This window comes from Cavia porcellus, unplaced genomic scaffold, assembly GCF_034190915.1.
Source record: "Cavia porcellus strain 051 isolate PalLab524CR breed Dunkin Hartley unplaced genomic scaffold, mCavPor4.1 scaffold_14, whole genome shotgun sequence".
Taxonomy (NCBI): domain Eukaryota; kingdom Metazoa; phylum Chordata; class Mammalia; order Rodentia; family Caviidae; genus Cavia; species Cavia porcellus.
Window position 1 is genome coordinate 34233887 of NW_026947497.1, and position 121896 is coordinate 34355782.

The 121896-nt window shown below is 39.6% G+C and overlaps 2 protein-coding genes and 1 long non-coding RNA gene across 20 annotated transcripts in view; 2 read left to right on the top strand and 1 right to left on the bottom strand.

Annotated features, from left to right (window-relative positions):
- Noct (nocturnin) overlaps positions 1–13134 on the top strand; it is a 16931-nt gene extending 3797 nt beyond the window's left edge. The window contains exons 2-3 of the mRNA XM_003476801.5: positions 9695–9964; positions 11105–13134. Of these exons, the coding sequence (XP_003476849.1) occupies positions 9695–9964; positions 11105–11940 (1106 nt within the window). The 3' untranslated portion in view covers positions 11941–13134. The remainder of the gene's footprint in view (positions 1–9694; positions 9965–11104) is intronic.
- A 7545-nt stretch (positions 13135–20679) lies between these two features.
- On the bottom strand, positions 20680–113813 carry Elf2 (E74 like ETS transcription factor 2). 18 transcript variants are annotated; one of them, XM_063260776.1, is made up of 11 exons: positions 113791–113813; positions 83105–83192; positions 81293–81535; positions 77158–77275; positions 70738–70903; positions 34366–34479; positions 32723–32896; positions 29164–29250; positions 24527–24719; positions 22806–23156; positions 20680–22446 (listed from the first exon to the last, which is right to left on the bottom strand). In XM_063260776.1, exons 4-11 carry the CDS (start codon positions 77248–77250, stop codon positions 21822–21824), a joined length of 1803 nt encoding a protein of 600 aa, XP_063116846.1. In that variant the 5' UTR covers positions 77251–77275; positions 81293–81535; positions 83105–83192; positions 113791–113813; the 3' UTR covers positions 20680–21821. The 18 variants fall into 18 exon arrangements, with proteins under 18 accessions (XP_063116846.1, XP_063116849.1, XP_063116845.1 ...); XM_063260779.1 differs by lacking the exon at positions 113791–113813 and adding an exon at positions 113081–113243 and having other exon boundaries at positions 32723–32860; XM_063260775.1 differs by lacking the exon at positions 113791–113813 and adding an exon at positions 113081–113243.
- Positions 113814–114239: 426 nt separating this feature from the next.
- LOC134478689 (uncharacterized) lies at positions 114240–121247 on the top strand. The gene is made up of 2 exons (XR_010051472.1): positions 114240–119175; positions 121106–121247. It is a non-coding gene; the product is annotated as an uncharacterized LOC134478689 (long non-coding RNA).
- The last annotated feature ends 649 nt before the right edge of the window (positions 121248–121896 follow it).

Sequence of the window (121896 nt, forward strand, 5' to 3'; positions counted from 1 at the left end):
GGTGTGTGGCCCCATGCTCAGCTCCCACCTGTTTTTACATTTTTGTTCAGAAACAGGGTCTTGGGTTGGAGATAAGACTTAATGGTATAGCACCTGCTTGGAAAGCTCAAGGTCCTAAGTTCAATTCCTGGTACCAGGAAAAAAAAAGAAACAGAACTGGACCAGGAGAGTTGGAGTGGATGTGCGTGGGTATATGGACCCTCCATGGTAAACCCTCCTGACTTCATGGAGAGGAGCTAAGATACTTGGGTTTGTTATTTCCGTAATAGGACACAGTCAGCGTCTCACAGAGAGAATAACCCAGGTGGAATCCCAAGCTCCCACTTCTCTCCATGTGGCATGGAAGCAACACTGGCAGCTGAGTGGATGAGTTCAGACTGCCAGGATGTGGGCAGGGGCTGTGCCAAGGGGAAGAAAGGTACAGGGAGTTAGTGCTATCTGATGTGAATGTCCCTGTTAAAAAGTTTTCTCAGACAGGGTCTTGCTGTGTGGATAGGCTGCCTGAACTCATCATGTAGTTCAGCCTGCCCTGGATGGAACTCCTGATCCTTCTGCTTCAGCTTCCCAAGTGCTGCAATTACAGGCTCATGCTATGCCTGGCTATCACTTTTTTCTCCCTTCCACCAGAGCTATTACTGGGATCCTTTTTAAGTTTAAATGGCTAGATGGAGTCCCATCATCCCAGCATACGACCCAGGTAGACAGCGCAAGTGGCTGTCATGGCTGGATGCTGCCAGAAGTTTCTTACTGGTGTTCCATTCTCACCCTTTCAAGTTCTCACCCCTTCAAGTTAGCTTTGGGGTTATGGAAGGCTTGTATGGAAAGGAAAAATTGAAAATTACTTTGTGTGTGTTTCTGTGTGTGTATACTCATGTGTGTGCACAGCACACTTGGCTTGAGCCCAGGGCAAGCACTCTACCTCTGAGTTGCATCCCCAACCCATTACTACATATTTAGAAGTGGAGCAATATAAGTTCATGAAAAGAAATACTTCAAAGTTACAGTGGGACTTGTTGCCCTGAGATGGCTCAGAGTCTCTCAGTGTTGCTGCCACCTCTCCTACTGTTTTCCATTCCTTTTGTTGTTATTTTTAGTGCACAGGCTTTTATTAGTTTTGTAGTACTGAGAATTAAACCCACAGAGCACTAAGCTACATCTCCAACCCTTAGAATCTCACTAAATTACGCAGCCTGGCTTTGAACTTGTGATCCTCCTTTCTCCACCTCCTAAGGAGCTAGGATCACAAGTGTGTGCTGCCACCCATGCCACAGTATTAGGGGATATTTTTGAGATCAGTGATCGGTACTTCACGCCCTTTCTCTCGCCTGGGCAGCCCTTTCATATCGCCTGCTTTCTGTGAACCTGCTCTGCTGTCTCCTACCTTCTGGCTGCCCGGATAAGAGAGGGGATGGATGCCCTGGTGCAGCTTTTGGCAAGTCTGTCTGTCTGTCTGTCTGTCTGTCTGTCTGTCTCTCTCTCTCTCTCTCATTCTCTGAGATGAAGTCTCACTGTGTAGTTCAGGCAGGCCTCGAATTTGTGTTGATCCTCCTGCCTCAGCTTCCCACAAGTGCTGAGATCAGCTGGGAATTCCATTCTTGACTGAATTTATTTCCCTGATGACTGACTTTGATTTTGCAGACCTATTTAGAGTTTCTTTAGGGTACCCTGGCAGAGCCGTATCTACCTTTGGTAGTTGAGCCACATTTCCCTCCTGTCTGGTTCCTCTGTTATTTCAAACCTGTTTCAGTCTTCTTGGAATTCCTTTAACTTTTGGCTGATTGATGGCTTCCTTATTTTCCAGTATTATTCATTCTTTAAAAATTTTTGAATATAGGGACTGTATTCCCAAAAAATCTTAGGAAAAAGGGAGAATAAATGTGTGTGGCATTTGCTATCATGATTTACAACCAAGAGACCTGATGATTTATCATATATAGGATAGCGATTTCAAAATAATCCTTGGCTTGGAGAGTTTTTTGTTTTTTTTTTTTCTTCTGAGACAGGGTCTCAAATCTCAGGGATTACAGGGGTTTGCCATCACACGAGGCTTTAAAGCCATGGCTAGTTTTACATAAAAGTTTTTTTTTTCTTTCAGTAGGAGGAATCAAATGCAGAGGCACTCCACCACTGAGCTACATCCCAGTCCAGTCTTTTTTTTTTTTTTTTTAATTACATGTATTTTAGTCATTTCAAGCAAGGATCTGGAAATTTGTAAATGTTCCATACCTTTTGTCCTTTTACAGTATGTACTGGGGATTGAATCCATGACAATGTTTTTATGAGCCGTGCCACCCCCCAACCTTTTTGTGTGTGGGTTTTTTTTTTTTAAATCGGTACCGGGGATTGAACTCACGACCGCCTGCTTGCAAGGCAGGTGCTTATGCCGCTGAGCTAAATCCCCAGCCCCTTTGTGTACTTTTTGAGGCAGAATCTCAACAGATTCCCTAGACTGACCTGTCCTCTCTGGCCAGAGATTCCCAAGCAGCTGAGATTAGAGGCTTATAACACCACACCTGGCTCCCCTGCTTTTAAGTGACGGAAAATCTGTCATTGGTTTTATGATGTATATCCAAACCAGATATGAAATCTTTGAGGTCTCTATCTCAGGTCCTCAACTCTGCAGTTGTGTGAGGAGCTGTAGACAGTACAATAATAAATTTAGTGGACACAGAAATTTGAATTTCATGTCCTTTTCACATCGTGAAATATTACTGTTAAGTTTTGTTCGGCAATTTAGATAAACATGAAAGCAGAAACTTCTCTCAGCTTACCAGCAACACAAAATATGGGAAGCATGGGCCATGTGGGTGGCCCTTTGATCTAGGGGAGCTCTGTGTTCTCAGAATATTCCTCTCAGCTTCCCATTTCCATTTGTGATTGGAAAAACACATCCCTTGCTCGGTCTCCCAGGCACTCACGTTGGTGATGGACACCCTGCATTTGATGTTGTGCCTCTGGGTGTTTCTCCTTAGCTATTGGCCAGCCAACTGGGGAGTCCAAATCAAGCACTTTACAGCGAGCTTCTCTGTGGATTGATTGCCTTTTCCTTCGAGGCATTTACGAAGCAGGTATCTTGTGACTGCAGGTACCACTCAGCTTTTTCTGGAGAACACCTCTGTGTTCTCATCTCTGTGCCTGCTGCCTGGCAGAGAAAGGTCACTTGGATTGTCACAGTGTCTAGGTCCTTGTATTTTTAGACACACGGGGTTGAGAGTCACAGCCTTCACTTGATATCTTTAATGCTCTGCAGGTCGTGACACTGCTTTGTACACCCTGTCCCCTACCAGAGTGTGTGCTGTGTGGCAAAGACAGGGGGTGGGGGTGGGCTTGACTGACCTCTGGCTGTCCTGGCATGAATTGGCCACTCCTCTGCTAATGCCAGCCTGGGAGGTGCTGGTGAGCAGCAGTCCCAGGTGCAGGTAACTCTCCTCAGCACTCTCAGCTGGCGATGGCTAACAGTACTTGCACAGCACCATTGCTGGAAGGAATGCAGCATGCGTCCCAGATGTTAACAGCCTGCCTCACTAGAACAGCTGGCATTTAACCGACCACTTAGATAGGCTGGTCCATCTAGCAGAACTCAGTTATCTTTCAGTTAGTAAGCTACTAATCAAGTAGCTTACAGTTGTCACCAAGTGAAGAAACCAAGCCAACAAAGGTAAAGAGTTGTCTTGGATTCTGTTACCAGTTGTTAAAAGACAGAGCTGGGATTTAAAACCAGGCAACCTGACTTGAGTCCATGCACTTGAGATCCTCATGTCTCTGCTGTTCTGCACCCTAAACTTGCTGAGGACCCTTGAGGCTTTGGCCATAAGGCCCCCACCCTGCCTGCTAAGTGCTCCTGTTATTCAGTCAGTGGTGTTCAGTAAGATTTGGAGACAGGTCATGGACCAAAACACGTGATCCTAACTGAAAATATCTTCCTAAATTGGTAAGAGTCTCACTATGTATTTCAGGCTGATTTTGAACCCACTGTGATTCTCCGGCCTCTGCCTCTTTAGTGCTGGAGTTACAGATATGCAGCACACCTAGCTTAATCATTTAGACTTTTACAACTCAGTGTGCTCCTGTGTCAAATTGTGCTAATGACCCAGTTGTTGTTGAAAGGGTACTGGTGACAAGGAAGAGGCTTGGAGTACATGAAGTACTCTGCCAGTGAAGGGCGGTCCTCCATCAGATGTTTGACAGGACTCCGTGTTTGCTATCATTTGTGGTCCTTTGTTTTGCTTACATTTTAAAAAATGGTTTTCTGGTGCTTTGGAGCACACCCAGAGCTGTCAGCGTGCCAGCTAAGTGCTCTCCTGAGCTTCCACTAGCCCCCTTTATTTGACCTCAGGATCAACGTGGCTCTCTGCTGCCAGTGTAGGACTGCGATGGATACTGGGGGACTTGGTACATGGGAAGATGTGGTCACTGCCCCCAGGAACTTCCAGAGTCATGAGGGAAGGAGGAGCATGTCCAAGGGTAACCCAGGAAAGAGGAGCAGGCCAGGTCTGAGGAAAGGCCACTAAGGCCTAATGAACAGACTGGTGGTAGAGTGGTCCAGGGCTCACCCCTGTGCAGCCCCCCAACCCCTCCCCAAAAAAAGACAAGGCTACTAAATGAGCCCCTAACTTTCAGAGAGAATTCAGCACATGGCCAGCAGATGGCAGCCTCAGATTGTGGTTGCTGAGCGGCCTCCTGGACTATCTTCTTAAATTGTGATGTTCATGCTGTGTAGTTGACTCTTCAGGGTTTCCTTGGGCCCTGGGGGCTTTGGCAGCTTCTCAGGTGAGTACCCAAGACAGTATTGGCTTGTGCTTATTCTTTAACTTTTAGTCATTGTTTTTGTTCTGTCACCCTTTCAAGATACCAAGCTCAAACCAGTAGAGAAAAATTATTTATGAACCAAGTGGTTTGGACAGAGCATGGCACCTGCAGTTCCTGGGTAACTACGAACACTGTGGGAAGAGGTCTCGTGTGGCTTCCATGAGTGGTAGACTGCTGGGATGGTGGACTGTATCAGTTTGGATCTCATTGTTGGGCTCATCACCCAGCTTTCTCATTATCGATCTGAAAGTGTTATGTTAAATTTCATTTTCCTCATGGTCAGTACTCGGTAGGAACTTACAAGTTCGGGGGAGGAAGTCCACAAAGATAAAGTGACAGTCACATCAAGGAATGCCTGCGAATGTGACTTCATGACTTGTGATACTGGCTCTCATCACCTTCCACTGTTTCCCCCCACCCAATAATCTTCATAAATGATTTTTCTCTGTAAAGACCTATCACCCCATTTACCCCCACCATATTTATGCCATCGCTTATTTACTTTAGTATATCATCAATATTTATTTTACTCATCAATATTTATTTTACACTTCGGGTATAAGCTACTGCTGCATTAGTTTGTGGCTCATTGTTCCAGCTTTGGCAATTGAGGACTCTTGGATTGATTCCTTGTCTCTGGCTCATTTGTATTTTCCCTGCCCAAGTCATTTCTCCAAAGCACCGGAGTTGTTGATTGGCTGCTTTGTTTATAGGAATGGTATTGGAGACGGAGATCTGGGTGCTTGCTGTGTGCATTGCCACGTGGTGCTATGTACACTGAGTCACACACACACTTGTGATTATTTCTGCATCTGTACACCTGTATGTATAGTAAGGAATACATGACTTCTTACTGTTGTCTCTTACTGCAGCTCAGGGTCACAGGATTCATTCTCGGGTCTGCAGAACTGTCTGCCTGAATCTTTGCAGTGCCATGGCTATTAGCAGAAATTGGCACTTTTGACAAGGTTGGATAGTCACCTCTATTACTGTGCTGAATGAGCTGGCTTTTGTATGGTTTTGGAGGGGATTGTTTAGAGACAGAATCTGTGTCATTCAAACTGGCTTTGAACTCACTGTGTAGCACAGGCTGGCCTCAGATTCCCAGTGGTCCTCCGCCTCAGCCTCCCAAATGCTAGGATGACAGTTGTGTGCAATGATGCCCAGTTGACGAGCAGGTTTTAATAAAGAATCTTTATATGAGTTTGAGGCCAGCCTAGGCAGTTTATCAAGACCGCCTTTCAGGAAAGGGCTGGTGGAGTACTGCAAAAAGAAGTGTTCCTTGAGTCTTATAGCTGACAGTCTATTAAATGCATTTCCAAGCCCCTGCCCCTCAAAACAACAAAAACTGATAGGATAGCTTGTTGCTTTGCCTCCCATACAAGAGACCCATAATAGCAATCCTGGTAATGTTAGTGCTAATATTAATGTTACAATCACTGAAAAGACCTGAAGAGTGTTAAATTCACCTTTCCAGTGTTGTGAATCTCCCTGGGTTCAGGGCTGGGTCTTGCGGCCACAAGGCACTGTGCTGTCCCTCTCCCCCATTAGGCCAGGTTTTCTGACAGCCTGTGTGGTAGACCATCAGCTCTCTGGGCATTTTGATTGTCTGGGTTTGTGCTTTAGTTCCAGGGATAGCACAGTTCTTCTGAAAGGGGTTAGATAGTAAATATTCAGCTTTGTGAGCCAAAAATGATCCACATACATGTGAGTGTGACACCATTTTTAAATGTAAAAGCTTTTTAACTTGAGGAATGTACAAAAATATCTGCTTGCAGCTTGCTTCTCCCTGCTGTAGTGGCTTCCTCCGGAACGGCTTGTGGAGACAGTGTAGAAAATCCTTGGCTCACTTGTCTCTCCTGTTTTTGGTATTTTAAGTGTGTTACTCATTTTCTTTAGGCATAAAATGTTGCAGCTGAAGCCTGATGATACATTTTCCTGAAGTTACTTGATAGTTTCGCCTAGATACTCTTGAGGATTTTTGTTTTGTTTTGCATTTTTTAAAAATCTTTATGATGATGATGATGTTTATTGGTATGTTTTAGGTATACATGATGATCACATTCATCATAGGGGATTTGTGCTTACGTGATACATCTTTTCCCATTTCTCTTCCCATCCCTTCAACCTGTTTTCCACTCCTTATTTACAAAAGCTTTTTTTTTTCCATTTCTTTGCCATCTATGCATGGGCCACTCTTGGTTGATATGTTCAAGTATATGTTGGTGATTTTTCAATATGTGGTGTCAGGTATATAGAGTCTTTTCTTGAATTATGGTTTTTAATACTATGTTTTATTTCCTTGCATTAGGTTTTGGTTTTTTTTTTTTTTTTTTGTCTTTTTGAGACAGGGTCTTGTTATGTAGTTCACACTGACCTTGAGCTCACTTTGTAGCCCAGGCTGGTCTCAAACTCACAAGGATCCTCCTGCTTCAGCCTCCCTCCCGAGTGCTGGGATTATAGGCATGAGCCAACATGCCCAGCTTGCATTAGTTTTTATTTACATGAACTCATTACTCTTTTTAGAAAAAAAAAATCTTAATTTTAGGCAGGCTTTTGTGCCACTAAGCTAAATCCCTAACAAAGGAAATTGCTGTGCAACTTTTTAAAAAATATATCATCATGAATTATCATTTATTTTGTTTTGGTTTGCTTTATTGGTACACGGGATCACATGACCTTACATTTGCTAGGCAAGTGCTCATGCCACTGAGCAAAATCCCCAGCCCCTTTCGTTCAGTATTTGTCACCTGTCACTTTGTCTTGGGTCCTCCATTTTTAAGCCAGGGTCTCGGAATACAGCCAGGCAGACTGTGCACTGAGACTGTTCTACGCTGACCTCCATGCTAGTGTTACAGGCACACACTGCCACACCAGCTTCAGATGCTTGTTCTTGTTTCTTTTGAATTGTTATTATCGGTTCTTTTGGAACCTCATTTCTAAGTTTCCTAGTTCTGATTTAGGCTATTCTTTCATATCTTGGATGATGGATTTTAACTCACTTAGCAAGAGGGCAGAGTTTGATTTGCTTTCTGGGCAAAGTGTCTTAGTGGCATGTATTCATTGTCTGGAGTTGTTTTGTTCTTTATCTGAAATTGTGCATTGTTTGAAGGAAGTGTGATTCAGAAAGTTTTTCTGATTTCTCATAATTCTTTAAAGTGCTGGATTCCATCCCCCTTTTTGTGGTGCTGAGATCAAACCCAGGGGCTTGCTCCTGTGAAGGGTGGTGCTCTGCCATACCAGTGCTGGGCTCCTAGTGGGCACTGCCACCCTCTTCTACTTTCATGTTTGCATGGTACTTGCTTTTGAATATAGTACCAAGCAGTTTAACAACAAAAATAAAACGTTATCAAAAGAAAAGCAGAGCCATCCTATTGAAATTAAACTCTACTGTCCAGAGCCGCTTCCGTCCCGCGGAATGGAGCACACGAACACTCAGCCTCTGCAAGCACCTTTATTGACTGGGCAGCAACCTCAATACATGTCCGTCCTCGACGGCTTCTTCCGTGTTGTGCGTCGGGCACTTCCTATACTTGGGCTTATATAGCTAATGTTATCCAATCATGGGATTACACGTGGGGACAGGCGATTGGGTGGCAACAAGGAAGCAATCAATCATTACCATATATGGCGGGGACAGTAAGCCAAGCAAGAACCAGGAAGCAGGATGTGTGTGCCATCTTGGGCACACGATGGGCGGGGGAGCAGCGGAGGCGGCAGGCGGGTGCCATCTTATGAATATGCTCTCATGAATAACATGGCAGGCTCCCAACACTCTACCTCCAGTGATTTGCCCAGGAGCTCAACAGGTGTCAGATACCAGTTTATCTCAGATTTGGAGAATACTGGGGTACCCTTATGAATTTGCTGACTTGAAGATGCTCATATACCTGAATGTATGTTTGGAAGCCAGTGTACTTCCTTGGGGATGGCAGTTCTTTGAGTTAAGGAAAAGAAACGAGAGCAGACCCACATGTTTACTGACCATGATGTTTACTGACATTTGGTGGTGAATATTTGGGTTTGCTTTATGAGTGCCACCGTGAATTTGACTGACAGGTGAATTTGAGATGTGGTTGACAAGCCTGTCAGATTTCACAAAAACAACTTTGTGTCTTTCAAGAAAAGGCAAGTACATGGATATAGTAAAGGAAGTCAGATTCCATGGTAGTAGAATTCATCATGCACAGAATATTGGAGGTTGTGCCAAGTAAAACTTGCCTCTAACTTCTTATTTATCTTTGAGACGGGGGTCTCTGTAGTTCACACTGGCCGTGAACTCACAGGGATCCCCCCTGCCTCAGCCTTTAGAATGCTGGGATTCCAGGCTTGTGCCACCACACCCCACTTAAGCCATGTTTGTTTTTCGGGGTTTTTTTGTTTTTGCTTTTTGGTACCAGGGATCAAACTCAGGACCTCGCACTTACCAGGCAGGTGCTTGTGTCACTGAGGTAAAAATCCCTAGCTGAGCCACGTTTTTATATGACTAGCTTTATAAATTATAAACACAGATCCTGGGTTGGAAGAGGCCATCCATTTAAGGTATGTCTGCCTTGAAACATTTAGTTACCTTCATTAGAGATCGGTTTCAACAGTTTGGCTTTTTGCAGTACTGGGGAAGGAACTCAGGGCCTTGCACTCCACTTCTGAGCTACATCCTCAGCCCTTAACAGGAGTTTTTAAATCCCTGTTCTAGCAGGAAGCTGGAAGCCAGGCACACTTGGTGAGGGACCGGAGGGGCTGCTTCATACAGGAACACGTCGGCATACTAAATGGACTCCCATGTCTGTGGACAGTAAATGCTTCCTCCTAAGAGTTGAAGCAGGCCCAGGGCCCAAGGTCAGGAAAAGGAGCAAATGAGTGACTGTGCCATCCTCTCCCACAGTGCCTTCCATGGGAAACGGTACGAGCAGACTCTACAGCGCTCTTGCCAAGACCCTGAACAGTAGCGCCGCTTCTCAGCACCCAGAGTACTTGGTGTCACCTGACCCAGAACATCTGGAGCCCATTGATCCTAAAGAGCTTCTCGAGGAATGCAGGGCAGTCCTGCACACTCGGCCTCCCCGCTTCCAGAGGGACTTTGTGGATCTCAGGGCAGATTGCCCCAGCAGCCATCCATCCATTCGGGTCATGCAGTGGAACATTCTCGCCCAAGGTAGGCTAGATGCTTCTGCGCCTGCGCAATGAGCTTTACTGTGACAACCTTCCGCCTTCTGCCGCAGTGCTGTGCTCTGGGGAGAGTGGGGCAGGTGGAGGTATGGGCGCTGCCATGACTGGGTTATTAGGCAGCACAGTGGCCCCACCTCAGACTTTCCATTGCCTCCAACTTTCAGTGTGAAGCACTAAGGTAGCACTTGCAGGATAACAGCTTCTGCAGGGAAGGGCACCTGTGTGTAGGTCTCATCTATGTAACTTGAGACCAGAAAGATACTGCTTCAGTTCAATGAAATACAGTGATAACTTGGTTCACCAACAGTTGGGTTCCCAAACAAAGGCATTTGGCATAATTTTTTGTCTGCAAACTCTGCATCGGCAAACATGACTGGCCATCTTCCTTGCACAAACATGGCCATCTTTTCCAGAACCGGGAAGCAAACTAAGTTCATGGGCCAAGGCACCAGTGTATTTTGTTGTAACAGCAAGGTCTCCTTTGCTGTGTCTGCCACATTAAAAACCAGATGCATCAGTCAACCTTCAGTACTGTTACCTTCTGTGTAGCAGCTGAAATTTAGGGAACCAGAGGCCTATTTATGTATGTGTTTATTTCTTGGGAAAGAAGGGAATACTCAACTACCAGTCTCCCAGGCTGGCTTAGAAGTGTCATGGATCCTCCTGCCTCAGCCTCCCAAGTGTTGAGATTACAGGCATGTGCCACCACACCCAGCCCAAGTATTCATTCTTTAGTAGTAAAGGCTAATAAAAAATAATTCGTTAAAATCTCATTCATCTGAGTTGTGCCACTTAACTGTCCATGTTAAAACTAGTATGTAGAGCTGTTACTTTTGTGTCTCCTGATGGAGTTTAGATCCCTAGGGCTGCAGTGAGCAGTTTCCATACCACGGCTTATTTTCAGGACGGTAGCTGTATGAGATAGTTTTAACACATAAGACCTCAGTCACTTGCAACAGGTTATTTCTTTCAAGTGGGTAAGCAGTGTAGACGGAAGAGCCACCTCAGCCTGTGGAGCCGAGGGGATGTCCTGAGGGCCTGTCCGAGGCCCGAGCCTGAGGCAGCTGCCCGGTACTTTGAGGTCAGATTCTAAAGTAGCTGACGGGGCCGGCTTTTTCCTTTTCAGCACTTGGAGAAGGCAAAGACAACTTCGTGCAGTGCCCTGTGGAAGCACTCAGGTGGGAAGAACGGAAATGCCTCATCCTGGAAGAAATCCTGGCCTACCAGCCCGACATCCTGTGCCTACAGGAAGTGGACCACTACTTCGACACTTTCCAGCCGCTGCTCGGTAGGCTGGGCTACCAGGGCACCTTCTTCCCCAAGCCCTGGTCACCATGTCTAGATGTGGAGCACAACAATGGGCCGGACGGCTGCGCCTTGTTTTTCCTCCAAAACCGATTCAAGCTGGTCAACAGTGCCAACATTCGGCTGACGGCCATGACGCTGAAAACCAACCAGGTGGCCATCGCCCAGACTCTGGAGTGCAAGGAATCCGGGCGCCAGTTCTGCATTGCCGTCACCCACTTGAAAGCGCGCACCGGCTGGGAGCGGTTTCGATCTGCCCAGGGCTGTGACCTTCTCCAGAACCTGCAGAGCATCACGCAGGGAGCCAAGATTCCTCTCATTGTCTGCGGAGATTTCAACGCAGAGCCCACTGAAGAGGTCTACAGACACTTTGCCTCCTCCAGCCTCAACCTGAACAGTGCCTACAAGCTGCTGAGTGCGGACGGGCAGTCGGAGCCGCCCTACACCACCTGGAAGATCCGGACCTCGGGGGAGTGCAGGCACACCCTGGACTACATATGGTACTCCCAGCACGCGCTCAGTGTGCGCTCAGCGCTGGACCTGCTCACTGAGGAACAGATCGGGCCCAACCGGCTCCCGTCCTTCAATTACCCTTCAGATCATCTCTCTCTGGTGTGTGACTTCAGCTTTAATGAGGAACCTGCTAAACTTTTATAAAAGTGTCTGTGTGTTTTTAATCACAAGAGTCTTAACCCAGGGAGGTTTCAGGCAACTGAAAGATGGGATAAGTAGTTGCCCAAGGAGAGTCTAGGCTTTATCACTTCACTTTCCATGTTTCCAGCATGCCCTTAGACAAGGCTCCTGATTCATAAACCTTTTCCATGAAAACCTGCCATGAGGGGGCTGGGGATTTAGCTCAGCGGCATAAGCGCCTGCCTTGCAAGCAGGCAGCCGTGAGTTCGATCCCTGGTACCGGTAAAAAGGAAAAAGACAAAAAAAAAAAAAAAAAAGAAAACCTGCCATGAGGTGGTATTCCCGCTCCACTTGGGGCTGTGCTGTTTTCTTTCTCTTTACATTTTCAGTCATTTACGGGCATTCAGTTAGGGTTATTTTGAAGCTTTTTCCTGTTTGAGGCTGCTGACTTACTGGATGGAGTCCTCTGTAATTAACATAAATATGTGGGGACAGTTTCTCTAGACAGCATTTCAAGTTATTTATTTGTAGGTTTGTAAATGTCAATAGGATATGCATGGCAGTATTTATTTTTTTTATACTAAACTTTATGTAAAGTTAAGTAAATTATAGCATTGTGAACATTTTAGGACCATGAAAAAAAACACAAGTTATAGAAAGGGTAACATTTCTCACCTGGTGTTCTAGCGCATGTGTGTAAGGAACTGCTCAGCCTGGAGGGCTTTGTTAGTCCATGTAACATCAGGTGTATGACAGTCTTCATGAAGAACCTGGCAGCACCTCCGTGTCCCTGTGATTGTTTCCTGAAGGATTCCAGTTAGTGTCCAATTAAAAGAGTATTTGCTTTACTTAATCAGTGCTTTGTATTTGTACTCTGACCAGAACATGGTTAGTGCTCATGTGAGGGCCACTTGGTGTCACCAGGACATGCAGTGGCCCATGGTTTTTACAGTAGGTTATTTAGGAGTTTTTATGTGGCAGTGGCCGAGAAAGTCAGTGGGACTTTCTCAGAGATGGCAAACTTGCTAGAAAGCATGTAAATGGGCCACCATTGAAACTGTCCAGAACAACCAAATGACTGTCTCACAACTAGGGAGATGAAAAGTTACGAAGATCCCTGAGTTTCTCTTAAATAAAAGTGGTAAGAGATAAACTGATAACTATTTTAACATGGATTGTAAACATTTAAGATTAATAAATGGTCTTTTAAAAAGCTAATCTTTTACTATCTTGTCTTTTGGGTCCAGAGGTCTAACCCAACCTAGACCCATATTGGGTTATGAACACTACTCTGGGAGCTACACCATCTGTGCGCACATGCCCTCCACCTTCCACTGGACAGTGTGCACTGGCCCCTTTGCCGGGCTCCTGGTGGCTCAGCGCCAGGTTCACATCCCCAGATGACGCACGGTTTCCAGTAATGTTTTATACCTAAACTCTAGGGCTGCCTATTAAAGAACAGCAGGAAGGAGGTACACCTCTAGCACTCATACTGGTTCAAGTCTTAATGTGACTAATGATAATCACGTTTTTGAGAATGCAGATTATAGAGTATTCAGTGGGGGGCTTGAATATCATTTACCTTCTCCAAGGTCTGCCAAGCTGAAGAGAAACGATGGCAGCCTTGAGCAGACCTAGGTGGGAGTGACCACACCTGGGCAGGCAGGATGCCACCGGGCAAAGGCCGCTGCAACCCGCAAGATTTGAGGTGAGAACACTTACTGATGCTTTTGATGCCTGCTGCTCCATTTTTAATTCTGTGAAAAAGACTTTAGGAGTCTATAAATCTTGTATTGTATTTGCATTTTTTCTTCGTAGACTGCTTTGCCTGTTCACTGTACCTGAAGGCATAATAGAATCACATTCATTCCACAGCACAAAGTATGGGTCATAAATTTTTAGTAGTATGTTCTACGCAGACTTCCCTTTACATACCTTTAATTCTGCTTATACTTTCATGTCTTACAAAGTAAAATTGTCATGGAAATGACTCTTAGAAAAGATGGGGAGAGAAGAGTTGAGACTAAAGTGGAGTTTTGCTTCCTTCAACATTTCAGTAGCTTCCATTCTACATGATGGTGGTCAGTGCTGGATTTATTTTTTAGCCTTTTGGGACAGGGTCTCACTATAGGTCTAGCTGGCCTTGAATTTACTGTGTAATCCATGCTGGGCTCAGTTTTCCTGCCTCAGCCTCTTGAGTGCTAGGATTACAAGCTTGCACCTCCATAATCAACTTGCCTTCTTTATTTAAATAAAGCATTAAAATATATACATAAGAAGAAATTGTTTTGTTTTGTTTTTTTTTTTGCTTGGCTGTAAATTTTACATGTGATCATAAACCAAGCACAGCTGCACACAATTGTTAATCCCAGCATTTTGGGAGGTTGAGGTAGGAGGATTCCAAGTTCAAATAGCCTAGGTAACTTAATGACTTGAAGACCTTGCCTTTAAATAAAGAACCTAATTTATAGGTAAAGTGACTGTGGACAGTAGCGAGACCTCAGATCCAGGACATCTTAACTGAGAAATGCTTTCCCACCACTGTGTCCCACTGCTCAGTGCAGATGGGGAGAGGCAGTATTATGCGGGGGGAAGGAGGGGGACACCAAGAGATTTGGGCCTGGGAGTTAGGGTATGAGTTTAGAGACACACAGCCTGTGAGGACAGCTGCACACAGTGACCATGAGCAGACGCTCCAGAGAAGTGATAAAAAGAGCCTGCCATGGCTCTCATGCCACAGACTCACCACCACACCCTAGGGCCTTGCTGTCCTCACAGTGCACATCACAGCTGCCACCCTGGCACTTTGAAACATCTGTGAAATGCATAAAGATATGTGCATGCTACTGAATGATAAAGGGGAAGGGCTTGTACTGTGTGCCCTAACAAACCATACCTGCTTTGGTCAACAAGACTAACCCTTCAATCTGAAAGGGTAGAACCAATGGTGTTAAACATTTAAGCTCAGACGAGGTAAAGGGCTGACTAAAGTGGTAAGGTTTCTTGTCTAGGCAGGCAGATGTGAAGGTGTGCTTCAGGGATTAGAAGTCATGGATCCTACTTGATTTCCAAAGTGAAAATCGGCCTTTCAATGACTGGATACCTACAGCTACAGGGCCCTGTTCCCCAGGTTTCTTTGAACAGCTCCTCTCTGAGAAAACATACGTGTAAGGTAAGGCAAGCAGACACAGCCATGCGCCACAACAGGATGAGTGGTAGGCAAAGCTTCGCTGTTTCTAAGCATCTGTTCAACTCAGACTACAGGCATCTCAACTTGTTTTGTTTTTGGCTTGGCTGCCAGGATATTTAAAAGCAAAGTACGTTAGCTGCTGATTTTGTACATTTTACAGCTTGTATTCTATATGTTAATTTCACTACTTCCTTGCCTTTCTTTTTATAAGTTGACTTTGATTTATTCTTGTAACAAAATCTCCAAAACTGTTCTAGTGATAAGGAGGAGAATTAAATTATCCTGCCATTTTAAATAGACGCAGGCCTCCAGATCTTGAAAACAGAATATAGAATAGAGCCAGGTGCAATGGTACACCTGTAATTCAGCACTCAGGAAGCTGAGGCAGGAAGATAGCTACAAGTCGAGGCCAGGCTGAACTGTGTAACAACACACTGTCTCAAAAAGACAACAAAGACAAAATAGTCCCTAATACTAAGAAATCAATCTAAAAAACAGACTAAAGGTTGCACGCAGGGGATATGGCTGACAGTGGTCTCTGGTTTCCGTAAATCTGAAGAGAACATCCAGTAAACATTGCAACATTTCAAAATTCACTTGGTGAGAAAGGATCATTACATGGTTAGACTAGGTGACTCCGACACTCACCTCCTCCCTGGTGCTTGGCCTTTCTAGTGGGAAGGCTGAATTGGGCCCAGGACTAACCTGACACCAGAGAAGTTTGGTTCTACTTGGTAAGTCAGTGATGGTGAACACACTGGAGACCAAAGTGCCCAAACTTGCAACCCCAAACCCACTTTCTCAGTGCACAGCACCAGCACAGGCCCCTCGTGTACATGACCCATGGCTCAGCTGCGTGCAGATTCACCACCACCGCCAAAGGTGACCATGGAGTAGGCCGAACTGTAGGTTCTTCTCTGAAGTTTAATTATTTGAACTTCAAAAACTGCTTTACTGTTGCTATTGCCCAAAAGTATTTTATAGCTACGTGGGTGGTGCATATTTGTAATCTGGGCTTGGGAGGTAGAAGGATCAAAGTTTGAGGCCAACCTGAACAATTTATCAAGACCCATTTTGGGTACCTTTTTTTGGAACTATTTGTGTTGCTTTTTGAAGCTCTCAACAAACGTGAATTTCGTAAGTCACATCTCATTTTGTGCCAAATATGGCTTCTAGCTTGAGTCACATCATATTACCCTTGAGCAACTTAACTATTTCTAAAAATCAAAATCTTTTAACAGGAAACTAGTCTCTATTAAATACACTTCAAAACCAGATTTGAGATACATTTCTGAAGTATTTTCAACAACAGTAGCATCCTTGGTGTTAATAGCGTCCCAAAGTAATTTTCTTCAAGGGGCAAGGTCCTTTTAACATGGCGGACGGTTTCATAACTTTAAAGATCCCTCCTAAACAGATGTGAAGTATGACAAATTAATACTGAGGCAGGAGGATCACAAGTTTAAGGCAATTTAATGAGATCCTGACTCCGAGTAAAAAAGGTCTGCCGCAATTTCTAATGCTGAAATCTGGAAGCGGCCTGTGTATCCTACAGCCAAAGAGCTGCAGGAAATGTGGTATTTACACAAGCGGGACACTGCTCTGCCATCAGGATAAACCTGAGCCATCTGGAGGATGGATGCATCTGGAAACCGTGTTAAGTCAGTCAGACACAGCTGCTTAAATATCACACAGCTTCTCGTACATAGAAACCCAAAGTATAAAGAGCAAAAGACAATGATAGTAGGGAGATCTTTTTCAAGTGGAAGGGGATAAGAGATGGAGGAGAAAGAGATGAAAAAGGAATTGGGATGTACCAACTCTACAAGGGGAATGAAATCACACACTACAAATGACATTCTAATAAAAAAAAACTAAAAGTTAAAAAGGGACTGGGGATGTATGTTAGTGACAGCACACCTGGATCTATCTGATCCCTAGTAAAAAATTGAACAAATACATCCACATGCAAAACGTGGGTTTTTAATAGTTATTTTCATTTGAGACAGGGTCTTGCCATCTAGTATAGGCTGGCATAGGACTCACTTACTACATAGTCCAGGCTGGCCTTAACTTGAGGCAGTCTTCCTGCCTCAGCCTCCCCAGTGCTGAGATAACAGGATATGCCACCAAACGTGGCTGTAAGCTATTTTTATACTTACTGTATTTCAAACTTCCCCACTGAACGTTGTAGAAATGTTCTACAAGTCCCTAAATCCTAGCTTGCCTTGTAGCTGGCATGGCAGTTTTCCACACTTCACATAGTACAGTTGCCTAGAGATACTTTTAAATATTGGTGCCTGGCTTCTGTTCCCAAACACTGTAATTTCACTGGTATAGAGCATGACCTCAGCAACACAACTGTTACGTTTCCGAGGTGATTGTAGTAAGTGGAAGTTACCACTATGCAGGTGGGCTGGAGCCCCAAACTCAATATACATGCAGATTACATAACCTAACCTGTGGACAGTGATAGTACCCTCTAAATGGATGGCATTTTCTCAAAGGAATACTGCCTCCAGAGGGTGAGCTTAAAACTGTCAGAAAACAAGTTTTGGCAGCAGCTGCTGTTGATTGGTTGTTGACATTTTTTGAGACAAGATCTTGCTATTTGGTTCAGGCTAGCCTCGAACACATTTATGTAGCCCTCCTTGGCCTCCAATTCAAAGCAATCTTCCTGCCTCAGCCTCCCTAATGCTGGCATTACAGGCCCTTGACACCACGCCCAGCTAGTTTTGTGGTTTTTGGTGGGCAGAATTTTGCATTAATACTGTTTCACCTGAACTAAGGTCTCACTTCGGAAGCTGTAATAAATGTTAGTCCTGAAGCAAGAGCAGGTCTACTGAGTTGTAGTGTGCACACAAAGGTCGTTACAGATACTCAGCTGTCTCCTTGTTGTGCTTGGGTTCTTCAAAGGTTTGGAGGCCGCTGGTGCTTTGCCAAGAGTGAACGCTCTCCCCTGGGCAAGAAGTTCCTAGGTAGGGCATGTGCAGGTCCGAATCTTGAGGGATAGCAACTCTTCACAGGCTGAAGCACAGAGGAGTCACAACCAGAGATCATGCAGCAGTGCAGCTAAGAGCTATTGAGTACCATTATCTTCACTACCCCCAAAACAGTGTGCTTTTAGAAGCCTCACAAAGTGGGGCAGGAGACTAAAAGTAAAGAGACCACAGGGTGGTAAACGACCCCAAGACCACGATTTTGTCCGTGGGAAGTTTTCTGACTACCAGTTACAGATGGCTTGTTCTACCCAGGTGTGGGCAGAGCCCAGCCTGCTCCAACTGGGCCTTCCCGCCTCCTCTCATGAACCTGCCCCTCAGCCGTCCCCATGTCTGGACGGCTCTGTGCTTCGCCCTTCGGATTACACCCTGCCACTGCTTCCGGTGGATCGGGAAGCACCGTCTTGCCTGGCCTGTTCCTTAGACTACACCTGGCTTCTGCGGCTCCTTCCTCTTCTTCTTGCGGTTTCTGTTCGCACTTTACTCTCTCCAGTCTTCAGCCTCAGAACTGACAGTAGATCATTCTTCACTGAGTGGATTCCAAGTGTAGTTCAGAAATTTTTATTTATTTTGGTTTTTGAGACAGGATCTTCCAGGGTAGCACAGGATAGCCTCACACCCTTTTGAGTGATCCTCCTTTTTGTTGTTACTGTTTTGGAGTACAGGGTAAATGGACCATTCAGGATGTCCATGGCCTAAAGGTACTTAAAAGACTTGGGGTAGGGCTAGGGATTTAGCTCAGCGGCATAAGCGCCTGCTTTGCAACTGCACAGTCATGAGTTTGACTTGGGGTGACATAAGCCAAGTTGAAAGACTCTACAGGGGAGGCAGTAGAGACTCCTGTTAGCAAGATGCCACTGAACTTAGGCAGCTGCAGTGCCGAATGGTGGCATCTACATTTTCCACAGCTCTCAGCTGCTCTCACCAGTGTCAGAGCGACCAGGGAGACAGCAATGCGAATAGGCACAATGGGCAGGTTTTTCTCTAGTATGTTGGACACAGAAACCAAATATAGGTCACACCGATGTAAGTCTGCAACAACTAGAATTAAAAGCCATAGTTTAGGAGAAGTGACATACCACCACCACCATTCTGGTCAGTATATTGTTTTTGTTTCAAGACAAGGTCTCAAATTGGCCTAGAATTCACATAGTTCAAAGTTCAAGTAGCCTCAAACTCAGTGATCCTACTGCTTAGGCCTCTCTTCTGCTGGGATTAAAGATGTGAGCCATTACACTCAGTACACTATATATATGTCTAAGTCTGTTTCTTTAGAATTCAGGCTGTTATAGTGAGACAAAGAATTTTAGGTAGAGTGATACAGCACAGGAGGAAAGGAGTCAAGTAGTGTCCTCAGCTGAGCTCTGCAGCATGACTTATGAGGTCCTTAGCAACTGATTTTTGTCCTTTTTTTTGAGACAAGGTCTCACTATGCAGTTCAGACTGCACTTGAGCTCACTTTGTAGCCCCGGCTGGTCTCAAACTTGCAATGATCCTCCTGCCTCAGCCTCCCAAGTGCTGGGAGATGTACACCACCACGCCTGGTGACTCTTAGTAATTGTTAACAAAATCTGTCTGATCTGGTCATCTATCTTTGTCCTAAAATAGCACTATAAAAGACACGACTAAACAAAAAAGAAGGGAATACAATTAAATACCAATACAATTAAAGAAGAAGAAAAAACATGTATGTTTTACTGGTTTTTGTTTGTTTTGAGACAGGTCTTGCTATGTAGTCCAAGCTGGCCTTCAACTCACTAGGTAGCCCAGTCTGGCCTCAAACTTATAGCAATCCTGCCCCAGCCTCCCAAGTGCTAGAAGCACAAGTTGTACCACCCACCACACCTGGCTATAGTATTAATTTTGAAAGCTGATTCTTAACTCCCAATTGAGATAAAAATCAACTGAGTTTTTAAACTTCTAATACAAAGTACCATCTCACGTCTGTTTACAAAAATGATTAAAAGATTAGAAAACAAGCTTCTATTAACACACACTGTCACATACAGGCACAAATTCTCTATGATGTGATCATTATTGATATCTATAATGTACCAATAAATCTGATTTTTACAAAAGGCTCTATTTCCACCTAAGAATTATCTGATCAAGTGTACAAAGCTCAACAAATACTAAATATCAGTTCTAAATTTCTTTAAAGTAGAAAAACATCAAAGGTAGTAAGACCAAGTTTTATAATTAGGTAATTCATGTAATCTGGTATCTCATTTTTTTTAAATCTGTAAAATGGCTAGAGTACTGTTCTTAGAATGTCTGAAAGCAAATAGCCTTATTTGAAAGTGTTTTTACATAAAGTTTTGTAAGTCTGCTTAACTAAAATGTTAATAAATTCATTATGGTCCTTAAACTCACAGGTCATGGCAAACATTAGGAAGGAAATGGCAACAGGCGGACACCTGCCAAACACTAACAGAATTGAACAAAATACAAGAGCCTTTCTCAGCACAGCAGCTGGAAAGAGAAACAGGGTTTATGCTTCTTTTCAACTAGAACACCTTTATACCGACTTTTACTACCTTTTAAAAAAAACCACCGAAGACAAAAAACACAGGATAAAGTTCATTTCTATATTTCAGAAAACCTACTTGAATACACTTTGAAACAAGAGTACAACAAAATAGAATATACTTCAAATGTTGAATATACAAACTATTATAGTTCAAATCTGAACACTGGTACTTTCCCTCTTAAAACATCAACTAAAAAAACAGAAAAATAGGAAAGAAAAGAACTAAAAGGGGGTCGGGGAAGGGAAGGAGAGAGGGAGGAAGGATGGGGCGTCAGGTATTAAAGCTACCTGACAAAGTTCACGCTGAGCCTGCACTTGCAAGTGACAGTAGAACTGAAACTCCTGTGTCCGCAAAGATGCCAGGCTAAGTGAATGACACGGGCATGGTACAGCAAAAGGCCAGAGCCAACTGTTAATTTGTCCACAATTAAGAAACTGACAGACTTAAACTACCATATAAAATGTTACATGTAAATTCTATAACAATACTGTGCTAGGTACAAGATTTTTAAAATTTTTCTTTTAATAAAAAAGCTTTACACAAACAAGCCATTAGCTTATTTCAAGGAATAAAACCAAAAATTAGTCTAAGGCCTTTGTTTTAAATCAGCTTAAGCTATATGATATTTAAAAAAAAAAAAAAATCGCACTAGATCTTTTTTGCTATCCTCTCTGAAGCTTTTGGATCCATTCTTCAATTCACATTCTAGAATGCCTATATTAGCAGAATCTTCACATAGCACCAGTTAAGTGAGTACTGTGCGAGCACAGTAATAATTGCTGGTATGCATATAAAATGCATCAAAAAATCGCTATATGTAACAATGAGATCACCCATCCCAACCCTCTCCGCTGAGAACTATACAACCTCTTACAAATATTAGTGTTCCAAGTCTTAGTGTAACTGGATATTGTAGTGAGCCGCTTGGTCCCTTTCAATCCTTTTTCTCATTGCCAGGTTCAGTTGTTTGCTACTGTAAGAGGCAGTTTTCTGTCAGCATCTCAATGTGTAGTTCATTTCCCACTGAAACATGGGATAGGTAATTTATTTCCAGTAAGTCTGATTGTTTTCTTATATGCATTAAAAATGTTTTTAAAGTCTTCCTTTGACTTTTTTGATGACTGACTTCCCTTGTGAGTATTTACGTCAATAATACCAACAGTCTGAAGTCCCAGCTGGAGCTACTTATTTCTCACACGCCACGAGTCCCTCAGTTTTCACAGTTACAGGAAGGGCGATAGCTGAAGGCGCACTGACAACCACTACGTGGGTCACTGTCTTATTTCCATCTGTCGGTTTTTCTTCTACCAGCTGCAAAGTTTTCACATCATGTTCCTGCTTTTTTGCCACTACTTCAGATTTAACCTCTGGCCCTTTTATGACAGCACTGATAACTCGAGGAGGAGTCTGGCCTGACGCCTGCTGGGCAGGCACGGAGAGTCTCATGACAGGTGTGCCGTGAGCAATGGAAACGGGGGTAAGTGCTCTCACAGCCAGGGGGGTGCCCACAATGTTAATGCTTCCTGACCCAGTCAGGTTGGATTTTGTCTGCAGTTGACACTGCGCTAGCTGTGTGGCTGGGATGGTGATGATTTTGGCAGGCTGCATAGTGATTTTGTCTCCACTCTCAGCAGATGCTGGCATCACAGTAGGGATTGTCTGAATGACTACCTTTGGAGAGGTTGCTGTCGTTGGACTAGTGCTGGTTATTAATGGTGCACCTGCATTCACTGACTGAACTGCCACGGTTGAAATCTTCTGACCCAATGACGTCATTACAACAGGTACTTGCATTGCCACACGAACTGTCCTAGATTTAAAGAAAAAATTGATTATATATTTAGTGCTCAGAAAGTAAGTCTGAGTGAAAAAGGTAACTATAAATCTAAACTGTATAAAATTAGTACTGGTAAGCTCAGTAGTATAGGGTATGAAACAAACATTAAAAAACTAAAGCTCACAGTAAAGGTACACCTATAAAATGATGCGAATCCATCCAAGCTAGTTGAGACATCTACTTTACCAACAACCGAGAAAGTATAAACTACCAAGCACTTTGAAAAGTCCTTAAAACAATAGTGGGGTCTGAAAAGCCCAGCTAACAGAGCATGGAAGCATCACATTCTGCCCACGTCGCCTGTGGCCTGGCTGCTGGCTTGCCTCCCTTACCTTGGAGCAGCAGCTGCTGCTGCAGACGCCGTAGGAGGAGGAGACCTGGACGAAGCATCCTGACCAGGGGATGTGATACTCACAGCTCTGGCCACACCTTTGTCTACTCTGGAACAACTGATAGGAGACGAGGTTTTTCCACCACGAACAGAAGCTGCTGCTTTCAGGAGACTTTCCGCAGACAGCGACACTCGTTCCAACGACTTCTCATCAGCAGCTGCTGCTAACTCTTCATTACAGCTCTCACTTTTGTCATCATCGATGACCACTATGTTTTTGGGCATATCCTTGAACTGGTACACAAGCCTCTGACCTTCAACCTTTGCAAGAATTCCCCTTTGGTAGTAGTATCTGAAAAGGGGAAAAATTACTACATAAATCAAATGTATTATTCCCCCTTCCTCTGAAAAGACCACACAGAGCAGATCCTCACAGTAACGTTCCCTTATTCTGAAAAGGGATGAGAAGTAAGAGCCCCTACTGCTTAAACTGCTCCAAAGCTACAGATCTGAGGTAGACAGAAGTTGGAACATGGTGTCATGGGCCCTATCACCAAGAGCCCTAAAAAGTTGCAGAAAGTTCAATCAGTTTTTTAAAAGAAATAATTTAATCTGAACATAAAATATTTTATTGACAATGGTAAAATTCTATTCTGACTTATATAGGTTATAAAACATTTTGCTAATTACATGCCATAATTACATTAGCCACATTTAACACAGATGAAGCTTTGTGATGTACGAATACTGTCACATATCCAACCTGTTCATTAACAAACACTTGTATCATGTGTACTACAACAAAAATTTTAGAATCTCTCAAACAAAACTTATGAAAATTTTTTTGTCAAGCAGTATCTACGGAACTGGAGATTTAGCTCAGTGGCATAATTGCCTGCCTGACAAGCGTTTGATTCCTGGTACCAAAAGAAAAAGGAGAAGAAAAATCTAAAACAAATCAAGAACTGAAAAGCAAATTCATTTTGGAAGCTACTTCACTTGAGTTTAATTTCTTAAAAGACCTGTACCAAAAACTTCTATTAAAAAATAGTATTTTCTAGATATGGTGGTGCACACCTGTAATCCCAGGTTCTTGGGAAGCTGAGAGGATTGAGTTCAAGGCCAGTCAGAGCTACACAGCATGAGACCCTGTCTCAAAATAATTAGGGAGGGAGGGAGGAAAAGAAGGAAGGAAAAAAGAAATAGTTCTAGCAAGGCAGGGTAGTACATGTCCGTAATCCTAGCCACTTAGGCAGAGACTGGAGGCTCAAAAGTTCATGGTAAACCTGAGCAACTTACCTACAACAAGACCCTGCGTCTGAAAATTAGCAAAGGGAAAGAGAAAGGGTACAAGAACAGTCCTACTGGGCATAGCAGAGCACACCTGTAATCCCAGCACTTGAGGGGCTGAGGTAGGAAGATTGCCATACATTCAAAGCCATCCCAAACTACAAAAGCAAGATGCTGTCTCATAAGTAAGTAAATAAATAAATACACACAATACTCTTAGGTTCAAAAGCACCGTTTCTACAAAAATGGATATTCCAATGATGTTCAAATTGTAGGCATTCAAGATCATATCCTTTCTCATCTACTACCAAATTTAAGAAGCGCCTCCAAGGTTACAAGTTCTATTAAGAGATTCTGAACCTCTCTTGAAACAGCTAACAGTATAGAAAGACAATGTAGTTTGTTTGAATACCAGTTCGTATATATCCTTACCTCAGCGCACGTCCCATCGTTTCATAGTTCATGTCTGGCTTGTTCTTATGCTTTCCCCATAGCTTAGAGACGGCCTTTGAGTCCACAAGTTTAAATATACCCTTCTCTCTCTGAGTCCATTTAATATACCGAGGACAAGTATTCTTATCTTGAAGTAGATCTAAAAGAAACTCCCACAAATAGGTTGTATTTCCTTTAAAAACAAATCAAGACAATGACAAATTAATTTTAAATGTATTAATAATTAAAATCAAATATATTATCTTTTTAAATAACAATCTTTTTTTTCCCACAAGGAAAATAACAATCTTAAATATACTCTTGCTGGTTTTTAAAAAGTTTCTAGTTCTACACTATCCTACACACTGAGTTTAGTAAAAGGCAAAGGGCCAATGCTTGACCCAAATTTATGAATTTATAGAGTTCTGAATAAATTAAGCTTGCACCTATATTTACTGTAAGCCCAAATTCTGAATTAAAATTTATCAAAAAGTATTCAACTTCATTAAATAGGCTGACAATATATAGTGGAATGGGAGAAACTTTTGGACATCAACCTTAGGGTCTTTTTCTAAGAAGTCTATTATAACGTTATGCTCAATTGTCAATGAGTGGATTAAGACACTCCTGGAGGAAGTGACTGCATCACAGGGCGCTAGTTCAGCCATCCACCACTGAGGTCGGTCCACAGCTGACCTTGCTGAGAGGGCCAGTGAAGGTGGTTCTCTGGCAGCTCATTGGTAGAGGGTTCACTGCTGACTGCCACGGCCCTGTGCTGTCTCCCAGACTCCATGAACTGAGCAGGCAGCTCTGCCCACTCTGCCCTTCCATCCGGATGTTTCTGCCTTGAGCCCACAGACAGTGGACTGAAACCGTGAACAAAGACAGCTCTCTTCCCTGAAGTACAAATGTCGGGTATCATGGAAGCAACAGGGAAGTCGACTAAGACATATGCAGTGCTTTAATCTACCTAATAGGCATAAGATGCATGTCTTGTAAAGTACCATCCCTTTATCCTATCCTCAAATCTAGACCCAGGCTATATCAGAAGCTTCCAAACTGAAGTACTGCATCCCATTTCCTCTCATTGATGTTCTTTCCTCTGGCATTTCATGTCATTTTGTATTTCCCTTAGAATTTGAAATGTTCATTAATAACCCATAGCTGATTCCAAACACTGAAGTATCCTCATACGATTTTCCTCTAGACTACTAGTGTGTGTCAGCTATAAGGACTGAACCCAAGGTCTTCCCAGTGAGCTATACTCCCACCCCCAATCCCTTTCTGAGACAGTGTCACAGTCACGCAGGCTGGACTCAAACTTACAATTCTCCTACCCTGGTCCCCCAGATACAGGGATTAAGACATTCCATGCCACAATACCCCACCAGACTAAATAAAAGTTTCTGCTTCTAAAAACATGTTTTATGCATATGCATATTAAAAACTAGTTAAGATAGTTATACTACTTATTTCTGAGTTCCCTGAAGAAAAAAATATTTCTACTGGCATTGTTTCAACAATCGAATGCAGATGTCTTATACTGAGTGAATGATTTGGGGATGACAATGCACAATGTATGTACTACTGCCCCTGATTGATCTGTTTTGTTTGAAATTTTGGGTTTTTCTCTTTAAAAGATTTTGCCTGCAAGTTCCAGATCAGCCTGGGCTACAAAGTGAGCCCAAAACCAGCCTAAACTGCGTAGTGAAACCCTGTCTCAAAAAAGACAAAAAATAAAAAGGATTTGAAAAAATAAAAACAAAAACAGATGTTTAAAAATTTCTAATCCTGGCAAGCATAGTAATTTCTGGTACAAAAAAAAAAAAAAGCCAGAAATATGGCTCAGTGAGACAGCGCCTGCCTAGTAAGCACAAAGTGCTTGAGTTTGATTCTTGGTACCAAGAAAAATTAAAAATAAACATTTCTAATTTCCTTCTGATTAAATTTACATCAAAGATAATATAGTAAAATAATTTCATTATGTATGAACAACTCAGTTAAATATATTGGGTTTTTTTGTTTTGTCTTGTACCAGGGATCGAACTCACGACTATGAGCTTACAAGCCAGGCACTTATGCCGTTGAGCTAAATCCCCAGCCCCACATCGGTTTTTTTGGGAGGGGGTTACCACAAAGAATCCAACTATAACCTCTAAGCTATATCCCCAGCCCCTTAAATACATTTGTGCTTCAGTCCTAAAATACAAGTTCCTTATATGAAAACACTAAAAAGTAACAGGTCATTCCCTTAACTAGTTAAGTACAGTTTTGTTTGTATCAGGCATGGAACTCACAACCTCGCGCTTGCCAGGAAGGTACTTACACCTCTGAACTAAATCCCTGGCCCAAGTACAGTATCTTTCAAAGGTTAACTACAACACTGGCCCTGGATCTACTCTACTGTAATGTTTATTCATAACCCATGGCCGAGCCCCACATGCATTTCTGGACCTAACAAGACTGATCTTCAGCTTCGTAATACAGTATCACATATGTCAATCTCTGAAGCTCTATTGATTCAGCATTGCTACCTAAAGACTACTTAAGCCTATATATTCTTCAACTTCAAAGTATGGAGCTGGCAGCATTTTTATCTTTGTGAAAAACCAGGAGATTACCAGTATGAGTAGACATAGTAAAAGCAGAAATTTTATTCTGAAAGAAATTTTTGTAAAATACAGAAGATGCTTCCCACACAGCAACATTACTCAGGTTATCTTTTAACTATACCACTCAAGTTGCCACCCCTAGGATATTTTATTCTTTTTTCCCTCAGACAGGGTCTTGCTATGTAGAGCTCAGGCTGTCTTTGAACTTACTATGTAACCTGCTAGCCTCGAGAAATTTACAAGATCCTCAGTCCTCTGATCCTCCATGCCTTGGCCTCCCAAATGCTGGATTGCAGGTGTTCAACAACATGCCTAGCTCCTATCCCTAAGTTTATAAATTAACATTTCTACCTCTGGCTGTAAGGAAAAGGATTCTAAAAGAGAATCTTTTGTCAGGCAGGGTGTTTGGCTGTGAAAGACACTGTTGTCAACACTGTGCAAAACAGCAGGATTAAGAAGCCACATTTGACTGTAATAACTTTAATCTTTATACTGCAACATCTGCCTCAAATTTTAGATACAAACTTTTTAATAAGAACTGATGGCAGGTTTCAGTGGTAGTATATGATTTATTATGCAGGAGCCTGTAGCACCACTACCCCCCTCAAAATGATTTTAATTGGTAACAATAGGTCATGAGAAAATTTGTCTCTGGTGCAAAGCATCAAGTCTCTGAGTGAGTGATACTGTTAAGGCACAATTATAACTTAAGTACACATCTACAAAACAGCAAACTTAAAGGTATTCATAATAGAGAGCAATTAGAGGTCTCTGACCAAGTTACTGCTGCTGAATTCAACTGACCTTGATAGTGTGTAAAGCCCAGCTTCGAAGCATTGAGTCTGAGTAATTGTAATTGTTTATACCTTAAGGCACCCTGGACTAGTCAAAGATACCTTTAATTATGCCCACTCTGTAAAAGGCCCTTCCCCTCATTCCAGCATTCTTCTATATTATGAGAAACAATTCCTTTGTTTCAATAAATCTGTTCAAGACTATCTACCTGTCAATATGTGATTCAATTTATGTAGCCAATTTTATCTCTTGTTTTGGACTTCTCACTTCTATATGTAGTATAAACTAAGCTCTTTGTAAAGACAACGTGTTGCCTTTGGGAATGATCCCGCAACAGTCTGCTGGTGTAAAGATTTAACCAGTGCCTTGGTGGCTTTTTATCTTCTCCACTGGAAGTCTTCCTTTCAGTATGACTTAGAAATTTTCCCTCAACATTTCCCGTAGTAAGATTTTGAAAACAGGGCCTGGGGTTTAGCTCAGTTGCCTAAGTGCCTGCTGGCAAGTGCAAGATTTTGAGTTCAATCCCTGGTACCAAAAACAATAAAACAAAACAAAACAAAAAAGATTTTGCAAACAATCATAGTTGTACATTTACAGGTCAACAGTTATTTACTACTATATAACATTTTTAAGTGTTTGGTATAAATTAAAACACTTAAAATGTTAGAAATGTGAAATGACCAAAGACAGACAAGGAAAATAAAAATCCAAAATCTGTCCCACACTCAATCTTTTTCCAAGTATTCTGAAATGTATGTGGATGATAGGAGAGAGCTTGTCCAATACCAAGTTTTATTACAGACTTACCAGATTTAGCTTTTTGTGTCTGTTTTCAGCCTACCTTCAATTCCTGTATTGCTCCTAACTAGTTAAGAAACTGTATCGTATCAGGCACAATTCTTAGGGGTAAGCCTGATTTGTAACTCTGTTGGGCAATGACTGTTATGTACATATACACAATTCCCTAAAGATGTGCATCTGTGTGCTCAAAGCAATGTTAGCCAATGGAAATGTCTGTTCCCCACTCCCCAGGATTCAGTTACAGCTGTAGAACTGCCATTGGGTAGGACTGGGCAGATATTTTGATAAAACTCCTTAGGAAATGCTGAATTAAGAAATGCTATCAGAGACAGTATTTCCATATAATTTTTCTACAAATGCAAAAATGTCACCTGACTGGGGGGAGGAAAAGTCTCATTTCAAAATAAAACAAAACCCTCCCCAAATTACCTTTTCCTTCTCTGGGTTTCTTCTTGATACCTAACTCAGGAGACCCATTGGAAATTGGTGACTGCTGGGTCTTTGGTTTACGGCCAACTGAAAAAATAAAATATTGAAACTATGTATTGAAAACAGGAAAATAATAAGACACTTGATTAGCAGAATTTCTAATATTATTCATTAAGCTACACATAATGGATTATGTGGATTAAAATGAAAAATTAATTTTAAAAACACTTCTGCAGTTTTTGAAAAAGCAATGAGTATAATTTAAAAAGAAAAAAAAAAAAAAAGACTGAGTCTTGCGCTATAGTTTAAACTGGCCATGAATTCACTATGTAGTCCTTTGATCCTCCTGCCTCAGCCTCCTGACTGCCAGGATTACAGGTGTGAGCCACCACACTCAATTTAATAATTTTAATGTATTATTAATCCTCACTTGCTAATCTTTTACAGTGATACAGCAATAGAAACAAGTTCTTTTTTTAAAACAATTTCTGTACAAACATCTTTGTTTTCTGTTGTACAAAATTGTTAGAAACAGCTTTACCTAATTGTTGCAAAAGATCTGACAATCTGTGAAGCACTTTGAGCTCAAATGAAGTTAAAAAATATTAACACTCTACTGTTCTAAGCCAGTTTACCAGAATTTAAGCAAAAATATTTAAACAGCTAAACTTCTACATTCAAATACATTTGACTGTCAAAAAACTATTTCCAAGTAATTATTTTCTACATCTGGTGTTTGTGCCATCTGCTTCATTTCTCCTAGTTTTTGCCATCTGATTCTCCAGCAGATTTGCACCCAAAAACAACTTCCAGAAAGGCAGAGATGGGGCTGGGGATTTAGCTAAGCGGCATAAGCGCCTGCCTTGCAAGCAGGCAGTCGTAAGTTCGATCCCCAGTACCAATAAAAAGGAAAAAGACCAAAAAAAAAAAAAAAAACCCAGAAAGGCAGAGATTCTGCTTGCTCCCGGAGGGCATGAGTCTGAAACGGGTTAGAGCCTCTGCAGGGAGGATGAATGGGGCCTTAAAGGGGAACCCTGAAGAAAGATGAGGAACACTGCAAGAACGTCACACATCTGGGATTTCTGATGTCGTTCTCATCTTCAGTAGCAAGATTACCTAGATTAACCACGTAAACACCTAAATTCCAAGGTCTTAATTTTTATGACAAAATGCATAAACTTTAGGCTAGGACTTCATTTCTGGTAATTCTAATTAGTACATCTCTTTGACACAATTTACAACATCCAGTTCACTGCTCTTGTTAGAATGGAGCTTTCTCCATATAAGAACGCGTGAGTAACAAAAGTATCTTCTCCATCTCTAAACACAAAATCCCAATGCTTTAAAAAAAAGTTCAGCTGTGCATGGTGGCATAACCTATAGTTTAGCTGCTAGGAGATAGGCAGAAAGGTTGCTTGAGTCCAAGAGTTTGAGACCAGCTGGGCAACTGGCTCAAAAAGGATCAAGTTATTTTCTTAGTAGCATTTTAAATACTGTTCCTGGAGAAATTAATAGTGCATTTCTTGGTAGAAAACAGGTCTATAGTCAAATTAATGTTTAAAACACTACATGCTACTATCTCTTGAAGATCACAGTCCATATTAGTATATTAAAAGCTCTGGAAATAAGTTTCACCTATTAAAAATTAACCTAGCTGGGCATGTGGTCCACACATGTGATCCCAGCACTTGGTAGGCTGAGGCAGGAGGATCACCCTGAGTTCAAGGCTAGCTGGGGCTAAACATTGAGTTTAAGAGCAGCCTGAATTACAGCAAGGCCCTGTCTCAAAAATAAAAAGGGGCCAGGGATACTGGCACAGTACCTGCTTGGCAGGAGTAAGGTTCTGAGTTCAATTTCTGACACCCACACAAACAGAAATTGAACTCAGAACCTAACTTTTTTTGGGGGGCGGGGGGGGGGGGGGGGGACGGGACTGGGGATCAAACTCACGTCCTTATGCTTGCCTGACAGGTGCTTATGCCACTGAGCTAAATCCCCAGTCCCAAACCTAACCTACTGGCAGTGTACACTTGGGAGACTGAGACAGGAGAATTGCCACGAGTTTGAGGCCAGCCTAGGTTACGTATCAAGTTCAAAGCCAGTCTCAACTACACAGAAAGCCCCTGCCTCAAAACAAAAATAATTATGGGATTTCTATGTTGTATTAATTTTTGAATGGTAAAAGGGTTTTTTGTTTTTGAGAGACAAAGTATCCTTATATAGTCCAAATGGACTTGAACTTACTGTGTAGCCAGGGTGACCTCAAACTCCCAACAATCCTCTTTGCCTCAGCCTCTGAGTGCTGGGATTATAGGACATGCAGTGATTTATGTCATATCACATCCTAGTTCTCAAATGGTTTCTTCTTTTCATTGTCTTTCATCTTTTTGTTTTTGGATAGATGCAACTAGTCAAAAGCTTTAGTGGGTATTAAGGCCATTTATATGTGTGCCTTTTGTTTTTTATTATACACAGCAGAAACTAGTTCACCATCTCATCTATCATTCACTTTTCTCTCTACACATGTGTTACACGGGGACTGAACCTCAGGCCTCCGGCATGGTAAGCAGGCATCTACAAATAAGCTACATTCCAGCTCATGGCTCTCTGTCACAATCTTATCTCTCTCACAGCATTAAACGCATGGCAGCAAGTCAAACATTTAATGAATAAAACAAAATATCATTGTTTCCAGCACAATCTTCTCTTTTTTTCCCTTTAAAAGGTAAAGTGGGCTAACTGTAGCTCAGGGGCAGAGCACTTGCCTTGTATGAATGAGGCCCTACTTTGATTCCCCAGCACTAGAAAGAGAAAAATAAAATTAAATTGCATGTAATTTCAATGTACCTATTAAGGTCTACCTTGTAGCCCAGCCTTAGGTTCAAATAAATACACACAAAATATAAAGAAAGAGCTATGGAAGAAAGTACTATAGTCAGATGGTCTGGCCGTTGATCTGCACAGGAAATGATGCATTGTACTACGTATACTCTCCTGACAGTGGCTCTGTGCTGGATCTCTGGGCTTCACTGCTGGGACCAGCAGAGCTTGAAAGGGGCAATGCTCTTTACCCACTGGGGAAATCTGTACTGGCATTCTTTGTATTTTAGAACAAAAAGTACATGCAAGAAAAATAAAACCATGAAAAATGGAGAAAATAAATTACCTTGCTAATATAACCAAGTATATAATAGGCTCATAAATTAGAAAAATGATAAGACAAACACACAGCAGACTGTTAACATTCCCTTTTTTTTTTTTTTTGGTGCCAGGGATCAAACTCATGACCTTGCGACTGCCAAGCAGGCACTTACAGCACTGGGATAAACTCCATCTTCTTTTTTCCAGCACTGTTAAAAACTTACTTTCCAGCAAATATCACTAAGGTTTAAATACCAACTCCTTCCTGGCTGGGGATGCAGCTCAGTGGTAGAGCACTTTCAATCCCCAGCACTATGGAAAAAAAAAATCTGTAACATGTTACTTTCTATGTCCCTTAATGGGAAAAAAGATACCAGGAAAAATCCACTTCTCTCAGACACATGTAGATGTACTGTACCTTTTTTCTTTTTCACTGGTTCATGGCTCTCTGGTGACGTAGGAATAGGAGAGGTAACCATGGGTTCCGGCTCTTCTGTTGATACCTCCACTACAGTTTCTGTAATGACATCCGGCCTCATAGCAGCATGGATAAACTCTGGAGTTGATACACAAGGAGGGACAAACACTTCCACTATAAAAAAAAGTTGAAAAATTAAAATTTCCCATCCCAATCAATATTCATCGTATGGACAGTTTAATAGGTAGACATTCTTACCAAAAATTACTCAAAGCAAGATTAAAACTTAATACCAAAGAAATTAATTTGCTGAGTATTCAATGTGATCTAAAGAATACTAAAGAAAATAACAAAAATCACCTGGAGGGTATGCATGGTCACCTCCACATTTTAAAGAACTGAGTTTCTTTCATAGTTAGGGAAACACTGGAAATAATAGTATAACAGTTATGTAATGCTTTTAATTTCCTTCCAGAATTCTTGTTTTGGGGAAGAGCCAGGCTATGGATTGAAGCCCCAAGGGCCTCGTGTGCTAGGTTAGTACTCTACCACTGAGCTACACCTCAGCACTTTTTATTTTGAGGCATGGTTAGAGCTGCCAAGGCTGGCTTCAAATTTGCAGGATTTTTTGAAGTAAGGTTTTACATTCATTAGATGTACGAAAAGAAAAGAAATATTCTCTGCAGGGCCAGTGTGAGCCAATTAAAGGTAGGGAAAGGAGTATACTCTGCAGAGCGAGAGCAGGCCGCTATGAAAGACAGCACAGTGGCCATATGTGCAGCATTTCTGTCTTGGCCTCCAGAGGCGCTGAGATTACAAGCGTCCACCACTACACCTGGCTCAGTATCATCTTTCAATACTTAATACTTTGTTTAATGGAACCACTCTAATACCACAGCTCACTGAAACAGGGCACACAGACTACTATCCAATATTCTGGCTTCCTTCAGCTATGCATCAATATTCAGGATATGACACTTCTATTTCAAATTGGAACTAGTTAATATAGTCTCTTGTGGATTAATACAGTAATCCCTTATGCCATAATTTTCCTCTCATATTCCTGATTAAACATGAAGCTCCTATTCCAATTAAAATACAGAACTGTCTTAGCATTTATCATAAATTTCCGTAAAAGGATCAATCAAGTCAGATTATTATCTGGACATTAAATTACAATTATGATTAAGTAAAATTAGTAGAAAATTAATATATAAGTCAGTTTAAAAGGAAAAAAATGGATCATAAGAAAACAGCAACTCTCAGGCTGATAGGACGGTGCAACTAGCCTCCTCTCTCCGCCATGGACGATTCCCTGGAAATACTGCCTGTTTACCACTACATAAAAGATCCAAAGTGGCCCCTATATGCTGTGCTCCTAAAGATCACAGAGGCTGGCAGTTTACCCAGAATTAAAGAAACAGATATAATAAGTAGCTGTTCTATAAAAGATTTTTATGCTTGTGAGGATATGCTTTATATTTACTTACAATGAAGTGATTCGTGAATCTTAAAAAAAGATCATTTATTACTGAGAGATATTCATGAATAATAGACCTCTGAAAGCTCCCATAATACCACAGAAAACTGCATTTAAAGGTCTCTAACACAAAGTAACAGACATGTTTAGTACAAAAACATACCAGGACTTCTTGAATCCCTCAAGCAGGTAGGAGACTCCATATGAAGCAGGGCTTCAGCAGCTTCAATTGTCTTATCAGTACAGTGTGCATTACTGCTGTGAACTGATGCTTCCACTGGGGAGAAAATAAATACTCAATTAAAAAATGAGCCAATCGCATTACTCAACATAAACACATTCTAAGAAATAAATTTTCATGTGAATACATAAATCACTGATACATTAGTCTGCACCCATGATAGAAATTTAAAAACCAAAATAAGCCAGTATCTACATTTTATGAAATATTTATTTAAAAGAAACCAATCAGATTAGAAATTAATGAGAATTTTCCAGATCTTCTCCAAATGAAAACAGAGGCTTATTTATTTATTTATTTATTAAAGACAAGGCTTTCACTATGTAGAGGCAAGGCCAATCTCAAACTGCTGATCTTCTCTTCAGTCTCCCAAGTGCTGGGATAATAGGCACGTGCTACCACCACCCAGCAAAGAAAGACCCTTGAAATCTGAACTCCCCATCAAAACTAATGGGTGTTAAGTATGTTTGAAGATCACTGTAAGGTCAATTGTGCATTATGACAATAAACACAACCTGCAACCAAAACAGAAATAACTACATATCTAGAGGAATCAATCAAAAACACTGCTTTCTAATTTAATTTAGGGCGAGGATATAGCTAAGTGGTACAGCACCTGCCTGGCTACTGTGAGTTCCCAAGTTCAACTCTGGTACCAAAAGAAGAGGAAAAAAAAAACCTAACTAGTTTAATTTAATGAGGTAGTTCAATTTTTAGAAACTGCCCCAGCTGAGCAAAAAAATAATCTCTAGGCAAAGCTACCTGCAGATGGACAAGAACCAACACTCACTTTAGCACCACGACTCAGCAACTTGCTTCATCATAACCTTATTCTTTTCTTCAAAACCTCTCTGGAGATTCCTGGCTTTTACCAGACAAAATTTTTAGTGCCCCCCCCACTTTGCCCCCATGAAGCTTTTTAATTCCACCAACCTTTGCACCTCTCTTCTATACTTCCTTTATGCTCTGCTATTAAGTTACTTGTGCAAACAGTAAAGTGTACAAGCAGTGGTTTGGGCTTTCAGGTCCAGCAACTTGGGATCTAGTCTGCCACTCAGGCAAGCAATTTAATCTCTAAAAGTCTGTTTCCTCTTTCCCAATACAGGACTACTACTTACCTCAAACAGTTAAATGAAGGGGCCAGGGATTTAGCTCAAAAGTGTAATAGCTGCCTGGCAAGCATGAGGTCAAGAGTTTGATCCTCGGTACCAAAAACAAAAACAAAACAAAACAAAAACCAAACAGTTAAATGAAATGATTCCTATTTTTTAAAAAAAGTCACTCCTTTTTTAGGGGGAGTGGGGTGGGAGGGCACACCAGGGATCGAACTCAGGACACCTTGCACTTGCCAGACAGGCACTTTGCCACTGGCCTATATCCCCAGCCCTGTCTCCACATTTTAAAAAGTGTAATGATGATCTCCTGTTGCTCCGCAAGCTTCTACGTTCTTCAAGGTCAAAGGGGCTACCTTAATCCAACTTCATAGCCACTACACTTCCTAATACAGACTTTCCATATAGCTCATACAAAAATTTCTTTTACGTGAATTAAGGTCAAGCCAGTCACTCTGTAAGAAAACTGACACATCAGGCACAAACTCACTACTGTAATGGTATATTAATTACCTTTCAGATTTTACATACTGAAAATTTACATGGTAACAAGTTGTGAAATATTAATACGTGAGTTTCTAACTTGATTTTTCTCAAGATGTCCTTCATGGAACTAAAAGCAAATGTTTATATAAATTTCATAAAATCATATTACAAATTTACAAGCTTCACATACTTAAGATAGAAACATTTTAAAACTGTTTCAGGACTTTTAATTAGGAAAAATTCACTTGGCCTTAAAAATTCACCAAATGCTATAAAGTCTCAGCCTTAAACACCAGTCATTTGGAGAATGCTTGTTTAAAACATCCAGGGACTGTTTTACCACCTGTTGCACATCATCCACACTCTCAACCAAGGTACTAGGTCTCTCCAGTTGCTCTTTCCATTTATGGCAATCTGCTCAAAGCTAAATGGTTCCAGAGAGGCAGCCAAACCTCCAAGTAAATCTATCTTTAGGTGACCCTGCTTACTCTTATCTGCAGCTTCACTGAAGCAAAGGATTCAGCCAGCATTTCTAGCTCAACTTTATTATGTTAAGTATAAAATATACTACTATTCTTAAGCAGTTTTTCCAAAGTGCCTCACTACAATGCTCACATACACTAATGGAAAGCAAAATCTCAGGTTTTTAAAATTTAATCTAGGAACCATCATCTTTAAATTCAGCTTGGTGTTGCAATTTAGTTGTTGTCTTAAGTGCTATTAATAAACCATCCTGAGTAAATTAATTCCTTATGTAATTGTATTAAGACACTACCGTATTACAGTCAGAGCTTCAAGTGTTTGATAATTATAGTTAGAATTTTATTAGATTTTAACATGCTTAGGTTATACGCAAGATGCAATTTGCCAAAGGGTTACATATTGTGCACCCTACATTCTTAGGTAGTTTGAAGTACATTTTCAAAACCATGAACTTCATTTACAGTTGGTCATGTTTGTAAAATTCCCTCCACCCTCCCTTGATACTGGGGACTGAATCCAGGACCTCATGAATGATAGCCCTCTACCACTGAGCACATTCAAGACCTTTGTTTGTTTTCAAGACAGGGTCTAGCTAAAGAGCCCACTGCCTTAAACGTGCCTCAGATCTCCAAGTAGCTGGGATTACAAACTAGAGTTACACGTGTACACCAGTATGCACAGCTTGACTTCCACCTTTTTTGATAACTGCGACTTTCACTTGTCATTTTCATCTACCAACTCAAAGATTAATACACATGCAAAAAACTAACCTCTCAAATCAATTTACAATAACATTTCCAATACATTACTCATATTATAAAAATGTTGACATAAGCGAATAATCTTTCATTTTTGGAGACAGGGTCTCACTTTATAGCCCCAGCCTGGCTCAAACTTACAATCTTCATGCTTTGGCCTTCTGAGTGCTTGAACTATAAGCATGTACCTCCATGCCAGCTCACAAGAAATTTTTGCTAAAAGCAATTCAAAATATACCTCTCCTAGTCAAGTTTCAGCTACTTAAAAATGTTTTCGATACTATTTTTTCAGATCAATAATTCAAATAATTTCAAACTGTACAATTCTAAATTATAAACATGAATTTAACACTGGTATACAATCAAAGTAAGCAAACTAGCAACAGTTAAAAAAATAATGTTCCTTATCTTATTTAAATTTGACTGACTTGCCCAGCATTATATGGCATTTTATGAGACAAAAAATTACTGTTTCTAAAAGTAGAAACAGTAAAGTTAAAATAATTGGATAGGTATCATTTTCTAGTAGTTATTTCTGCTCAATCCTCACACTATATGCCATTACAAGGTATTACAAAGATTACTATAGCTATAGTGCTTTGTGTGCCTTCCCTTCACTATTGGTAAAAATACTCTTGTTTCCACTTCTATTTTTCTAATCAACTGGTGTTTGTATGGTAGAGTATTCCAGACTCACTCAACAGCTGTTAGAAAATACCAAACTTGGTAATTAACTCTGACAAGAGGCATACCTCTCAGCTTTGCATGAGAGAATGCTGGCAATGGATGCAGTACATAACAATGTTCTCAGAGTCAAAAATAAAATTTAGTAGCAATTTAGTTCGAGAGCAATGGGAAAAAAATAAGAAGACATTTCATTAAGTAATAGTCCCCTACAACCCAAACCTCAAAGTAATATAAAAAGTCTTCTTTCATTCTACTACTACACTGATTTACCAAGGCTTATCTCCTAAGGCCCCCAGACTTTAACACAAATACAGTAAAGAAAGGAAGAAGACAGGTCTGGGATATTCCACTTTTATCTTGTTTCTCTTGACCTGCTAACAATATAGTGGCCACCACAATGTGTAACAGGAAAAAAGAGAGAGAAAGAAAGAACATTCTCTAACCAGAGGTGTCCAATAAAATAAAAGTCACATATACCTTTTTACAGCACTGAGAATTGAAACCAGGGCCTTTATACTAAACAAACCATATTCTCCGTCCCTTTTTCTTAATTTTTTATTTTTATTAGTATGTTTACAGTACATAATTAATTACATTCTGTAGGAAATGGTACATACAACACAATCTCAATTTTTTGTCCTCTTTTCCTTATGCCCACCTTTAAATTTTTTCTTTTGCCAGCATCAGATTTTGTAAGTCTTTTGTTTGTTTGTTTTTGTTACTGAAGATCAAACACACAACCTTGCGCTTGCCAGGCAGGCACTTTGTGCTGCTGAGCTATGTCCCTGGCCTATTTTGTAAGTTTTTATCAAGTTCCCAACCCATTTTTTATTTTGAGACAGGTCTTGCTAAATGGCCCAGGCTGGGCTAGCACTTGCAATCCTCTTGTCCCAGCTTCTCAAGAATGCCAAGATTATATGTACAACTACACCTGACTTAAGCCACTTTAAATGTAATTTAAAATTTTTCAGTAACCACATTTTGAAATGCACAAAGAATGTGACATGAATATCCTTCATTTAACCCAGTATATCCGAAACACTGCCATTTAACATGTATACAATATATAGGTTTTAAATTCAGTTGCTACACCACATTTCAAGTACTCAATAATCACTTGTGTAAGTGGCTGCCATACTGAACTGTGAACTACAACTATTTGGATTTCAGCTATTCTTATTTTTGGATGGAGGACTCTTTTATACTCAAATTACTCAGGACCTCAAGATTTTGATGTTACTTATTATTATAATTTTTCATTAATTCATTTAAAATACTTACACTGTTTTTATGAAAAATAGAACACAAAACCTGAGTAACTTTTTTTTCTCACATTTTTGCAACTAGGCAGGCAGGGGATGGGTAATGCAGTGCTAGTGATCAAAACCAGGGTCTTGTACATACTAAGCAGGAACTCTACCCCTGAGCTACATCCCCAAGTCCTGCAAACCTTTTAATAACACTGGATTTAATAGAAAGCAGATGGATTTATCCATCTGCTTTTTCAATGGTTATGCCCAAATATCCCAACAGCCTCTAAAAAACTTTACATTTGTGAAAGACAAATACTATCAGTATATCATGAAAAGTCTAAAATGCTTGGGACTCTTAGAGTGGTCACATCAGGCTGGTCTGTGACTGAGAAACATAGCTGTAATTTGTCAAACATAATAACAACTAAATTCTAGATTGTGTTTCTGTTTTAGCTCCTAAAACATAAATCTTACTATACAGGTGAAAAACTATGATTTTATTTCTGTAAGTAAAACAATGTATGTCCACTTAAATATAGGGACTACTGAGAAAGATTTTTCGAAGTATGTCTTTGCATTTTTTTTAAATATTTAAATTGTAGATTATACAATGAGCTGTTTTAAACAAGGCTAAGAATACTACGTTCCCTACCCTTCTCTATCAGCCAAGTTTGTTCCTAAAGGAAATCATTTTATGTTGAATTAACCTTACCCACATTTTGCATACTAGTATTACTCTGGCTTTATTATTTTATTTATTTTTTAGAGACAAGGTCTCATTATGTAGGTGCATGTTGGCCTCAAATTCCTAACAATTTTCCTGCTTCAGTCTCCTGAGTGCTGCAATTACAGATGTGTCTATATAGATGTGTCCAGACTGACTGACTAGATTCCTTCTTATATAAATTTTAGTGTTAATGCTGTGATAAATTCTGGAAAGTAATTTTTCAATAATTTGGTTTAAAAAAAAAACAAAAACAAAGACATTTTTTTCCAAGGAATGAGGACAGAACCAGGAGCTTCCTGTATGTATTTCCAACACTAATTATACTCTCAGGGAACAAATAAATTTTTTAAATGACAAAAATTAATGCTCTTCTTCTACCTTTATTTCAATACCTTGCTTCCAATCTTTTCAACACAGCTCAGTTGTTTTTTCTTCTTCCAATTTGACAATCACAAACCTGAAAATCTGGTATTTGAAATATATCTTAGGACTTTAGATACTGAATACTCAAAAGTTATTAAATATTTCAATTTACAGTGAAATGAGACTTTTTTTTCAATTTCTTCTTTTTTTTTTTTTTTTTTTTTTGTCTTTTTCCTTTTTATCGGTACCAGGGATCAAACTCACGACTGCCTGCTTGCAAGGCAGGCGCTTATGCTGCTGAACTAAATCCTCAGCCCCTCAATTTCAAATTTCACAATGAATGAACACTGACGTAACAGATTTTGGGAGGAGGGTTCATGAAAATGTCTTGGTTCCATTTTCAGAAAAATCTCCTCCTTTCACTTAATAACTGCCTTGTACAGCAAAATTCTGGTCCCCTCTTCTCAAATTAAGAAAAATTACAAAGTCAAGGAATGCATACTTGGGAGTAAAAAGGCAGATTAAAAACAAAATCTTCCACAAAATCCAGCCTATATACACAGAATACTTACTTGTAAGTATTAGCAAGGTAGAAATGTTGGGCATTTGTTTCTATTACATTAAGCTGTATCTGTATCTACTAGAACTGAGCTAAAATGAAGTAGATCACAGACTTCCTCAACAGCTACAAGTTCCAATTAGGCACACATTTACATTTTCAAAGACTTAATTACTAATCTTAAAGACATATTTACTCACATAATGTATTATTTTTTAAAACAAAAAAATACAAGAAGCCTTAACTTTCCATTAAATGTTTCTGAGTCACTCGAAATTTTAGAGCTGTACAAGTTTTTAGAGGACATCTAGTCAACCCTGTTCCCTTAAGAGAAAATGAAGCCTTAAAGAGGTTAAGTCACTAGTATGCATTAGTTTCAGTAATAGCCAGATACAGACCCTCAACTCCAGATTGGAGGGTCAAAGCTCATTCTCATACACATGTTACCAATAAAAGTTTCTATAAAGTATGTCAAGTCTTGACCACAAAAATGCTTTCCATCTTAAAATGACAGTGATTTATAATATGCTTATTTATTTCACCTTTTATGCAAACTCCTTGACAATATAAATATTAATAACTAAAGGAGTACCGACCCATGATGCTTAAGTTCTAAAGGGAGTAAATAAAAGCAGTACAGTATAGGGCCAGTATAGGATTTTGCTCAGCAGTTGAAGTGTTTGCCTGGTAAGTGCAAGGTCGTAAGTTAGATTCCAGGTACCAATAAATAAATAAATGAAAATAAAAAGTAAAAGCAGTACAGTATATCCTCGGCACTTAACATGTAACAATGATAATGATTACACTAGACTATCTTCTCTGTAAGTCTTCATAAATATCACTCATCCGAATTAACCCATCATTATAATCACAACTTTTTACATTTGTACATTATACACATCTTTATCTGTCTCAAACTGCCATTGTAAACTGGCAGTTTTAACACCTTACAACCATGAATCTTAATTTTCTAGGCCATCTTTCCTCTTCAACTTTTAACTCACTGAATAAACCTTGGATAAATCAGCAAACCTGTCTCAAGTTTCTTTCTAAAATACAGCTTGTAAGGGAGCTTCAGATTACATGAACGTAACAGAGGAAAAAAAAAAAATCAGAAAATACTCATATGCAAAACATTCTTTGTAGAATATTACAATCAAAAAGAAACTTTAACTGTAAGCTATAGAGAGAGTGCTAAAAAAAAAAAAAAACTGAGTTGGGCTGGAAAACGGCATATAGCTTTTTAAAAACTTTTATGAAAGCTGAGAGTGTAACTCTGGTGCAGCACTTGTCTAGCCTGTCAGAGGCCCTGGGCTCAGATCCCCAATACCACAAAACATAAATAATCAAAAACAAATTCTTATGAAAAGAACACTAAAGTTATATTTTCAAACCAAAGACTGTTACAATACCTACTCCAAACAAAGTATCTACAGGTCATATTCAATTCCAAAAGTTCGTGAAAAAAATATCTTACCGACAAAATTAAGTCCTTTTATCTTTTTAGAATTTTTAAAGTTCTGACTGCGGAAGCTATTCTGTCTCGCCTAAGTTTTAACCACTGTATACAAGATGTCTTAAAATGTACACACACACACAAATATCAATGATCAAGAACTCTCAGAGCCAATAATATAAACCCAACATTTTATACTAGTTCATGTCAATTAGTGCACTGAATATTACACAAAGGAACCAAGCTATCATCGGGCTCTGCCTTTCACTAAAACAACTGTCAAAAAATGTGTTTTAATGTCTCGGTATGCTGCTTTTTTCTTTGGGCCATCTGAAACACGTAATATTACATTACACAAAATAAAAGGCTGCTCGCCATGTGTTACACAATACATATGGTTATATTACTCCAGACTTTATTTAAACTTAAAAGTTCTTCTGTTAAATTCAGATACACAAAACATGTGTTCATGATTTTGCCCTAGTCAATCTAAATCAGTCTCGCCAACCAAACTAACGTCAAGACCCCTACCTGAAAACAATGGATGGAACAGTATAACATCTTTTACAGCATTGCTGTTAGGTAACTTATTTATTTTCCAATTCCCACCGATACATGAAACAAAACCAGGAAAACGGAATATGCACATTTATAACAGTAAGCGAACAATATTCAAGCGCTCTTCCAAAGATCCAGGGCCCTCACTGCTCTATTTGTAAAGCTGCCTTTTCCATGTAACTTAAGTCCGTGCCCTTCCGCTGCAGCAGTGGCGCTGCACATCCCCCACCCCTACGGCCACTTCCGTGTTTACACTCCTCTTCCCTCCAATTCCATGCGTACAATGTCAGCTTCACTCCCGCCCAATCTTCATTGGCCAAGCGCGGGCCCTTAGTCCCGCCCCCAGAAATCAACGTTCTCATTTGGAACATCTCCGAGAGCAGATTGGAACCGCGGGCCTGTCAATCCCGCGCGTTCTGTCCTCTCCCAGGCGCTTCCGCTGTGGTGGGAGGTTTGGGGGAGGGGAAAGGGGGCAATTCCGTGCTGAGACTTCCCGGGGGCCAAGATGCCCTCCCGCCCGCTCCACTCCTTCACATTCATCCACTGTTTACGAAAAACACTTGCTTTTCTCGGACTCCCCACGCTCCATGTCAGGGGTACAAAATATACCCCGTGTCCTTCCCAATCTCCCCCAGAAACACCACCCATAAGAGAAGGGACATAAATCCAGTTTCCTCACAGCCCCGTCGCGGCGGAGGGAGGCGGGCAGGGAGAAACGCCGTCCCGACCGCGCGACACTGAGTGATCCTTCCCGGGACCGTTACTCCGGAGGCGGCGTGCCACAGGCACGGGGAAAGGGAGGGTCCGCGCGGGTTTTGGCGGGTACTGTCCGCCGGACATCGCCCGGGGCCACCTCGTCCATGCGGAAGTCACGGGCCGGTGGGCGCCGAGAGTCCCCGTGGGAGCCCTCCGTCCGCGGCCGCGGCCAGGAGCGGCCTCTCTGGCCAGACAGCGTGGCAGACGCCGCCGGGAGACAACAGCCCCAGTCACTTCCTGGTTCCTCGGCAACTGGGGTGAAGCGCGCAACTCGTCCATGCCTAGTCCCCAACTTAACCGCGGCTCTGTGCCCCGCAGCCACTGCCAGCGCTCCGCCCGGCAGCCGCACCGCACCCGGCGAGCCCACCCTGAAGCGACAGCGCCGGATTCGAGGCAGGTTACTCTCCAAGGTGATCACTTCCTGATTCGCCGCCTCCATTACTTCATTCACTCCCCCCTCTCCCAGCCGCCTGGTGCCTGAGGTGGACGCGCACCCTGCACTGCCCGCTCCAGGGGAGGCACCCCGCCTTGGGTGCACCCCTTGCTCACTGCGCCAATGCACGGCAGAAAAGTTCCCTGTCCTCACCGGCCCGGATGAGCAGATCCAGCTGGTTCGTGGGTCCCTCATGCAGAGACGTCGCCATGTTTATCCCGGGGCTGGAGCTGCTGCTGCTGCTGCTTCACATTGACTCCACCGTGAGCGGCGGGGGTGGAGGCGGAACCGCGGCCGGGGACACGCGCCGTGCGGCCGCGACACACACGCACTCGCACACACTCCGATGCCCGGATCCTTGCGCGTCCTCCCACAGGAAGCCGCGGCCGGCCCGCCTCCCGCCGCCGGGCTGAGAAACCCCACCACCTAACGGCAGGGCGGCGGCGTCCCGGCTGGCGGCGCGATCCTTCCGCCCCGCGCCCAGACAGGAAGTCCCGGCGCCGAGCGCCGAGCGCCGAGCGGCCGCACGGACACCTGAGGCTGCGCCCGGCCACCGCCGGGACGGCCCACGGCAGGAAGGGGCGCATTTCACGCTCTGCGGAAGCGAGCTCCGCGATCGTCCCCCCCACCCCGAAAAAGGCCATTAATCACATTTTCTTCCCAGAAGCTATCTAATACCTAGTCTCACCGCTGTAAATAAAGGTGGCTTGCTAACTTGTTTTGGCCTTTTCAGAGCTTATGCAACATGTAATCAGTTCGCTTGAAACGACAGCACTTTAAAATAGGAAAAACAAAAAGTCGTACCTAGAGAATATTCCAAAGCATTACTTGGAAAGTGAGGAGACCGACTACATCCGTTCGTTCCCCTTTTACTGAAGTACTAAGCACACTAAGCAGGAATGTAGCATTTTGTATATACCTCAGAACTCGCCAATCCCAGAGAGATCAGATTGGAGCCCTGTTTGCTAATCGTGAAATGCGTGTGCCTTTCACTTTTGTTTAGTGCATTTGGAAAATAAATCTATTCATTTTATGTCACCTACTTCCAAAAAAATCTCTTTGCTAGAAACTAACCTTGTAACAAATATACTACCTATCAAAACACAACAGACAGGTAAATTGCCAATTTAGTGTCTGTAAATTTACTGAAAACAAAATCAAACCAATGACAAGACAATCCACACCTCATTAAAACAAGAGCATGCCTTTTTAAAAAAATTGTGCTGGGGACTGAACCAAGGTCTCACACACCTGAGCAAGCCCTCTAGCACTGAGGTACATCACCAGTGTGCCTCCTTTTTTGCTTTTGTTTTGTGTTTTGGTACAAAGCACTGAGCTACATCCCCAACTCTTCTTTTCCACGTTTCATTTTGAGACAGGATCCCAGTTAAGTAGCTAAATTGCCTGGCGTGGACTCAAACCTGCATCCCCATCTCAGCCTCCCAGAGTGCTGGGATCACATACGTACACCATCATACCTGACTAGCATTTCTTAGCTTAAAAAAAGTTTGAAACAAATGCTATCCTAAAATATATCACAACACTGACATTACACAATGCTTTTGTACAAAAAAAAGTGTTAAACATTTGCTAAATAAACACACAAAGTGGTCTGACTGATACACATTTAACAAGGTGACAAATTTTATGATCTAAATTAATTGACCTGTTCTTGTAATCAAGAAAAATATTTTCAGTGGTAATATACAGTATAATTTTACAAATCTGATCCAACCTCAGAACAGCACAAAATGGATTTTAAAAACTTGGAACAGTGGTCATAGTGGCACACACCTGTAAACCCAGCACTTGGGAGGCTGAAGCAGAAAGATTGTTAGGAGTTTGAGAGACCAGCCTAGACTGCAAAGTAAGTTCAAGGCCAGCCCAAACTGTGTAGTGAGACTCTGTCTCAAAAAACAAAGAAACTTGTAACTATTTGTTTTCATTTCTCCTAATATTCATCTATTCTCTTGGGCTTTCCCCTTAGCCTTTCCACCACTGCCAAAAGGACTTACAGGCTGTTACCAGAGTGCTGTCCTACTCCTAGACTGAGTAAAACATGTAGGGGGTAAGCAGAACTGAAAACGGGAAGCTTTTACTTTGTATTGCTAATCAATTTAAAGTAAAGATGAGCCACTGATAGAACTTCATTACATAGTTCAGACTGGCCTAGAACTTACTATGTAGCCCATGCTGGCCTCAAACTCACATGGATCCACCTGTCTCAGCCTCCCAAGTGCAGGTCCAGTTTAGGCAGCATCTTTAACAGCTTCCATATGGAGGATAAGGAATATTAAGGGGTAACTGTTGGCTTTTGGCTTATTATTGAAATTGGTAATCTATCTGACTCTTCATTCTTGTCGGTTTTTCATGTATTCTACACAGAAGGGAAAGCAGCAATATAAGCTGAAAGTTTACTTTTTGTGGAAGTCAATGCAACTCAAGAAGAAAAAATCATCTTCTCTGTGTGGGAAGAATCAGCATCAGCCTGATGCAAACGTTTACCTTATGATCTGTTTAAGATAGATCTTAAGAAGTACAGTGTGTGTGTGTGTGTGTGTGTGTGTGTGTGTGTGTGTTACTCTCTGTACAGCTGTATACACATGTATCTCCATCTTGTATTCTTTGGTCTTTAATGCAATTCTTGCTTGCTTTCAAAAGCCACAAACACTTTTAAGAGACCAACACTACCATCCTGGGAATATAAAAAGGAATAAGCTGCTATCAGAATTAAATCTGACACAAACTTCCAGGAAAACAAACGTTATATTATCAAGAGACTAAAAGAAGCTTGTACTTCTCTGCCACAGGAATTTCACTTCTGAGGCATAGCCTAAAGAAACAGGGAAGACATTCAACGGGTCCACCTATTAAAAACCAACCCCCCCCCAAAAAAAACCAAACCCAAACAAGTGCTGCTGTGGCATACACCAATAGTCTCAACTGCGGGGGAGGCTGAGGAAGGATAAGGCTTGAGCTAAGTCCTGAAGTTCAAGGCCAGCCCGGGTAACATGGTGCTGACAATTAAATCTAGGGCCTCCTCACACATATGAGGCAAGTGCTCTACTGTACCTTTTTTTTTTTTCTCTGAGATGGTCTCGCTATATAGTTCAGACCAGCCTTTAAGTCACTAAGTAGACCAGGCTGGCCTCAAACTCATGGTAATCCTCCTGCCTCAGCCTCCCACGTGCTAGGATTACAGGTTTGTGCCACCACACCCAGCTCCCCACTATTTTTAATAACATGAATAAATACTACAAATACAAATGCTGCAGGATTTAAATATGTGTAAGTTTTTCTATACAGTTTGGCTGAAGCCACACAGGTGTGTTTGTGTGTGTGTGTGTGTGTGTGTATGTGTGTGTACATATAAATGTGCACTTATCTACATTTTTGTCAGAACTTTTAAGACTGAATAAGTGGTGGCACAATTCTGTCATACCAGCATGCATGAAGTTGAGGCAAAAGGATTATAGTGATTCTGAGGCCAGCCTGGTCTACATAGTGAGTTCAAGGCCAGCCTGAATTAAATGGCAAGACTGTCTCAAAAAACACAAAATTTAAAGCAATTACTAATAACCAGAATTTGCTGAACTGAAACTATTATGGTAGACTTTGGAAAACAATTCATATGCTGCTAATGACATTACAGAAAATATTCTCTATATCAAAGTCACTGATATGTTTCAAGGGTTAAATAACAATAATCTTTACCCTCACTTTTAAAAATTTCTTCCTCTCCACATGCCTTGAAACAAATATAATATTTCATTCATTTTATGTGAAGATCTGATGTTCTTTGTTTCAAGTCATAGAGTCACAAAGGGCAGGGTCAGATATGAATACATGCACTCTGACACCAGTGTTTAAACTCTAACACTGCCTTTGAAAGTAGCAGACTTGTTTGTCTGCTATCATGAACTCAATACCTGCAGATCTTTCTCGTCCACAGGTTTTTTTTTTTTTTACATTTCCCTGTTCAAAATGTAGAGCTTAATTCCTCTTCTTCTCCCCCTTGAATGCAGGATGGACTTAGTTTCTCATTTCTATCAAAAGAATAAAGTTGAAGTAACTAGATCACTAGCTCTTAGAAAAAGCCGAGTGTCATGAACAATAAAGTAAGAAACAATGATATCCTTCCAATGATCACTGTAACTAGTAGGCATCCTAGGAAACTACTTAAATGTGTACTAGGCAAGGTATCTAAGAAACACATCAGTGGTGGCCAACCTGTGGGCACGTAGAGCCCTCTGTCAGCTTGGAGCAAAGTCACCCAAGCATCGCCCCAGAAGCCGAACAGTGGATAACAGCGCACAAAAGGGGCCATGTTCATGTTCAGAGAGAAGTGACAGCAACTCAGTAGCTGCTACTTGTCTGAGCTTTCGCACAACCAATCACCAACCACGAAAGTGTTGCCAAAGTTGGTGACACTGAGAGTTTCGTGAAAGGAAGTTGAGGGAATATACTCTCCAGTATCTTAATTCTTACAACTAGCTTTCTAAAACAATCATCCGACAGCTGCCGGCTTTCAAATTTGTGCATGAGTCTCTCTTCATAAGGATTTTACCAAAACAGCCACATTGGTTTTCCTAGACTAAAATCTCAATATTCAAGTTTAATTGCAGTATTGGCACTTCGTGATAAATCAGTGGGTTACAGTTTGGGTTATAGTTTTGGGCATTCAGTTTCTAAAAGGTTCGCCATCATAGTAGACCTTTTGGCCTTAACCAAGCTATCAGATGATTTACAGTCTTTTTATTTGTTCCACAGTACTGGGGACTAAACCCATGGCTTCACACAAATTAGCAAACACTCTACTACTAAGCTACATCCCTGGCCCTTTTTTAAAAAGTTTATTGTGAGACAGGGTTTTTGCTACATTGTCCAGGCCTGTTATCCTCTTTTTGTAGCCTTCTGAGTACCTGGGATTATAGACTTTGGCCATGGTACCTGGCTTACATTCACAGCCTTTTTCTTAAGGAGACGCATATTTTTTTGTTTTGTTTGTTTTTTTTTGTTTTTATCGGTACCAGGGATCGAACTCACGACTGCCTGCTTGGAAGGCAGGCGCTTATGCCGCTGAGCTAAATCCTCAGCCCCATGGAGAGGAATATTTTTGAGACAAGGTCTTATATATTTCAGGCTGGTCTTGAACTCATGTTTTTCCTACATTAGCCTCTCAAGTGCTGGGTATTTGCAAATTTTTACTGTATTACTCATTTGTTTAAGTTAGGTTTTATAAAATATTAGTAAAATGCAAATTCTTAAACCCTTAACCACATATACATTCACTTATTCAACAAGTAACTATTGGTGCTTACTCTGAATAAGCTTCTCTTGTAGGCTCCTATTACTAGTAACACTAAATGACATAACCAGAATATAATAAGCCTTTTTGGTTCACACCAAATCCTTCATCAGGAGTCAAAGTTCTAGAGACAATATGATATACCAACTGCTTATACATAAAATTTAAATATAGTAATAGTGAATGCATGCATTCTGGATACCATCATAGAAAGTTACTTAAACATACATAAACGATGTATGGATTCAAGGATCAGGATTCAATGTACAAACAGGGAGTAGGGGGAACTCCTGAGTACTGAATCCAGGACCTTCACACTTAGCTATATCCCCAGTCATTTTTATTTTGAGACAGGGTCTTGTTATGTTGCAGAAATGCCAAAACTGGGCTTAAATTTGATCCTCCTAACTCAACTTCCCAGAGTGCTGAGATTATAGGCATATGTCACAACCATCTTGGATTTTTTTTTGTTTTTTGGAGACATGGTCTTACTATGTAATTCAGACTGGCCTTTAACTGTGTAGCTCAGGCTGGCCTCAAATTCACAGCAATCCTCTGGCCTCCACCTCTAAGTGCTCGGATTATAGGCATGTCACCACAACCATCTTGGGTTTTTTTTTTTTTTTTGAGACAACATTTCATTATGTAGTTTAGACTGGTCTTAAACTCATTATATAGCCCAGGCTGGCCTCAAACTTAGAACAGTTCTCCTGTCCCAACTCCTCAAATTCTGGGATTACAAGTGCCACCACACTCAGCACCCAGCTTGGATTTTTAATAAGGATTTACAATAGCAAAATTTTGCTAGTGAAGTTTGCATTTTTTCTGGAAGAAGGCTATGGATAGTTTAAGACTGTCAAAGAGGGGCTGGGGGTTTAGCTCAGCGGCATAAGCGCCTGCCTTGCAAGCGGGCAGTCATGAGTTCAATCCCCGGTACCGATAAAAACAAAAAAGCCCCAAAAAAAGACTGTCAAAGAGATCCATAACTTCTACAAGTTATTTTAATTTACCTTGCCAATGTATTAAACCATTCATCTTAGGACATGAACCATTAAAATGCTATAATAACTAAGGGTTCAGTATGTACCATTTTTGATATATACTTAAGTATAACCAGACTTTGAGTCATGTCTTCTCTGGTAAGTTTCTCCTGCACCAGAACCTCCTTCAGTTTGTCGATTCTTTACTGTTATGGATTCTACCTAGATGCCCCCCACCTAAAGCCTCATGCATTTATGGGTGGTTTTTTTGGAGGTGACAGAATCTAGGGCACATGAATATGGATTAAGGTTGTGATAACTAAATTAGCCCACTGATTAGTTTAGCACAGTTCTGGCTGTGAATAATGGGAAGATTCACCCTGGGCATGGGTTATAGCCTGGATGGGATAAAGGGAAAGAAAAGCTTACTGTTGGCTGCTTCCTGCCTGCTTTGCCATGGACTGTTTCTCCTCTGCCATACCCTTTTGCCATGCTACCTTGCCATGGAACCAGCCAACTATGGATTGAGACCTCTACAAACTATAAGCTGAAACAAATCTTTCCTCCTTTAACTTTGGGTGTCAATTATTTTGTCTCGGCAATCAGAAAAGTAACCAAGACATTCACTTTTTAATTTACTCTGGAAAACATTCCTTCAAATTTTTAGCAGTCACACTTAAGACTGTTAGTCAAACAACTGCTTTAAATAGCATTTATTAAGCACTCATAAGTGCATGACACTTCACAAAGTGAGTCAGAATAGTTAATGCACTCTCTCCAGCTCTCTGCATGTGTGCGTCCCTGGGTGTCTGTGTGTTTATTTTTCTTCCAGTGCTAGGTAATGAACACAGCCAGGACCCTGGGCATTTTAGGTAACCGCTCAAGCACTAAGTCATACTCTCCGCCTGTGGTTTGTGTATTTTAAATAATTTGTGACAAGTGATTTCAAGGACCGGGGTCCTATGTTATTATTAGAGAATGTTAACACATTTAATGCACTGAAAAATTTTTTTATAATTTCCATGAAACTTTATAAGGGCTAATGCATGATTTTTGTTTAGCATGTTTTAAACTTATAAGAAAATTTTTAACTAAAATGTTTTAAACTACAAGTCTAAACTCACTTTATTAGCCAAGCACTGTGGCACATGATTGTAATCCTAGGAGGTTAAGGCAGGATGATTGCGCAGCCTGGGATACATAGCAACACCCTGTCTCAAAAAATAAACAAGAACAAACCTCTCATTTTATTCAATCCCAAAAGAAAGAGATGAACTAATTTACTCCCTTCGTTCAAGATAGTTTCTACATCCTACCCATTGAAAACTTCTTCAAATGTCAACAGTGAGCTTCTGTTTGCCAAATTCATTGAAGTCTTCATCTGACTTTGTTTCTAAAAATGACACCTATGCCCCCTTCTGAAATTCTTCCTTCATTTGATTTTCATGGTAGTAACCTGGCTTTGTTTTCCTATTTGTTTCTTTTCAGTTGCACTCACCCACTTCTGTACTACCTTTAAGTGTGTCTTTTCATTCATGTGCGATGTTTAGCTACCTTCTCCCTTCAGAACAATGGCACCCACCTAGGGTTTTCAACCTTATTTCTAAACTAATTCAAAACTCTGCATATTTAGTCTTGACTTTTCCTTTTAAGTGATTGGTCTAAATTTCTAATTCTATGGTAGATCTCTAAATCATCTTTGAATAACCCACTAGTATATAAACCTCTTCTCCACTTCCCTCTTCCCCTCCCCACTTCAAGAAATCAATTTTTGAGATTTGAAAACACACAGGAAATGACCAAAAATAATGTTATAGGCTGCCACATTCTCCTCTTCCTAGAACCTACAAATGTTAACCTTTTTATCATTTGTTTAAGTGTGTGGTGCTCCCCTAGAAATGATATACTACAGATAAAAAGAACACAATACAAAATGATGAGCAACATGTATCCTTAAACTTCAGGACACATCTGAAAATCAACATCTGAAAACCCATCAATTTGTTAATTACATTAATAAAGGGTAAAGATATATCAAAATTCCCAAAATACCACTCTATAGGACTCATAATCAACATAAAGACAAAATCAAAGGCACAGGATTCCTTAACTTGGTGTACATTATATCCTAAAGCTTACAACAAACATTAAATTTCAAAGTGGCAACTGCAGATATACTCCCCTCAAGATTAGGAACAAAAGGGGCTGGGGATTTAGCTCAGCAGCATAAGCACCTGTCTTATAAGCAGGCGGTCGTGAGTTTGATCCCCGGTACCGATAAAAAAGGAAAAAAAGACCAAAAAAAAAAAAAAAATTAGGAACAAAACAGGGATGCCCAGTAGTATCACATCACTACTTTTTAACACAACACTGCACATAGCTCGTGACCACTGCAAGCAATAAAGAAATGTTGATTGCAAGAATGAAGGAAGCCTGACTTGCCCCAGTGAAGATCCTCCTAGCTGCCAGCCCCACAGATGACCACAGATGGAGAGCAAGTTAAGCCTACTTCAAGACAACTGCAGAGCCACACTGCACAAAAATCCAAGAAAAACCAGGCAGGGTGGTACATGTCTATAATCCTAGACCTCTGTGAGTTTCGAGGATCACAACTCCCAGCCCAGCCTGCACAACTTAGTAAAGCCCTGTTTCAAAATATAAAAGGATTGGGATGCAGCTCAGTACAAAGGGCCTGAGTTAAATCCTTAGTACTGCAAAAAAGGGGCCAGGAGAAGCCCCCAGAGAAACAGTAACTGGTTCTTCTTTAAAATCAGTGAATTTGCCAGGCACAGTGGCATGTCTGTAATCCTAGCACTCTGGAGGTCAAGGCAGGAGGAATGAAGGGAGTTCAAGGTCACCCTGCACTATACAGTGAGTTAAAGGCCAGCCTGGACTACCTAGTTAAGACCATGTCTCAAAAACAAACAAACAAACAAAATATATACACACACACATATCACACATACATACGTAGATACATACAACATATACACACACATATCACACATACATACGTAGATACATACAACGTAACAGGACACATATATTCACACTAAAAAAAATAAATTAAATTCAACATTCACATGGGTGGGAGGGAGATGGGATTATTGTATCATGAAAATAAAAGGGAATAAGTCATCTAAGAACATTTCTTTATAAATCCTTATGAAACTTAATAAATCATTCTTTCACTCTGACTTGTATATTCATGTCTATTATACACCAGACATACTTTTTTAAAACGCTTGTATGCCTTTAAAAAAAACTTCTTTTCTTCTTCTCAGTTTGGGGATTGAACACTGGGCCTCACCCATGCTAAGCACACGTTCTACCACCACTGAGCTACAACTTTGCTCAGGAGACATTTTTTATGGACAGAGGCAAGGACAGGACACTGTTCTTTTGCAGGATTATCTAGACTAATGTGACTCTTTATCTAGAAAAAGTCTGTCTAATTCCACCAAAAATAAGTCCTTCTGGAAGTCTGACTGGAACTATCTTGACTTTATAGGTTAAAGGAAAAAGTGCCACGGGATTTCGAGAGGATGAGAAAAATAAGAAGAGACAAGGCTGGTAGAGCCCTTATCCTCCTAAAGGGAGGAAAGGTACTGGCTCCTCACTGCGGGGGCGTTTATTTATATCTTTTAGCAACTTAATGTCACATGACACCCTGTTGTCTTAGCAACTCACTGTTCTGGGGATAGGTGTTCTCTGGGGTGAAGCAGCTTCTTTACCTGGATTGCCCAAGATGCATTTTGTTCTTGGGATGGTCATGCTCCAGCCTTGCATGTGGTCAATTTCCAGCTTCAATGGCTCCCAACAGAAAAGTTACAGTTTTTTGGGTTTTTTTGTCTTTTTCATTTTTATCTGTACCAGGGATCGAACTCACGACTGCCTGCTTGCAAGGCAGGCGCTTATGCCACTGAGCTAAATCCCCAGCCCCAAAAGTAACAGTTTACTATGTTCACCTTCCACATGTTATTTGTGAACTAAAGATGAAAGACATCAGTGAAGCCAGTCACAGTAGCACATACCTGTAGTCCTAGCACTGAGGAGGCTGAGGCAGGAGGATCACTGTGAGTTCAAGGCCAGCCTGGACTGCACAGCAAAACCCTGTCTTTGGACATCCCTCCCCTCTTTCCAAAATAGGTTATAATAAAATACTTTTTTAGAAAAGAAAAAAATCCATGCTTTTGGCCTGTTTTGGTTTTCTACTTCCTGTTTAACAACTTATATTCCTATCATTTATTTATCTTCTGCAATAAAATAATTCTCACCATAAATTATTAGCACTACTCCTAAGTATCTAATGTACTATTTGGGATTTTTTGATCATTGTTTTATTATGAATAGGATCTTTTGCTTCATTTTCTTATTACTTTGCATACATAGACAGCAAGCCTGCTGAACACTGCTGTGTGAGGAACCGCTTAGTAATAATAGTTTATCTGTACAGTTTCCTAGAATTTAAGTGATAATTAAACTATCATTAACATTTTTGTCTTTTTGCTTCTCTTCTGATCTTTATGCCTCTCATTTCTTTTCCTCTTCTAAGTGTGCTGGCTAAGACCTCTAGTAGTAGTCCTATTTGGTTAAGATAACAGTTGACATCCTTTTCTCTTTTGCTATTTGTCATAGGTTTTTCTATGTGCTATATACCTCTTATCAGCTTTCAATCTGTAGGTCTCTATCCCCAGTTGATGCTGTTTTAAAAATGTTTTGGGAACCCACTGATATTATTTACATGGATTTTCTCCGTTTGTCTAGTCACATGTTGATTTCACTAACAGAATTACCAACATGTAGTAATCCTTGCCTTCCTCCTATGCCTTTAGTCATAATGTATTTTTAAAATTAACCCTAGGTTTCACTTGATTTTTTTTTAAATTTAGAACATTTGTATCTACAATCACCAATAAATTTAGTCAGAAGTTTTCTATTTTTGTACTGGAACAGTTTTAAAGTTCATATATTAGCTTCAAAAAATGGGTTAGAAAACTTTCCTCTTACTACTTTCCCTAGTAGTTGCACCTGACAATCATTTTGTATATTCCATGAAATATTAGTAACAGATCTACGTCTGCCTTATAGATTTGTGTGTATATGAATAGCATTTATATATAAGATGTAAAAAGTTAAAGGTTAATGACTTTAGGTTCTTTTTGTTTTGGGGGCTTTTTGGCACCTGGACTCAAACTCGGGACTCCACATTTGCCAGGCAGGTTCTACACTACTGAGCTATATCACCTGCCCTCTGTTTCTTCTTGAGTCAGTTATCATCTTCATCTTTCTAACATTACCAATTTCCTTGGCAAGTTTGTTCATGGCATTTTTTTTTATGATTTTTCAACTCTTCTGGTGATCATATTTTTGTTCTTGGCAGTACTCATTTATCCTTAATCTGTCTTTATAGATTTATACATTTTATTAATTTTCTGGTTTTGATAATATATTATGGCTTTATGTTCTATAATTTTATCTTTATTTTTACCTTTTTTCTATTTGGTTCCATTCTATTGGTTCTTTATTAATATTAAGATTGGCGCATATGTTCCTTTTATCAATTGTTCTTATTTTTCAAAAGACAAACTTAACATTATACTTCCTAGTGAATTCTTCTGGAACTACATCCAAGTTTTAATATGCATTGTTTTCATTGCTATTAGCTGCAAGTATTTTGTAATTTCATTTTCTCTTTGATACACTAATTAAAATGTTTTTAGTTATAAATATTAAGTATTTTGCTTTTGTTTTCTAATTTTATTGCATCATAATGAAATAGTATAGTCTGCATGATACTGATTTTCTAGATATTGTTTATATTTCCCCGGCATAGTACATGCTTAAAAATTGACCTACCGGGGGCTGGAGGTTTAGCTCAGCAGCATAAGCGCCTGACTTGCAAGCAGGCAGTCGTGAGTTTGATCCCCGGTACCGATAAAAAGGAAAAAGACAAAAAAAAAAAAAGACCTACCAGACCAGGGATATAACTCAGCGGTTATAGCAAGTGCAAGGTCCTGAGTTTGAGTCCCAGCACCAAATAAATAAATAAAAACATAAACGTGGCCTATACATAACTGAAGAAACATTTAAGTTTCTTGAATGTTTAGGTTGAGAACAGGTTGATCAAATGTATTTTCAGTTTATGAAGCTTGTTCAACTATGGCTCAGTTCTTTGATGAAATCTAAAACTTTTTATCTGCTTGACTTTTAAGTTTTAAAATGTGTTCCAATCCTGTTGTTTTATAATCATGTCTATTTCTCCTTGCAATTTTAAAAGTTTTTGTTTTAAATGGTATTTCAAAGTTATGTTGTTAGATACATGTAAGTTCATGACATTACTTTCAAAACCATTCCTTTTATCAGCTTAAGAGTCACTTTTTGTCCTACTTAAACATGTTTACCCTAAATTCTATTTATCACTCCAGCTTCTTCTGGTTGGTTTTTATTCTGGTTAATTTGTTCTTCCATTTTGTAATTTAATTTTGTTTTGCCTGTTATGTGTAATCTGTTTCCACTCATTTGAATTCAATTCTTTCAAATGATCTGTTTGATCTGTTAAAATTACACAGACTCACTTTAAGAACACAATAGGCAATCACACATGCTTTGGACAATTTGTACATTTGGTCCTCCATATCAGTGGTTCCACATCACTGTATTCAACCAATCACAGGTCAAAAACATTTGGGAGAATAGCTGCACCTGTATTAAACACGGACAGACTTTTTTCCTCATTATTATTCCCTAAACAATATAGTATAACAACTTTTTAAGGGCATTTACATTATATTAGGTATTATAGTCTAGAGATGGTTGAAAGTATATAGGGGAGTTACACAGGTTATATGCAAACTCTATGCCAATTTATACAAAGGACCTGAGTATCCATGGATTTCTGGTGTGCAGAGAGTGGGTCCTGGAACCAATCCAACATAGATACCAACAGACATTAACTTCATTTTCTACCTTCTCAAACAGGAGTCACAGGAGTACATAACTACCACCAGGTGGCACCAAAACACACCCACACCTTGGACTGACAGTGCTAATTTGAACCCCAGAAGCCATCTGGAATACACAGACCTCTTAACCTCCTCCTTTGTGCAGAGACGCCAAGGTCATTTTGTTAAATTTGTAATAATGCCACACTTCATATGATTGGAATTTTTAACGTATTAATACCTATGCATGAGTCTAATCATAAGTTGTAGGAGCTAATAAAAAAGGAAATAAAGAATGGGGGTCATTATAAAAGTGACAGAATGGTCTTAATTGAGATTGAAGAGTATCAGCTATGGCCTTTGTCTCTCTCTGGCAGCATTCAAACAAAGATCAAATAACCAAGAATTAGAAAGTGGAAACATGGAAAGAAAATAAACTGTTCAGAAAGAAAAGGCAAATGTAAAACCCAGCTGAGTCAAAAGGTTTAGATTAATGGAAGAGTAAACAGAGCAACGTGGCTACCTTAGTGGATGCGTGGAGAGAAAGCAATGCTATTTCATGAGAAGATAATTCTTGAGCTTGAGTTTTAGAGCCCTATTTACTTTCTGAGATTAAATCCTTGCTTCTACCTGAGAAAACCTTGAAGTTATTCAGTCTTGGGTGCTAAGTATGAAATGCATTAATATGCAAAGCTTTCAGAACAATTTCTGATGTAGTAAAAAAAACTTTGTATGTTACAGTGCTTTGGAGTTTTCTCACTATTACTGTTGTTACTGTTTCTAAACAGTTGACAGCCAAATGTTTCAGTGTCTTGAAGATGTTAAAAAAAAAACCTAAGGTAACCTCAACTAAGCCCCTATCATTAGCAATGGAGAAAACCAAACAACAAAAAACAAATGTAATTATGCCAACCCTATTTTTCCAAGCTAAAGGGCTAAAGTTTGGTGCTGTAAAACCTGAACAGATACTAACTGTAGACCAAAATCCAAACACACACACACTCACACACACACACACACACACAAATCAATCAATCAATCAAAAGAATGGTCAAGTTTACTCAGGAAAACAATGTTTCAAAAAGGAATTGCTACTTTTTAATTTCTTAAACCAAATCTTTCATTTTCTCTTCAAAATAATTTTTTTCACTCTAGGTAATTATTTTTAATCTTGATTTTATTTTCTGAGAATTAAATTTTGAGGGAACAGGTGATATAAGAAAAAAAGAATTTATAGAGTTTCCTAAAAGTTTTGTCAAACACCATGTACAATAAGAAGTATCTTTTTGCAGCTGGGCGTGTGGTGGTGCACACCTGTACTTTAAGCACTTGTGAAGCTGAGGCAAGAGGACACTGGGACTCTGAGGCTAGCCTGGGCTGCAGAGTAAATTCAAAACCAGCCTAAACTACACAGTGAGACCCTGTCTCAAAAAACCAAGAAAGAAGTATGTCTTTGCTAACAAGATGGGAGAAAAATCCTTTCTTTTTGATGTAAAACTTTCTACAGTTCTTGCAAACTCATCTAGTGATAAGAAAATCTAAAGTTTTGGCTAACAAATCCTTTATTTCAAATGCATCTTTAAACAAATTTTGAAGAATAACTATGCAATGTCACTACCCAACTAAAATGAAATATATAAACATTATTTTTAGTTAAAAAATTATTTGGTCATTTTTAAAGTAGGATATGTATTTTGGCTAACTTACAAAGTAAATGAGGTAAAATCCAGTTTGACAAAACAGACTTTAAATGAGAAATTCTACGAAAAAAAATTCTATGTTCATAATGTCTATCAGAAAGAAGATATGAACTACATTCGATCTTCTCTTGATATATTCAACAACCAAAAAAGATACATATTAAAAAATAAATCAGGCCTATTTTGCCTCATAATCCCACTCCCAAATCATAACTAACCACTGCAGATAGGGTAGTACTTAATTTTATAGGTTTTGTTGTTGTTGTCGGGGTTGGTTTTTTTTTTTTGCGGGGGGGGGGGGGGTAACGGGGATCGAAGTCACAACCTCACGCTTGCCAGGCAGGTGCTTATGCCAGTGCACTAAATCCCCTGCCCACGGTTTTGTTTTGTACATTGTACAAGGACTTAAGACTGTTTAATTCTATTTGACTTGCTCCTTTGCCCTAAACCCAGAAGTCTTAACTGTCAACCACATCCCCGTGATAAGATTTGGGGGTGGGGGAGTACCAGGGATCAAACTCACGACCTCGCACTTGCCAGGCAGGTGCTTATGCTACTGAGCTAAATCCTCAGCCTTTTTAAAAAATTTTTTTCCTGTGATGAGATTTAAACACACCGTACCACAATAGCAGTAATGTTACGTTTACTAGTATTCTCAACTGTACCTACTGCCACGTGAAAGGGGATGGGAATACATACTCTTGTGCTTTCACTACTTGAAAGAATGATTCCTCATTTCAGCTTACTTCCAAATATTAATTCTAAATAACAGTCTCAGGACTTGTTATGTAATCTGACTTTTGACAAAGCAACTTTACAAAATAATTAACGTTTTCTCTACGAGACTGCAACTACCATAAATGCAGATCTTACTATCTTGTCTACCACTCTAGCCCCATGTCTTAAACAGTACACCATCCATCCACAATTAGGTGCTCAATGTTTATTAATGAGTTAATTAAAAGTCATAATGTATTACATTTTATATATCAGAAATGGGCATATTATCTTTTTAGGCCCACTAACATCTTTTGTGGTGGTCATAATAGATCAAGAAATCCCCATGTTGACTGGATTTTCATAATGCCAAAAGCTCTCCGTTTGTGCTAATATTCCCAACATTTTAAGACAGTGATTCTCAAAGAATGATCCCTGAGCTAAAAGCACCAGTACTACCTGGTGGCTTATGAGAAAATGCAAATCCTCAAGCCACTTCACAGACCCACTGACTCAGAAACCAGGAGGCTGACGTAGGTAGGAGAATCACCACAAGTTAAAGGCCAGTCTAGATTACATAATGGGTTCAAGGCCAGCATGAACTAAGTAAAACCTTGTCTCAAAAAAGTTCTGTTTCAGCAGTGTGTACTGTAAGCCTTTTAGATAATTTTAATTATGCTTGAGTTTGCAAACTCCTGACTACTCCTAGCCACTAATTTTTGTCATGGAGATGAATGCATCTAAAACCAAGTTGAACGTCACGAGATATGCTACATGCTGCAACAGTTAAAGTTGATCAATTAAACAAAGTGAAAAACTACCCCCATACTTGAAAACCTTTTCTTCCTCAAAAGTGTAAAATCATACTTAATATACAACATATCTAAAATGGTTTTCAGAGCCCTACCATGGGTTATTAAGGAAAAGAGAACGGAAGTCCAGGCAAAACACAGAAGAAAGCACGCAAAGGTGCAAGACTGTTAACACACAGGTGAGACTGTAGCATCTGAGCTTTATATGAAGTACAGCACCTCAACTTTAAGTAAAATATAAGCAACAGTAGTTTACAATTTCTGTGATTCCATGGCCAATACACACATAGGTATTCCCACCTTCTAGTACATTTGTTATGAGACATAGCAATAGAGTCACCACTACTTTGAAAGTACAGCACTGGATTAGGTCTGCCACTAAATCTAATTCCCTCATTCATCAAGAAGCACACGCACTGACACATCTAAATTTAAGATAGTCCGCTAACTATCCTTTAATATATTCAATTCCTTAATAACACTAGGAATTTTACTTTATATACTTAAAAACAAAACAAGATTTGTAGGCTTCAACCTATGGCCAAAGAAACTCACAACACAAAAAGACTGAAAACCTTACAAATATTAACAGTAAAGTGCTCCTGATCCCTAAGTGACCAGCTCCTTGCCACTCTAAGGACATTTCCAGAGACCCTCAGACACTTCTTCGCCCTCTTGTCCCCTCAAATTTCCTGAAGCATATTTGACTTTTAAAGGCCCTTGTTTATTGTTGTTTTGTTTTCTGGGGTTTTTTTTTTTGTCTTTTTCATTTTTATCGGTAGCGGGGATCGAACTCACGACCGCCTACTTGCAAGATAGGTGCTTATGCCACTGAGCTAAACCCCCAGGCCCTGTTTTTTTTTTTTTTTTTTTTTTTTTTTTTTGGTCTTTTTCCTTTTTGTCGGTACCGGGGATTGAACTCATGACTGCCTGCTTACAAGGCAGGCGCTTATGCCACTGAGCTAAATCCCCAGCCCCAAAGGCCGCTGTTAAAAATTAAAAGTAAAGGGGGCCGGGGGTTTAGCTCAGCGTCGTAAGTGCCTGCTTGGCAAACATAAGATCATGAGTTCTATGCCCAGTGCTAAAAAAAAAAAAAAAAAGAAATCAAAGAAAATGTAACATTAGGGTAATATAATCAATAGTTGATGACTGTAATAAAGAGCCATCTTTACCATTCTATTGGGAATTTTCATGTTGTGAAGGTATTAAAAAGTCTCCCAACAGCTAAACAGAGCTCTACTAATAAACCCATTAATCTCACTGGAAATATTTGGGTCTTCTAAATTCAGAAATGCTTGACTGTTGAGATGGAAATATGATGCACATACTAAATTTAACTCTCCTGGCAGTTGTGGGCAGCACCCCATGACCACACTGACAAAACCTGGAAGGGTTCAGAAATTCTTCCCAGAGATGCCTAGCCATAGATTTGAAGAATAACCAGGTAAAAATGAAAAGAACTTTTTAGGCAAAGTGTAAGCCTTACAAACTTTTGAAAGCTAGTCAGAGAAAAATAAAAATGGTAAGAGCTAAAAACAAAAAGTTAAGTATGATAATATTATATACCTTTCTCTGGTTTTTTGTTTTTGCACTGGGAATTGAACCTATGGCCTCATACGTGCTACGCTTGCCCTGTACTACTGCCTGTACTACTGAACTGTATCTCTAGCCCTCTAATATTTTTTTAGGACACTGATTTTACCCAGCATATTATAACAATTATGGAAGAGACTTAATGAGACAAAGTTACAATGCATATTACATTTTTTTTTTTGTGTGTCTTTTTCCTTTTTATTGGTACCGGGGATCGAACTCACAACTGCCTGCTTGCAAGGCAGGCGCTTATGCCGCTGAGCTAAATCCCCAGCCCCTGCATATTACATTTTAGAATGCTTATACTAAGGGCTGGGGATTTAGCTCAGCGGCATAAGCACCTGCCTTGTAAGCAGGCAGTCGTGAGTTCAATCCCTGGTACTGATAAAAATGAAAAAGACAAAAAAAAAAAAAAAAGAATGCTTATACTAGTACCAATGTGAAGAATGGATTAGGCTTTCCTTATACTAGTGCATGCTAAACACTGGAAATGCCTTGTTAATTTTCACAAGGGTGAAAGAAAACTACATTCTCCATTTGGCAGATAAGGAAATTCACACTAAGAAAACCTGAGCAGCTTCCTAAAGGTTACACAAGTATTAAAGGTAGAAGACAGACACCATTCTGTTCCAGTATTTGGTAGCAAAACAAAAATTCAAAGCATGCATTAACAATTATTTTATAGAAGCTTACTGGAAAACACAGAATGAATTCGGTGGCAGTGTGGTAGTGTACCCTTGTAATCCTAGCACTTAGAGGAGGCTGAGGCAAGGTCACAAATGAGTTCAAAGCCAATGTGAACTATGGTTTCAAAAAAACTGAAACACATAAAGACAGTGGTTTGGGAATCAGGAGACCAGGGATTTTATACCTGCTCTATGGAAACTCCAGGACCTTGACGTTAGATTAGAGTACTCCCTAAATTCAAGCACATGCACAGACAGAGTCCACCAAAAAAATGTACACACACTTCAGGAAAAGCAATTTTGTAGTTTTTTGGGTGTTTGTAATCCTGGCTGGCCTCCAATTTGTCCCGATCTTCCAGCCTCAGCCTGCCAAGTGCTGGAATTACAGGCATGTTCAAACACACCTGCCTATAAATTTTTTAAGACCAAATTTATTGACATCATGAAATTAGTACAATTACCTTTGGCCTCTACATTTTTAAAGCGCTGGCCATTAACTTCCAGACATTTATTAGTATGATGAACTGCTACTTGTGTAATCTATGAGGTTTTCAGGAAACATCTAGACACAAGCCATAACAGGAGCTTATGGAATTTACTATGACATATGAGGCCTGCAACACTGTGTATGTCGTCAATGAAAACGTAAACCAGTGTGCAGTGTTGAAAATACTAGCAGGGTTTCAAGGTAACTGTTAGATATGCTGGTCCTCAAAGACATCAGAATCAAAAGAAATACCTTAACTCAAAATAATACTCCTATTACATAAGTTACTGAGGAATTACCAAAAGACAAACCTAACCAATGTGACAAACAGTCACAGCATTCACTCAGAACTACTGGTAAAGCCCACAATTTATACAACAGGCATGGAAGGTGAATAAGAGACAATGATTCCTCCTCCTAGAGCAGCATTGCATCAAAGCACCCAGTTTCTTATTCCACACAGCAATGACTGCTATGCAGTTATCTTAATCTCTACTACTTTTACAACCATCTTAATGTAGCCAATGAGCATACCTACAGCCCAGATATGTATAGGCAGACAAAACAGTGGATGTGATTTGGAATAGTTAACTAGTTAACAAGAAACTACAACAAAGAACCTAAGAAGTTTAGCTTTTATTTCTCTTTTCATTTACTGCACACATTAGCTTGGAATAAATCTATATTAAAAAAAACTCTGCTTACCACTTTTTTTTCAATTTTTTTATTCATGGTAAGGTAAAATATTCTTCTACTGCTTACCATTCTTAAAAGGCTGCCAAGTGTCCTTTAATAACTCTCTGCCCCCAAACCAAAAAAGACAGATTCAAAGTTAAAAAGTCCTCAATCATGTTGGGCATGTTGATTTACCCAAGTAATCCCAGCTAGTTGGGAGGCTGAGGCAGAAGGATTCCAAATTCTAGATTAGTTTGAGAGATCATAAAATACTTCTGGAGACAGGGTCTTGCTATGTATATTAGGGTGGACTCAAACACACAGTGATCCTCCTGCCTCAGCCTCCCGAGTACTAGGATTACAGGTGTGTGCCACCATGCTCAGCAACTCTCTAAAAATGAAAATTGGTAGCATTTTTTCCTTTAATGGTGCAAAAGTCATGTTTCTTACCAATGACAGCATCTTAGATACATAAAGTACAGATACTGAAATATTAAAAAATCTTTTCAATACTTCTATTGATTTGTATCAGAGTAATTACAATTTAAATAAATGTAGGATGAAAACTAAATAAAGTTGGATTCCTACACCTAATCTCAAAATTTAATTGGAAGAAAACATTTTTTTTTAATTTAGGAAAATACCTAGATTAAAAGAAGAAATACAGGGGCTGGGGATTTAGCTCAGCAGCATAAGCACCTGCCTTACAAGTGTGCAGTCGTGAGTTCGATCCCTGGTACCGATAAAAATGAAAAAGACAAAAAATAAATAAATAAATAAATAAATAAATAAATAAATAAATACAAGAGGGAAAAAAGACAGAATTGAAGATGGTCAAGCAACAGCCACTTCCAAAGCCCTTAGAACTTCATTTATTAAAAGAAACAAATACCAGGAATAAGGGATAACAACAAATTGTTTAGGAGGAAAACTACTTCATTATTTCTCCCTCCTTAAAAGAAATCATCATCATCTTGTGTAAAATGGTTTAGGCAGATGAAGTAATTTTAATGAAATATAGAAATATAAACATTCTTAATAAGTTAAAAGCCAACCTACCAGCACTGTCTTCCTTCTGGCTCAATCTGTTTCACCTTCTGGTAATACTAGAAGAGGGGCTCCTTTTCAGGTCCCCAGTTTTTCATGTCGCTCTTCTACCTCCCTGTGGCAATAATATTTTCTAATTAAAAGCGTCCCTTTTGTGCCACAGGGAGGATTTCTGATGTAACAAATACAAGTTATCACAGCTCATCGTGAACTCAAATTAGTTCTAATAGTTTTCAAGAAAGAAATGTGGCTTCTAATTTTTCAGTTAAAAAACATGATTTTTATTTTTAAAAACTGTACTTAAGAGCCTATGCTTTCATTTTTTTAAAAAAGCAGTTTTCTTACTGGATTATATAAAAATCCTTATTATCCATCTATCTTTTCAGCCAGTCTTTAAACAGAAATTCACTGCTTAGTAAAAAACCTTTTTAAGGTTTTCTTTATATAACTGTAACCACTGAGAATAACTTTTTATGTCTTGTTTTGACTTTTATTTTGCTTTTGTGATACTAGTGACTGAACCCAGAGCCTTGGCACTAAGTGATAGCCATAACCCTTTTTATTTTGTATTTTGAGATAGGGTCTCACTAAACTGCTAAATTGCCAGGGCAGGGCTCAAATTTGTAATCCACCTGCCTCAGACTCTCAGATACTACAGGGATTACAGGCATACACTACTGCACCTGGTAATGTCTTACATTTTTATGCCTGGTTAAAAAGCACAATCATGCCCATACTGATCAGAAGACAGAAGAAAGAAGCTAAAAGGGTATTAATACAGCCTGTGTTTATTAATAAAGATTAGTAAGTGTGCTTGTGTTACATATAACAAGATAATTATGCTTAAAATGTACATTAAGAGACTAAGAGGTAGCCGGGAATAGAAGCACACACTGAGATCCCAGCACCTGGGAGGCTGAAGCAGTAGGAAGGTCACTGTGAGCTGAGACCAGCCTGGGAACCATTACAAGTTCAAGGACAGTCTGAACTATCCACCGAAACTATGTCTCAAAAAACAAAACGAGGGGCTGGGGGCTTAGCTCAGTGGCATAAGCACCTGCCTGGTAAGTGCAAGGTCATGAGTTTGATCACAAGTACTCCAAAAAAGAACAAAAAAAAAACTAACTGAGGTCAGGGATTTAGCTCAGTGGCTTATGTGCCTGCCTAACAAACATGAGGTCGAGTGTTTGATCTATGGTGCAAGAAAAAAAAAAAAAAAAAAAAACAAAGACTAGAAGTAAATGTAAAAGCAGCAGTGGTCAGCTGGGAAAGTTAGCATGTGCCTTTTCAGCTGTCTGAAAGGCTAAGGTCAGCGATCAGTTGAGTCTCAAAGTTCAGAGAGATGATGGGCAACACAGCAGTCACTGTTCTCCCTGCTGGTAAAACTATGAGTGATGACTTTGTCAAGTTTATTTTTGCAGTACTTCAATTTTTCCATTGAACATATATTGATTTTGTTATAAAAATAACCAAATTTAGTTATCATCAAGAATATTTAAAACTAACTGGAATTATACAATAAAGCACATCTAAATATGACAATATTATTACTTTGATGTAATACCTTAGATGACTATACTTATGTTTTTTGGATGACTATCTTTTCATATTTTAAATAACCTTAAAGGTAATCAATATTTGCATATATTTAACCAAAAAAAGAAAATATATTTAAGATTTTATATAGTAGTTTTGTTTTGTTTCGCTCTGCTTTGCTGTTGAGACAGGGTCTCACTATATGGTGCGGGCTGGCCTTAAATTCACAGCAGTCCCCCTCCACATTGCTGGGTTACAGGTGTGCACCACCAAGCCCAGCCGCAACTGGTTCTTGATTATATTACACTGCTTACTCAAAATTCAATTTGTCCCAGTTTGTATTTCCAAATTAGTTATTCTATGGTCAACACTAATTTCAACAATAAAATATGGCTTCTGTCTTTAAGGTGCAAATAGACTCACCAGGTATTTATAAGAATTGCCTACCTGGCAAGCCCGAGGTGAGTTCAATCCCCAGTACCAAAAAAAGAGATTTGCCTAAAATTCGGATGGTGTAATAGAAGATCATAAAACACAGTGTGGCCAAAACAGTTGTGGAAAAGTTTCAGACAGCTGTGCCTCAACCTTGGAAGCTGAGATAGCATAGTCCAAGTGATGCACATTAGAAAAATGCTGGGGAATACACAATATTTTCACCAGACAAAAAGGCCAGCTTGAACTACATAGCAAGATCCTGTCTCAAACAAAACACAACAAAATTTTACATAACAAAACAAAACCTATGAGCATTCTTAGCCGATATAACAATACCTGATATAAGCTAACTTATAATATGGGAGCATTTCCACAAGTGCTTCCTAGATGTATACATGGAAACACAGACCTCAATTCACCAAATAAAAACTACAATCTTGTAAATATTCCTTTTACTTTTCTTTTTTTCTCCAACACTCAAATGTATGTGGAATTTAAATTACAAATTACTGTCACAAGAAAAGAACCTGATCCTAATCACTACCTAAAAGGAAACATACATTACAGTAGGTCACAACAACTTTTATTCATCCATGTATGGTTTAGGAATCAGAAGAATGAAAATTTATTCAGAGTTTAATTCATTTAAAAATGCAATTTGGAGAGGATACCAGGATCGAACTTACAACCTCAACTTGCCAAGCAGGCACTTACACCACTGAACTAAATCTCCAGCCCAAAATGTTTAGCAACAGAAACAAAATGAAGCTCAGATGTACTGATACAAACAAGAATCTATGACTACTAGCTATCCCAATAAAATTACACTGAAACTTATGAGTTGAAGCGGAATCTGATATGAAAGAGAAACTTCAGGGATATTTCATATAATGTGACTTGCTAACATTTCCTTTTGTGACAAAGAAAAGTCTAAAAATCGTTATCAAATATTCAAGTGCCACTTATAAAATAGTATGAAAGTATTCTTTCCCCAGACTCCTGCCACCTTGCACCACAGTTGCTCATTTCTGTCTAATGAATAATATCATTCAGACTTCAACAAAACTAAAACAGACTTTTTATGTAGATCATAGTTACTTCCTATTTAAAACAGCTTTTACCTGATTAAATTTACGAAGTATTTACAATCAATTATAAACTAATAAAATTTGGTGACCTGCTCCAGTATTTTAATAAACATTTATCTACTTATGCAACTTCGGCATGTAGAATTGATTTTTTTAAAGTTTTGTTTGTTTTTGAGACAAGGTCTTGTTATATAGTTCAAGCTGGCCTTGAACTCACTATACAGATCAGGCTGGCCTCAAACTTGAAGATCCTCTTGCCTCAGCCTCCCAAGGGCTGAGATTATAGGTGTGCACTACCATGCCCAGCTTTCCAAATTTCTCATTAGATACCAAAATTTATTCTCATTATTTGATCAAAATATCATATGTAAATTTCAAACAGGTTCTACCTTTATTTTCTCATTCAATTTAATCTATCACACTTTTATGCTGTGCAGGCCTACATCCATTACACATTTTCTTGTGTAACTTGTTTTATTTGTTACATGCCAATAGTAAAATCAGTATAATATATACTTCAAAATATCATAATACTTTTACTATTCTGTTTTCCTCAAGGAAAAAAATTCATCTCAGTCACTATACTTCTACCCTCAAATTGGAAAATTTTCCAAACCTTATTATAAAGAGTCATATATTATCTATCATTAGTCAGGTCCCAACCTACACGTGGTCAAGAAGACTATATAATGTCTGGCTTCTTGGGGTTGGGTTTGTTTTGTTTTGCTTTGCTTTGTTTTTGGTACCAGGGATTAAATTCACAACCCTGAACTTGCCAGGTAGACATTTACGCCACTGAACTAAATCCCCACTGAACTAAAGCCCCTTAGTTTTTTAATTAATTTTTTACTTTCTGAAACACAGTCTTGCTATGTAATCCTCCTGTCTCAGCCTCTTCAGTACTAGGATTATAAGTGTTCAATATCACATCTAGCTGACTGCTTGTTTTTATAAAATAAACTGAGTAATATTTCACCCGTCATTTGCTGATACAGCTATCCTTACTGCTCTATCCTACCTGCTCTAAGAGCAAGGAATTTCTAATCCCTCAGTTCAAGAGCAACACCACCAAAAAAAAGAAAAAAGAAATAAAACTTTAAGCTAGAAGAAGCAATCAGCCCTAGGGGACCACTGGGCAAAGCACAAAGACATCAAATATTCAAAAACCCATGATCATGAGGTTTACTATACTCATAGAAAAGTATCTGAATACTTAAAAATTTTTACTAGGCCTACAAGTCAAGTATTAAGTATTTTTTCCAACATTAACAGTTAAATTAAGATAAATTTTCATGTTTATTACTGCATAATGATCACTAAAATTCTTCTAGGACAATACTCTTTTTTTTTAGGGTCGCTACAAAAGTGAAAAGATTTCCCCAACAATTACACAGTATACCAATGATGGCGAATCTTTTAGAGAAGTGTGCCCAAATTGCAACCCAAAATCCACTTATCTATTACAAAGTGCCAACACTGCAATAAAACATGAATACTGAGACTTCAGTTTCATCTTTTGTCTTAAAAGAAAATCTACATGTGTGCCATAGGTTCACCACCAATATATACTAATTCACCAACTAAACAGTTAGCAGAGTATGGTGGTATACAACTGCAATCCCAGCACTACAGGGAGGCTGAGTCAGGAGGGTCACAAGTCCAAACCCAGCCTGGGCAATTAAGTAACAGCCCATCTCAAAACAAAAAGATAAAAAAGGGATGGGAATGTAGCCCATCCTCCACCCCAATCACCACAACATGTACAGCTAGATGCAAAGAACAAGATTTCTAAGATTACAAGGGAAAAGGAATCTGACTGATACAATGATTCCTACTTCTGACTTAAAGGGGGAAAAAGTACAACTCTATCAGTATTGATAGTTTTTTTTTTTTTTTTAAACTTTTAATGAAGCTGGGTGTGGTGACAAACACACCTGTAGTCCCAGCACTTGGGAGGCTGAAGCTGGAGGATCACTGTGAGCTCGAGACCAGCCTGGGCTACAATGTGAGCTCAAAGCCAGCCTGAACTGCATAGCAAGACTCTGTCTTAAAAAAGATAAATAAATAAATAAAACTTTTAATGAGTTATAAGATAAAAATACCATAGTGGTTGTACATGCCTGTAATTCCAGTACTTAGGAGTCTAAGGCAGGAGGATCACCATGAGTTTGAGGTCAGCCTGGGCTTTGAACCCAAGGCCAGCCTGAACTTCACAGTGCCTCAAAAAAACAAAACAAAACAAAAAGTTACTTCATATACTAACCTACTGAGCTAAGGAGTTGAGGTCAACAACTAGACAACAACTAGTATCTGTGCTTCCCACCAAGAAAATAATTTTATCATTGTGGTACCGTAACTTTGTTAGTAGGGCCCATTACATGAGGCTCTCAAAGAATTACAATCTAGGGGATGGGAATTTAGCTCTAAGGCATAAGCGCCTGCCTGGCAAACACAAGGCTGTGAGTTCAATCCCTGGCACCAAAAAAAATTACAGTCTATACAAATTTCCTACACGGAGTTCTTTCACTGTTTCCCATAGTATACTAAATAGAATTAGAAAGAGGTTATTCAATACGAGATTTACCTGGCAATCATACTGCTAAAGTAAGTAAGATAATGAAGCGTTAAGCAATGAATATTTTGTGAAATGTCTACCTGTTTCCACATTCTCGGTCTCAACTTCTTGCTCTTCCGCCACATCTTCCATCAGGTAAGTTCCATCGTCATAGACCAACACCTGAGCCGCGTAGCCCTGCTCTACTCGGGCACTGGGGACCGGCTCCACAATCACTGCGCGATACTCAGCAGCCTTTCCACTGTCCTACAAGAGCAAAGTTCACAGCAATCAACCCTTCTTCATCCGCAAGACTCCAGACTCACTCACAAACCCTCAGCTCACACAGCCCTCAGCAAGCCACACAACACATCACAAACACTGACATAAAAACAAGAGATGACAAGAGCTAACTTTTATCATCTTTTAAAGTTTCAAAAGGTATGGATTAAACATTTTCAGTAATTGGGGCTTGAGAATTATGACAGTGGATTAAAAATAGGTAGATAATGTTACTCCTTCATGAATGCCACTACAACAGGTAGGAATATTTTATTCCTAAACTCACAGAAAAATTAAGAGCAACACACAAGAGAAGGTAAGAGCAATACAATCTTAGAACACTGAAAGTACACAGATTCTTAGGTACTTAAGCAGATCCAGGAAAGCAAATAAAGCTGGGCAAGGACGTACCGTACTGTATAGCAAGCAAATCCACAGAAAATGCCAACTGCTTCTTCCAAGAAGTAAAGTTTACTAGACATAAAACAAGTACAGGACACAATGCAGTCAAGGATATTCTAAATTAAAAGACAAAGAAAGGAGGTCTTAGAAATTAAAAACACGATGACTAAAATGAAGAAATAGGGCCAGGGACATGCCCCTGGGTTCATTTCCCAAGCACCTCCAAGACAAGGGGGAAAGAGAAGGGAGCTCTGGGAAGGGGGAAACGAGAGTTCTGTTGAGGGGAAGAAGGGAGAGAAGGAGTGAGGAAGACAGAGGAAGAGAAGTAACAATAGTTTTGTGGAGAAAGAATGAGGAGAGAAAAAGGAAGAATTAAGAAACAACAACACAGTTTTGTGGAAGAAGAGGAGCATGGGAAAAGGAAGAGGAAGATGCAAAAGGACCAAGTGCAGGAGGAGGAGGAAGAGCACCACCAGCAGCAACAATAGACTTGAAAAATAAAAATGAAGCGATTGGGGCTCAGAATTTAGCTCAGCGGCATAAGCGCCTGCCTTGCAAGCAGGCAGTTTTGAGTTCGATCCCCAGTACCGATAAAAAAAGGAAAAAGACCAAAAAAAAAAAAGAAGCGATCTCCAGGAACTAGAGAAAAATGGTAAGACAAAATGAGACGACCAGTCCTGGAGTTCCAAAACTATGAGTTTACGGGAGTTCCAGCAAGAGCAAATAGGAAAGGAGGCAAGTGAAGTAAGGTTTGGACAAAATAAGTGAATTTTTCTAAAAAAAAAGAGGAATCAAAATATGCAAGGCACAAATTCCCTATGATGATTATGATCATTATGTATATTGAAACTGTTCCAATAAACAATTTAAAAATTTTTTTAGAGCTGAGGATATAAACTGCTCATTTGAAAGAACTTGCCAAGTGTCTAGCAAAAAAACCCAAAAGTAATGTCTACTCTGAAACACATCACTGTGTAATACAGGGGACAAAAAAATGATTCTGGAAATAAAATACAGGCTGTCCACCACACAAAGAACATCAGAACAGACTTCAATCTTCTCAATAGTCATATCAGAAAGAAGATGACAGTGGCACAACTTTTAGAAATTATGAAGGAAAAATATTTCCAACCTAGAATTTATCAGGGGCTGGGGATTTAGCTCAGCAGCATAAGCGCCTGCCTTGCAGGTGCATGGTCGTGAGTTTGATCCCCGGTACCGATAAAAAAGAAAAAGACAAAAAAAAAAAGAACAACCTAGAATTTATCACCCAAACTATCTTCTGGAAGAGGAATAAAAATATTTGATATAAACTCAAAACATTTATCTTCCACCCACCCTAAGATGCACCTGAAGACATATCCCATTGAAAAAAAGTGTCAACTTTTTAAAAAACAAAGCCAATTTAGGATATAGGACACAAGACACAGGACATCCAACATGTGGCAAACAGAACAGGAATCTTCAGGAAGACTGGGAGAGATTCTAGGATGCCACCTATGTACTCAACTTAAAAGAGCAACCAGTCTGGAGGGCAGAAACGTGACTCCTACCACAGCACAACAGCTGTTATGACTAAGATACCTACTAATGCTGTCCTAAGGACACAATGCCCAGTAAGCCTGTGCCAGGTACTCATCCATACTCTGCTTGCTTTGATGTATCTATTCACTCTACCTTTCCCACAGTCTGGGGTCAACGGAAGACATTCATGTCACACCCGGATGTGTTCTGCTTTGCTCCACTCCTAATAAATGTTAGAGGGACCACCCCCAACTTAGAAACAAAAAATACAGAACAAAACTCTCTTCACATGATCACATAAATAGTGAATATGTAACATCCAGCTCATACTGTAGCACAGCCAGGATAATGCCTTACGTTTCCAAGAACTCCTAATACTGCCACTTAGTACCTAAGGAGAAGCACCAGAAACTCAGCAATCTTCCATACAGGTATCTTCTCCTGTGAGCCTTATTAATCATGACCTTCTCAAACTCAGCTAGGTGCCTGTTACGGTTTCTCCCCAAAGCCTCAGGTGCTCATAGGTGGAGTAGGGGTGGGACTGGATCATGGGAGCACGACAGGCACCAATTGATTGGTCTATTAGTGAGTTCACAGTTAAAAGTGCCCTTGGGAGGTAAAGCTGGTTGGAGGTGGGTCACTGGGGGCATGGCATGGGAGGGTTGAGGGTTAAGGGTTAGGGTTAGAGTTAGCGTCCTCTTCATCTCCCTTGATCTCTTCTCTCTCATCTCTCTCCCTTTCTCCCCATCTCCTTCCCCGCTCTCTGCTTCCTGCCTGCCATGTCCTGAGCAATTCCTCTCTGCCATGCTGCCCTGCCTTGGAGCCAGCCTACCACGGACTGAAACTTTTACGAACTGTGGGCCAAAATACACCTTTCCTCCTTTAAGGTGTTGGTGTCAAGTACTGTGTCTCAGCCACAGGAAAGTAAGACAGATTAACATATTATCTAGGAATAGTTCCACAAATGCTAAAAAAAAAACTATCAAGAAAATAGAAATATATAAGTCAAGACAATGGCACCCCTGAGGATAAGAATGGGATATAAGAAAGCTAAAATATTAATAATTTATATTTCTTAACCTGAGAAATAGGCAAAATTTACTGTTTTTGTTACATATATACGTTTTTAAGACAGGATCTCGCTATGTAGTTCCTGTGGTTCTTAAACTCACCAAGTAGCCCAGGGTAACTTAAAACTTGCATCTATCCTCCTGCCGCACACACTTCCAAGTGCTGGGATTATAGTCATGAGCCACCATACCTGGCTATGTATGTATTTTATACACTCTTCATTTTGTATGAAACATTTCATCAAGAATTTAAATAAGTTGTGAAATGAAGATATAGCAAAATTACTTTTAAAATATAAAGTATATGTTATATTGGCTAATAATTCCTAGTCTGCCTAAGACAAAGAATGTGAGTCCTAAACTTTTTAATATTACAAAAAATTTCTTTCTCACACACTGCATAAAGCAATATTTAAACTCTCTGTGCTTCTGGCTCAATCTTATAGCCTTGGCCTCCAGGCAAGCACTACCTGGCTATCAGACAGCTATGAATGAGAAGCAGACCCACATAGATTTTTTGAGATAATACCTTGCTACATCGTCCAGACTGGCTGTGAACCCGTCTCAAGCAATCCTCTTGAACTTCAGAAGAGTTCACACTACACATGCATACCGCTGCACCCAGCTTTATAGTATTTTAATAACGAAATTAATACCAGATTGTTTTATATTATGAATTCCTCACCTCTACCCTAGAAGTAGAAGTAAATCAAACTTTCTAAACCATGAAATAATTGAGGACTAGAATTTTATAAAAAAGCTGAAATTCTATCCACACCCTCTTTTCCATTAACGATGATTCTGGCTCTTTGCTTCTTAGTTAAGCTTTGCTTATTTTGCTGTTTTAGTATTTGACCATTTTTTAAAAAGCTAAAACCTTTCCAACTTTAGTAAAAACACTCCTTTTAACTGAATTTTAACTGACCTTTACTTTTTATACTTGCGCACACCTCTCAAGAAGAAATGTGATGACTGGCTCACCTGCAGTCCACTTTCTAAGAGAAACTTACCTCACCCACGGTCAGTGATAAGGGGCTGAGTGTGTGGCTCGGTGGCACAGGACTTGCCCTAGAATGTAGGAAGCCGGGCTTTCATCTTCAGCACCATTAACAAAAATTTTATTTCAGTTTCCATTCCCTGCTGCTATACTTCATATCCTTACACACTGACCACTACCTCATTTTAAAAATTTTTCCTTACTTACCAGGTGTGGCAGTGCAGACCTGTAATCAGTACTATGGGAGGCTGAGACAGGAGCCCACAAGTTCAAGTCCAGCCTAAGCAATTTAGTGACTGAGACCCTGTCTCAAAATAAAAAAATATAAAGGGCTGGGGATGCAGTTCAGAGCAAAAGTGCTGAATTAAATACCCAACACTGGGGGTGGGGGTTCTTCTATTCTTTTCTACCTCCCCCCACCATTGTCAAATCAAGACCAGGCGGCGCACACAGCTATCTCTTCACTATTTTTTATTTTCCACCCTAATCTATGGCTTCAGACAAGCCCAGCCATGCTCGCAAACAGCACCGCAAACAGCACCGCAATGCTGAAGATGACTATGTGCCGGTCCTCCATTCTAACCCACCTCAATTCCAGAACCAAAATATAAACCAGCAACTTAACATTATCACAGGAATATTTGGCCAACACTTCAAGTTTAACCAGTCTACTTAGAACTAAACCTTTCCCCCTACTCTATTCTTCTGTAAACCTGTTTCTTATTTAAAAGGCAAATTATAATAATATTCATATCTCACAAAGTCCCTTGAAAATTAAATATGACAAAGTACTTAGGACAGTGTTTCTGCCCCAGTGTAAGTATTCAACTAGTGATGTTATAAACAATAAGCTTCAAATCGCTTTACTTTCAATTTTGTTTTGCTGTGTTTTGTTTCTGCTTTTGTTTATTTGTTTCTGGGTTTTGAGATAAAGTTTCACTGTGTGTGCTAGAAGATGTATGCCAGGCTTGCTTTCAACTTTGGAGGGATCATTTTCACCTTACAATCAAAACCCTTTGTATTACTTTGCATGAAATGTTTTAATGACTCCCCACCATTTGTCCAAAAGAAAACAGTCAACACATTAAACAATGGCTTTTACATTCTTTGAAACATCACCTTCACCCACCTGTTGGTTGAACTGTGCCCCATAAAATGTTTAAGTCCTACTGCCTGAAGCTGCCAAATTACACTAGAACAGCTAGGTTGATCCCTAATTCAATCTGACATTATCCTTACTGGGGAGAATGCTGAGGGGAAAGGATGTGGCTCAGTGGTACAGCCACTGCGTAGAACCTGTGAGGCTCTGAATTTGATCCCCAGCGTAGCTAAATAAAGAGATAAATAAATAACAATTTGGACATAAATCCAAATCTAGAAGGAAAACCATGTAGACACAGGAAGAATATCGCAGAAAACTAGGAAAGGGGGATGGAGGCCAATCCTGCTCATAGTCCTCAGAAGAAACCAACACTAGATTTCAAAATTCTGGTCTTCAGAACTTTAAAAGACAATAACCTTGTTATTTCACCCATAAAGCCCCAGGAAACTATTATAGACTTGTTTCCTGCATTATTTCACGTAAACTAACTACTGATATCTGCTAGTGCTATCTTAAATGCTAGTGTTTTTGCTTATGTTACTTTGAGTCTTCAACATCGGCCCAAATCTTTGTAACTGACTGTTGCCTTTTCATCCAGTTCCAAGGAGTCTTCTACAGTTCCCACCCTGAACCAATTTTACCCCCCAAAGAACACTAAACATTTGCCTAACGTTACTGTTGGTCAAAAACAGTCCTAATAGGAAGGTTCTAAAGCAGAGAAAAGAAACTCACCCTAGCTACAGAAGAACATTCAGGACACATCAGTAAGAGACACACAAGGATTTATTAGGCAAAAGTAAAAAAGGTGGGGGCTGGGGATTTAGCTCAGCGGCATAAGCACCTGCCTTGCAAGCAGGCAGTCGTGAGTTCAATCCCCAGTACCGATAAAAAGGAAAAAGACAAAAAAAAAAGTTTAAAGGTACACTCAAGGAAACACTGTAGGCCCTCCAGAGACATCGAACCAGGCCAGGGCAGGTGTGTTTATAGAGATTTGGGGTGGGACTCTGTGGGACTTGTGAATATGTGCATACAGAAGATCAAGGCCCACTTGCTGTGACAGTCATCACAGTTGCAAGGGGTCCACTTGTGAGTAAAAAGCAACAGCAAAGTCCATTTGCAGGCAAAAGGGAATGGTAAGGCTTACTGTGTTTGTAAGGGCATTAGGAATTCTTTTGACTGGGTTTCTGTTCTGGTTGTTCTTAAGATGTGTATTATTCTCTATGATGTTTAGGTCCATATAGTCAATTTTTTCCAAACTTGCCCTATCATTTGATAAAAACAGAATAAAATGCATATGAGTAAATTAACATATTTCACAGTACTGATCCTTCCAACTCTTCTATCGAAGAACAAAGTATACTTCTTTGTTAAAGTCTTTTTATCAGAAAATAAGTGACCATGTTTATATTCTCTCCAATTTTAAAGGATATGCTCCAGTACCTCACTAATGAACAGAATGCTAGATTTTAACTCTGCTGTTTATAAAATGATGTTAAGGAAATAATAGGAGTTGTCATCAAAAATAGTGAATTCAAAAAACACTATTTCATCAAGAATCCGGTTTACAGTAATATGATAAATTACATTAAGTTTGCTTAATAGTAAATTTTCTTATATATCTAAGGTCTATTTGGTAACAATTTTAACTATGTAAATAAACATTACTTTTTAAAATAATCTTTATATCCATATTCTCTAGTAATATTACAGACACCTAAGTTAGGTAGCAATAGTACAGGCAGGCAGTGCCAGGCTCTCCAGGAAGTCAGGCAGAGGATGAGAACACATTACAACTGTGGCTGGAGGCCCATCCCTTTAAAGCCAGGCCTCAAGATAAAGATGGAATGACCAGGCCTGCATGCCTCCCCAAGGGATAAGCAATATACTATACTTGGAACCACCTGGTCCAATAAAGTCTAGAAAGACATTAGTCACCTGAGTGGGTGACCAAGACCCTCTTGATCCATCTCTTCCTAAAGGTACTCAGAATGTAGTTCAGTGATACAGTGTTTACCTAGCAAGCACAAGGACCTGGGTTCAATTCCCAGAACCTTAAAGGACTTTGTTCTTCTCATGCACACTTGCTGCATGACCTGCTTCCCCACTGGATCAATATTACCAAAGCACCTATACTTGTAATCTTATTAGCTGATCACAGTTTAGACCCATGTTGTATCTACCTTGTGGTTTTGCTCTATAAAACTTCCCCTGAGAAGAGGGCTCATTGGCAATCCCTCCCGTCCCCTCCTGTCTCTCAGAAGTTCTCTCTCAATAAATTTTTCCTACTCTTAACTTCTGTTGTCCCTTAGAACTCATTTTTTAACTCTGGAAAACATGAACTTGGCATATGTGTCATCTCACAGCGTGGAAGTTATATTATTTCCCCTGTATCAGTAAGAGTTATAGGGCTGGGGATTTAGCTCAGCAGCATAAGCGCCTGCCTTGCAAGCACGCAGTCTTGACTTTGATCCCCAGTACCAAAAATAATTTAGAGTGTAGTTTACATTTCTGTGATAGCCTCAGAAACAGAAAAACTCTAATTCAATATGATGTATTATTTTATAATCAGGAAGAGAATTTTTTTTAATTTTTTATCAGTACCAGGGATCGAACTTAGGACTGCTTGCTTGCAAGGCAGGCACTTATGCCTCTGAGCTAAATCCCCAGCCCCAGGAAGAGAATTTATAAAAAATAAAGCAAAATCATGATAATTCTTCAGATGTCCACCACTTTAAGTGTCTCCCTTTATCTTCTGACTATAACATCTTGACAAACAATAGATATTATTAAAGAGGAAGAATACGTTCAAATGGGAAGGGGAAATAGGGAGGAGGACAGGAAAAGAAATAAGAGAAAAGAAAAAAACAAGAAAAAAATGGAAACCAAGCTTTTGTAAATAGGTAAGGGGGCTGGAGATTTAGCTCAGCGCCTGCCTTGCAAGCAGGCAGTTTTGAGTTCGATCCCCAGTACCAATAAAAAGAAAAAGACAAAAAAAAAAAAAAGTAAATAGGTAAGGGAAGAGGGATTACACAATGGGGAGGGAAATGGGGAAAAAAAGAATCAAGATATATCATGTACAGGTTTAGCTTCTCTATGATAAATGTGATAATTATGTGTACCTAAAATGTACTAATGAACTTAATTTTTTTTTGAGACAGTGTCACCATGTAGTCCAGATTGGCCTTATACTCATTTATGTAGCCCAGGCTGGCCTTAAACTCACAGTTACCCTCCTGTCTTCGCCTCCTGAGTGCTAGGATTACAAGTGTACACCACCATGGCCAATAATTTAATTTTTTAAAATATCTTGAGAAGTCATTTTCTCTCTTACCCTATGTATTTTAGAATACTGATGTTTGCCATATGGGAAATATTCCAGAAATGTTCAAGAAACAAATATCTATTTTCAAATACCATTATCCTCAAAACTCTCCTTGTAAAATCAAAGTATGTTCCCAATATCAATAACTCCTCTTTTCTTAGACTTTTCTTTCCTTAGATATTTCTATGTTTCCATCTCTTACTCCTATAATTCCACCACTCTGGGAGGCTGAGGTAGGAGGATCACAAATTCAAGCCTAGTATGGTCCACTTAGTAACTCAGCAAGACCCTGTCTCAAAATTTAAAATACATATAAAGACTAGATATACAGCTCAGTGAAAAGACTCTGGGTTCAATCTCAAATACTGTAAATAAATAGGCCACTAATGGTATTGTTTTCTTCTGACTTCTTCCCTAAAATGTGAATACCCTGTAAGACTACAATGTAATTATTAGTTAATAACAAGTTCATAAAGACATTTTCATTTATCAAATTGTCTCTCTTCCATGAAAATCAGTTCTTTAGATCCAGAACACCTGAGGTTCCTTATAAAGAAAGAGAAATATAAGAAACCTTCCAGAAGTTAACTATCTTCTTTTTCCCTAAATCAGTGATACTTATTAATCAACACAAGATAACTATCATCCATTGAACAACATTTCTATTGTGTTTGGCAGCTGCTACATAGGATTTAATGTCAACTTAACAAATCTCTATGATAAAGCACCTGGAAAGAGAAACAGTGTTTGGTCTGGGTGATATGAGAGGGGATAAAAGTCCCCTGGGCCACTGATCTCTTGGGTGAATGACATTTGGAAGTAATCATACAGAAAGTTAATTTGCAAGAAATAAAATGACTATGGGAATAAAATATGCTCTGTAGCTTTGGTTTCTCTTAATGGACTTCAAACAAGTTTTAGATTTGTATAAAAGAAATATTTAAAAGTTGGCAAATTCACTAACAAAACTAAAGGACTGATAAGATATCTTCAGTTATTCCTCCTCCTATTGAATTTCCTGATGAGGACCTTGAAAAATTGTGCAAACACCAAAGATGGGGGGAAAAAATAATCCAGGCCCCAAAACACGCTCTGCATTTCTGCCCTAACTTTCTCTCAAGCATGCCACTATCCCATTACACTGACATCAAATACCAGGAACAGACATACAAAATAGAAAAAACTAACTTGGGATACAGAAATCCACTTTCTCACCGCATCTCTAACCAAATATGAATCCATTATTATGACAGCATTGTTACGTTTTATAATTTAGAAGTGAGGCTATAAAAGTCCATCCTCCACCCCTGTCTTGTTTTTTAATGTTCTCGGTAACATGAAAATTTAAAACTATGGTAATGACTCAAGAGTCCACATGTATAAAATTTCAAAATCTGAGTATATTTTCCAATTAACTGTTACCACAGTTATCAGTACATCGATTAAAATACAATCATCACACAAAATTAAATGTAACAAAAACAAATAAAGATGACACAGCAGATACAAAATCCTAACCTAAGATATATCTTATTTAGGCACAGTGTATTTCTATGTGTTTTGTAATTCAAGAAAATGAATTTTTTTTTTGTACCAGGGATCGAACTCACGACCTCACCCTTATCAGGCAGGCACTTATATCACTGAGCTAAATCCCCGGCCTCAAGAAAATGAACTTTATCAAGATTTTAAATTTATGTCTCAACCAATACTACAGCATTCTTTCTTTCCATTTTTTTCCCCACTACAAGTACATTCTAATATACACATGGTCTAAAAATATAGTTCCTTCCTCAACTTACTACCTAAATTATGGAAGGATCCACGGCACATTACATATATAATGTCATGCATTATATATTTCTACTTCCAAGTATCTGTTTTCCACTGTTGAAGAACTAGATTATGCATTAATGTCTATGAACAAAACAGAAATGTAAAACATTGAATGCCTAACCTCTTGATTTTCTACTCCATTGCTGGAAAGCTCCAAAATAGAACCTCCACTGTCAACCACTGCTGATGCCATTGTTTTTTCCCCTGAGGAAGCGTCAAACGTTACGAATCAATGTAACTAAAGGTTCACAGAGTTCACAGATGATTGCCAGTATTATAGGTCTAAATTATGTTTTAAAAGTCAACAGAGATGGAGAGTAGATATCCAGAAATCCAGTCTTCTAAAGATGATTAACCAGACAGCCTAAAAAGAGGGAGAATTTTGAAAGTTATAAAAAAATACACAAGAAGGATATAAAGCATAACTTAGTTTGCAATCTCACTTTTAACATTGTTTTAACTTAGAGAAGGAAGACAGGCTCCATCCATATCCCCAAAAGAGGGCAGTAATGAGCACTTACTTCTTAGAGTCAAGCTTAGGAACTCATGGAGTAAATTCTTACCAAACATTGCATACAGGTGATGTTATTAGAGTTACATTCCAGGAGATAAAATATTACAATTTTCTCCATTTATGAAGATATATTTTATCCCAAAATACTTTAAAAGAAATTTTAAAAATCTTTTTATGTATTGTACACATAAAATGTACTAGGCTGAGACAATTTCTAAAACTATCTATTTAACAAATTAAAATTAATTTAATTTAATTTGTTAATTTTTAAACAGTCCATTCTTCTCTGGCACATTTGGCTTGTTTGTTTGTTTGAATAATATAATTAAAATTGTCTTTTGCTTATAACAAGTAATCTCATTTATATTCACATTTAATATAAGAATTGTTAGGTTAATCTGAGTTCCTTGTACTTTCAAATAAAGCAGTTTAAAAATAAAGTAGTAAAACCATTCAGAATGCCTCTGAAGTTTTTATCATTCTTTCCTCAGTAATGTTTTGCTATTACTGTAATTCAAAGCAATACAGCAAATTGTTTCAAGTAATTTTTTTTTTCTTTTTGGTCTTTTTGAGACAGGATCTTAGTATGCAGTTCAGGCTGGCCGTGAGCTCACTTTGTAGTCCAGGCTGGTCTTGAACTTGCAACGATTCTCCTGCCTCAGCCTCTCAAGTGCTGGGATTAAAAGTAGGCACCACCATGCCCAGCTTGTTTCAAGTAATTACTTAACAAAGGCTCTGAAGGTTTTTTTTTTCCTGAGACAAATATCATATGTGTATCATCTAGATTTATGCATTAATTATTCCTAAAAGAATTACTCCTCAAAGTTACTCTTTATTTGATTTTGTGATTATTAAATCTTTCATACACAGTAAGTACCAAAATTTCTAACAGAATTTTTTAAATCATATTTCAAGAATATAGACAAAGTAAGCATAAAGAGAAAATATATATTTCTATTTTTATTTTTATTTATTTCTTTTTATCAGTACCGGGGATCGAACTCACGACCGCCTGCTTGCAAGGCAGGTGCTTATGCCGCTGAGCTAAATCCCCAGCCCAAGAATATATATTTCTAATCAGTCATTCATTAATATTATCCCTGTTTACTGACTAGCATCAGACTAAAGATATAGAAATAAACTAATAAAGAATTTTCATTAGGCTTTAGAAGAAAACAAAATAGAACACCTTTTAATTAAAAGCAGAAATTTCATCTCACTAAGAATGATTCAATACCAATAGTCCTCTTTTTCATTTTACAAACTTGAAATAGGAATACTTTGTATTCTGAAAAGAAAATTTAAGAAAAAATTTCACAGTCCTGTCACACTAAAGCACACTGTTATCACGTAAGATAATGATTATTTCCAACTGTTTTCTAAATATACATAGTGATAGTAGAAATAAACTTTACTTACAATTTGAATGTTAAGTAGTTTAAGCATCCTTCACTATTTTCACAACTTGGCAAGAGCTAAAATCTGAACCAGCAGTTCTTTGGAACTACTAGTGAGAAGGGAAAAGAAAATATTAATATGATTCTATTAAAAAAACATTTTTCCCAGAATAGGTATGATTCACATAGTAATCACTTATTAAAATAAATTATCTCCAAAGCTTAATTATATACATTCACATCAACATTGTAAAAACATTATTTCTATGTTATTGTGAAATTGGAGGTTTTGGTGTGTTTTTTTTTTCTTACCAAACTTCAAATCTTAAGTCACTACTAAGTAATAATTACTAAGGACAGACCCAACATACATAACCTATGCCTCATATCACAGATTACAATTCAATCAACCAGCAAGTCTTTAATAAACAGTTAAGGTATAACCTCTGCTCTCTAAGAGTAGGAACTCAAACTTAGAAAGCTAACCCAAGAGACTACCACAAACCAACATTAAGAATACACAATCTGCTTATCTATGATCACTGCTTATTGCCCTCTCACCTCTTAAACTCAACTTTAATACATTACATCTGCCTTCTCACATCTCCCTCCTCCTTTCAGAGACTGACTGTTAGATTTATACACTTGATCTTGGGCCTTGATTCACCGATAATCCCTTTTTTCCTTAACCTTCTCTTACTGGCTCCTTTCCTTTAACATAGAAATGCTTTTACAACCCTCTCCATCTTAAAAATGGAAAAGCCCTTTTCTGCAGTTCTATCTCCCTAGCTACTGCTCTAATTCCATTTTCAGGTAAAGTCAATGAAATCTTTTATATTGTCTCCATTTTCTGCTTTCTCAGGTACTCTTCCTTCCTCAACTGAAATGTTTACTGAATTCTATTTATCAAGTTTAAAGGATGTATTTTTCTTCATAAGCCATAAAGACTCAGAAGCACTTGAAACTACTATTCATTCTCGCTTGAAACTCTTACTTTGAATTTACTTATCCCTCCCTCCCTACTCTTTCAAAGTTCCCTTTTGCAGTAAAACCTAACTTTCAAGGGTTTGCAGGCAAAAGTACAAAAAGAAGGCTATATACACCACCATATGCCTAAATATTTTAAATTTGTAAATCAAGAAAAAAACCTGTTGAATTGGTATCATCTCCTCTCATCTCATGTAAAACAAACATGTTTTACAACAGCCCAAGTGGGCACAGTCTGATTTTGAATGTCAGACTTCCTGGAATAAAGAAAGCTATACTGCCTTCCCTGACCTACAGCCAAGCTACTACTCCTCTCTGCCACCTCCAGCTCCACACTACACCACCACAGACCCTAAAGGCATGCAGATGGGCATCCTGCCCACACGTACACACTCTAGTCACATGCCTACAAACAGCTGCTCCTTCCTGAGCCTTCCTTTAGAGAAGCCCATGCATTTGGTAGTTGAGAGCAACCCAGGTGAAACCTGTGAAGAGACACATGGGCAGAATCCTGGGATCTAAGTAGTATGAAGACTGGCCAACAAAGAGACAAATTAGACCAGTCACCTTGGCTTACAGAAATCTATGCGGAGGGGAAGAGCTGCAGGAAGACCGGATAAGGCTCTCAAATCACCTGGTATCAAATCTTATATGTATGCGTTTCCAAAATCCAGTGCCTTACTCTGCAAGATACAACAACTACTTCTATATATTCGGTCAAATGTCTCTTCCAGTCTAAAACATTCTTAGGGGCTCCCATTTGTCTACTACACAGTTTTTCACCTCTACTTCATTGTGAAATTACGGTATAAATAAATACTAAACTGGGTGTGGTGGCACACACCTATAATCCTAGCATTCAAGAAGTTGATGCAGAAGGATCACCACAAATTCAAGGCCAGCCTAGGCTACATAGTGAGTCTGAGACCCTATCTCAAAAAGGCTCCTAAAATAAATACCATACATACATACATACTAAGCATTTATTTCAGGCTAACTGAGACATACTCGCCACCGTTTTTAACAATATTAACTGAGGACTATTATATGGTAACATAGTTTTAAGTGCCACAGGTACAGCAGTAAACAAAAAGATTTTTTTTTAATCTGTCTACATTCCAGTGGGGAGAGAAAATAAACAATATACATGTGGCTGGTAGATGTTAAAGAGATTAAGGAACTAAATGAACCAAAGGGGTAGGGAGCATTCATGAAGAGAGGTCTGCAACTTCAAATGAGTGGTCAGAGCAAGATTCACTGAAAAAGTGACATGAGTAAAGATCTAAAGGCAATTTCAAGAGTAAACACATGAGATTCAAATGTCCAATTTTCAATTAAAAAACAAGACATGAAAGAAACAGGAAAATATGACAATTCAAACTGAAAAACTAATTAAGCAGCAGAAACTATCCCTAAAAAGAAGACCTGGTTGCTAATCTAGACGATTGTTTTAAAACAACTGTCTTTACAATGTTCAAAGAACTAAACAAAGATGTGGAGAAAGCCAAGAAAATGATGTTTGAACAAAATGGAAACAGCAACAAAGACACAGGAAAAAGGAAAATAAAAGGAAATTATGAACCTAAAAAATATAATAACTAAAATAACAAATTCACTAGAAGGATCCAAGGATCGATCTCAGCAGGCAAAAGCATCTGGCCTTGAAGGCACGACAATGGAAATTACTAGTAATGGGGAGCATAAACAAAGCCTAACGTGATATGAATCTAGGTCACCTGTTGGGCATCAAGTGGATCAACACATGAATCCTGAGAGACCCAGGGACAAGAGGAAAGGGGCACAAGGAATTTTTTAAGAAATAAGGGCTAAAAAACTTTCCAAATGTATGAAAGACATAAAAATATCTAAGAAATTCAATGAAATCTAAAATAAAATGAATTCAAGGAGACCCATCCCAAATCACATTATATAATAAAATTCTCACAAACCAAACATGGCCAGGCATAGTGGCACACACCTGTAACCCCGGCATTTGGGATGCTGAGGCAGCAAGAGCAATGTGAGTTCAAGCAAGCCTGAACTATTTAGTGATACCCTCTCTCAAAAAGCAAAACAAACCAAAAAAAGCCCAAAGATAAAGAATCTGGAAAGCAAGGGGCTGGGGATTTAGCTCAGTGGCATAAGCACCTGACTTGCAAGTGTGCGGTTGTGAGTTCGATCCCTGGTACCGATAAAAAAGAAAAAGACAAAAAAAAAAGAAGAAGAATCTGGAAAGCAGCAAGAAACATTTTGTCACATACAAGGGATCTTCAAAGGATAACTAGCAGGTATCATATCAGAAGCTTTGAAGTCAAAGGCATTGGACCCCTACATTCAAAAAGCTAAAAGAAAAAACTGTCAACAAAGAAACCTGTATTATGCAAAACTGTCCTTCAAATGTGAAGAGAACTGGGATGGTGGCACACACCTGTAAGCACTCAGGAGCCTGAGGTCAACCTGGGTTACACAGTGAATTTAAGGCCAATCTGAACTACATAGCAAGACTCTGTGTCTCAAGAAGGAAAAAAAAAAACAACGATGTGAGGAAGATATTAAAATATTCAGAAAAACAAAAGCTGAGACAGTTCCTTACCAGAAGACCTATACTAGAAATGGTCAAAGTAGTCCGAAGAAATGAAGAATACCAGATAGCAACCCAAAGCTGTATAAAGAAAAAGACTTCAACATAAGATAGACATATAGGGCTGGGCACACAGCTCAGCCAAGTACCTGCCTGGCAAGCACAAGGTCTTGAGTTTAATTCCCAGTACCAAAAAAATAACATATAGATTGTTACAAAAATATTATTATAGTAATTTGTACCTACATTTTTGTTTTCTACTGATTTAAGAGACTGTTAAAATCTCAAAGTCAGTATTTTAATTTTGGCTTCTTCTATATATATGATTTTCTACAGAATTTAAAAGAGAAGCACATTTAGAATAATGATTAGTTTATGGTTTTAGATAATCTATAAAGATGAAATCTTGTGATACTATTGAAAAAGGTGGGGAACTATAAGGCACAGAGTTTTCATATTATTAAAATTAAGCTGTATAAAATTCAAATTTGAGGGGGCCAGGGGTATAGCTTAGCAGCACAAGCACCTTCTGCCTGGCAAAGTACCAGGTTGTAAGTTTGATCCTCAGTACCAAAAAAAAAAAAAAAATCAAACTTAAGTGTTGAAATTTTTGCTTGTTAAGTTTAATTCTCTCATCAACCATAAAGAAAACAGCCAAAGGATATAGGAAATAAGAAATCTAAACATTTCAGTACAAAATAGCAACTATTCACAAAAGACAATAATGCAGAAGCCTGGGATACAGCTCAGTGGTATTAAAAAGAAGAAAAGAAAGAAAGAAGAAGAAAAAAGAACAGACAGTAATACAAAAATAAAGTGGAAAAACTGTAAGGCATATAGAAACTAACAAAATGATAGAAGTATATTCTTCTTTATTATTTAAATATAAATGGATTAAACTGTCCAAAAAATCGAAGTTGCAGAAAGATGAAAACATAATTAGTCTCTATAATGGACTGATTTCAGGTTGAAAGACAAAAGCATATGGGAAGCAGTGAAAAAAATATTCCATACAAATAATTAACAAAATGAAGCAGGGGTGGCTATAAGAGCAACAGACAAAATACAATTTAAGTGAAAAAATACACAAAGAAGGACACTAAACGTAAATTAAAAAGTTCAACACAGCAAGAAAATATGGTAAACATTTACATACTTAATGACCATAAAAATGTATGAAGCAAAAAAAAAAACTCAACAGAGAAACAGAGAGCTCTATGGTAACAAATGGAGACTTCACTATTTCCCTCTCCATGATGGACAGAACAATCACACACAAGGTAAGGAAATACTCTTAAATAGCCAAAGGTTACACACCATGAATTGGGATTTATTCCTAGAATGCTAGGGTGATTCAACGCAGGTCAACTGATCGTGTAGTATACCACATTAACAAAAGAGGAAAAAACACACGTTAATCTCCATTGATACAGAAAAAACATCTAACAAAATTAAATATGATTTGCAAAATAAATAACATCAGAAGTAAAAGGAATTTACCTCAACATAATAAAATTCATTTACAGCAAACACCATATTAGAAGACAGAAACCTTTTCCCTATTTTGTGGCACTCATTTTGCCACTTCTTGTCAATGTTGTATTGGAAGTTCTAGCCAAATCAATTAATCAAAGCATCTAAATTGGAAAGGAAGTAAAATTATCTCTTTTTGCAAATGATATGATTTTGTAGGTACAAAATTATAAAAAGTCTACAAAAGAAACTACTAGAACTAATAAACTATGCAAAGTAACAGGATTAAAGAAAAAAACAATAAAAATCAGTCATATTTCTATATGCAAACACTTAAGAATATGGAAGGAAGCCAGGCATGATGGCACTCTCCTGTAATCCCAGCACTCAGGAGGCCAAGGCCAGCCTGAACTGCATAGTAAGACCCTGTCTCAAAAAGACAAAATAATATTAATAATAATAATATGGAAGGTAGGAAATTACAAAAATTCTATCTATAATAGCATCAAGTCAAAGACTTATGCAGTAAAACTATAAAACATTGGCAAAAGACATTAAAGACACAAACAAATGGAGTCACATCCCATGTTATGAATTAGAATACCTGCTATTATTAAAATGTTACTATTACACAAAGTAGTACACAGATTCAATACAATCCCTATCAAAATCCCAATGACATTTCTTGAAACAAAATTCATATGAAATCTCAAAGAACCCTAAAGAACTAAAACAATCTTGAAAAATAACAAAGCATAAAGACTCACATTTCCTTGGGGGCTGGGGATTTAGCTCAGCGGATAAGTGCCTGCCTTGCAAGCAGGCAGTCGTGAGTTCAATCCCTGGTACTGATAAAAAGGAAAAAGACAAAAAAAAAAAAGACTCACACTTCCTGATTTCAAAACACTATAATGCCACATATAGTAACCAAAACAATCTGGTACGGCACAAAGACAGATTACAGAACAATGGCACAGAACAAAGTGCCCAGAGATAAATTTACAAAAGAAAAAATGATTCTGACCAGAATGTCAAGACCATCCCCAAAGGAAAATAGAAGTCTTTTCAACCAACAGTGCTGGGAAAACTACCCATACACAAAGGAATGAAGCTGGACCATTACTTAACATCACACATAAAAACAAACTCAAAGTGAATTAAAGGCCTAAACACAGACCTAAAATAATAAAGCACTGAAAAGAAAATTAAGGCAAAAGCTTCACAACTCTGGACTCAGTAATGATTTCTTGGACATGACTCTAAAGGCACAGTTAACAAAAGAAAAACTAACAAACTATATTTCATAAAATTTTAAATTTTTGTATATCACTATCAACAGAGTAAAAAGGCAACTAAGAGAATGGGAGAATTATTTGAAAATCATGTATCTAAAAAGTGATTTAATATTAAAACTGTATATTTTTTTAAAAACTTTCTAAAAACAGCAACAAAACCCTTTCAAAAATGGGCAAAGGACTTTAATAGACACTTCTGTAGAAGCTACCCAAGTGGCCAAGAAACACATGAAAACATGATTCATGTCACTCCATAATCTTTAGAAAACTATAAATCAAACTACAATGACATAAATACCTCATGCAAGTCAGGGTAACTACTATAAAAAAAAAAAAAAAGTAACAAGGGTTGCCAAGGGTGTGGAGAAACCGCACCAGTGCATGTGCTGTGGTGAACAGGATGGTGGTTCATCAGAAAGTTAAAAACAGCATTACCACATGACCAGCAACATCACTTCTGAGTAGCTGCTGGAAGAACTGAAAGCATGGTCTCCAAGAGATACTTGTTCACCAGCATTCACAGCAGCATTATTCATAACAGCTCAAATAGGGAAGCAACTTGCTGTCCCGGACAGAAAGATGGATGGATAAGCAGAATGTGGTAGAGCGCGTATGCAATAATGGGAATCTATTCAGCCTTAGAAGGTAAGTGCTACAATTGCTAAAACATGGCTGAACCTTCAAACTTTATCTTAAATAAGCCAGTCAAATTTCAACAAAAAGACAAATATTATATGAGGTTATATGAGGTACCTGGAGTAATTAAATCAGAAAAAGTATAATTGCTGCCAAGGCTGAGGGAAAGTAGAAATGAGGAATTACTGTTTAATGGATATAGAGTTTCAGTTTTACAAAGATATGAAGGAATAGTGATGGTTTCACAACATTTTCAGTGTTATTTAATAACACTGGAATGAACACCTACAAATGGCTGGTGTGTTTAACTACAATATGCCGTGCATTTTACAATAAAAATGAGAAAAAGTGAATTAAACCAAAAATAATGCCATTAAATGACAGGAAAAACTGAAGGAAGCCCAGTATGTTCCAATATAAGCTCATCTTTTCTCTACAATGCCTCCCAAAGTACTTCCTCTCTGTGTATAGCTCAATAAGTTACCACAATACCCACAAAGATATAAAAACAGATACTGTGAAATCACATGAAACCCATCTGCCTTTGTTCAGGTTTTCATTACCATTTATCTACATTGTTGTAACTGCTTTAGAATCTGTCTCTCTGCAACTCATTTTCTCTTCCTTTCAATCTATCTACTGTAATATTGTGGTGATCCAAAATGGAATTAAAATGTCAACTCCTCTTAAATTCTTCAGATTTCTTACCACTTGCAAGATCAAACATCAAGCATCCTGACTGTGCAGTAATCAATTTAGGCTCTGTATCTATTTTTCAGCAATGAAAGGTTCACTGTGACAGGTTCATAGATTCTAGTTCATGTTCACTTGTCCAGCCTCACTTTCTTCTATTCCCTCCAACTTTTTTCAACAGGTGTTTGTAATTCTCTAAACTTCTGTCTTAAACATCTTTCCCTTACTGGCCCCACTTGGTCAACTCCTAGCTGATGTATAGATCTCTGCTCCAATGTAACTGTATCCTCTCACAACTCACTCTCTATCATTCTCTCACAACAAAACATATTAAATACCTCCCTCAAAACATAGGGACTAGCAGCTTCCAGCAGACCAACTCACTTGCTACTGCTACCATATCAAGCCCAACACTTGAAGTACACTTTAAAATCCTCCATTTGTCTTCTAATTCTTATTTCCAACTACTTTCCAAAGGGATGACACTTTTAAAGTAGGTTTATCTAGTTTTCTTAAATCTGTGCCTTACATAGCTTATACCAGTGCCTTTTATATACTAGGCACACTGTAAATATATGAGGACTGCAGGACACGTGTGCTCTAATCAGACAAGCTCTTCACTCCTCACTACATACATGGAGTCATTTCTCCCTGTCCCTTTGCTGTTGGTTCTTGCACCAGCAATGCCCTTTGCTTTAGTTCTCCAAATTTCACCTGTCCCTCAAGGTCAACTTCTTCACTCCCATGACATCACGTCTCCACTCTCTTTTTACTACATCAGTCTTTCGGTAAGATTTACTGACAGCCAGCCATGACAGCGCTTGCCTGTAATCCTAGTATTAAGGAGGCTGAGGCAGGAGGATCACTACAAGTTTGAGGTCAACCTGGGTTACACCGTGAGTTCAAGGCAAGCCTGAACTATACAACAAGACCCTGTCTTCAAAGGACACACAAACACAAACCATTTATTGAACATTTTACTACATGCCAAACACATGACTATTCTAACAATACAAAAATGAAGTCAAGACCCAGCCTTCAGAGACTCTTAAATCTAGTAAGGAGAAAAATACAGAAATAATTACAAAAATGTAAATGCCACAAAGGAAACTACAAAACACATTAGAGCTACACATACACACACACCCAATCTCAAGGAGTCTAGAGGCTTCAGAAAGAAGCCACTTTTAGTCCACCAAGGCTGGCCTTGAACTGGAAGTGATCCTCTTGCCTCAGCCTCCCCAGTGCTGGAATTAGAGGTATCCAATTTGTTTTTAACATTAAGATAGCACCTTTAAATCAGCTATTAGTTATTAACCAGAGGTACTACTACTACAAGTTTACTTAGAAACCTTTCCGATTGTAGGAAAATAATGGTTTTGTATTTTTTGAATTTTATTTTCACCACCTGTCCAACAGTGGCCAGTTTTTAATGTTTAAATATTAATTGTGTCATAAATTTTAATTTTTTTGTATAAGCAAGCTATAAAGTTTCTCATAAATGCAAAAAAAAAAAAAAAAAAAAAAAAGAAGCCACCATTTGGACTAGCACAATACTAAGTAAACTCAATGGGCAGAAGAAATCCGTATATCCAATTATAGCTAGCCAAATTATCCAGAATTAAACTTTGCTGAGACTACCATTTAGTTGCCTAGTCCACAGATCACTCATCAAAGAGTATGTTTATGAATTCAATTATATAATAAAGAATGAAAAAACAAGAAAACTCAATTTCTGATATCAGAAATACCATCCTAAACCAGGTATAGTGACACATGCTTGTAATCCCAGCACTTGGGAGTCAGAGGCAAGAGGACTGCCTTGAGTTCAAAGGCATTCTGGGCTAAGCCAGCCAAGAACATACAGGAAGACCTGTCTTTAAACACAAAACACAATATTATATATCATAAAAGGCTAATATATAAAAAATGCTTAAAATGAAAGAACAAGAACCAAGACAAGGAGACAATACAAGCACACAGTCCACAAAACAAATATAAAAATAGCCTTCAAATACACAAGAGCCTAGAGTAGTGACACATGCCATAATCCTGTAATTGCAACTATTCTAGAGGCTGAGGCAGATTACAAGTTCAAGACCAGCCTGCCCAACTCAGCAAAATTTGGCCTCAAAAGAGAGGGGAAATAAAAAAGGAGGTGTAAAACTTAGCAACCCTGGTTTCAATTTCCTATACCAAAAAAATTTTTAAGATATTTAAAACATACGAAGATGTTCAAATTCACTCAGAAATGTAAATTAAAACAAAGTGAAATATCATTTCTCATCCATCAACATGCAACAACATTCTGTTGGTAAAATAGTAGAAAAATAAATATGCCTGTCCAGTGCTGGTAGAAATGCAAACTGGTATGAAATTCTGAAGACAGGAATTTGGCGATATCAAACAAAACTATATTCATTTTTCCTTTTAACACCTTTATTGAGATGTAATTCACACACCACAGTGTTCATAAAGTACAAATACAATACCTTTTAATTTATATACAATCACCACACTAATTTTAGAACATTTTCAACACTTCCTCCAAAAACCTTATGTTCATAAGCAACCATTCAACATTTTGCCCCAATCTCCAATCCATCATTCACTAGTCTATCTTCAACCTCTAGATATTTGCCTGTCTAGCCATTTCCTATAAACAGAATTATAACTAGCCTTCTCTATCTGAAGCTTTCAGATCTTTGGATTCAACTACTGATTAAAAATTTATTTTTTAAAAAAAATGCATTTCTACTGAATATATACAGGGCTTTTTCATCATTATTCCATTAAGAATATAGTACAGCTACTTTTTTTCAGTATTTTGAGACACAGTCTTGTTTTGTAGTGCAGGCTGGCCTTGAATAGAGGCTGGCCTCAAACTTGTAGTGATCCTCCTGTGTCTTTCAAGTGCTAGGATTATAGATAGGTATGTACACTGTGCCCAGCCCAGTACAACTATCATTTATACAGCATTTACACAGTATTACCTGTTATAAGTAATCCAGAGATTACTTTAAACATACAGGAGGATTAGCATATATTATATGCAAATATGTTTGTTTTGTTTTGTTTGGACAGGGTCTTTTTATGCAGTTCAAGCTGGCCTGAACTAATGACAATTCTGCTTCAGCTTCCCAAGTGCTGAAATTACAGGTATTAGCCACTAAACCTGCCTCCACAATGCCATTTTATATAAGAACCTTGTACACGTTTAGATTTTGGTATCTATGGCACCAATCTCGCACGGACACTGAAGAATGGCTGCATATAACAGTGATGGCAAATCTTCGGGTTTTTTTGCCTTTTTCTTTTTTTATCAGTACCGGGGATCAAACTCACGACCACACGCTTGCAAGGCAGGCACTTATGCCGCTGAGCTAAATCCCCAGCCCCAATGGCAAATCTTTTAGAGCTTTCAATTATAACAAACAGCCCACTGCAGCACACATACCATAGGTTCAAAACCACTGGTATCTAACATATAATCCTTTGTGATTCATTTCTTTCACTTAATACAAAGTTCTCAAAGTTTATTTAAATGTAGAATGTATTAGTGTTTCTTTTATTGATGAAAATTCCACTGTATAAATGTACCACATTTATCAATTCATCAGCTAATACACATTTTTTTACTATTATGAATAACACTGCTAGGAAAACTCACACAAATGTTTTGTATAGATGTTTTCATTTATCTTGGACATACATTGAGTGGAACAGCTATGTTTAAACTCTATGTTTAACATTTTGAGGAAATGCCTAACTTTTCCAAAGTGGCCACACCATTGTACATTCCCACCAACACTGTATATATAAGGTTCCAATTTCTCCACAATCCCACCAACCACCATTTTAAGTAATTTGCTAGTCAGTAATAGATAGCTAAAACATCATCTTGGTAGACGCAATAAAAATCACTTCACTCTAGTAAACGTCAATACCCTACAAAATAACTTTTAGATACTAAAATAAAATAATTGAGCTGGAGATGCAGCTCAGTGGTAAAGTACCTGCAACTGTAAGACCTTAGGCCTAATATCTAGTGCGTGCACTAGCATGCACGCATGCATGCACGCACACACACAAGGCTATCATTTATAAAAGCTGAAAACTACCAGACACCTAAAAATAAATCTTTTTTTTTTTTTGTAATGGGAATTGAACTTAGGACCTCACACTTACCAGGCAGGCATCATGCCACTAAGCTATATCCCAAGCTAAAAATAAATCTAACCAAGGATGTATTCAAGACTTTATACCCGGTACCGATAAAAATGAAAAAGACAAAAAAAAAAAAAAAAAAAAAGACTTTATAGCCAGACATGGTGGCACATGCCCAATCCCAGCACTTGGGAGGCTGAGGCAGGAGGATCACTGCAAGTTCATGGTCAGCCTAGGCTACATAGTTAGTTCAAGGATAGCCTGAACTTCACAGGGAGACCTTGTCTCAACAACAACAACAACAACAACAACAAAAAAAAAACGTTGTAAAGAAACTCATAGAAGTTATTGACAGAAATTAGGCAAGAATGCACAATATCTTGAATGTATCAAATTGCCACCAGATTCATCCATAAAGTCAAAGTATTTCTAGTCAAAAATTCCAAGATGTGTTTACAAAAACTTGGAAAACAGACTGAAAAGTGTATGTAAAAGAACAAAAGGCAGAAAGAAGTATGCCAAGACCCTCCTGAAAAAGACCTTCCATATCTAGTCTACAACAACAACAAGGTACAGGAACAGAGCTGGTCAAATACACAAATGGAACAGAACAGAGGAACAAATTAACACAAGAGAAATGCAGCATTAAAATCCTTGAGTAAAGGGTAAGTTATTTAATAAATGATGCTGGGACAGATAAGACAGAACTTACTAATCTCACCACTGACACAATAAATTACAGGCGTATTAGGACCCAATATGAGAGATTTTATTAGAAACAAATATAAAGCAGCTTCACGAACTCACAAAGAAAAATTATTACAGATATGGAAAGCAAAAACCAATATTACTAAACTTAACTTCTTTTTAGTAACAAAAGAAACCAAAATATAGTTGAAAAACAAGAGTAGGAAAACTTATTTGCATCTCCCTTTCAAAAAAAAAAAAAGAGGGAAGAGGAAGAAGAAATACACATTTCCAAAATTTCATTAAAATTTTTAAAAAGTTATTAAGGCACCCACAAGTAGATGTGATATGAGTTCTTATACAGCTTCTACTTGTCTTGATGAAATGTAGTCTTAAAAAAAAAAGACAACAGGGCTGGGGATTTAGCTCAGTGGCATAAGTACCGGCCTTGCAAGCAAGCGGTCGTGAGTTCAATCCCGGTACTGATAAAAAGTAAAAAAAAAAAAAGACAACAGTCATGTTTAGGCTGTAAGAGCACCATGCATCACTGATTATTATGCTTTATGTGTGGATGTTGCCCCAAAAGCCTCATACAGTCCTGAGGAAAAGGCTTTTCAGAGGTGACTGTATCTAGGATGTGTGACTAATTCACGGTACAATGCTGGGATTAAGGATGCTGGGATTAAGGGTGCTGGGATTAAGGCTGGGTGACTGTTGCATCAGTCCACCAACTTCAATTGCACCAACCGAATCCTAGCCATCTGGATAAAATAAAGGGGCAGAAAGAGGTTTATTTCTGTATCTTTTGCTCTCAGTTGTTTTTGAGGTCTTCTGCCATGAACTGCTGCCCTCTGCCATGTGCCAATTTGCCTTGGAGCCAGTCAATTATGGACTAAAACCTCTACCATCTGTGAGCTAAATAAATCTTTCCCCCTTTAACTTGGGGTGTTGGGTATTTTGCCTCAATAACCCACTTAATTTTATTTTCCTAAGGTCCAAAGGAGAAGATTAAAACCTGTAATGATTGGGCTGGGAATGTAGATCAGCAGTAGAGTGTTTGCCTGGCATGTATATGATGCCTGAGTTGAATCCCCAGTAGTAGAAAAGAAAACAAAGAGGAAAAAAAAAACAACAACAACAAATACTAATGTTAATAGTTTCTCATCCAAGTGTGATAACTATTTGCCTAAATTGGTCCCTAATATACCATGAAAGTTTAATACAATTTATTACTCCTTTGGCAAACTCATTTTTTTAGTTTTCCTGTGAGATGTATTTTTAGTTGCTTCTTCATATAATTTCTGATTTTCTAGAAAGCTCTATCAGCAAAAGGATCCATTCTCTCACTACTGCACTAACCATATCTAAACAACCCAACAGATCAGAATAAATTATTCCTTTAGTATGTTCAAGAAAGGATAAAACAGCAGGCATGGAGACATACACCATAATCTCAGCACTTGTGAGGCTGAGGCAAGATAACCAGACCTTCCAGACCAGTCTGGACTACAGCAGTGAATTCAAGCCCATGCCTCAAAAAACAAACCAAAAAGAAGTAACGCAAACAGGCCAGGTATGATAGTGCATGCCTGTAATCCTGTCTCATCTGCAGGCTGAAACAGAAGGATTGCTAAGAGTCTGCAGCCAGCCTGAGCTACATCGTGAGTTTCAGGCAATTCCTGAATAGAGAAAGAGACTGCCTAAAAAAAAACAAACAGTGGAAATAGAATCAGAAAAATTTTATCTCAAAATGGCATGAAGAAACTTTCTGGGATGAGGAAAATGTTCTGTCTGTCATGATGGTAGTCACTGCACAACAGTATGAATTTACTCTAAGAGTAAATTCATGCTATGCATGAATTAAACTACACTCAACTTGACATTAAAAGAGATGACAATCTTCAAAATTAGTATTCAAGAGACATTCAAACATAAAGTGTTAACATGATATAGACTAAGAATCGTAATCTGCAGTCTATACCTATGAATAATTTGATTCACAATTGGTTCTTTCTTCTGAAATCACTGAATTACCTCCCACCAAAATTCACCTTTACCTATTTTATTGGAAAAATAAACCTTTTTATGAATTTAATACCTGAACTACTTCTGACTCACATCCTCATTGTCCTTTTTTAAAAAATTATCTGCCAAGTTTGACAGAATTCTGTATGTACAGTTTCTGACATTAATTATTAACATCAATGATAGTCTTGATCATGTATTTTTCTAGTGATTGTACCATGCATTTTTTACCCACTCTTTCCATCCTTATAATAAGGCCTGGTAAAATTCATGTATCATTTCTCTTATTACATGAAGACTATTCTGACAACTATAAACTGTATACTTAAGATCTAGTGTGACTGGGGCTGGGGATTTAGCTCAGCAGCATAAGCACCTGCCTTGCAAGCAGGCAGTGGTGAGTTCAATCCCTGGTACCGATAAAAAAGGAAAAAAAGAAAAAAAAAGATCTAGTGTGATGTGATGTAATCTATCAGTCACTCTATCTCCAGAATACAACAGGCACTCAACATATATTAGCTGAATTTGGACTTTACCTCTGACAATGTGATCTTTAACATTTAAACTCCTTTAATGTCATCAACTGTGATGATACAGTAAAATAAGTCTGGTACTACAATGGCATACATCTGTAATTCAGTTACTCAAGAGACCATGAAAGGAGCCAAGTTCAAGCTCACCCTGGGCAACTCAGTGAGACCCTGCCTCCAAATAAAACTGCAAAGACTGAGCCAGATATTGTGGCTCCCAACACTGAAAAGGTTGTGGCAGGAGGATGCCACAAATTTGAGACCAGCCTGGGCTACACAGTGAATCTGAGACCTGCCTGAACACATAGAAAGTTCCTGTCTCAAAAACAAAAACTGAAAAGCCTAGTAGGTAGTATGACTCAGCAGACCAGCACTTGTCTATAAGATGGGCAAGCCCTATGTTTTTTCATAGCACTCTAGAGTGGAAAGAGGAGACACTAAAACAAACTCTGATATACAGATATATTTAGTTCCTTCCCTTCTTTCAAGTGCCTGGCTTACTAATAAGCATTAAATGGATGTGATAACATTATCTCTTTGATAAACACTGAACACTGACAGGTGGCTAGCATCATAGATATGATACAATTCAAACTTCAGATAAAAATATAGCAATGTATGATAATGTGCTGTGTCAGTATGCCATTTAGGACTCGCTAAAAAAACACGTATATAGCAGCCTGTGACAAAGCTTGTTTTCCAGATCTATGTAAGAGAATCTGATTGTGAAAATAAACAGAATTGAGACATTGAGGAAAAAAGATAAGACATCAATGGGAATGTGGCTCAGGTATATGAGGTTCTGGATTCTGAGCACTGGTGTACATGGGTAATCCCAGCATGCTCTGAGCCAGGAAGATTTTGAGCTCAAGCCTAGCAATTTAGTGACTCAAAGAGACTCTGTTTCAAAATAAAAAATTAAAAAAGGGCTGGGCTTCTGAGTGATCTTGGGCCCACTCTGTTTAGGATTCTTTTTGAGTATTTTCTGCAATGCTGGGTTGGTGGTCATGAGTTTCTTTAGGTTCTCTGTGTCACAGAAGGTCTTTATTTCTTTGTCAATTTGGAAAAATAATTTTTTGTCCATCTGGAAGGTTAATTTTACAGGATAAAGTAATCTGAAGTGGCAATAATTTTAGGGGCTTAAGAAACTTCAAGCTCTCCACATCTTTAGGTTTGTCTTAAGAAATCTACTGTTACTTCAACAGGCTTGCTTTTTTTAAGTTGCTAGGCATTTCTGTCTATCGGCTTTTAATATACTTTGATCTAAATTTCTGGGGCTGAATATAATGTAATGTGGGAGAGGTCATATTTGGAGTTCTAAATGCCTCCTTTACTTTGTGAATCCTACTTAAATCCCCATATTTGGGAAGTTTTCCTTTATTCACATTTTAAGTTTTTGCATTACTATTTCTAATAGAAAATAATTACATTCATTGGGGAAACTGTATCACATCATAATCATTTTTACTCCCCTTTGTCCCACACCCTACCAACTTGCCCTGTCCCTGCTTCTATTTGGGAAATTTAACGAATCTGGTGAATACATTTTTTATATCTTTAGTTTTGTTTTGTATTTTTGGTCTCTTGAGACAAGATTTCACTGTACAGTTCAGACTGGCCTTAAAACTCACAGTAATCCTGCCGCAGCCTCCTGACTGCTGCAATTACAGGCATGCCTGGCCTGGCTCTTTTGAGATGATCTCGCTGTGTACTTTGAAACAGACTTAAATGCGCCATGTAGTTCAGGCTGGCCTTGAATTTGCAGTGATTCTCCTGCCTCAGCCTCCCAAGTGCTGGGATCACAGGCATGCACCACCACAACCAGCTCGTAACTTCATTTTCTAACCCTTCCTTAACATCCAAGATAATTAGGTTAGTTCTTTTAGAGTGACCTAGGAGCACCTAGATGAACTTCTCATGGTATCATATTTTTTGAGTATTCCTGAGTAAATGATCCATTACATCAACCTTGTCTTCAAGTCCCGATATTCTCTCTTCCAACTGGTTACTACTGTAGAAATTTTTAGACTTTTTCATTTCTAATTTTTCTTCTTGATTTCTTTCATAATCTCTAATTCTTTAAATTTATTTCCTACATGATCATTCATTCAGCTATTTATCAGCTCATTTGTCAGTTTATTAATTGACCCATCTACCGAATAGTTTCCCTAATGTAAGTAATGATTCAAATATATAAAAATATGTGGTAATCATGATTCCCCATTATGTGGCCTTGAAGCCTTATGAAGTTTTCACTCATTAATTAGAAAGGCTTTATTCTGGGCTTCTTGATATGGAAATATTTGAAGCTAGAGTATATGAAGTTTTATCCAAATATTTCAAGGAAAAAGACAGACACTATGGTAACTACTATTAAGTCGGGTTATATGGTGGTGAAGTACTAGGTTGCTGAAACAGTCATGCTTTGACCTCTATTGTTATATTGTTATGTCCTGTTTTATCTCAATCTCCCCCTTATTCTTTTAAAAAAATTATTTAGTCATTTCTTATGTTTGTCTTAATTAAAGAAAAAATTTAAAAAATTAGGATATATAAATAGTAACTCTTTTTGATTTCTTATTAACTCGTTTTGAAGTCCTATAATACTCCCACGATCTTGTTTTGACTGATTAGACTCTGTTCCATTCTATATGATAGTATCGAGTTTGAAGACATAGGCAACTACTTTGAAGGCAATAAGATTCACTAAGATACCCATTCTGGTTTGACTATTGTGTTCTTTGGAAGTCCTGTAATGTTTACAATGCCTAAGTTTTATTGGTCTTGTTCTCTACTGTTTTGTCCAACTTTATAATATCTAATGAGATAGACAATTCTTTTTAAGGAAACAAGAGACAACGTTGATAACCATTGTTGATAACCTTGTACTCTGTTCTACACCATGTGCTATGTCTATCCTTGGTTTTGACTGCCAGCTTTGTTTTGCCGTATTTGACTGTATTCTCTCCCCCCGAAAAAAAGTAATAAGCACTAAGGAGTAATAAAATCCAAAATGTATAAATTTTGTTGTAAAAAAGAGAGGGAAAAAAAAAAGAAAAAGAGCTCTAACGGATATAACAGCAAGTGTGTTTAGGGGTGTTAAATAGCTGACTATATCAATGTTTTTGGATCATTGAACACAGCTGTTTGCAGTCTCCCTGTTTGAATGTCCACCTTGTATTCTTTGATGCTGTGATTTGAGCAACTATTTTCAAGATGATAATATGTAATCTACTAACAGGTGATTTCTTACTGTTATGTTTTTTTTATTTTGTAGTTCTGTATTACGTGTACCCTTACACCGCTTTGTTTTGTTTTGTGTTTTTCTCTTTTTCCTCTTAAATAAAAAAAAAAGAAAAAAAAATAATTGACCCATTCTGCTGTTTATTAACATTTTTTTTTTGTCTTTTTGAGACAGGGTCTCCCCCTATGCAGTTCAAGTTGGCCTTGAGCTCACTTCATAGCCCACGACGGTCTCAAACTCTCAATGATCCTCCTGCCTCAGCCTCCTGAGTGCTGAGATTACAGGCATGTGCCACCATACCTGGCTTGTTAACATCTTCCTTAAGTTCAATGAACATTTCAGTAATTTCTTCATGCATCCATTTGTCTCTTGTTGATCTCTTCCAACATCTCAACTATCCACTTTTTGAGCTCTCTGTCTGAAAATTCCTTCCCTTCAAGGCCTACAAAGTCTGAAATTAGGAATGAGACAAGGGTTTCTCCACTCTCAATACTCCTCAATATAAAACTTGAAATGTTAGCCAGAGAATCAGGCAATAGCAAGGAAAGAGAAAGCAACAGAAAAGGAAGAAGTCAAACTCTGTTTGCAGATGATACAATCCTTTACAAAGACTCAAAAAATTCTAACAGAAGATTATCACAACTAGTACATTTAGCAAGGTGGCAGGATACAAAGTCAACACACAAAAACCAGTATTCCTATAGACCAATAGTGAACTCATCAGAAAAGAAATCAGGAAAACAGTTCCATTCACAACAACTTCAAAAGAAAATTCAGTGCCTAAAACTCAACCTTATATATATTAACCCATTTAATCCACATAAACCTTCTAAGTATTACTCTCATTTTAGATGTGGGGAAACTATGACATAAGGAGGTTTAATCAACTTGCCCAGGATCAAACAGCAGACAAGTAAGGTAATTTCCAGCAGTCTGGTTCTAGAGTCCATGCTCTTAAAGTTCTTTGGCTTCTTCCCAGTTTATACAAATTACAGGGGTTGAGGGTTTAGCTCAGAGGGTCAAGCACTTGGCTTGGTTAAGTGCAAGGTCGTGAGTTCAATCCCTAGTACAAAAAAAAAAAAGTACTGTCATTCCAATTATACAAATTGCTGGAGCTTTTCCCTCCCCTAGTTCTGGAGATTGAACCCAGAACTTTCAACACACTAAGCAAGTGCAATATCATTAAGCAACATCCCATTTTTAACCATAAACTGCATTTTTAACTATAACAGAATAAGAGATAACCTCTTCCCACCCCATCACGGGAGCTTTTCCTACTTACTTTTTTTTACTGGTTTATAAAGAAGGCTGATTAGAAATCTTGATTAAATAGAAATTACTATGTCAAGGCTGGGGATTTAGCTCAGCGGCATAAGCACTTGCCTTGCAAGCAGGCGGTCATGAGTTCGATCCCCGGTACCGATAAAAAAAAAAAGAAATTACATATGTCTTATCTATATAAATTAACAGATTTTTCTTCCTTTGCCCCCCAAAAAGGAGTGTCTATTACTGAAATGATTCCACTCACAGATTCTCTTGTATAAATTCTTAAGGCCTTGGAGGGAAAATGGCAGTATCAGCATTTGTCTTTCTCCTTGGTTCTCTTTAAGAGTTTAGTATTTTTTTTTAGGAAGAAATGTTAGATTGAAATTTCATATTACCAAGAAAAGAAGATTCTCAAATATAGAACTTGTATCCTAATTCAAGTTTATACATATTTCAAATAAAAAGCCTATTTGGAACCAAAATATAAACTTTTTCATCTTGCTGCCAGGCATGGTGGAACACATCTATAATCCCAGCTCTGTGAAGGCTGAAGCAAAAGGATCATAAGTTCAAGGCCAGCCTGGGATACACAGTGAGTTTTAGGCCAGCTTGAATTACACAGCAAAACCGTCTCAAAAATCCAAAAACTTTTTCATGATGCTAAATAAAACAGCCTCCTAAAGAAGCAACTAAGAGTGTGTACTTGGTTTCTCAGAAGCCTCACTATTTACAGTATTATCTCCCTTTACCTACTGGGGGCGGGGGATAAGATAGGGTAGTGCAACAGGCCTTAAACTGACTTTGTAACTCAGGATCCTTCTGTCCAGCCTCTCAAATGTTGGGATGACAGCCATGTGCCACCATACCCAGCCTCCCTTTACCTAAATAAACCGAAATTTAGACTTCCTCCACACATCCCGGAACACAATCACAATCAGTAGAATATATGATGAAGAGTGAATGAATGAAGGAACTAACGTAACACGTTTACTGAAGGACTGCACAATCTTCTCCATTATACCCAAGACTCTAATTACTTGGTAAAGGTAAATATAAATCTCTTCCAAGTTAATATTCCCTACCTCCAGACTCTCTTAACCCAGTGTGTGTGTGAAAGGTCTCCAAAATCATCTCAACCACGGGAGATTTTCTAAGACTCAGAATTCAACACCAAATTATATTCATGGCTATACTAAGAATACACAGCAGGTCCAAGGCCTGAAGACAAAAGTGGAATTTGGGGTCTCTTTACTCCACAGGTCAAGTCACACACACAGCTTACTCCTGCATCAACATGTACCCCACATTCCTGTCAGAGAAGCCCATTGGACTCTGCATATAAGAAAAATACCTGGGAACCAAACACTCTACACCAGCCAAACTATTCTTCAAAACATAAAGGTAAAAGAAAAACAATTTCAGGGGCTGGGGATTTAGCTCAGCGGCATAAGCGCCTGCCTTGGAAGCAGGCAGTCGTAAGTTCGATCCCCGGTACCAGTAAAAAGGAAAAGGACAAAAAAAAAAAAAAAGAAAAACAATTTCAAAATAACAAAGATTGAGACCATGCATTCATAATCTGCCTTACAAAAGCAAAACTCTAAAGAAATTCCAAAAAAAAAAAAAAGAAATTCCTTCAGACTGAAGAAAACTATCAGTCTATAACTCAAAAGGATACAAAGAAATACAGACAAAACTATACAAATAATACCTACAATATATGGATAAATCCATACAAAGAAACCAGTATGTAAATATAAAACACTGTTTAACGAGCATTTAACTGCAAAATCATACACCAGGACATGCTGGCATGAGCCTGTCATCTCAGCAACTGAAGAGTCTAGGACAGGAAGATCACTTAAGGAGAACAATTCAAGGCCAGTCTGGGCAACACAGCAAGACCTTATCTCAAAAAATAAGCAAAAACAAACAAAAAACTCCACTGGTGGGTGTATACACATAAAAATATATGTGGCAATCTTAAAGAGAAACAAAAAATGGAGCAATACTGGGATAAAGCTTTTTTGTTATAATTAAATTATTCCTAATCTGAAATAGATTGTAATAAGTTAAAACACACTGTACATGGTAATTTCTGAGAAATACTTGTGACTCAAAAACACGTCATTTAAAAAACTAAGCCCGGTATGGGGACACACCCCTGTAACCTCAGCACTCTTGAGAACAGGGCATTCCAGATCAGCAATATGTCAGCGACTCAGGAAGACCTTGTCTTAAAATGAAAATATAAAGGCCTGGAGCTGGGAATGTGAAAGACCTGGGTTTAACCGGGGTGGACAGTGGGGGTGTCTAACAAGTTCAAATATCTATTAACTCCAAAAGAGACAGTTGAGAATAAAAAAATTTTTAAATTAAAATGTAAGGAAAATAGCAAAACTAAAGATACAAATGTATCTGGGGCTGGGGATTTAGCTCAGCGGCATAAGCACCCACCTTGCAAGCAGGTAGTCATGAGTTCGATCCCCGGTACCAATAAAAACGAGAAAGACAAAAAAAAAAAAAAAAAATACAAACGTATCAATGATTAAATATGAACAAATTAAACCCTCTATATTGAAAAGCAGGAATGGCACTCCAAATAAAAGAATTTAAGGGGCTGGGGATTTAGCTCAGCGGCATAAGCGCCTGCCTTGCAAGCAGGCAGTTGTGAGTTCAATCCCTGGTACCGGTAAAAATGAAAAAGACAAAAAAAAAAAAAAAAAGAATTTAACTACATGCTGCCAACAAGACAGTCTAGATTTAAAAACACATTGAGCATAATGAAAAAAGATACACCACACACTAGTGAATTGGGATGGCTAAATTACCAACAAAACGCTACTAAAGGAGAAGAAATTTTACAGTGACAAAGAGGTCAATTCACCAAGAAGATAAAACATTTCTACACATACACATACCTAACATCAGAGGCAGAAAAACATGACATAAAAATTAACACAAAACTTTGTGGACAAAGACTCCTGAACGGTAATGATAAAGTACCTAGATAAAAAATAAGCACAGATACAGAAAACTTAAGAGGCTATCAACCAACTCAACCTAACTGATATCTACAAAATATTACACTTACCAACAGCAGAACACATATAATACTGTCCAGGAAACATTACATACTAAACCATAAAAATATTTCAATAAATTTAAAATATCACACAAAGCTTATATCATACAATATGGGAATCAAACAACATAATTTGGAGAATTCCCAAGTATTTGCAGATTGAGAACATTTCTCATGGGTCAAAGAAATCAGAAAGAAATCAAGAAATATTTTGAACAGAATGAAATTTTTTCAAAAATTTAACAAAATGTATGAGATACAGCTAACTCCATGTTAGTAGGAAAATGTATAATTTTAAAAGCCTATATTGGAAAGAAAGCTCTCAAATCAATAACCTAACCTAGTTGGGGATACAGCTCAGTGATATAAGTGCCTGCCTGGCAAACACAAGATCCTGAGTTTGATTCTCAGTACCCAAAAAAATAAATAGAATAAAATACCTAAACTTTCGTAAGAAACCAGAGTCAAGGTGAGCGTGATAGCTCATGCCTGTAATTCCAGCATTCAGAAGGCTAAGGCAAGAGAGTCACTGAGTGTTCAAGGCCAGCCTGAGCTATATAATGAGTTCAAGGCCAGCTGGAACTACATAGTGACACTGTCTCAGAAAGACAAAAAAGAAAACTCAGAACCAAGAGCTGGAGATTTAGCTCAGCGGCATAAGCACCTGCCTTGCGAGCAGGCGGTCGTGAGTTTGATCCCCGGTACCGATTAAAAAAGAAAAAAAAAGTCAGATCCAAACATGATGGCACACACCTATAATCCCAGCACTCCAAAAGACTGAGGCAGAAGGATAGCAAATTCCAGCCCAGTCTGGGCAACGGAGTGACTTGGGAAACTCGGTTTTAAGTTGTAAAATTAAAAAAGGGCTAGGAATACAGCTCAGTGCAAAGGTCTTGGGAGTAAAAAGGAAGGAAGGCAGCAAGAACAAACAAGAAAAAGATAAACTAAACACAAGGAAATAATAAAAACTAAAATGGGAATTGGTGAAATTAAAAACAGAAAAAAAATCAAGACTTTAATCAAAACTTGTATCTAGGGTTGGGCATTTAGCTCAGCAGCATAAGCACCTGCCTGGCAAGTATGAGGTCATGAGTTCAATCCCGGGTACAAAAAAAAACAAACTTGTTTCTTTGAAAAGCAATAAAATTGGCACAGCTAGAATAACCACCTTTAAAAAAAAGAAAAGAAAGAAAGAAACACACTACTGAAATCAGGACCAAAAAGAGGGAACTCATTAGCAACCATAAAAAAATTTAAAGATATACATAAGATTAAATCGGACGTGGTGGCTCATGTCTGTAACTCCAGCACTCAGGAAGCTAAGGCAAGAGGACTACCATGAGTGGCAAATCCAGGATACACAGTAAATTCAAGGCCAGTCTGGGTTCATAGAAAGACCAAAGGAAGGAAGGAAGGAAGGAAGGAAGGAAGGAAGGAAGGAGAGAGAAAGCAAAAAAGAAAAAGAATGAGTATGAACTGTATGTTAAAAAAAGTCAATGGCTTAGATGAAACAGACAAATCCCAATGAAGATGCAATTACCAAACTAACTCAAAAATTAAGAAAATTTAGAGCAAGTTCAGAAATTCAATCAGAAATTTAAAAATTTCAAAAAAACTCTGGCCCAAATGCTTTGACTGGTAAGTTCTATCAAATATATTCAATAATTAATACCAATCCATCAAAAATGCCTATAGAAAATAGAGGCAGGAATATTCAACTTACTCTGTGAGGCTAGAGGCTAATATTACTGACACCAAATCCAAATATAACACAATAAAAGAAATAATATAGACCAATATATCTATATCATAAATATAGACACAAAAAATGTTCAACCAAACAGGAACTCCCGTAACATATAACAATGTACAATGATCAAGTAATATATATTATTTATGTGATAAAAAGTAAAACCAAGTGACCACCTCAAACAGCAAGGTGACTAACTACACTGGTCTGTCAAAAACTGAGGAGTTTCTTTTGGTGCTAAAATCAGGACAGTCCTGGGAAAACTGTCACAGCTGGTCATGCCAACAGATGCAGAAAAAGCATGTGACACAGTCCAGTGTTGATTCATGATAAAAACACTGAACCAATCACACATAAAAAGGAACTTTCTTTACCAAATCTGCAGTATCTATAAAAGTAACTTCATTCATTACGCTTAATGATAAAGGATTAAATTTTTTCTATAAATAATGTAAGGACGCCTGTTCTCACCTCTTTAATTAATCTTGTACTTTGTGGCTCTAGTCACAGAAGGAAAATAGGGAGAGAAGAAGGGACAGAAAGTAATACATTTTGATTAGTAAAGAAGTAAAATTACCTTGTTCACAGATAATATATTTTTGTATGTTGAAAATACTGTGAAATTGAAAAAACTACAAGAATAAGTTGCTTCAATGGATTTCAAAGGACACAAGATCAGTATGTTAAAAATCAATTTGTGTTTATAAGCTAACAGCAAAAATCTGACACAAATATTTAAAACATAATTCCAGGGGCTGGGGATTTAGCTCAGCGGCATAAGTGCCTGCCTTGCAAGCAGGCAGTCGTGAGTTCGATCCCTGGTACCAGTAAAAACGAAAAAGACAAAAAAAATAAAACATAATTCCATTAATAACGTCAAAAAGGACAAAAATACGAGGCTGAGGCAGGAGGATAACCTCAAGTTCAAGGCCAACATAAGCTACAAAGTGATTTCGAGGCTAGCCAAAACTACACAGGAAACCATGTTTCAAAAAAAAGATAAGAAAGAAAGTTAAGGAGTGATCTCACGTTAACTATTCTTACAACAGTAAAGTATATTTTTTTAAAAAACATCAGTTAATTGAAAAACAAAATATCACTCTTGTAGAGAAACACTGAAGATCAATAAATGAAATTCTCATGTTCATATGTTAGAAGACAGTAAAATAGCAACTTTCTCCAAACTGATTTAAAGTCAAAGCAATCTCTATGAAAATTCCAGGAGACAGGGGCTGGAGGTTTAGCTTAGCGGCATAAGCACCTGCCTTGCAAGCAGGCAGTCGTGAGTTCGATCCCTGGTACCGATAAAAACGAAAAAGACCAAAAAAAAAAAAGAAAATTCCAGGAGACCAACAGGCTGATATTAAAAATTTTACATAGAGCCCAAAACAGTCAAAATAATTTTTGAAAATAACAATAAAGTCAGGAATATGGCTCAGTAGCACAGCACCTGCCTGGCAAGTGCAAGGTCCCGAGTTCAATTCTCAGTACCAAAAAAAAAATAAAAATATTTAAAAATTATACATGAACTGTTTTTCATAACTTACAGTAAAGCAGTGATCGGCAGTGGTACAGGTACAGACACAGATGTTATGCAACAGAATTAAGAGTGCAGAGATAAAAATCTTCACATTTACAATGGAGAAATGATCATCAATCTCCTCAAATGGTACTAGAATAATCCATTAGTAAAGAATGCAAATTAACTCAAAATAGACCTTTTTTTTTTTCTTTTTTGGTCTTTTTGAGGCAGGGTCTTGCTATGTAGTTTAGGCTGTCCTTGAGCTTACTTTGTAGCTCAGGCTGGCCCCAAACTTTGAATGATCCTCCAGCCTCAGTCAAGAGTGCTGGAATTACAGGCTTGCACCACCACACCAGGCTTCAAAACAGATTATAAAATCCAAATTTAAGAGCTAAATTTTAAAACTTCTAGAAAAGAGAAAATCCTCAAAACTTTGGATTAAGCAGAGTTTTTACACAAAACAACAATCATGATCTAGAAACTAGACTTTATCAAAACTGAATGCTTCAAAAGACCCCAATAGCCAGGCATGGTGGTGCACTCTTGTAATGCCAGCACTTGGGAGGCTGAGGGAGGTGGATCGTTGATAGCTGGAGACCAGGCTGGGCTACACAGTGAGCCCAAGGCCAGCCTCAACCAAATAGTCCTGTCTCAAAACAGACCAATAAATAAAATAAAATAAAAGACCCCAATACCCAATTTAAAAAATATTAGTCACAGATTGGCAGTAATTATTTGCAAATCATGCAAATGAAGAACTTATAACCAGAATACATATATTACAAACTCTTGCAAACAAATACTAAATCAAACCCAATTTAAAAATCGGCTGGGGGGAGGCACAAAAACCAATTGTGGGTACTGGCATACACCAGTAATCTCTGTATTTGGAAGGCTGAGGCAGGAGGATAGGGCAAATTCACGGCCAATTTGGGCTACATCGTGTTTCAAGGCTGCAGAAGTAGGTACTGAATGCCTCAAAAAGAGGCAAAAGATCTGAAAAGCTGTGTCACCCAACAGAAGGTATGAATACCTAAAAATCATGTGTTATGATGCATAAAATATCAGGCAGAAAGAAATTCGAATTAGAACTAAAAGTTAATCACTTCATAGCCACTAGAATGGCTATAATAAACAACATGTGTTGGCAAGGATAAGATGAAACTCTCTCATATATTACCATAAAGAATGGAAAATGAAAAAAAAATGTAGTGGTACACTACTCTGAGAAACAGTTCAAGCAGTTTTTAAATTTAAATACTCTTACCTAGTAGTACTAACCCCACATAAAATTTTATACAAATGTTCAAGAAGCATTATTCAAAGTATCAAAAAAATGGAAATATGGCAAGCACAGGCACATGCCTTAATCCCAGTTACTACTCCATGAGTTTAAGACCAGCTCAGAATAAAAGGGGTGGGGGGCAGAGAGACTAACAAGCAGCTCAGTAGTAGACTTGACTAGCATCCACTGGCCCGGAGTTTCTTCTCCTGTGGCGAGAGGGGGATCTGAGTATCTATCAACTCATCAAGACATAAAACATAGTATTATCCATAGAAAGGATTATTATTCAGCAATAAAAAGCTCAATCTCAAAAACTACATACAAAGTGAAAAAAGCCAGATGTAAAAAAACAAACCCATATACTATATGACTCCATTTATATGACTGTAGCAGAAGTAAACCTAGGGGGAATGAAACAAACCCATGATAGCCTCAGGCAGGGAGCTAGAGGAATAAGGATTAACTGCAAACAGGCTAGAGTGAATTTCTGAAAGCCAATAAAATGTTCTAAATCAAGCTTTCACAAGATACTTTCATAATTCTATTGTAGAAACTACAGAATCTCACAGAATTGTTTTGAACTAAACACAAGTCAAAAATTTATTTAAAGTGTATACTCCTGGGAGAAATGAAAGCATGTGTACACAAAAACCTATACCCAACTAATCACTGAACTATTCATAACAGCCAAAGAGTGGAAATGCAAATGTCTATCAACCAATAAGGAGAATGACATATATCCATAGAATGGAATATTGTTCAGCAATAAAGACATGAGGTACTGATACATACTACATGGATGAATTCTGAAAATATACTGTGAAAGAAGCCAGGCCCAAATGACCATATACTGTACAGTACCCATGGAGATGAAGGCAAATCTACAGAAATGAAAAGCAACTAGCTGTCTGAGTGCTGAGCAAAAATGACAGTGAATACTAATGAAGATGGGGCTCTTTAGCATTAATAAACACCATCCAAAACTGAGCATAGTGATGGTTGCACTACTATGTGGTTACACTACCAAAACTCACTAAACTCATTTTAAATCAAACTGGATGACATGTGAATGATTTTTCAATAAAGATACTTCACACACAAAGACATACAACTTTGGAGCACATAAAATGATCAACATTAACAAGGCCTAACACAACCACTTAGGATACTTAGGATAGAAAAATCTCAATATTTCAAACTCTATCTAGCATTGTGAGTACTTACGTTAGAAAAGAAGTATAATTAGTTAAGTTTAAAAATAACATTAAACTTTGAAATTTCTAACACACAAGATACTTGAATTTTCTGCTTCATGTGTCTACCAGAAAGAAAATTCAATTCGATTCACATAAATGCATTCTATAAACTGTATCACTTTGTATAAACTTTATTTCTAAATCCGTTTAGATAAAATTCAATGCTTTCCAGTTCATATAATGACTCTGCCTTTTTAAGAGACTCTAAAATACAGATATCCAATCCTGTCTTGGTAAAGTTGACATTCTTTGGTGATTCTAGAACTACAAAAAGTACATAATTTGCCTCTCGACCGAGACTCAGGCGAATCTGACTACCTGAAGACAGGATACGGTTCTCTTGTCACAGGATTAAAATTTAAACCATACAGGTGAAGTAAATGTTCAAAATATAAGCATAGAGAGAGGTTTTACACTTTTACAATGAGCAATCCCCCTCTAATTTCTCACTGATGAAGTACCAAGAACTTAAAAGGCTATTCTGCAACGAATAGGGCTCCTATAAAAGAACCCAGGAAGCCAGCACTCGAGAATATCAGAACCTACTACAATCCAAATCGCTCTTAATCTTACGAAATTCTTTCTCTGTCTCTTAGTCCCACAATAAAAACGCCCGTCTGCAAGAGGGGGTCTGGCCGCCCTGAGCGAAGGCTGCTCGGGCAGACTCCGCACTGTCCTTCTCGCGCGCCCCGGAGCCTTCAGTGGCGCGGTCCCCGCGGGCCAGCTCTGCGGGCGGCCCAGAAGGCGGCCACAGGACGTGCGTGCTCCGGAGTCCGTTTTCGTTTTGCTTAAGAAAGATTCCGATCAGTGCCCCATTTCCCTACTCCAAGGAACAGGGGGAGGCGGCAGGAGGGGACCAGCGAGAATAAAAGAACGGCTGAGTACAACCTGTCGTGCGAGCCAGCACGGAGAAAAGGGAAGGAAAGGTAAGCGGAGGCGGCGGCGAGGCCGACGGGGAAGGAAACTGTCCACCCCGCTTGCCGCCCAGAGCGGCAGGAGCCTCCCTGGTTCCGCCCCGGGCTCGCCGCCCAGCCCGGCGCCTGCCGCAGCCTCCCGCCCGACCCTGACCCTCCCAGGACGCGCTTCCTCCGCGCCGGACCCCGGCCCGACCGCCCGCGAGCTGCCGCGGGTCGGTTCGGTCCGCCGCCCGGCAAGGGTGACTCGCGCCGAGATGTAAACACGGGAGCGCAGCCGTGCGGCCCATCCCCCCCGCCGGGGTCCGAGCCGGCCGTCCCCGTGCCCCGTGCCCCGCGCCCCCCGCGGGCAGCCGCGCCGCGCGTCGCTCCCTTCCTCCACGTCTCGCTCCCAACCGTTGCTCAGGGGCGCTCAACCCCCCTGTCCCAGGCCCCGGCCAGTGTCACCGCCACAGCCTCCGGAAAACCCCTCCGCACCGCCAGGAGCAAACAACACAGACGCGGGGCGGGGGCGCGGAGGCGCGGCGACGAAGACCGGCCGTCCCGAGTGCGGCCGCCGCCTCCGCGCCCCTTTCGCAGCCACGGCGGCCCGCGCGCGCTCTTACCTGCTCCGCGTCGCCGGGAAGACCGCGGCGTCCCCTTCCCTCCCGGCAGGGCCGCAGACGAGCCGCCGTCGCCGCCACCGTTGGCCGAGCGTCCGGAGGGAGCCAGGGCCTCCCCGGCAGCCCGAGCCGCTCCACAGGGAGAGGAGAAAACAAAACAGAGGCGCGCCGCCCCGCGCAACACCACTCGCCCGCCCGCCCCACCGACCCCCAACCGCCGCGGCGACGGCGGCGACACAGAGCCCGGCGCGGGGAGCACTAGTGGCCGCCCCTGCCCCGCCTCGCGCCGCGCCAGCCCCTCCCTCCGCCCCCCCCCCCCGCTTCCCCCCACCGCCCGCTCGGCCCCGCCTCCAGCCTCCCGCCGCCGCCGGCGCCTGGACTCTGAGAACGCCCCGCCCGCCCCGCGCTCCTCCCTCCGTGCCGCGGGAGGGGGCGGCCGGCGCCCGCGGCGCCTGTCAAACACGGGCTGGCTATTTCCACCCCACGGGCCCCGCCGAACCCGCCGCGGGCGCCATGAATTCCCGCCCTCCCGGGATGCCCAACTTCTCCCGAGCCCGCCTCCTCAGGTGAAGACTCTGCTAACGAGTCCGGCCCCAGGCCCGGGAAGCCGCGCGAGGCTGTATCGCGCGGGGCGGGTGCGTGGAGCCGCGGGGCCGCGCCTGCACCTGCAGCGCCCGCCCGCTCTTCCCCCAGCTAGGACGGCACGCACACACCCTCGCTCTTCTCGGAGGCGCCCCACGGGCCCGCGCTGTCACGCCTGTCCCCAACTCCGGAGTCCCGCCCGCATCGGCCTGACGGGGGCAGGCGGCGACACAAACTCCAGCCGGGCGCCCCGCTCCTCCTCCCCACTCCCCACTCCCCACTCCCCACACTCTCCAATCTCCAGCCTCGCGGCGTGAAGGCGGGTGCGGGCGGGCGGGAGCTCGACGCCGGCCGGCCCCGCCCCACCCGGTGACGCACGTGGCGCCCCGCCCGCGCCGCGCGAGCCCGCGGGCCCCGCCCCGTCCCCAGAAACTCCGCCCGCTCAACGGCCGGGCCGCGGCGGTTGGTGCCCGCGCTGGCCAGATCCCGGCCGCCTGGGTCGCATTTCACAGTGACCACGAGTGAGACCGCGGCCGAGGAGGTAGGGCGCAGGTCCAAGTGTTTGAGAAAGAAGGTGAGGAAGTGAAGGGCTCGCGGGCCGGGGGACTGTGGGCGGGTCCCCGCGAGGGCGCTCTCCAGAAGCGAAGGTGGCCGCCCGAGGCGCTCTCCCGGCCGGACCGAGTCGGCCCGCCGGCCCCGGCTGGAAAGTTTGAGCGGGAGCGGGCCTGGGGTGGCTCGGGGAAAGGAGCGCGCGGGACCCCGCGATTGCAACTTTTTAAGAATTACCAGCGCGGGCAGAACAAAGAGCTGCTTCAGCGAGGTGCGAGTAGAGGCTTGGCTGCGCTGGTTATGTGTCACCGTGTGGTTATCGCGTCCCAGGCAGGAGCCGTGATTAGTGGACCATGAGAGTCGTGACTGTCATGTCCCCGTCCCGGGCCTGGCGTCCTGCAGCCCGAGGCGCACCTTCGTGTCTCGTCCTTACCCGGGGCGCCTGCCCGCTGCCACCGGCAGACAGGCGGTGGCACGGCCTGCGCAGCTGCCCTAACCCTTAAAAGCGGTGCTCGAGGAACAGCTCAAGTCCCAGCTTTGTTGTTGCAAGGAGTATTTGGGTGAAAGGGCCTGCAAAGCAGGAAAAGGAACACCAGCTGCGGCTGCATGCTTCTGCTTCCCACACTTTCACACAAAGAGTGGTCTCCGAGCCGGGCACCGTGACGAGCCTTTCAGTGCACAAAAGCCAACGACTCGGTGTTCCGGGTGTCATCCGTGCTGGCTTGTGCACACAGACACATCCGTGTCTGCTGCCGCGTTCCATCGGCGTTTACTTCTGTAACAAAGAACCCTCCAGTCACAGGGCACAGAGCCACTCGGCTGCCCAGGGCTCTGCCCCGCCGTGTCGCAGCCAGAGACCCTCACTGGGCACAACACACACCAGGGCCTCTCTGTTTCTTGCTTGATGACTTTCGAAGGATAGGGAAACCCTGAGCAATATAAGTGATAACTGTTCTTGAGAGGAAGTGAGAGCCCTGAAAATAACCCTAAAGCAAGGCTCAAATGTAGAAAAAAGTACAGGAGGCCCCATTGTCATGAACTCTGCAAAAACTAAGAATTTCAAAACCTCATTTTTAAAGCTATTTACACTATTTTGGATCTTGTTTCTAGTGAAGTAACTCTGTGGAGCTTCTCGTTATTAAAGAAATTTTCACTTCAATGCAGAATAGCATGATAATGAGAGATTTCAACTACAAAATTGTGTGAATTCCTCGGTTCTAAATCAGGTCAACTATTGGCACCAGTTTGAGCTGAAGAATGTGTAAATTCTTGATAACATTTATTCCTTTTATACACAATAAACAGCCCAGTGTGGTGGCACACACCTGTAACCAAGCATTTGGGAGACTTAAGGCAGGCGGATCACAACCAGTTTGAGGCCATCCTGAGGTACATAGAGTTCAAGGGCAGCCAAGACTGCATATTAGCAAGACCCAGTCTCAAACTAAAAATAGGGCTGGGGATTTAGCTCAGCAGGCAAAAGAGCCTGCCTTGCAAGCCCACAGTTGTGAGTTCGATCCCAGGTAATAAAACACAATAACCAGGGTACTGCAGACAGCATCTTTTCTAGAGCACTATTTTTTATCCCTGTTTTCTTGCAAAATAACCTATCACTTAGGGGAACCATTGCCCACTTTGATTTGTAATTAATAGTCATTAATGAATAATCAATACTACTGCCTCTCCATAATGTAGCATTACATATTAAGGAGCATGCAAGGACAAAGTTTGATGCCCATAGATACCCACTGGTCTTACCTGCTGGGTCATATTCCTGCTAGCTGAGAACTGTATCTCTCAGTGCCAGATGGAAAGTCCCAGGGGAATAACAGTGGTAAATAACATTATTGTTCCCAGTGTTTCACTGTTCCCTGCATGTACACTTTGAAATGTGGACTTGTAGTTCCTCTCATTAGAAACAATGTTTCTCCACCCTGTGGATGTTTTGTTTAGATCATCCCATCTGTTTTCAGTCAAAAGAATGTGGGCACAAGTGACAATGTGATGATTCTGAGCTTGGTCTCCAGAGATACTGCATGTTAATGCCTGCCTCCCTAGCAGGCCTATCTTTCACAATGTTAAGAACAGGACTGTGTAGCCCACATCCAAGAAGGATGAGACATAAGCATATGGAACAGGTCTTCCTCAACTTGGAGCTAGTGAACTGGTTTAAAATGCCTCTGTTTGGGGGTGGTAAGCTTCCTAGAATTAGTGTTTCATTACTGATAGCAAATAAACTGCTCCCTTGTGGTTGGCCTTAAAGCTCTCCATGAGCTCTACAGAGATGTCTGTCAGACAGCTCTGTCACACTGGATCTTAGACACAGTCCCTATGGTAGCAGATCAAGAAAGCTAGCCAGAAAGTTTGTAACAACGCATTCTAAACATTTCAGGGTCAATAGGTGTGGCCATAAATCCCAAAAGCAAGCTAATGATATATGACTAAATGTTGTGCCAGATTACTTTTGCCTTTATTTTTTATATCACATAATTTGTTTCCTAATCATTCAATTAAGTCATTAGTACATTCAAGTGTGAATGGGATTGCCTCGTGTGTGTTAAGTAAAATGCTTTTACACTTATTTTCTCCATTTCCTCTTTGTTCTTTCTAATTATATAGGAAAGACTTTAAAATTTTAGCCTGTCTTCACAATAACAAGCTAACTAAACGGAGAGGTTTTCCTGCTTCCTATCAGAATGTTAAATGGGTGGAGGACCCTCCTGGGCCCGATATATGGGTGGATGGCAGCGACAATCAAAGGAATACAGGAGAAAGTTCAGGTTTCAGATTGGTGGCCAGTAAATCCATTCCTCTCCCAACCTGGAAGTTTGCTTTTTTATGGGCTTTGGAGGCTGTGGTTGTATTTGATTAAATGAGGGCGTATTCCCCTGTAACATTTAAAGCGAGTAGTCCAAGAGAACAAGGTGCAAACTGCACGCCTTCTAGCCTCAGACTCACACCAGGGTATCTGCAAGTCACACAGATCAGCCCTGAGTCAGTGGGGGTGGCTGCTGCTCTGACTCAAGGCCATTAATTAATACCAGGAGAGGGGGATAGCTGGCAAGCTGGCAGTCACGAGGCCATTCGTACAGCAGTGAATCTTCAGTGACTTACTAAATTCATGGAGTCCCTCACTGCAGGTTGCTGATGTCTGTAGACTAGGAGAACAGCCAAAGAAGCCTTCTTTGGCCTTTGCTTAAAAAACAAATAGTTCTAGGCAATGCTCCAATTGTATTCTGGTGCTGACCCACCTTGTTAGCAGACCCCTGTACATCCACCTTGCCCTTCACTCTTTCTGGACTCCACAAAGAAAACTATTCTAGCTTACCTCATGCTGTGTCTTCAAAAGAACCCAGTTCCCAAATTCACATTTTCTTGCCCTTTGTAAATGACAGTCATGTGTGGTATACAGTATGAGTTATACCAGACCTGCCCTAGAGAATCACCAAAACCAAATTAATTAGGAGGGTAGATACTGTTTCCAGAGTCCAATGAAACACTTTCTGAGAATGAAATTTCTTCCACCAAATGTAGTCATGTAAAATAAACATATAACGTATAGTTTTCAGCCAGGCATGGTGGAGCAAACCTATAATCCCAGCACTCAGGAGGCTGAGGCAGGAAGATTGACATGAGTTCAAGTTGCAAGCAGATTTTATTTTGTTATAAAATTAAAGGTCAGGACCAGGGATGTAATTCAATCATACAGCACCTGCCTGACAAGTGCAAGACCCTGGATTCAATTCCTAGTACCAAAAAAATTATTTATTTTAATTTAACTTATTTCAAAATATATGAAAATATTTTAGATCACATTACTCTTTAAAGTTTCTTGATAAATTCAGGATAAATTCCATATAAACAAAACCAAAAAGTCATTACCTTCTGTGGGAAAATACTTAACTTGCATGCTTGTTAGCTGGACAGTTTTTTGGTTTTGGTTTTGTTTTTTTGTCTTTTTGAGACAAGGTCTTGCTGTGCAGTTCAGGCTGGCCTTGAGCTCACTTTGTAACCAGGCTGGTCTCAAACTCACAAGGATCCTCCTGCCTCAGCCTCCCGAGTGCTGGGATTACAGGCATGAGCCACGCAACTCTAGCTAGACAGTTTTTAAGAGCATCCAACCCTGCTGCAGGCTGCTAAGTTAAATTTACTCCCCAAATCAGTCTAAAGATGAGAAAAGCAAACCAATGCCTAGTTCCCAGAAATTTATAGCTACATACAGTATTTTGTGTTACTTTGATAATACCAATAATACTGGTCAGTGCTAAGTGTTTTCTGCTTACTCATGAACTCAATATGATCTGCATTTTTACACTTGAATGCTAAAGCTAAGGAGATGAAGTCACTTATTCACAGTCAGACAGACAGTAAGCAGCAGATTAGCTATTGAACCTTCTCTGGAGCTTTTTGGTTCGTTTGGTCTTTTGAGACAGGGTCTCACTATGAAGCCCACACTGGCCTTGAACTTGTAGCTGTCCTCCCACCTCACCCTCATGAGTGTTGGACTTAGAAGCATATACCACCTTGCCCAGTTTTGAGGCCTGTTCTCAACCATCAAAAATGAAAAAATCATGTTCTGTGCCTCAGTCTTGATACCAGCTGTATGTTGCATTCTCTACTTCATAGAACACTGGTGTCACCTTGCAGTTGAGCTCACCCTGCCAGGACTGCCTGTTCTGCCCAGGTGCTCCCCAGGAAGCCCCAGCATTTCTGGCCACCTGCTCACCCGACACTCCCTGCAGCGCTAGGTGCCAAAAAATTCCTTGTGGAAAACCCATGGCCTCTGTGCCGCACCCCTTCCTGTGTACTGAAGTGTGGAGCACAGACTGCACGTCCACTTGGGACACTGATGCACATTGGGAGAGGTCAGGCCCAGGAACTGGCAGGATGGAGCCTTAAGGGGCTCACAGAAGCCGCATGATGACAGTGTGAAAACTCAGAAGATCATGGACTAATGGGAAGAGAAGGTGAGGGGTTTCAGTGTTTGGTTTTTTTGGCTTTTTTGCAGTTCTGAGACTGAGCCTGAAGCCTTTCATGTGCTTGGCAAGTGTTCCACTAAGAGCTACACCCCAGGCCCTGGGGACACTCACAATGCTGTAAAAAGGGGGAAGTAGTTCTATGGTCAAAACCTAATACTCAGGAGTCTACCAATAGGGATAATAATGTCTACTCTGATCAGAATTCAAGTGCCAAGAAAATGCTATGAAATTTAATATCATCTCAGTAAGTGTGCTGTCTTTTAATGCTTACAGCAAAAATCCAATCAAAAAGAGACTGTAGTCATTTTGCCAGTTAGGAGCAAGGAGATGTCAAATTTGAGACCAGGCTCCATAGCAATAACCTAAGACAGAGGCAGAGAATACCCATTAATAGTTTGCTAGTGACTGTTCAGTAAATAGGGGTATATTTTAAGTTTTATATTTGTCTTTCTAGAGCAATATTTATTAATGTCAAATCAGCAGTTTATTTGCATCTTTGCCAATATGTTCTTATAATATGTATCTTTCTGTCAGTCATGTCATGAAATAATGCAGAGTTTATTCATTACTTTCACAATTTATCTTTTTCTTTTGTAGGCTACTTTTTGGTTTGTTGGGGTTTTTTTAGTATCAGAACTTGAACTCAGGACCTTGTCCTTGCCAGGCAGGTGCTGTGCCACTAAGCTATATCCCCAGCCCCTAACCTTTTTTCAATAATTACTTCTTTTATGATCTGAAATTACAATCTCAAATTACTTTTTTTTTTCCTTTTGAGACAGGGTCTCACTATTAGTTCAGGCTGGCCTTGAACTCACTGTGTAGCCCTGGCTGGCATTAAACTCAGCAATCCTCCTGCCTCAGCCTCCCCAACTGCTAGGCTTATAGGCATGTGCTACCATACCTGGTTTGTCAACAAAGAAATTCTAAAATGGAAAAAGAACTTAATCATCCTATCCACACAAACAAGGAGACTTTGTTTTCTTGAAATACCCCAAAATATCTTATAGTTAAGATACATATTCATACTTTATCAAATTTTTGAATATTTTATTTTTATTTTATTTTACGCATCTTTGTGAGAACAGGGTCTTGCTACGCAGTTCTGGCTGGTCTTGAGCTCAATGACTCTCCTTGCCTCAGCCTCCCAAGTGCTGGGACTATGGCTAGCACCACCATTCCACTCCACCGTTTTACATTTTAAACAACTGCTGTGTATGAGTGTCTCTTTTGAATTGTCAAACTGTATACATATTTTAGAATCCTCGTTTTGTCATTGTACCCACTATAAAATGTTTGAATTAGTTACAAAACACGTTGCTCCATGTCGGGTTCTAAAAATGGTTCATCTAACGACATTGGGTTCAGTAATGACCTGCAAAGGAAACAGGACTGTTGTAAAACCCTGATTCGTCGGTTAGGAAGCAGCTATGCTCCCACCAACTCCTGAGAAGGGCAGAAATGGGGGGCAGCAGCCAGCCAAGGGATCCCAGGAGGAGAGGCATCAGAACCTACAGTCCTGAGTGTCTCACTTTACATATTTTACATAAGAATTCAGGCCTGCGGGACCATCCCAGGTTCCCTAAAGCATCTGATTGGATAGGAGGCTCCGAAGTTCAGGTCTGTTACTCCAAGGCCAGTCTGCTCCTTCGGCTCACTGAATTATCCGGCTTTTCTTATAATACACTGCATTCTCTTTTGCTTAGTTTACATCAAATTGGTTTCTCCCTACTCCCCACCCCTTTTAATTTATTTTTCTTTCAAAAACAGAGTGCCTCTTTCACACCTGCACCGTTAGGTTTTTTTGGTTTGTTTGGGATTTTATGAGGAGTTTTTCAGGGAGGGGCGTTTTTTGTACATTGTTGGCTGTTCTCAGTCTGGACTGGTTTTGTCACACCGCCGTCCTCTCTCCGAAGCACAGGTCTGGTGATTCACTCCCCGGAACTCCGGGATCCCCGCGCCGTCTCCCGCTCTCTCACTCCCTCCAAAAGCCACCTCCTTCAGAAGTCTTTCGGATTTCCCAACACCTCCCAAACCCCGAATTAAATGTGATTTTTGCCGTCCTTTGACTCACCGCAGCTTATGATTTTTTACTTTTGCCTTAGTTATAATTATTATGTACAGCAGCCTGATTTCTCACTCGGTGTAGACGCCAAAGTCAGCAAGCAACGGGGTGGGGCGGGGAGTTCAAACAATTCCTGGAAATTTCTTCAGAAGAGGCCGGTTTGGAGGTCACCTGTACTCTGCAGACAAGAGGGCGCGTTAAAATCACCCGGCTTGTTAGCGCCAAAGGGCTGGGCGCCACCCACCCAAGACCCTGCAAACCCGGTGGACCTGGAGAGGACCTGCCCTGCGCCCTCCTCCGGCATCGATCCTCGCACAGCGGTGAACTCACAGATCCTGAAAGCGTCTGTCATAGAATTTGAGAAAGTAGAGTTAAGAGTGGTTAAAATGCAGACACCAACAGTAAACTAAATGTTCAATTCCTGGCTGCACCATTCACTAGATACATAACTTTGGCCAGTTTATTTAATCGTTTTATTTTTTCCCTCTATCTTCACTTAAGTTTAATATTATGTAATTGCTTTGTTACAAGAATAAAATTAGTTGATCTGTAAAATAACTACTTACCCTTTAACTTTCTAATGAAAATTAAATTTATGCATATGGCCCTTAAAGCATATATATAGGTGATCAGGAAATATTAGCTGT

Coding starts and splice junctions, on each gene's coding strand:
- Elf2 (XM_063260776.1), bottom strand. CDS start 77,250: ATGGACCTAAACATCATAGAGAATAATACACATCTTAAGAACAACCAG. Junction 34,480..70,737: donor GACCGAGAATGTGGAAACAG/GTAGACATTTCA, acceptor TTTTCTCCCCAG/TGGAAGCATCAGTTCACAGC. Junction 24,720..29,163: donor GAAACCCAGAGAAGGAAAAG/GTAATTTGGGGA, acceptor TTGTTTTTAAAG/GAAATACAACCTATTTGTGG.